Below are 132840 nucleotides of genomic sequence, written 5' to 3'. Positions count from 1 at the left end.
ATAGGGATGAACGGCCTCTATTTGAATTCACGACCTGCCGATCGCAAAACACACAAACACACACACCGCGACCACTGTGCCACAAAGCCCCGTCGCACACAATAGCGACGGGAATTAATCAGCGCTTCCAATTAAAAACCGGAACAGTTGCAGGTGATGTGATCCAAAGCTTGCTGCGTTGACGCTCAATCCAATCGATGTATACACGCGCGCGCGCGCGCATTGTTTCGTCGTTTGCGAGGTGTAAATTGGAAATTTGTTTGAGAATCGTAATTAAGGTTTGTATTATGCACGCGCGTGTGTGGATGTATTGCGCAGGATGCACAGAGCTCTGGGGAGCGGTGGCGGAGCGGTTAGCGCGCTGCGCTGCGAACCCCGGCTACCCGAGTTCAATTGCCCCGCTCACGGCCAACACCGGTGACGATTATCTGAACCGGTCCGGGGTCGGCCCTAAGTCGACTCGGCCTCGTATGTGTAGCTCGTGCGGTGTGTGAACATCGCCACTTGGGGAGACAAAGGCGGTCGGGCGTGGTGCGGGCCTTGTGTGCCAATATGGGTGCTCGCTAACGGCGCTGGCCCCAAAAGTGTGTTGGGGCTATACGGGGGATTTTTGTCTTTTGTATGCGCAGCTGCACAGAGCTGTAATTAGCATGGTGTAAATGCGCTGAATGTTCATTTTTAAAGGAGTTATGGCATACCACACGCCCTAAGAGGACTAGTTCATGCATCCCTTTTGGCGTGGGTCGTAAATTAAAAGTACAGAGTCACCAATTTAAAATTTCCCCATTTAGGTCACTGGCGAGAGTAAAATTCCATGGAATAGACTGGCTGCGTTGTCATCTTCCTGTTTGTGTCGACGCGACAATTGTTTATTTCTCCCTCGCAGGACAATAAAAGTACATACATAACAGCCTCGTTGCCACGCAGAATCACGCGGTGCTTCTGAAGAGAGCTCAAGCCGCCCCGATGACGTTCGTAAAGATTGTTAACCTCTTGTTAGATGTTAACATCTGTGACGTGTGTTTGCAGGCATCATAAATCTCACCCACGCTCACAAATCGTCACGTTTATATTTAATCTTCGAATTATAACATTGCTTTATGCAGCAACAACAACAACAACAAAATACGTAAGTGAAATTATTTCGGAGATAATAAGTGAGCGCTTTGCGAATATTTTGACGACCCAGTTTGCCGAAAAATATCGTACATGACCCAAGACCTTGGAATCATCAAACCCTGTGCAACAGTTTGGCTTTTATTTATTCTTACACGGCGTACTTCTTTATAGGGTTGTGACTACGTGGTCCAACATGACTTATGGAAGAGTATGCACGTATGACAACGAACAGCTCCTCTTGTTCATCCAACGAATAGATTGACCGTCTCACCACGCCGAGCGCGAGTCGTGGGGGTTAAATGACAACACCTCGCCATGCTGATCAGAGTGGGTTGGTAAAGGCGAGGAGCGTAGTACAATACAACAGTTGATTTTGCCCCACTGGCGTAGCCTCACAGCAGCCTCCCAGCGCCTGTTTTGTGCAAAGGTGATCGCCAATCCAAGCACTATCCAGGCTCAACGCCTGCTTAGCTTCTCAGTTCTGATTGATCCGGCGGCACGTGCAAGGTGAATCTAGCATGGGCATAGAGGAGTATACAATACACGTATTGAAATATATAATGATACTAACATATGCTTATTATTAACATTTTCAAATTCCAATTGTATGTTGCAATTCCTACCATACTCTTAACAGTTCTCTACAGGATGACAAAGAATGATTTCATGCCATTGTGCTTTCTCTTCCATTATGCTGTGCAGAATATATATAAAAAAAGTCTGACAAAGATGCCATGTTGCCTTTAGCTTAAGGCTCTAAATGCATTCAATGTTATTGAATGTCGACTATTGCTGGCCCAACATATCGGGTTTTCTTTTACCTATACCTGTGTATTAGTTCAAATGATACACGGGCTTGCGGGCTCTAAGGAATACAATATTTGACCATACTTCACATTTGAAGTTGGAGGATAGCTACAGTTTTTTTTCTTCCGGGTTATAGTTGGAGCTTACACAGAAGAGATGGCCAACATTCGGGTGTATATTAGATTTAGAATGCTTCATTGATCATGCTGTAATGTTAGGTTGTTTATGTGCACGTGTCTACTTCATAGAAGTGTAACGATATTTAAACCCATCTCTTAATATCGATTCTAAAGCTCACGAAGTGTGCATCGAATTGAGTATGTAGCGGACAATGTTTTTTTCAATGTCTAATGGATTCACTTGTTCCCTCCATCCACTAGAGGCCGCTACAGTGCATTATAATACATTGCTTGTATAAAAGTAAATAATTGGTTAGAGGTGACCATGTGGTTTCAAGGTCAGAGCACTGAGCTGGCACTGCTGAGTTTAACTCGAGGCAGAATCCGCTCGTGAGTACGCACAAGCGCTGCCATTTGATTGTCTCAACCGAGCCACCAATGATTGCTTACCAAAAAAAAATCAGATAAAAAAAGCGTGGATTCTGCACATAAGCTACCAGAATTAAAATATAAGTTGCTGATGGGTGGGAAAGTCTATATTGCGTGGGCCAGGCAGTTGAGCACTTGAAGTGATCTCAGAAGAAGCTCTGCGGTATCCACTTCCGCGGGCCCTTTTTTGACACGAAGCACCACACCGCCCTGCGAGAGATCTGAATGGATGGATGCTTCTTCTTCTCCTCATGGCGTGGCGCCGATAAACAAAATCGGGATGAAAGTGGGATAAGTGTCAAATAATAAAATAATAAAGGAAGATTATATAAGGCAGTCGCAACCCCAAATGATCACAGACTCACAAGGAAAAATACGACCCTTAAATGACTAATGCACAGAATGCCAATTACCCGCTTCCCAGTATTTTACGTATGCCCAACTCACAGCGACCTTAGTGGATAAGGAACTATCTCTAAACCTTACTGCCCCCCCCAAACAACCGAATGGCGCATGAACCACGAACAAATAAACACGCTTTCAGTGTAGCTACGCTCTGCGAACCGAACAAGCCTCTGTGCCACGACCAAAAACTTGGTGTTCTCTCAATTTGTGCCCCCATAGGAAGTGCCAAAAGAGACAAAATCTGGGCTAATATGCTACACCATCTCCAATCAGCCCACTCAGAGAAACCAAATAAAAAAATATCCATGGCTATTACTTAACTAACCAAAGAAGAGCCAAATTTGACCAAACAACCTCCCCCAATTGCCCACGATGCCACCCGACACCCCTCAAACATACAGGCATGCCTTTTGGGAATGTCTAGATATTAACACGTTTAAAAAAAAATCACTTTGCTACTTCAACCACATTCACAAAACAAGCATCTCACCAGAAACGTACTTGTTGGGATTGAAACCTCAAGGCCTTTCTATGGAGACAAATTCATTATTCCAAATGTTAAATGGCATGGCAAAACGCACCATTATAGCCAACTAGAAGGAGTATGCTCCCCCAACACTGTAGGATGGGCCAATAAATTGTAAACATGAAATGCTGCTCTAGAGCATCTAAGTGCCAAACTCAGGGGCAGAGAGGAAGCTTCCCACAATCACATGACACCGCTTCACTACCCCTCCTCCAGTGGGCATTGATTAATTTATTTGGGCATTTAGACACTCCCCTACCCCCCCCTTCCTTTTGTTCTTCTTCTCCTACAGGAGAATCAGAGGTTAGGAAGACACCATGGTTGGAGAGTTTATTGAAACATGCGGTTTAGACAGGTCTCTATAGCAACGCAATCCGTAGTGTGTGCTGGTGTCAAACCCCCTTCACATAACCGCTGCGTTGTGTATGTTGCACACTCGAAAAGAAGGACGTCGGCAGGTGCTCCAAATGGAGGGCAAACACATTTATTGCGGTAATCTGTAAAATGCAACAGCACGTTGTGTCACACACAGACGTTTCCAACCGAGTCGCCATTAGCCACGTGACTGGTGTACAGGCCAGGTTATTCTCAATAACCCCGCCAGTCACCTACAGGCCCAACTGAGTATCGCATGCTGGTGTTACACACGTGCATTGGTGTGCTGCACAACACATAAGGACCTTCACAAAACCACACTTTACTCCATTGCTGCACGAGGCAATGCGCCACATGTACCTGAATCTTATTGTTGATAAAATACTTTGGGAGAAAAATATATATATAAATATAAACAAACGTAAACGTTGACATGCCATGTGGTGCTATGAAAACTCGTGACAATTCTTCATGGTGAAAAATAGTAGTTTGCGGTAGTTTTGCATTAAAACAGCAAACGTTGACAGCAATCCCCCGCACCTTTGATCAGCCCGATTGGCTACGTACGGTGCAAAAGAAATTCAACAGACATACCATTCACTTACACTGACTAAACATTAAAATAAATACAATACGTTTAAATATATAATTATCATCAGCAGTTTGTGCAATTGTATGTAATACCTATTACCAAACTGATCATCATGAAGGTAAACCAGTTAATAACATTACTACAGTTTTACATGCTATCTACATATGTCCTACAAAATGTTACTTTTAATTTACTAACAAAACAATCTTTATTTCAACGCACATTTGCGACAACAACAAACTGCATATGTATTCTTGGTTCTTTCGGTAAAGTCACGTAGAAGGGAAACAATAAAATAATAAAAATATAAAACAATACAATTCTCACGACGTTACCGAAAGAACCAAGAATATGAATCCCTGCAGTCACGAAAGCTTTAAATCAAAATTTAAACTGCATATGTTTAATGGCAATGCAAATCGTGAACATATTTTCACATTGCGTTATTCAGTAAATCGCTTCGGCTGCAAATCTACCCATTCATTGAGATCATAGCTTAGAAAAAATAACCGATACTTGCTGTAGAACTACCATCATTGTGATATTGACAAACTGCAATTTTTAGCCCCCCAAAAAAAGCAATTGTAAGCTGTCAGAAGGCAATATATAATACAACTCGCCTTTTGCCCGTCCAAGGACGGGTGTATTGCAGTAAATCTGAAACTTGCAAGCGAAAAGCAGACCGCGATGTGATATATTCATTGCATCAATGCATGTGCAGTTTGTAAGGGCGCGGTGACGCAGACCTATTTCCTTTAATAATCCCTTGTTCATCACGACGTCCTTTTTACTTTGATGTCCCAACAGCGTTACGGAGATCGCGTGACGTGAGGACGTCACCTGCTTCTAGATTTGAATCTTTCGTGACTGCAAGGATTCATACTTTTAGTTTTTTTCGGTAAAAGTTACGCAGGTAAAAAATAAAAAATGAAAACTAAACATGGCAGGACAGATTCTTCGGCCGTGGCCGACCACTGTTACAATGCTGCTGGCTCTCATGACATTGTGTTCTCCGATACCAAGACATAACTTCAACCGAGATGATGGATTCAAATTGAGCAATCATTGGAAAGATGTAATTAACCAAGTCAAACTTTAGCTACCGGGCAGTTTACTGCTAGACAGCCAGTTTTGATTAATTTTCATAAACATACCCATATTCCCAGTCTGTTACCCCCAGTTTTACACACTACCATCGCCATGGTAGTGTGCAAAAACTGGTAGTGTGTACCACAAGTTGCTTTTTAGCTTGCACATTTCACTTTGAACTCCATACGTTGTTAGCCTGCGCATTTTCTAACTTTCCCACCCGGCAGCATAACAAAAGGCGGCTTAATCCTCGCTTGCTTATTGACGTCCGCCATCTACATCACAAAGCCTCAGTCTCGGCACCACCAGTTGCCTCCCAGCGCACCCTCGGTTTTTGCAACTTCTCCTCCCAGCCCACAACCCGCTCCCACACTCACCATGGCCCCCCCTCCCTCCCTCCATGCCCCGCGACTACTATATAATCCCTCGTCACAGCCATCTCTGAGACACACTTAAGCGGCGTTTGTGCTTTCGCTCCGTTGTCCCCACCTGAAGAAGGACGCTTGTGTTGCGCCCGAAACGTCGTGATTTAATTTAGTTTTCATTTATTTTATTTATTTTTTTACCTACGTGACTTTACCGAAGAAAACAAAGAGTACGTCACCTGCTCATGATTATTAATGGGGGGGGGGGGGGGGGCTGTTCGATGTGGAGTGACGTAACTTGCACATGGTTTTTAGTGAGGGGGGGGGGGAGTACTCCATATTGAGTGATATCACCCACTCATGATTATTAATGAGGAGGGGTGGGGGGGGGTGTCCATTTGGAAGACGTCACCTGCTCATGAATATTAATGAGGGGGGCTTGTCGATGTGGAGTGACGTCACGAGCGTTAAGGACAGACATTCCTGGGTGATTAAATATGATATACAATGAGTTCATGACAATGGTGATGATTATGACGACGACGATGATAATGGCGACCATGAGAATCACCAGTCAGGTTTGTCTGGGTCATCGATAAAGTACCCGGCACACTACATTCAAGGGCGCCTCTTGTTGTGACTGTGGCTAACAGTCAGGTGCCTACTCCAGCCCATCAGTCATCTGTAAAATAATCATATATAATGAGGACTCCGTTCTGTCTCTACATATACACACACAGTTTTTTTTCCGTCCCATTAACTGATTGGCTTTGGAGAAAAATATTTCCCAAGTTGCAATTGTTTAAGCAAACAACCCATGGGCCGGTTTCAATATTTCTGGGTCTCATCAGCAGTCAACAAATATTATTGGATTACCAACAGATATTATTGGCTAGAGCACTCCGTCCGTCTAAACCAGTGATTCTTAACCTCAACTGCAGCCTTTCCACCCCTTTGGTTGTCAGTCGTAAAAAAAAGTATAATGTTAATGAATACATAGGTTATTTAGTCATCTGATTGAATTGTTTCCCATCCCATACATAGGTTTGATGAAACAAAGTAGTTGCACTCACGTGTCCGTGCTAGATTTGTGTTTTTGATTATTTACCTTCTAAACAAAATATGGCCATGTGTCGCACCCTCAGAAAGGGCCTCTCGCAACCCCAGGGGCTGCGTCCACCCCAGGTGAAGAAGAACCACTTCTCTAAACCGTGGGACCCTGATCAACGCAAAAAAAAGCAGTTTGAGTTATTTTTTTAATAAATGATTCAGTGTTAAAGTAGTCACCTGGTGACGATCCTGTCTTATTTTGTATTCAAAGAGTGCCTTTGTTCAAGGCACTTAATATAATTTTAAAACGGTATAATCTACATTCATTTAGATGGGAGGGGTACGTCGTTTGTTAGTAAACGGTAGGGGAGGGACGGGAAGAAGTGGAGGGGCGAGGGGAGGGAAGAGCAAGAGAATGGGCAACGGAGAAGAAATGAGGCTTCAAGGGAGGCACAGAAGAAGGCTAAGGAGGGGCGGCACTGCTTAGCGTACAGAGGAAGTTGATTTCAGTGGAGGCGGTGCAATGAGAGAGGACGACCCGAAACGAGATTGGGCACAGGGAGAACGAGGGACAGAGAGAGAGAGACACACACACACACGTATAATGACACAGATGTCGACAACGACATCAGCAGGTGTGGTCGCGCACGCACACGCACGCCACGGCGATGTTGTGCGTGTCGGGCACCAGCACGGTCTCGCCCCGAGGGCCGAGTCTCCTGCGCAGCACCGCCACGGCCTGGGTGACGGGAACGCTGCGGAGTCGCCGGACGTGCCCCGCTCGTGCCCCGCGCGCCGCCGCCGCCGCCGTCGCGCAGCCGTCGACGCGGCACACGGCCTCGTGCAGGGTCGCGGGGTACCGCTCGGGGTCGTGGTCCACTCTGCAAGACGCCAACAGGGGTCGAAGAGGGTTCACGTGACTGAGAGCTGCGGGTATCTTGCTCACGTCTGCTACTGCTGCTGCTGTAGTAGCTGCTGCTGCTGCTGTAGCTGCTACTGCTTTGGCTGCTACTGCTGTGGCTGCTGCTGCTGTGGCTGCTGCTGCTGGTGGTGGTGGTGGTGAAAGTGCCCTACTCTTCCGTGCAGGCCATGTGTCCTGGAGGAGGTGGGAGTGCCCACCTCTTCTTGAGTTTCATAATCATGGACGCTTTGGACCAGGGATTGGTTAGGTAAAACACCTTAAGTGAAATCTTCCCCCAAAGAGTATAATTTACATCTAGGGGGAAAACATTTCACGTGAAGGTGTCTTATGCAACTGGCCACAGGTATGCACGGTCCATCCCTGACTGATCCCATAAACATCCCTTTTCATGTGCACCCTCACGTGATTCCCATCCACACCACTCCTGCCTTCGAATGAGCCCGGCTCTGGGGTGAGTTTTATAATCTTATGGGAGACACCAAGTGACTCCGATTACTGTACTGTTAGAGTGAAACTACATTTTGAACTTTTGACTTAAAACTTTCGTGACTGCAGGAATTCATATTCTATGGTTCTTTCGGTAAAGTCAAGTAGATAGAAAAAATAATAACAATCAAATAAAAAAATACGAATAAAGTCAATCATAATATCACGACGTTTCGATCGCAACACAAGTGTTATTATTTTTTCTATCTACGTGCTTTTACCGAAAGAACCACAGAATACATTTTGAAAGTTCGTTCGCTTCTTAATCCGCTTGGCCTGGTGAGGTTCGCGGTGGCATCATGTTGAATTATTTTTAAAGTAATTTTCATTACATATGTATGTGCACAATAACCGCAAAGTACGCGATGGTTAAGTTTTCTGCATTCATATTTACCCCTTTTTCTCCAATGTTCCGAAAAAAAATTCCAATGTCACAGTTAATAACTTCTGTAGATGTGTGTCACCTTTACTGACTCCCCACTTAATATGTACTCTGGTACTTGATGATGGTGTGTTTGAAAGTAGTTTTATGAAGATAATGAATTTCAGATCATCTTGTATTCTCACACATAGCTATTTACAGTGCTGCCTTAAAAAAACCCATAACTCTCAAAGAAAGTGAAGAAATATATATGTATGTTGAACTCATTATGCACCGCACGTAGCCAACCGTGCTAATAGGAGGTGTGGTGGAAGGACAACAAACTAAACACAAAAAGCAGTTGTAAATTAAACGAGTTTTCAATCGAAATTTGAAAGTGCATAGCTTCAGTGGCTTCCTAATATCGGGAGGGAGAACGTTCCAGACGGCCGCAAAAGCGCATCTAACTAATAGTCGTAATAAAAGCTCACTCGCCGTTTCCGTTTTATTCCATTCACAATATACGTCGGCAGTAGCAGTGGAACGACCGCTTTGGTTTCGCTTCAAGAATAATGCCGTCATCACCATTATTGTTCCATTGAATTTGCATGCACAGTAAAACAAGTCCTTTGCGACTCGAGAGGCAAAGTGCACATACCAATCCGCGCTTTTATCAGCCGCGCAAAGGTGGGACGTTGCACTTTACAGCCCTTAACCTTACGTTTGTATTAATTTGCATGATACCTGCAGCGGCGACTCGGTATGGCTCGTGACGAAGGAGCAATGAGGTGGGAAACAATTCAATCAGATGGCTGAATAAGTGTGTCTCGTAACAGCAGAGCTCCTTTCATCCATCACGATATTGAAGGAACCCAAGTTGCGAACAAGCAGGGTTTTCATCTAATTTTCTCTGATATATATAAAAAAATATCCTCTTCTCTGGGCCCATTATGGTATCATGAATAACGGGATCAATGAATGACACCGCTCCTCTCATCCGTGATTAAACAAAAGCACTGATAACAGGTTGAATATCGATTGGGTAACCACAGCAGACGAGAGGAGTTGAGTGAATGCACTAATCCGACAAACCGCGATATCGCAAGTAACAGGGGACGGATAAGAGGAGTATTCTCATTGTGGACAACGGGTGAATTCCAAAAGGATTTTCTGTCATCAGCATGCGGTGGCGCGCGTAACGTACCGTCAAACGAATCCATACGACCCACCAACTGCATTGCCTCCGTTTACGTGACAACCCTAATTAGTTGGCTGTGTCGGGTGGTGGCGGGTTTTAACGACGCATTTATATATGTACGCGATCTAACCCAAAAAAACCCTCTATTATGGATGCATTGCCTCCGCTGAACATTACTTGGCACAGCTGCATGGGATTTAACAAACATCCACTTTGGCTTGCATCGATGCTTGCACTGAGCTGCTTCCTTTGGCTGGTTGGACACGTCTCATTGTCTGCTCTCCACCCGCGTGCTCACGGGTTGTGACCGCGTGCTCACGGGTTGTGACCGCGTGTTGCTCAGCACGATGCCCAACGCTTCGCTCGACGCGCTCGGAGCCTCGTTCGGAAGTGCGCGCCAGACAACGCGTGGCACAACGCGTGGCACAACGCGCGAACGCAGCGGAGAGCCGCGCAGAACAAACCCGCGCGAGGCGAGGCACAAGCGGCGCAATCGACATCGTCTGCCAAAGCCACCGCCGATTGCAGCGAGCCACAGGGGCGCTGCGCGGCGCGGCTTGCGCGTGCCCTGGGGGATTGTCGCCTGAGCGCTCACCTGTGATCCCACGGGGAGATGCTCCGGTCGCTCAGGGCTTCCGAGTCGTTGCACTCTTCCGAGTCCCTGGCGAGCCTCCTCACGGAGCGCTGGATCCTCGATAGCAGGCCGCTGGCGGCTCGGTGCTCGCCTCTGGCCGCGGGGAGGACCGGTGCCATCGGAACGCCCGAGCTGGCCACCGCCGCCACCGCCACCAGCAGCGCTGCCAGTACCGTGCAAGCCAGTGCCAAGTGCTGCGCAACACGCCCAAGGGTAGACACCGCCGCTATCTCAAGTGCACTGCACAATTGACCGCGCGCTCCATAAAAAGTGGCATTGGCAGCTTGACAGCCACAACGTGCTGCATGGCGCGCGTGTGCTAGGCAGTGGAATTTAGCTCGCCTAGAATTGCACAGCTGGTTACTTATTTGAGAATTTTGAAGCACAGGTGTGTGTATGTGTGACAACGATCAACATAACATATTTGAATCTATTAACTCTGAAAAAGATGTAATGTAACCATCCGATAAAAGTAGGAATGCAAATGCGGTCCACCAGATATATACTTTTTCTGCCATTTGCCAGGTGGATGAACGCACGTGGCGATGCCATTGAAAACCGCCAATTTAAATTTGTCCGTGGAGCGAACGGCGTTATTTAAATAGCAATGTACAAACGCCACTAATTTCACCGCATCCAAACTCACACATCCAACCGCACCGTGCTACGAAACAATTACCTCGTCGAAACGTTACCGATATAGTCACGTAAGCGATCAAAACCGCCAGGATTAAAGCAAGCAAAACATTTAAACATAATTAGGATCAAATCACAAGAACACACCTGCATTTTTTAAAGAAGGCCCGTGGTAGAGATGACTTCAGGTTTTCGTCAATGCACCTTGGCTCTCCTAAAATCTGTCATTTGAAGATTGAGGCTGCTGCTTTATATACAAATGTCCTAAATATGGCTGGAAATTCCACACACCGTTCTTTTTTTTACATAATCACCTGCACGGTTTGAAGAAGACGTCACACCCCAGTCACCTTCCTGTTCTATACCGACTGATGTTATCTTTTTATTGTTCAAAACACTTTACGTTGGGCGCCCCATCGCAAGGAAGAGTTTTTTTTTTTTATCGCAGGCTGCTGAATATCGGCCAACATTGCTTCAGCAACTCCAACGATGCCTCTACGTCGGAGCGGTGAGAAACAGAATTCATTGTAGGAACAATGTGGGAACAATGAATGTGGGAACAATGAATGTGAGAACAATGAATGTGAGAACAATGAGGAGTGTCACATACAAGAAAAACCGTTTGTTGCTCATCAAGGAAAACATCAACTTCAGCTTCACGAGTACTTACGTGAATATGAATTCAAATTTAAATCACGCTTTCCCATAATAAACTGTCGTGGTATACATATACAGCTCGACATTATTATTATGATGATCATCTTCTCTCAATTTCACCATGGCAACAATGCTGTTGAATTTGTTTTTTTTTCCGTATACACATCGTAAGCATTTGAACCCCTTCAATACGTTAACAAACCTGATTTGAGTTTAACACGTAGGCTTTCGCGACCATGAAACCTCTTGTTCTTCACGTGCATTTAGTTCTTCTCGGTTGGCAAACTTGACCCACGCACGGATTGATGCTACGGGGATCAACGTTGCATCAGACATTTCCAATGAATCACTGATTGTCCTGTCCCAGACAAATCCAACAACCATATTCTTTGGTTCTTTCGGAAAAAGTCACGTAGATAGAATTTTTTTTTTTAATATAAAAAACTGAAATTAAAATTTATCTCCGCCTGATGACGACCGCTTGTGTTGCGATCGAAGCTTCGTGAGTTTTTTTATTTATATATATTTTTATTTTTCTATCCACATGACTTTACCGAAAGCACCAAAGAATATGAATTCCTGCAGTCACGAAAGTTTTAAGTCAAAATTCAAATCCAACAACCAATTGGCCTTCAATGTCAAACGCGATGCTTGCATTATCTCGGACTGTGTTGGGGTATGGCCGTGAGAAATTTGTGTCGATGGACATTGCCACCACTCGTACGTATTCATAATATTTTCTAAACAGTATAAACGTATTATGTCTAGAAGGCATAACTGGCATATAGGCGCAATTATGTTTCGAGGTAAATGTATTTTTTTATAGTTTTCTGGATATTTGTTCATTAGAACATAAAAAAATTGTACCCTTCACACATTTTATAGGCAGACTATTAAGTATAGCATTTCAATAAATATTTTTTTCTTGCCAAATATGGACAACTAGGCTCTCAAAAAGAAGAGGAGCGCCTAACTTTACAACGGTGCTTAGATTGATTTGCTGTTGCTGGGAGCAAAGGAGGCGAAATTTTATTCTAAGCAAACAGTGATCAGGATAATACAAAAGTAGATTGCAAAAGAACAACGTTTTAACCGCTTACTTGTGATTAGATAAGACTGGAAATTTTAAAAATATATATAACCAACAAACAAGCAAAATTAAACGTAGCAAAAAAATTCCGCTATGCAAAGACCAATCATTTAATGTGCCCAATGTTATCTCGTGCGTCATTGAGACAAATTTGTGGCATCTTACAAGCGTCATCTCTCACCATAAAATAAAATTAAAACGGTGTAATGTCACGTCACAAGTTGGTTCACAGCACAAGTTACCATTAAAATAAAACACATGTTTAACACAACTTTAATTACGCGTTTTGTTTTATTATAACATAGCCATATACCAGAACATAAACATATATCTCTTTTTTATATAGACTACACAAACAAGTTCATGTTAATACTTTCTTGTTTTAAAATTACAGTTAACTACACAACATGGGTATATAACAGTGAAGAGTATGCGGTGGTAGGAATTTCACGAGGATCAAATCACCCGGTTATATGTGCCTGCTGTCTTTAGACCTTAGAAGCAAAGCAAACTCGAGCCTGGATAGTGCTTGGATGGGCAACCGAACGTGCATAACATGTGTTATAGGCTGCGGGGAACAGATGGTATTGTGTCTCAACTCATTGCTCCCAACTCTATGCTCCCTAGTTTCACCAACTCATACTGACCGGCATGATGAAGTACAGACAAACAGCCCCCATATGACTGACATGGCATGGAACATGCCTTCATCCAGCAGTGGAGTGACAATGGACTCTACGTGTACCTGCACTGTGGCATTTCGTGGACAAAACTGAACTTGCATTTCACCCTATGACTGTTACAAAAGTGCTGTTGGAGATATACAGGAGAGCAGGAGTTTGGACAAACGTGGGGTGGACGAAAGCAGACCTTTGTTTCACTCTCACTCGGCCAGTCAACTAAAGTCAGTGCTTCTCTCCACTTTGTCTCTCTTTGTGATGAGCTGGCTACGCGAATCAAAGACGCGCAACAACGCTTCGTCAACCCGTGCTGCAAAGCAACGCATGCCATTGCGGGTAACCTGCCATCCTTGTACATTAAAAAAAGTATTACTGGATACCAATTTTTTTTAGTAATCACAGCTCGGGCAGGACTTGTGACCAGAAGGGATGAAGGCCTTTAGCCGAGACGAATGATGGAGTTGTTGTTATTAGTATTGTTTATTGTGATTCCGCTTTTTTACCCAGCAAAGCCTCACCGAGTCTCAGGAGGGTCCTGTAATGTTTTTTTGCAGTACCGGGCGATGTTGCTATGTATACAGTAATCCCAACTGAGTAATGTGCAGGCAATTTTTCAGCACTTTGATTTTTGTTTTACCAATACCGGTTACATTGCAAGGGTTTTTATGTTTGTTTAGCTATGGGAGGAAACCGCAGAGCCCAGAGGAAATGGATGCAGAACACGGGGAGAACACAGAAACGAGACGGGGACGGATGGTGATGTCCTGCGTAGACTTTGATCCAAGAGTGGTTTATAGACGGCGGCTGATTGGAGGCAACACAAACTTCTATCACAGATATCTGTGTCACAGATATTCTGCTGTGACTATTCCACCTGAAGACAGAAGCTTGTGTTGCCTCCGAAACGTCGTGATTTAATTTAGTTGTTTTCTTTTATTTTATTTTACCTACGTGACTTTACCGAAAAAAAACAAAGAGTATAAGTTTCGATTAAGCGAATAATTAACCACACATTCTGCAGATGTATATTAAATTATCTTCAATGTCGTATCACAAGTAATATTCTTTATGCACCTGAAACCTATCCAATCATTGAGCACGTTTTTTGCGACTATTATATTGTAGTTAATTGGGTTAAATTTAACCTTTCAGACGATTGTAATGGGAGGCAAAAGGTGGGGGGGGGGGGGGGTGGAGATGTGATAATGAAATAGTAAGATATTTAAACATTTATCACAACCGAATGAAGAGTACCAAGCAACATCACTAGACATGTATTTGTGTTGCAATAAGGTTTCCCTCGCTTTATGCGATAGTAGTAGTAGTAGATGTGTTCAAAGAAAAGGGCACTCAAAGCAAATCATCACGAAGAGACAGCTGCCTGCCGAGTAGCGAACTTAAAAACAGGACAAAGATCCCCTGTATAGTCTTAATAGACTGTAGGGGCACGTGCTGTTAACGGGCACCGATGATGGCCGGCACGGCACACGAGGGGGTGGGTGGCCACAACCACGCCCGACCGCCTTTGTCTCCCTAGTAGCAATGTTTACACACCGAACCAGGCACTCATTTTAGGCTGAGTCGACCTAGGGGAGGCCCGGGACGGAGTTAAGATAATCGTCACTGGTGATGGCCGTGAGCGGGAATCGAACCCGGGTCACCAGGTTATACACACAGTCACACACAACGTTGTCCCACGTCTGATCGCATAGCCGCATGCATAGCGAAATCAAACCGCATAACGTAGCGACTTTTGGGTAAAAAAAAATATGTTACGCGCATATACAGCGCGAAATCCCACAAACCGAACCCGCGTTGCGCGAGGGAAACATGCACATGCTGGGCTAGCGACCTCTGCAGGAGCACACGAGTGAAACATGTAGGTAACCCATCGCGAACACAGAGGCGCCATTCAAACAGACCATCTACTACTAACGACAACACTTGAGAATCTGGTTTGATCACAGGAGGTCTGTCCAGATTCAAAGACAGGATGTCGGCAGTGCCAGCCTTAGTGCTCTGTTCAGTAAAGTCACTCAACCCCCCTCTGGTATGGTGCAACAGTGCTTCCGATTGCATGCAAGAAATCAAACCCCGTCAATAAATTCGGGACTTAGACAAACACAACACAGTGACGAAAGAACTTTCCAGAACGCGTGCTTTCCCATTGTGTATCTTTGTAGCGATGATCATTGTATGCACGTTTAACGTATCGCCATGAAAGAAAGGAACTGCCCAATAAACAGAGACAAATAAACAATAAAACTTTACTGGGGTTAGGGACGGTGCTGTAATATGTGCCGATATGTTAATGACGCATTTGGCTTCTATAAATGAAATCATTCTGATTAAACAAATGGGAAATAGTTCACATTACAACATTTTTTTCCCCAAATGACCGTCATATTTGCTGCAACATGGAGACTTTCATCCAGCAGAGGATTGACACAGCTTTGTAAGTCGTTTTAGTTATTAATTTTAAAGCTTCGATGAAGCGTGGCTGAAGAAGCGCCGTGAGGTTTGTTGTGACGTTTTAAATGCCGAGTTTTATACAATTCAACAGCATGGAGACCTCGTTTTGAACTGTGCACAGATTGAAATCTGAACATTTCATACTACTCTTCACGGATTACGGCGAAGAGGTGAATACAATACAATCTCGCTCAGAATAATCAGCCAAAGAACACTTTCTCTCGTGGCCATGTGGTTGTCCTGTAAAAGTATGACATGATGATAATGATTATGACGTGAAAATATATTTTGAATGGAAAAGAGGTACCAAATATCTTGTGGCAAGTATTTCAAGGGGAGAGTATGAATGTTGAACTTCTTTCGCACCGTACGTAGCCAATGCAGTAAGCCAGTAAAGGATATCTTATTATTTTAAATATATAGGATGCCGATTATGTGATATATAATGGACCTACATGGATAATTATTTTGAGGAATTAAAAGAATGGCAATCACGAGGCATGAACGGCACAAGGAGGTTGTCAGCCTTCCGCACGAAGATGACGGACATATGATAACAGCAGCGATAACAAAATTTCACTTGTCTTTTGTGAGCACCTTCTTTGCAACCATGCCCCCCCCCCCCCCCCCCAATGAATCGCACATAACGCGGTGTTGAGTGCTTAAATTGTACAGCCAAGCAGTGTTTTGACCAGGGGAAATAACTATCCACAGGTGCCGAACCTTCGAATGTAAACTGGCCATTAAACACCCTGTTACGTTGTTTGCAGGAATTTGACATTGACGTTGTCCGAAGTTAAATTACAACTGAAAAGTTTTAGACTTGCAGAGCAATGGTTAATAATCTCGTTTCTTTCTTGCCAGAGCTTAATGTCAGTGATCTAACACCTGGAACGAATCATTTTTGAGTGCTTTTGTGGAGGATCATGGATAATCAATTATTAATGAACAAACAGAAAGTCCATCTTTCGATGTAAAATATTTAACTTTTTTGTCATAAATAGGCAAACTTCGGACTGGATGGAAAATACTTAATCTTATTCTGAAATATAAACTAAAAGAGATACTCTATATACTCAGTAGTCCATTTTGCCTTGCAATTTAGAAGGGGGAGATGCACTTGCTGACAATATTAGAAAACTATGGGTTGTTCGGGGGCGCCCGTAGCGCCCCCGAACAATCATTTACGGCCATCGGCCAGGAATGTCACGAAAAAAATTGCACGACACATTCATGCAAGCACCCGATGCTCCGTTTTGAAGTTTTAAAATGAAACATATTTTGAATTGTATTATGTTTAGAATTATATAATTTTATTTCTTCATTAAAAGCTTATATCATTTTACATCTGGAATACTGAATTGAAAACGACATTTCGTGTGAATTTCCTCTCGTCGTTAAGTAGATGGCCTTGCTGGGGGTTTGGTTCGATGCGGACTTTCACCCGACCCTCTATAGCCCCGCCGAGCGTTGGTTGGCTGCTTGGTCCCGGTCACGTGACGCACTTCAACCAATCCGTGCCGCGTTAGTCACAGAATGACAGAATGACAGAATCACAGACCTGGGTGTTTATATATTAGGATATTTTATATTATTAAATTAACATTTTTCAAATTATTTATTTTTAAACAACTTCTTCAGTCAGCAGCAGATGGTCGTAGCGATGTATATCAAAGAGTGAAATGCAATAACAGTCATTTGAAAGATAATAGGAATATTTTAGAGTTAGATGGAATCATAAGGCATTCCTCCAACAGTGGATATACAAAGGCATGCACATTAATCTATTTAAATACTGCTAAGATTTAAATCTCAGACATTTAACGAGTAATATAAAGGTGACTTTTGTTCAAAAACTTGTTAGTCAGCAGACAAGCCATGCCTGAGACATCACCCACTAGGAGGGTGAAGTTTATTTACATAGACGAGTGGAATAAATTCAGGGATGTTGACGTTCATTCATTTACACCTGCCCCGGATCAACCGGGAGTCTGCACATGTTGTCTGTGCTTAACAAATGTCCAAGTCACCTTGAGGAATCTACAACGAAGCCAGCTAAAAGCAAACACACAGCACTAGGCAAGGAGACAGAAGGGCGTGTTTATTGTCGTTCGTAATCATTAATGCCATGCAGGCCGTGGCATTACTTTTCTAACACAATATTGTGCGAGCACAACGTAACAATATGAATTCGCATGCCAAACAATTGTACACTAGATAGTAACAATGCAGCCTGGTTACACTGCCAATCAGACATAAAACACAAACATCACAAAGCAAACGTTACCAATTTTGTTTCCAACAGCTAACCCAGTCAGTCAGGCTTCATCCATTAAATTCACCACAGGTAATAGTTGTGACTGCATTTTTTTCATTGATCACTTTGTTCCTGAAGTATATCCTGGGTTGGAGCTATCAAGCGAAGAATACTTTGCTCCAAAAATGTCTTCATGGTATCGATTATTGTCCTGAAAAACAAAACGAGAATAACCTCTGGTAAGTGACCATTCGGTTGCGCATGCACCAATGAGGCCCTCTGTTGGCCACTGGCGCTATGTTAAAAAGATATGTGAACTGCAGTAGGCTTAAAGCAGCGGTGGGGAACCTTTTTTTCTGCCAAGAGCCATTTGGATATTTATAACTTCATTCGCGGGCCATACACAATTATCAACTTAAAAATGAGCCTGTTATATTTGGTCAAACATTTAATTAACTCACCCCCAATATGATGGCTGAAACTGCTTCTCTTTGGTGAGACGTGTGATGATGTTAGCTGGTATTGATGATGTTGCTACTTGCAACTACTTTTCCAGGTTTGCTCCTAGGTTTATTGAATTTCGAGTCCCGCCTGGGGTTGCCTTGGCAGGGCCGCATCAAATGATTTTGCGGGCCTTATACGGCCCGCGGGCCGGACGTTCCCCACCCCTGGCTTAAAGCAACGCTTCTCAACTCTAGCTCTCACCAAGCCCACTGTTCAGCTTTGCGAGATTACCAACCACCAATATGAATAGAAAAGTCCGGTAAATCACAAATAGGTGGACCGTCGTGGTTCTCAAGGATTGAAGTTGAGAAACAAATCACACGAGCTTGTGTTGGAGTTCATGCCATGGCATTTTATACTAAAAAAACACATGTTTTGTCACAGAGAAACTAGACGCATATTTAACCCCCTCAATAAACTGAGACTAAGAATTTTGTTGGGCAGCTACGTTCTCGAATGCGAAGTAATATGCGGTGACATTGCCTGGAGTTCCTTATGTAGTCGTAGTAATAGAAGGTAGTAAAGGTGCAGTCCTGCAATTCCTTGAGCACACAACTGATGGCGGTAGGGCCTCTTCTAGAGGGAGCCCTTGAGAGGGTGTTTTGGCCTACTCTTACACTCTGACCACATATCTTAGAAGAGGTGGGAGTACCCACACTTTACCCCACCAAGGTGGGAGCACACACTTCACCCCAGCACATGCCTACCTGCTGATTGACCACCTGGTGGCTCGAGGAATCTGCCCATTGTTTCAACTGCCGCGCCTGGCGAATGAATCGAATTGGCGACCTCTGCATTGCAAATCCGGTTCACTAACCATTGCACCACACGCAGCATCCTATTATTAAAAACACCAGAGCCTGTTGGCTTAGTTAAGAGAGACTTGGGTCCCAAAAGCGACAGTGCACATGTGATAAATGGTCTGAAACAACAAAATATAGGGTTCGAATAATGATCAATACATAAAAAAACATGAATCATAAGTGCATTATTGATACATGAATTGCATATTACACATCAATATGTATCGCATATTAACATTTAAACATGCACTGTTGATGCATAACTTGAATTAAATACGTTGGAGTGGTCATGTGAAATGTTATGATTTAAACATGTATTACTATGAAACATATTACAATGCATCTAACACTATTACTGCTTTGGATACAACTCATAAATAATTAATAATCATGACTGTCACAACCATATGACCACTATTACAATGAACTAATTTCACGGCTATTGTACAAGCCAATGATACTTATAGTACTGCATACAATACAAGGTATTAACTGGTCACTTCTACGCATGTAACGATGCATCGATCCACCAAATGTAAATCATGACGATAATGGGTTGAATCACCCGTGGCAAAATAAATAATTTACAAAATAAGCAAGCTACATGTTCATGTTCACATCTAGGCAAAAAAAAATGAACATAACGTCCAACAATACAAAAATAAAACAATTAGGCACAATACAAATGAGATGGTAAAAGTTAAACAAAAAATAATCGATTATTGCGTCGGATCACAATTCCAAAATCAAGACAATTTATTGAACTTCTGAGAGAGTAAATTTTGTTACATGCCTAACCCCCATCATAATCACCATAATCGTCGGAAATCCAATGAAGTGGGAGATTCCTTTGTGAGTCTACGTCTGCATCTATGTAGTAGCGCAACGGTTTACGTGCTATGCTATGAACCTGGCCACCCCAGTTCCCGGTCCTGGGCCTCCCCTAGGTCGACTTAGCCTCAAATGAGTACCTGGTGCGGTGTGCAAAAGATCGCCACTGTGGAGACAAAGGCCGCCGGGCGTGGTGCTACCCCCCCCCCCCCCCGCCCCCCCCCCCACCTTGCCGTGTGCCGCGCCAGCCTTCAAAGGTGCTCGCAAAACAGCACTCGCCCTAACAGTCTGTTAAAGGCTACACGGGGGATCTTTGCCTTTTGTGACCATCACCTTCATGGCGCTGAGCAGCTGGGCGGCTTGCTGTGGGCTCAGGCCCCGGGTGCGCCCCAGCACCTCCTGCAGCGCCGTCTGCACGCCCTGCGCCATGGTGACGTCACCGCACACGTACACGTGGCCGCCGACGTCGCTCAGCACCAGGGACAGCTCCTCGCCGAGCTCCTCCAGCACCACGTCCTGCACGTAGCGCTGCCGGGTGCGAATGACCGCGCAATCGCGCGCCTTGAGCCTTAGCACGAGGGCTGAACTATTTCGGTGTGCCTATGTGTGTGTCTCTCTCTCTGTTTGTCTCTCGTGTGAGTCTCTCTCTCTCTGCCTGTGTGTCTGTCTGTGTGTCGCCGTGTCTATGGTTTGTCTCTCTCTCAAATGTAGCAATCTTTGGAAGAACGTTAATCAACCAGGATGGGGTGTTGACTGTTGTGCTGGCCGACTCTCTGTGTTGTGTTGCATTGTATTTCTAAGTTTGCTATAGGTTTGTTTTCTCATTCATTTGTACCTGATGATGGTTGCCTGTATTGCAATCGAAACGTCGTATTCTATTATGATTTAATTGAATTTATTTCTACGTGACTTTACCGAAATAACCAAAGAGTAATTCCTGCAATCACGAAAGCTTCGAATCTAGGCTATTTGGGGAAAATATCTAATTGCGATTTTTATGACAGCGATTGCGATTTGATTTGCGATAAAAATGTTTTAAATCAAGCTTCAGTTCAATATTCACTGTGTAATAGATATAAAACATGTGATGGAGCATTACCACATGATACTATCAAAATATGAACTGCTCGAGATATTCTAATGCAAGGATGAGAACTTAAAAGACATGAATTTTGCTGCCAACATGTATTTATTAAAATGTTTTAATTGAAATAGAACAATCAAACAAAGAAAAATTGTTAAGTTAAATAGAGAAAGTTATAATAATAGAAAATAAAACAATGCCAATAAGAAAGTAATAGGATTTTTCAAATCGCAAAACATCGCAGCCTTTGCGATTTGCTAATCACATTGTTTCAAATTGCGATTTCGATTTGAAATCGAATAATCGTTCAGCCCTACTTAGAACACTCCGGGTCTTCCGGCTTCATGCGTGGAGCATTTTCCCCACAGAGCCGGTTTAATACCCACTGAGCTATCGGCGTTGGCTCGTCAACGGATGCAGGGCGGTGTTTGAGAATGAGTGGTCCGTAGAAGTAGATGTCCCAGAACTACTTCCGATATTTTTTTCCTCCCATCCTAATTGTACTATTGGCATCATGCCTTCAGATGAAGAATTAATCCGGGATTTTTAGGGGAATAATTAAACCCCCTTTCTTAGAGAACGGTCCTCAGAAGCAGATGTTATCGAATTACTTCCGAGATCCCTGCAAGTGACCACGTATGTACACTATGGGGCAGCACTTTTCCATCTGCACTGTTATAGATAAAGTATCTTCACGCGATAGTAAAAGCAATATTTATCATTCTCATCATTAATTGTATTTAGAGAGGTATAGCGCCGTTATTTTTAAAGACATTGTACTCACCGCAGAGAACTGTAGCGACACGACCACACTCTGTGATAGCTGGCGCCAAACTGTGCCACAGGCCCCCACCCACGCGGCCTTGTGGGAGCCTCGGTATCGATGAAGTTATTTTATTTTAGTTTTTGTTCTGGTTACGTTTCTATGGCGTACACGTGCATTATCGGAACGGAAAAGTGCAGAATCAAATTTAAAGCGATTGTGGTGCTGGCAGCACTGACCGCTGAGCCGCTCGACCATCAGAACACTTCTAGATTTGAAGCTTTCGTGACTGCAAGGATTCATACTCTTTGGTTTTATTCGGTAAAGTCACGTAGATAAAATGACGATCGGGATTATAAACAGGTTAAAGGGGGGGGGGGGGGGGGGAGTCAGTTAGGGGCGTGGGTGGGTGCTTAACCCAGCCCTCCCTGTATATAATCCCGGTCATCTCTGAACTGTGCTCCTGACACAGATATTCTGCTGTGACTATTCCACCTGAAGACGGAAGCTTGCGTTGCCTCCGAAACGTCGTGATTTAATTGTTTTCTTTTCTTTTGTTTTATTTTATCTACGTGACTTTACCGAATAAAACCAAAGAGCATCAGAACACTCTTAACCCTTGGCCTTTATTTGCTCCGTTTTTTTTCAAAACTTTATTCTAATCTTGCTGTCGGCATCACACCATGGCACAAAGTATAAATTCGAAATGCTCGCAAAACAGTGCACTTGATTAAGCATATTTCACGGAACTACATTTAAGCTCCCTTCGTGTGACATATTTTATCCACTCAAGGGGGGGGGGGTGAACTTTTTCATATGCCCAGCTGCAGAGATATGCCCCTGGAATGGCGGTCAATGCGATATTTCGCATTTTCAGAAGTGGAAGTTAGCCAAATTAAACGAAAAATTTTAAATCGCGAGAAGCTTTCATAATCACTCATTGGTACATCACAACTCAGTGCACATGAGAACCCGGTTTAAACACGGGTGACTGAAACACATATTCAAAGCCAGAACCTCAGTTGTGCCAGCTCAGCACTTTGACCCCTGAATCAGCCGTTAGCTTTAAGGCTTTCAGCTTTAGTTGGAATCACAGGACATGCTCCGAGCAACATGATGTAAAGTCATGTGCAGGGCCTCTGTTTCCTCTACGTTTTGAAAAACACAGGATGACACCAGTATGATGTAAAGCTGTAATTTCTCAGGATCCTTTTTTTAAAACAGTATGAGGTAAGGACTGGTGCATGTATTAATTTATAAACTCCTGGAAAGCTACTGTGATTATGGGTGAACACTCATTACTGTAGACTAAGAGACAATTAGGCATTAATCACATTAGACTTGTTTCAAACATGGGCGAAGAAAGGTTTAGCGAAGTCGTTTTTTCAAAACTAAAATTGTATTGCATTCAATAACCATCGGTGAAAACATATTTCTTTATCACTGCTTTTCGTGTTCAATTGTCCCTAGTTTTATTGTCCTTACCCCGCACCTCTGATTAGCACGGTTAGCTACGTACGGTTAGCTACGTACGGTGCGAAAGAAGTTCAACGTATGGACAAATACCATTGGTTTGAAGATGTTTGTTTATTTGCGTCCTACTTTCGTAGACGTCTTTTCGCGGGCACACACTTTCATTCCGTTTTGTGGTTAAACTGCCTCATTCTTAACGCTACATCTCAAATGCCAAAAGTGGTTTTGGTGAATGTGCATCTTGCCTTGGGACAGCCTGGCTGCCTAGAGTAGGCCACATGAGCAGACTTGAGGACGCCCTTCTGCAGGGCATCTTTAATCTCCTCTTTGTAGATGTGGTCGTGAGATTCACTCCGACAGCCAAACACGAGCACCATTGCGGGTGAAGGAACCCCTGTAGGCGCCACGGATGGAAGGAAATGTAAACATTCGTGCGCGTGTGTGCACGCACGCACATGTGCAAACAGCAGTGGAGCGTTAGCGTAGTGGTTAGCGCGCTCTGCTATGAAGCCGGCAACCCGAGTTCTATTCCCACTCACAACCAAAAGCAGTAGCAAATATTGGAACCGGTCCAGTGCCATCCCGAGGTTGACTCAGACTTAAATTAGTAACTAGTGCGGCGTGTGAACATCATAATTAAAGGGAATAAAATGCTGTTAGCGAGCACCTATGAATGCCGGAAGGGCACACGAGGGGGTTGGGTGGCCAGCGCCACACGTGGCTGCCTTTGTCTCCCCCTGTGGCGATGTTTATACATCGCATCAGGTACTCATTTGAGGCTGAGTCGACCTAGAGGATGCCCAGGATCGTGATCGGTGTTGGTCGTGAACGGGAAATGAACTCGGGTTGTCGGCTTCGTAGCGCAGGGGCGCTAACCCCACATACGCATGTGAATGAATGCATTTGTATGTGGGTTCGCTGTTCATGTTCAAGCCATTGGAGTTTATAGAAAAGTGACACGTGAGGATTTGTGAGATCTTAACCGGTTGTTTGCATGTCGAACAATCTCTGTTGCCAAAAGCCCCGGAAAGGTGCGATGCCTGTGCCTGGGCCAATCAGAATGCATGGGAGGGAGGGGTCAGAGGGCAAGTGAAACCCAGGTGCTCTGTACAGAGGAAAAAAAAACACACACGAGAAAAACATAAATCCACAATTAAGTCATCAACACTTAAACTTGACCCCTAAAACTTTTCATTGTCATCAACAATTTGTGACGTTAGCAAATGATAGGGATTTAAAATAATATATTGTGATGCCTTCAAATCACCTGGGATTGTGACCACCGTGCGAAAAAACTAGTTTTCACAAGCTGGCGGGCTACACTGTGTGCAACAGTGCAGCAATACGTATCATATACTATGCTCCCATGTCTATGCTCTCCGCCTTCGTCAACCCGCATGGACCGGCGTGGCAAGGTATGCTCAAATATCCACCACGACCCTTACGGGTGGATGTGACAAAAATGGCCGTACGGTTACGCTTACAAGAGACGCTTTAAAAACACTTTCCCATTCCAATTACGTACGTGTATGTAAACGGCATCAGTTTGTCTTCCGATTCCGTTCCGATGACGTACGTGTATGTATAGGCATCAGTTTGTCTTCCGATTCCGTTCCGATGACGTACGTGTATGTATACGGCATCAGTTTGTCTTCCGATTCCATTCTGATGACGTACGTGTATGTATACGGCATCAGTTTGTCTTCCGATTCCGCTTCGATCACATACGTGCACAGCGTCAAAACGAAACCGGAAGAAAAACTAAAATAAAATAACGTTATCAGTACCGAGGCTCCCACAAGGCAATGCGGGAGGGCGTGTGGCAGAGTTTGGCGATGGCTATCAGGGTGTGGTCGTGTCGCTACAGTTCTCTGCGGTGAGTACAATGCCTGTAGAAACAACGGCGCTACGCCTCTCCAAATACAAATAACTCTGAACCGCTTGCACGTTCCGAGATTCAGAGGTGAACGGGAAAGGGTTGACTGAGCGTTCCTTCACGCACAATGGAAACGTTAACCCCAATGGCCAACACTCATTGTCAAACCGATCTGACCCCGATGAGGAAAGCACGGCCGGCGCGTGAGAGTCACTCACACTCGCACGAAGCAGGGCACCTCTTCTCCGAGCCCGACGGCCTCCAGCCAGGTCGAGCAAATTCCGTTGCGCACCGGTCCACCCCCGCCTGGGAGCCACATGAACATTTATCACATTTCTAACAGCGCCTCAAGAACAAATACTGCTTCACAGTGGTCGAAGCGCAATGCCGGCAGAGCGGCAAAGGATCCGACGCTGTAGTGCGATTTTATCCTCAGAGCCACAGCGCTGCAAAGTCGATTGCGACCAGTTATGCGCCGAGGATTCAGACAGTTTTGTTCAGTTGCTCGGTCAGCAGGTTGTGAAACAGAGTGTGGGTACTTCCCACCTCTTCAGAGCCGTCGGGCCAACGTGGAAGAGTAGGCCAAGATATGTTCGAGAGGGGATTCTGAGAGATACGTCTGGTCGAGGCCCTTCCACCAGCAGTGGGTCAAGAAAGCAATTGCAGGGCTGCACCTTTTAACTTTTTTTTGTCGTGGTCAATTTCTTGGGCTCTATTACATAAACATGGTGGCCCTTCTTACAAGACATACCCACCACGAATCAGCAGCTTACGATGCCGATTACATCCGTGCTGAGTGTGATATTGCCACGTAAAAATAAACATTGATCATCTAGCCACTCCCCTCCCCACCCCTCCAGTTACCCCCAGCGCCGCACCACACGCGCGGAACTGAGATAATTGCTTTCTTCTACAACTCTTTCCGTGATGTCCCAGTGGCCGAGCAGTCGACCGTCAATCGTCAAAGTGATCGATGACTTAAACAACAACCAGACAGCCCAGCTCTGCTTTACTCACAACATTGAAACGGTGGCGACTACAAATGAAGCTGCCCCAGAGCAATGGTTGCCACCTGCTCTCTAATTTTTTTTTTTTTTTACACACAACACTCATTACTTGTCAAATTTTAAATTACATTTGGCCGCGCAAGCTTAAAACAACCGCCTCTGCAGCCGTAACCTGCGTCGCGTAAAATCACGCACAATTAAAATGTCCAAGCGGAAATGAAGCGTGCCGGAAAATTTGTCAAATTTGGAGCGGCCAAGCGCGGAGGGCTGCGAGCTCATGGTTCTGCAACCACATCTGTGACATCCTCCACATCCACGCATGACGACAACATTGCGGCGTCGAGCCAGCGTTGGCGGAGCGAATGTGCTCCACGAGGGGATTGCGTACGATTGCTGCGCACTCCCTCCGTGCCATCTTATCTGCCATGCTCTTTGGTTCTTTCGGTAAAGTCACGGACGTAGAAAAATTAAATAAAACAAAAAAATAACAACATATCACGACGTTTCGATCGCAACACAAGCGGTCGTCCTCAGGCAGAAAAAAATATAATCCAGCAGTGAAACAGGCCGAACCGGGGAGAGAGCTGGTAACAGCGAGAGAGCTGGTAACAGCTCTCTCGCTGACTTTACCGCAAGAACCAAAGAGTATGGATTCCTGCAGTCACGAAAGCTTCAAATCAAGATTACCTGCCATGCTAAACTAAACTATTTGATTTTACGAGGAAAGGACCACTGAGCTACACAGCTCTTTTTCAGAAGCGACCTGGCCACGAGTGATAGTTCAATGAAGTGGCTTATCACGTGGACTATTTATAGCATCTAAATACTCTAAAGCGCATATTTATAAACGTGGAGTGTAAATCCGGAGGACCCGGAGAAAAATCCACGCGACCATGGGGAGAGAGACATGCAAACTCAAAGTATACAGGCGTCAGGGTCAGAATCGAAGCCACAACCTCCTGCATGCCAGGCAAGGTATTTATCACCGCGCTGCAGTAGCGAGATCATGTATATAGCACCTTTATCCAAGGCGCTTTACAATAATTATAAAATTGTACATTAGGTGTGTGCCATAGGAGTGCTGTAAGTGTATTATTAGGATGCTTTGGATGATCAGTGAAGGGGCAGTTAATGTTTCACAGGGGGTATCATAGGGCTAGCGAGGGGTTGCAGCAGGGGTATTGTTGGGGGTACCGTTTCATTATCAGCCGTAATCTATTCACTGCAGTGGAAGATTGGACAGGTTTGAGAAATTGCCTGTATTCGTAGCACGTAATAGTGTGGTTACATGACAATAATGTAATAATAATTATAATGTAGATGAAGGTAAATGGTGCAGCACTGCAATTGCTCGCTCATCCCACTGCTCGTGGAAGGGCCTCCACTAAGAGGTGGCTCGAGATTCTTCCCACTCCTCTTCCAGGCTGCCCAGGTGTTTTGGAAAAGGTGGGAATATCCACACTTCGCCCCACCGCACGTGTGACTTACCGATTGACTCACGGTGCTGCCTCCGTTTATATCACTGGGTGGACAGAGGCGGTGGGAATTTAATTCACTTGCCTCTTCTGTTTCAACTGCCGCGCCGGACGGGCGACTTCTGGATCGCAAGTCCAGCGTGCTAACAATTTCCCCAGGGCAGCAACATCACAATAACATAATATTAACAATAACATCAATAATATAGTGCCCCCCCCTCCATCGTGGTCCTCATTATGAACAAACGATTGTCGAGTGACATCGGGATACGCCGCACCGCTCATTCCCCCACCTCGCGTGCGGTATTTCACCACGGCGACGGTGAGGTGAATCTGCCTCGGGTACAAGTGAGGAGACGAACTGATGGAATAGTAGCGCGGCTGCAGCAAAGGAAGCTGGGTAATCAGGAGGCATGCTGGGACACGGACGGATGGGAACTGGTCCAGGGCCTCCGGGATTGTGCAATTTCCCTCGCGTCGCCACGTCTCGTATTCCGGTCCTCCCTTTGCATTCACACAGCACAACAATGTGATCAGTGCACGTGGTACTTACGCCTACATTAAAAACAACGCTGCTTTAAATAAAACATGTTAAATACGTGTATATTTTTTCACTAAAAATTATCTGTGCGTCTACATGCTGGCAGGCAGATGTGCAACTGCTTTGGTTTTACGATACGCGAAACAACTTATTAATTCAACTCGGAGGATCTGCAAATAAAATCAAGAGTCAACGTCACAACGTCATCTCCTGTGCAAGGGTTTTTATCGTCAACCGTTGCGCAAAGCGGGATTTCGTTTGCACGGCATCGTTTTTTTCGTCGCTTGCACAACACAACCTTGGACGTTTGGAATCCAGCCTTGCGTCAAACGCGCGCACGACAGCGGACGCTAAGCAACGAGGAGCCTCACCTTGCCAAGCAGCAACAGGGAGTCCCGGTCGGTCACATCGGCCGCCAGCGAGGCCAGCTGCTGCAGGAAGCGAGCGCTGGGTGGAGAGCTGATGTCCAGGAAGCGCGAGAGAGCGTCCGAGATGGTGCAGGGAGGCAGCCTCGAGACCTCGACCCACTTTGTGACCGCTCCTTGGTAAAAAAAAAAGTATAATTATAATATTTAAAAAAATATTATTCATGAAATGAACACATTTTAAAACAAAACATTTGCTCACTCGTCAAGAGTTTTATGAGCGCGTTTCGAATAAAGGACGTGAGCTGCGGATATTTATTTGCAGACAAACGACGCTCTAAAAATGAGTGGGGAGATTTATTTGACTCTGCATGCTCTGAGCAAGCGTGGAGGTAGTCGTGGTGAATTATTAACCAAAGCAGCTTCCTGTGTTGGGTAAGGCGTGCAATTATTGGTGAAAATGTATCATGAGGATAGTGCTACATTGGTTTATTATTTACATTTGTTTTTAGCAGTGTTGCAAGTGTTGTAGTCACACTCATTCAATAAAGTTAGTTTCTGGTGCATGTTTATCAGTGTGGGGTCCCGCCATGAAGGTTCATTTGTCAAGCAGTATTTTTGTTTTGCTGGCCGCTGAAAGATTTCAGAATTAGCCAATGGCAGGGTACTAGAGCTTGCATTCAGGAGGGTAGCAAATTTGGCACGGGCACCTCCCAGTAAACACGCCGACGTTGGTCCAAACATCGCCATGTGGCTGGGAACCGACGTTCGCCAATCACTGGCCCAAAGTTCCACGGCCACCGGGCTGCTGCGGGAAACATTCACTGTTCCCTCTCACCTTACATCTCCGCATGCTCATGGCGTCTTTCACACGCGTGCATCTGTAAACAAACGTGGGCCGAGGCATCTTGGTATCACGCGAGCAGCTCCTCACATCGCAGCCACTCCAGAACTTGACATTTGCTGCCCCTCCCGAGTTCCAACAATCTGCCGCTGCCCTGGGCAAATGCCCACGTTGCTTACGCCAACAGCCGGTGCTGCCAGCGCTTGCCCTAACCCTCACCCCCCCCCTCTTAGCAGGCAGATCTCTGGCTGCTAAGAGGGTGAACAGTGCACCCGCCGTTCGCGACCACCGCCCCCAGCTCCTGCGCTCGCAACACCCTCCGAGCGAGCGGTGGCGTGGAAACGTCGCGGCTTACCCGTCGGCGTCGTCGTCTCTTCCAGAACCTCGACGCTCACCACCTGCTCGGCTTGAGGGGTGCCCTCGATCCGTCTCATCAGCTGACGCACCAGGGTGGCTGCATTGGCCGGGAAGATGCCCACGTGATCGCCCGGCCGGTAGCGCAGCTCACGCTGCTCGAGCGTGTCCAGTCGGACCAGCACGGTGCGGCGTCTGCGGGGGGGGGGGGGGGGGGTGGGGGGGGGGGAGGGGGGAGGGGTGTGGGGGAATTAGCCATCGCGGGTACAACAGTGTCTACGCAAAATAACGTGGTGGGTGGACATACCGTGCCCCCTCAACATTGAGGGATTATTATTTTTATGGGGGCGACTGAAACAGGTGGACTTTTTCTACAAATTTGGCTGTCGCCTGATGAAGCTAGTTGTAAAACGTCGTACTGAGATTGTAAATGTTGTGGCTTGGCTCTCCAACACACCGGTGTTGCTGTACTAGTGACGAATTGGCCACGTTCTGTTTACGTGACAACCCTTACTAGTTGGCTGTGTCGGATGGTGGCGGGGTTTTAACGACACAACATTTAAATATTTACGCGATCCAACCCAGAAAACCTCTATTACGGATGATATTGGTCGCGAAAGCCTACGTGTTAAACAAAAAAAATGCTGTTTAAATGTTTTTGTTGGTTGGGAAAATTGCACTCCTGAAGACCAAAACGAATCCCGTAATTTGAGGGACACGGTGGTGCTAATGAATGCTGGCTATTGCTGTCATCTGTGTCCGTCTCCACGCTGCACAGAAACGTCACGTGCCGCGCAGCCACAGTTGCCTGTTGCAAGCTGTGAACGGGCTTTATTTTATCTTTGTGGAAACAACGGGGTTTTGTTTTAAGATAACGACTGCAACAATTCGCCCCACCCATGGATTAGTTTTGTATTTCAAGGACACGGTGCAAGCGCGATGCCAAAACCCACGTGCGCGGGAAAAGTGGAGTGAACATGTGTTGCGATCGCTCCGTACAGAACGACGCGTGAATCTTCACCTGGCGAAAATATCCCGCGGAGGGCGATTATTGCACGGGGGAAAGCTGCGGTTTTGCGGATCCTGAGCATGCAGATGATGGGCGTGTATCGTGAGTGCGGATCCGTGAGTGTGGCTGCGATGAGCGGAGTTGCTGCTCAAGTTACCCCGAGTCTGGACTCTGGAGGTTCTGGCAAGACAGCAGTTTGGCTCCGACAACTTTCTTCCTGTGCGTGTAGGTGTAGCCTGAAAAGCCAGCACGTGCCACATGCGGTTATGTCACACTGATATTTTTGAGTTTAGTTTTGTTGTCCTTCCCCGCAGGCTCCGATTAGCGGGGTTCTCTATGTACGTACACGTTGCGCGAGTGCACCGTCCGATTGACGCAGGGGGGCCTTGGGGGACTGCAGCCGAGGGCCACGACTTTTGCGGAGCCCTCGAAGATTAATCAGAATCACAAGTCTATATTGAGGCTGGAGGAATCCGACGAGCTATGAAGCTCTTTTTCAGCAGGGGCGGGTAGGAAAGTGACTACATTACAAAAAACCGATAGGAGTGCAAAGCATTTGGAATGGTAAGCAAGTCACTAAAACTGAATGAAATAAATAAAATTAAATGACGTATATAAGAACGAAATATATCGGTAGCAACGACACAGCCCTGCAATTGGTTGCTCACACCACTGCTGGCAGAAGGGCCTTCCGCTAGGGGGAGCTCTACAGAGTCCCTCGAAGTGTGTACGAAGAGGTGGGAAGAATGCGCACCTTACCCCACAGATTGTGACCTGCCGATCGACCAAGTGTGGTGGTGCACCCATTGATACTGCTGGGTGGACAGAGAGGCGGAGGGGTTTAAGAAATTTCCCCAATTGTTTCCAATACTGCGCTGGTGGGGGATCGAATCGAACCGGCGATATCTGCATTGCAAGTTCAGTGTGGCAAGGTGCTATCCATTGTAGCATTCTATGAATATATACACATTTATAATGGTAAATATACACAATACTGCACGGTTGTATGTACGTATGTTGAACTTCTTTCGTAACGTACGTAGCCAACCGCATTTACCGGAGGTGCGGGGGAAGGATAACAATCTAAATACAAAAGAAAGAAGTTCATCATACCCACATTCTTTGGTGTAATTGGGTAACTCAAGCTATAGCAGCACTATCTGTGTGTCTACCAATGATGTGCCTACATTGATTTAAACGAAAACTAGAACTGAAATAGGCAAGTACATAGTCCACAAATAATTAGTATTTGGCAATGGGCGTAGGTGATAAAACGAAGGAATCGAATATAGACAAAAAGCAACCCCCAGAACGATGAAGCTGCCATAAAAGTTAATCGAGGGTGCTGCACGTGTAGAGGTCTACGACCTACTTGCTTTACTGCTCTCCACACACCACCTCTGTGCAATGTTCAATCGCGCCTCCATCACTTCAAGTACGTGTTTCTGTTAAGCCTGCATCGTAGACGATCTTTGGAAGCAGTGGTTTTAGCTCATCCCCCGGGGACTGCGCTATAGACCAGGCCACCCGAGTTGGTTTCCTGGCGAGTGACGTCTGAATCGGGCCGGGAAACTCCCCACACACTGACCGACGAGAAGTGTGACCCAACAACCTCCCGTGAACGGCACGCTGTGGAGAGGCCTTCGTCCAGCAGTGGCTTGACAGAAGGCGTACAAATAAATGATTGTTCATTTAACGTTATAGTCTGTTGTAATATAGTGACTGGCAAGCAGGTGACTCTCTTCAACGAGTTGAGCCACTGAACAATTAAACGTTTGCTCTTGATAGGCTCTGTTTGAAACTAGGGTCACAGTAATATGAGCCGTGGTAAAATTATAAAAAAAACCCATTTGCCTAGGCCTTTGCTATAAAATGATAGTTCTGAATGGGCAAGTTTACCTTCTGTATCCTCTGGGCTGCAAGGCCATGGGTAAGCCACCCGTGACCCACACATCCCAAGGGTCCATGCAGTTTCTCGCCATATTTACCAACTCCACTGGACATTTGTGACACTACTGGACATCTGCGAAAAATCACTTTATAACTCATCGGATTCCTCCAGCAAAAACAACGATTCTGATTCTGATTTCTGAACCGACGGTTCTACCAAAAATCTGTTATAGTGGGAATTCGTTTCGAGAGCGGGAACCTTGTTTGAGGGAGAGGCTGGACGAGACGGGCACGAGACGATATCGCTCCGGCTTGAAGTCGCTCTCAGCGTACAGCAGCGTGGCACTCGCTTGGTCCAGGTTCACGTCCTCCCGCACGCAGAAGACGTCGCATGCAGCCTGCGCACAGCCGAATCGCAACACGACATCGGACGAGCGGCCCAGCGACTGCCCCTCATGCTGGCCAGTGGACTTTCGCTGTCAGAGTTGTTATATTTTCCAGATTATTTACTCCTTTTTCCTGCACCTCCGATGAGCACGGCTGACTATGTACGGTGAGAAAGAAGTTCAACATACATACATAAACTGAAAGCCGGTGCAGGTAACATGGGGCATCCCGTCGGTGAGATGTTAACTCCTTCGTTCAGTACGCAGGGGCCCCTGGGTTCGATCTGGACCCTGAAGCCTGCTGTATATTTGGAGCTTGCATGTTCTCTCTCCCCGTGGTCACGTGGATTTTTTTCTCCAGGTTCTCCGTTTCCCCCCCCCCCCCCCCCCACATATAGAAACATGCGCTTAAGAGTTTTGGCTGCGATAAAATAGTTATTTAGCTCAATGGACTGCACCTGGTAAAATAAAAAATCTTGTTAATTCAATCTTGATTTGAAGCTTTCGTAACTGCAGGAATCCATACTCTTTGGTTCTTTTGGTAAAGTCACTCTCATACTCACATGCCCTTTGGATTGCACCCGTTGGGTTGCACTCCCTCGTCGAGGAGGCCGCTTTCCTACCTTACAGTTACATGATAATTTCTCACATTAACATCACTAGCCCCGGCCACTTCTTTATGATCCTTGGGCTACACCCATTTAAAACCTTTTAAAACAGTCTGCCTCAGCAGCAGACCATCGCTTTCCCACCTGATGACGGGACGCTTGTGTTGCGCCCGAAACGTCGTGATTTATTTTATTTTATACCTACGTGACTTACTAATGGAAGTTTATAGTTTAGTTTACTTGAAGGCACATGGCGAAGTTGCAGATCCAAAGAAGAACAGAGAACGTATCGCCACCGAGCACATTCAGCGGGCATGCGACGGCAGCATTGGGCAGCGGCAGCAATGGGCAACTGGCAGTGGAGGGGTGAGGTGCAAGTGACTAACCTCAAAGGCCCCGCGCGCCCACGAGCGGAAGGCTTCCTCCTGTCCACACAGCTCATCCCCCTCTCCTCGAGCCATGATGCGCTCGCCACCCAGAGTGCCCAGCAGCCCGTCCAGGGCCCGGGCAAACGCACACAGCCTGGGGTAGGCGCTGGAGCCCAGACCGAACACTGAGAACCTGCACGCAAGCAAGCAGTGAGGCGTGGATTATATGGGGCTTCAAGGAACACGGCAATCGGCTGGAATTCTCGTCTGGTAACAGGGAATCCCATAAGAAAAGCCAGGGTCTACAGTTATTTGTTGTGTCTCTTTCTCTCTCATGTGTAGAGGTAAAGGAGCAGCAGCCTACAGTCGCTAGCTTACGCCACTGCTGATGGAAGGGCCTCTCCAAAGGGTATTTTAGACATCTCGGAAGGAGTGCGAGTACCGACACTTTGTATACAGAATTGTGAAATCCACAAGAGAATCGTCCAATTATCAACTCCGATTAGCACGGTTTGTCTACGTACGGTGTGAAAGAAGTTGAACATATATACGTACATAAAATTATGCAGTTGCCAGCACCACCAGTGTTTATTTCTAGTGTCTCAGGCTACCATGGGTGTGCCTGTTGGTCACTGCCTGGACCTTATTGGTAAACCCTCTTTCCTACATCCTAAAGGTTCTTAGCGCTCTTAACATATACTTAACATACGGAAAGAATGTGCCCCTACGAATTGACACAACCATTCACTCGCTGTACATTATTCCCTCGTGAATAGCAAATTTCGTGGATAATGATATTGGCCTACAAAAACCTATCCTTTAAATGAATGACCTGAAATAAATAAGCTAAATTGACTTAAAACTGCAGGAATTCATATTTTTGGGTCTTTCGTTAAAGTCACGTTATTTTTTCTTTTTTTCTTTGAACCTATCTACGTGGCTTTACCGAAAGACCGAAGAATATAAATACGCTATTAAATACATGTACATTATCTCATCACGTTGTCTCTCATCACTCTATCTCATCACCTTCTCTCTCATCACTCTATCTCATCACCTTCGCTCTCATCACCTTCGCTCTCATCACCTTCGCTCTCATCACCTTCGCTCTCATCACCTTCGCTCTCATCACCCTATCTCATCACCCTATCTCATCACTCTATCTCATCACTCCATCTCATCACTCCATCTCATCACTCCATCTCATCACTCCATCTCATCACTCTATCTCATCACCCTATCTCATCACTCTATCTCATCACTCTATCTCATCACTCTATCTCATCACTCCATCTCATCACTCCATCTCATCACTCCATCTCATCACTCCATCTCATCACTCTATCTCATCACTCCATCTCATCACTCCATCTCATCACTATATCTCATCACTCCATCTCATCACTCCATCTCATCACTCCATCTCATCACTCCATCTCATCACTCCATCTCATCACTCTATCTCATCACTCTATCTCATCACTATATCTCATCACTATATCTCATCACTCTATCTCATCACTCTATCTCATCACTCTATCTCATCACTCTATCTCATCACTCCATCTCATCACTCTATCTCATCACTCTATCTCATCACTCCATCTCATCACTCCATCTCATCACTCCATCTCATCACTCCATCTCATCACTCTATCTCATCACTCCATCTCATCACTCTATCTCATCACTCCATCTCATCACTCTATCTCATCACTCTATCTCATCACTCCATCTCATCACTCTATCTCATCACTCCATCTCATCACTCCATCTCATCACTCCATCTCATCACTCTATCTCATCACTCTATCTCATCACTCTATCTCATCACTCTATCGCATCAATTCCTTTATTTCTCTCTCTCTCTCTCGAAGCAGTCGTGCAGACGCTATTCACGGACAGCCAAAATCGCGGTTAGCAAGTCCGTGAGCAACGAGGCAATGCCACAGCCGCACTTGTTTTGATTCATTAATTGCACTGCAGGCACGCCCATGAAGACGAACCGCTCCCCCCCCTCCCCCCCCGGGGGCCAGGGTGCCGACCGCAGCCCACCTGACATTTGCCAGCGGTTCCACGCTCTCCAACGTGTTGCTGCGAAGGAGTGCGCCTTCCGTGAAGGCCAGGCGTGGGCGCTCCAGTTGCGGGGGAACGCGACTCACCTTGAATCGCCTGCAGAAAGAGAACCCCGAGCTTTGATGCGACGCTTTTGAAAAAAAAAAAATCCTGAAAGGCCGACACGGCGTGGGTGAGGGTTGGGGTTGCGGGGCGGAGAGATACCGCTGTACACAAAATTCTGGTCATTTTGATTGAAAAGGTCAGGGAGTGGTGCACGATATTTTTTATGAGACGTGTAATTTAAAATTCTCGGATGTGGGAGGGATGCACTCATGCAGGTATACGTGCGAGGTTACCGAAGAGGTATATGTGATTCATTCTTCACGACCGTACAGATTTTTTTTATTTTACGCTCAATTTTTTTCCCCTTTGTTTCATCAATGTCGAGAGATTCAACTGCATCTCACCATTTATTTGAATTGACGCACAGTCAAGGTTAATGAATACCATGGAAAGCCTCACAAAGATACACTGTTTTAATTCACATGTCATTTATTTACCAAAGAAGGTTTTTTTCTGAGTTTCACAATTTGAATTCACACACAATCATCATAATGGTAATTCATTTTCCGAATAAAGCCTCACCGAGTCTCAAGTCATACATTTTCTCGAAGGGCATAATTAGATGTTTGCTAATTCAATTGAATATTTTTTTAATAATAATAGGGTTTTCCCCTTTTTTTCTGGCAACAAAATTGAAACCTTTTTTACACGGATTCATGTCTGCATTAACCACAATACCTGCAGTCAAAATGCAAAAAAAAAGGTTTCAGTTTTGTTGCCAGAAAAAAGGGGAAAAACCCTATTATTACATTTTGGTACTGGCAAAGGAGGTCTAATGATGAGTATTTTTCTCTCATTACTTTCTGTTGCAAAGGAACTCGGATTTGTGTAAGAGTCACATGTGTACACGCGGTAGTACCCAAACAGCCCACTTGATGTGGAGCATGTAAAAAAACCAACATCTCAACGTGAATTAGACCTTCGATTCCACTCTTGATGCAGTCACACATTACAATGAGTAGAGTAGATCCGGGGGGAATATTTTTACAAACGAAAACTCGCATTTATCTATGACAGTGCGTTAAAACATATCTAAACAGAGGAACGAAGGGTCAATGCCAATTTTTTGGCGAATTATACATATCCTTTAAGGCTGTGTTATGAGTGAACGTATTGAGATAGTTGTTTGTGCTGTGCGCACCATTGCCAATGCAGCATCACCGTGTAATCCGATTAATATTGAGCAAGTGCTGTTGAGGAAGAAGAAGATGAGGAACTCACTGTTCCTCAGCGTGGCTCGTCAAAGGATGCTGCATCTCCAATAGCGACAGCCAAAACTTCTGCAGTCCGACCAACGGTATGTGGATAGAAACAGCAAGATGTTAATAAAAGGCTTCCTTCGTGAGGCACAATCTAGGCAGCATACGCTATTTATGCCATTGTTGATTGTACTTGCTTTATGTATGTTGAACTTCTTTCGCACCGTATGTAGCCAGCCGTGCTCATTCGGGTTATTTTTTTTGTCTTGAAACAGACACCTTTCATCCCAATAGGCTCGCACGTGCAGCGCTTTGCCAATCGACTGCAGGATAAAGGCCTCTTCCATACCGTGCGGGTTTGTGGGGGTTACTTGACCATACTTCACCAGGCTGGTCAGTGGAAGTTGTGAAGTCGAGTAACATAGATGTGGTGAGTAGGGGGGGAGGGTGGTATACAGCACAGAACAATGGATTTTGCTGTCGTGCTCTCTGCTGCCCACCACTGTAGCTCGGAAGCCTATAACACTTGGTGGCCACCAATCCAAGCACGGTTGAGACTCATTTCCTGCTTGGCTTTCAAGATCTGACAGAACGCATTGCATTCTGCATTGCGTTCTGGGTGATTTGGTTCAATAGCTCTGACTTGGCAATAAATACAGCCAATGTGTCCATCGATCGACCTACGGACTGCTTGGCCCTGAGTGTGACACCGGGCCGGTGGCGATTTCATTCTTCTTTAGCGCTCCAATAACGGCCGTGCACAAAAGACGTTCCGAGGGACGCCGGCGGCAAAACGCGAAACTTCTGAAAAGCCTTCCGTCAAACCTGGCCGTTCTCGGGCGGGTCCCCGTTTCCGAACGTGCTGGTCACCAGCAGCACCAGGGCCTCGTGCTCCAGGTGTACGACGTCGTAGTCCTGCATGCACATCACCTGGCACCAATGCGGCCGCACAACGCGGTCCGTGAGCCGAGCGGGTTGCTCGCTGCCGTCTGGGGTGGAAAATGCTACCAGTGCCCACCGTGGGAAATTATCTTACCAAGGGCAGTGTTCACCATGGGCAGTGTTCATCACCCAAGGGCAGGCTTGGATAATTTACATGAATAATGGTGCTTTATTGAAGCAACTAGCCCAGTAATGGGAATGTGGAATTTTTACATGTGGCTCAGAGATAAATAAATAAAAATTCTACATTTGTCTACTTTTTTAGTTGTAACAATCGCTGTTCAAATATTCAAATTTAAAACATTATTATACTTGGTTTACATCAGAAGCCAACAAATAAAAAATATGAATTTTGTGACATTGACATGGGTGACAACACATTCTTATGCAATACAAGCCAACTAAATGAGATTACTAAACAAATATTCATGGGACTTTATGAAAAACAGATTATACTAATTCCCCACGTACGTGTTTTTTCTAACCTTTGCATCAAAGGCGTGCTTGAAAATTTCACACAGAGAGTTAGCGAAGGCCTGGGACTTCCCCGTCTCGGTGGCGTAGAGGATGATGGCTCTGACGCGGCGGGCCATGGCCTTGCCCATGAGCTGAGCAGAAAACTTCACCGCCCTACAGCACCACACGACACGTGCCTCCACATTTCACTTCACAACATATACCGCCACGTGTCACAGTTACTGACGAATTGGGGTGTTGCACGAAACGTCGGGATGACGTTCCTTGAGTTGCGTCACAGTATCGTGAGAGTGGTGGCTTAGGGAAGCCTTCATCCAGCAGTAGATTGATCGTGGCTGATGAAGACCTACATTTTTCCTCTCCACCTTGCGCCTCTCTCGAAGCATTGCAATCCATATTTTAAATCTTTCCCTTCCATCCAGCCTTTTTCACAGCATTCCCAGTTTAACTGTCTGCTCCTTCCATCGCCCCTCTGAATTTTTATTTGTTACCTTCTTATCTTATTATAATTTAATACAGCGCCTTAATGAAGGTGCTGAACAAAGAATTAGCTATTAGTGCAGCAGAAGTGTGAAGGATGGTAGTACATGAGTATGATGGTGCCTGAAATAAACGGGGATGGTGGTGTTAGTGATAAGGGAGTGGGAAAAGGTGGGGTTTGAGTAAGCGAGGGAAAATAAGTATTTGACCCCTCTGCAAAACATGACTTAGTACTTGGTGGCAAAACCCTTGTTGGCAATCACAGAGGTCAGACGTTTCTTGTAGTTGGCTACTAGGTTGGCACACATCTCAGAAGGGATTTTGTCCCACTCCTCTTTGCAGATCTTCTCCAAGTCATTAAGGTTTCGAGGCTGACGTTTGGCAACTCGAACCTTCAGCTCCCTCCACAGATTTTCTATGGGATTAAGGTCTGGAGACTGGCTAGGCCACTCCAGGACCTTAATGTGCTTCTTCTTGAGCCACTCCTTTGTTGCCTTGGCCGTGTGTTTTGGGTCATTGTCATGCTGGAATACTCATCCACGACCCATTTTCAATGCCCTGGCTGAGGGAAGGAGGTTCTCACCCAAGATTTGACGGTACAATGGCCCCGTCCATCGTTCCTTTGATGCGGTGAATTTGTCCTGTCCCCTTAGCAGAAAAAACACCCCAAAAGCATAATGTTTCCACCTCCATGTTTGACGGTGGGGATGGTGTTCTTGGGGTCATAGGGAGCATTCCTCCTCCTCCAAACACGGCGAGTTGAATTGATGCCAAAGAGCTCCATTTTGGTCTCATCTGACCACAACACTTTCACCCAGTTGTCCTCTGAATCATTCAGATGTTCATTGGCAAACTTCAGACGGGCATGTATATGTGCTTTCTTGAGCAGGGGGACCTTGCGGGCGCTGCAGGATTTCAGTCCTTCACAGCGTAGTGTGTTACCAATTGTTTTCTTGGTGACTATGGTCCCAGCTGCCTTGAGATCATTGACAAGATCCTTCCGTGTAGTTCTGGGCTGATTCCTCACCGTTCTCATGATCATTGCAACTCCACGAGGTGAGGTCATGCATGGAGCCCCAAGTCGCGGGAGATTGACAGTTCTTTTGTGTTTCTTCCATTTGTGAATAATCGCACCAACTGTTGTCACCTTCTCACCAAGCTGCTTGGCAATGGTCTTGTAGCCCATTCCAGCCTTGTGTAGGTCGACAATCTTGTCCCTGACATCCTTGGAGAGCTCTTTGGTCTTGGCCATGGTGGAGAGTTTGGAATCTGATTGATTGCTTCTGTGGACAGGTGTCTTTTATACAGGTAACAAGCTGAGATTAGGAGCACTCCCTTTAAGAGTGTGCTCCTAATCTCAGCTCGTTACCTGTATAAAAGACACCTGGGAGCCAGAAATCTTTCTGATTGAGAGGGGGTCAAATACTTATTTCCCTCATTAAAATGCAAATCAATTTATAACATTTTTGACATGCGTTTTTCTGGATTTTGTTGTTGTTATTCTGTCTCTCACTGTTCAAATAAACCTACCATTAAAATTATAGACTGATCATTTCTTTGTCAGTGGGCAAACGTACAAAATCAGCAGGGGATCAAATACTTTTTTTCCTCACTGTACTTGGGGCAAAAATATGCAAACAAACATGCTGTGATAATATCATAACATCATCAATTTGGATACTGACGAAAAGGTCCCATATATATAAGCTGTTTCCTCTTCGCAGCCTCCTTGTCCCACCCTGCGTCGCGTGTACAGCTGATTTCTAGCAGGGGTTTGGCTGCATCCTCTTTACGGATGTCTCTGATTATTTGTGAGATTCATTGATACGTTTTTTACACTGATTGTACCGCAGAGCATTACCTAAATTAAAACACGACAGAAATTATGACGATCTCATCCGCCTAATTGCCTGGATGTTACTGATATTGTGAATTATACAGCAGCTGCTGCTAATGGTGTCAATGACTGTGAAGATCGTGAAGGTGATGATGCCATTCAGGGTCATCATGACAAATATTATCAGACATAGCTGTAGGCGATAGAGGCAGTTAATCTTGGGTGAGAATGGCACAGTATCTAAAGCACTTAACTGATATCATTTATAAACACGTTTCGTAAAACTCACTGTATGCACGTAACAACATTTATCAAAGCGGTTCTATTCATATATTATGCCGGTTTGTTATGATAAAATTCGCTATTTATAGATAGGGATGCAGAGTACTCACTTGGCTAGCTTTTTAAATCCGATTTGCTTTCGCCTTGTCCCGGTTTCATTCCCATTATTCCAGTTACAGCTCTTCCACGCCTCTGGCTGCGATTGACAAAGAACACATTTTACACAAATACTCACAGCCAGCCAGCCCGCCCCGTGTAATAATGGAAACCCTTTGCTTCAGGGAACAAGACACACATGTTTTACAAACATGACTATTTTAAAAAAAAAACTGTTACTTGAAAGTTATGAATCCTGTAAAACTGCTGAGGTTTTCAACAAATTCACAGTATCGTTGTTTGCATAATAGCTCACACATTTCACAATTATTTTATCTGATTAAAATGAATTAAATGGCAAGGATCAAACTCGGGTTATTGGGTTCGTTGCTCAGTGTGCAAGGCATTGCACTGCTACAACCTCGTCAATCTTTTAAATGGTAATGACCGTATGCTTCGAATTATAATATTAACGTTTTGTCTGTAATTTAATTGCACAAATTAGGGGTGCACCCTATAATGCGGAACACGTGTGAGTACGTGTGTGTACATGTGGAGGGATGCAGGAAAGGCCGATGAGTCAGATACCTTCTATGACCTCCTGTCACAGGTGCGCGCTAAAGTGTCCCCTTGGGATAGAGTCATCTTGTTGGGTGACTTCAATGCCTGAGTTGGTCATGCTGCTGGCACCTGGTCTGGAGTGATTGGAGGGCATGGGCCAGATCAGCTCAATACCAACGGTAGGAGGCTACTCGATTTTTGTGCAGCCCATGGGCTTGTAATTACCAACACACTGTTCCGGCATTGGCGCATCCACACAACATCATGGATGCATGCCGGGTCCAAGCAAGAACATCTGCTGGACTACATAGTGATGGAAAAGCGGATGCGGTCCCATGTCCTTGACACCAGGACCTACCGTGGAGCTGATCTGCCCACTAACCATCGACTTGTCATCTGTAAGATGCGCCTGCCATTCTTTCACTCCGATGGTGGGTGTACACCCAGAACCTAATTCAAACCCATAGTTGCATGGTCTCAGCTAGCTGATGACAGTTGCAAGCGAGAATTTCATCATCGCTTGCGGCTGGGGTTGGCATCGTCCCCCACTCCTCCTGATGTCGAGGGGAAATGGGCGAGGTTTAGGACTGCGGCTCATGCAGCTGCAATGGCTGCTTTGGGTACACGGTACAGACCACCCCAGAGACCCTGGATGACAGAGGAGGTGTTCAGGCTGGCTGAGAAAAAAGCGACAGGTCCACTCTCATCGTTTACAGCATCCCACGTCAGAGAATGAGGAGGCTTACCTCATTCTATGATCTGGAATGCTGTAGACAAGGATGGGTGGTGGTCATGGGTTGCTGAGGAAATGGAGTCTGCCTCAATGGCCCGCGATCACAAATCGCTCTTTAACTCCATCAAACAAGTAACCTCACCTATTACCATCATTAGAGGAAAGAACGGTGATCCAATCTCCGACCCCCAGGAACAGGTTTGCAGATTTGCTGAGGATTTCTGTGAGGTCCTGGGGGAGGTGAAATCCCTCAGCCTGGAAAACATTGTGGGACAAATTGGGGATGACCCTGCTGAGGCTGAGGTGCCTCAAATATTGGAAGAAGTCACCCCCTGTGAGTGGCTGGCTGAGGTGCCATCTGTTGAGGAAGTACTGAAGGCGATCCAGAGTCTGAGACCAGGAAAGGCACTGGGCAGAGATGATCTCCAAAGCGAAATGCTGAGGGAGGATGGCGTTTGTGCACAGACTTTCCTACATGACATCATAACAACAGTCTGGACCACTGGACGGGTTCCGCAGGATTGGAAGGATGCCCTGGTGGTCCCCCTCTTTACGAAGGGGGACCGCACAGACTGTAACAACTGCAGGGGCATCTCACTCCTCAGTGTTCCAGGAAAGGTCCTGGCAAGGATTAATCAACATTGCCTTGCCAGGCACACTGAGGAGAGGTTTGCAGAGCCCCAATGTGGTTTCAAGAAAGGGCGGTCCAGCACAGATGCCATATTTCTGTCCATCTGCTACAGCAGAGGTGTAGGGAATTCCAACAAGACCTACATCTCTGCTTTATTGACTTGGTCAAGGCCTATTATACCATCAGTAGGCCTGGGCTCTGAGTTGCTCTTCGTACTTTTGGAGTCACTGACCCTCTCTCACGATTATTAAGGACCTTCATGATGGTGAGCGGGCCCGGGTAAAACTACGTGGCTGTGAGTCGGAGCCATTCCCTGTTCACCTTGGGGTACGACAGGGATGTCCTCTGGCTCCCACATTATTTAACATCTATTTCGACCAGGTAGTTCGTGAAACCTTCAATAGCTAAACTGGAGGAATTTCCATCTGGTACAGATACAATGGCAGGCAGATCGATGCCCGGTTGCAGTCAAGGGATGGCTCCCTTTTGCTCAACCACGTTTTGTATGCCGATGATCTGGTAATTGCTGCTCACTCAGGAGGAGTTGGAGGCGCTACTTTTGTATCTGGAGCTCGCCATTAAGAGGTGGGGCCTTACCATCAGCCCCACCAAAACTAAGCACCTGCCTGGGTATGTTGTACCATCGGACACTCCACCCCAACAACTCCCAATTGGTGATAGGGCAGTTGTGGAGAGATTGGAGAGTTTCCCATACCTGGGCAGTGTGCTCATGACCAGCTCCGGTTTGACAGCAGAGGTCTCACTCCGAATCAGTCGAGTGGCATTATCTTTTCCTCGGTTATGTAACGCTGTGTGGAAGCTACCTGGTATGTCGCTCCACACAAAGCTTCAGGTCTTCTCGGCTACAGTCATTTCCTCCTTTCTCTACGCATATGAAACGTGGACCTCCCTAATGGAACATTTTCATTTAGGCTGACCTGCCTACGATCCATCATGGGTTTAACCAGGCTGGATTTTGTGAGGAGCTCACAAATCCTTGAAAAATCTGGACAAAGTCCCATCGGTGAGCTTCTCTGTCAGGCAAGGCTGCGTTGGCTGGGTCATGTAGCCCGCATGCCCAGCCACCACATGCCTAAACAGCTTTTGTTCGGCCGGATCGAGGGGGCTAAACGGGCGCGGCAGTGGACTTGCTGATGACTGATACCAGCGGTGTCAAGATTGGCCTCTGTGGAGGAGGCTCGTGAAGGACGCTACTGGGCAGTTGGAAGCAGTCGCCCTCTCACAACAACAAGCGGAGCGCCGGGTGGCTAAAGTACAGCAAGTTGGCACAGTAGAGGGCACAGGTGGTGCATCAGCCACTCATCTCAGTCAGTCGACCTGTGGTACTTGGGTCTGCCCCGTGACCTGCCAGCAGGCGTTCGACACTTCACGTGGCCTCAACGTGCACATAGCCTGGCACAAGCGTCGTGGTGACGTCACCACCACTTAGTGGTGAATGGCGGTTGTTGTTGTAAATGTGAACAGATTTGTCCAAATTTATAGATACTGGAAAATATTTGGGGTGGGTCATACTCTACAGAGCATCTTATAATCCAGAGAATACGGTGAAATATTCCGAATCATTTTCTGCTGGAGCTTGTGAGCAATGCCGCGTATCTCATCCAGGGGGTGATAGTGTCTTTTGTTGTTGTTGGGTTCCACCGCGGCTAAGGTGAGATGTTACTTAACAGGGCGCCATGGTTGCAAGATGTTAACTACCCGCCTGGTATACAGGAGGTCGTGGGTTACATTCCAACCCTGACGCCTGTATATTTGGAATTTGCGTCTCTCTCCCCATGGTCATGTGGATTTTTTTGTCCGGGTCCTCTGGTTCTTCCCTTACATTTAGAATCAACATGGGTTTAGAGTATTTGACTACTATACATTTCCACGTGATAAGCCTCTTCGTTGAGCTACCATTTTTTTCAGGTCGCTTCTGAAAAAAAAGCCATATAGCTCAGTGAGCCTTGGTCAAACAAAAATAGTCAAACACAATAAATGGTATATATTAAGGTTGCGGAGTCTGGGCCCCATCGTCACACCTGGTGGAAGAAGGCCGGTGTGAGGATGTAGTTGAGCATCTCCTGGTGGAAGACGGGGGTGAGCGAGCCGGAAATAGGGGGCACGATCCACACCCAGTCGGCCGGACAGCCACCCCGAACGCGGCCCTCCGTCTCTAGGTGCTTCATGAACGAGTCAGTCACCGAGTGGTGGTCCACGATTGTGACGCGGTCCAACTGCGACATAGGGAACAGCCACCCCATAATAACAATACATCATAACGGATTATTGATCATCACAATAATAATCTTACAATGTCACAATTTACATAGAATCATTGCTGGAAATTCCAGATGGAAGTGGACAGAGGCACGGAAAACAACAGACGACTGGGAAGGCAGCCAGAAACGGAACCAAGACATTCCCAAGCTTTGTGGCCCTACAACGGGATATTTGGGGTCAACTCCGTTAAAGAGATGGAGTGATGACATTATCTCAAGTGCAAGAACGAGATGGATGATTCCATCACAATCATGATGATGACAATGGGATTATCATGGCTGATGATGGTGATGACAAATTAGAGGCTAATCTTTGCTTCACTTCGTTAAAACCTGGAAACTGTGCAGGACGGCGATATTGATTTCCACCAACGCTTGGTCCTTCCACAACGAGGAGACGTTTCTGATGTCCAGCCCCATCCTGACGGCCACCGCCTGGGATGCAGAAAAGCGACAGTCAAAACCCCTCGGGGGAGAGAAAAGTGGCCCAGCAGCCCAAAAGAATTCGGCTTCAGAAAAAAAACACCCGTAAAACGGTTCGTGCAAAATAGCCACAGGTGTTCCCGGTGTGAGAACAAATTATTTAGTAAAAGTAAATTAAGTGGTTGGTGTTTTTTTTTTTTTAAACGTGAGCCCAATAGACCACACGAACGGGGGGAAGAATATATGAAAAAAAGGTGGAAAAAAAGTGAAAAAAACAACATAATTAGTTCGAATTTTAACCCTGTGCTGACACTCAAATACATTGCCTATACCTCGACTCTCACCGTGCAAAGCGTTGGTGAAAGCAACTTCCGCGCAAATCCACTCTTTCACGTCACTCGAAGAGCTGTAATAATAAAATGCACTGTCGTGTCATGGACTGTGCTCCTTTTTCTTTGCGGGAGTAGTGGCGCAGTGGGTTATCGCACTGCGTTGTGAACACCGGCTTTCCAAGTTCTAATCCTGGTCATGGCTAACATCGGTGGCGATGCGATCCTGTCCCTCTCTCTCTCTCTCTTCACCAGCCCACACCGAGCAGCCGATGAAGCATTGTCAAACAACCCCGGTGACTGCCACGGTGTGGGGAGGTCATCATCCAGCAGTGAATAGACAATGGCGGCCATGCATTAATTATGATTAATTATTTACTGTGCTTTGCAAGGATCGCACGTGCTGGATGTGCCAAGCATTGATATATGCATGCACACAAAAATAATGGGAGATCTGTAATAACACTGTGTAACAAATGTATTTATTTTTTGTTCCTGGGTAGTAAGTGTTATTTCCTAATTGCTTATGCCTCAAAAGTACAGAAAATTATTCCCCACAAACTTTGCTTTTGTGACCAGGACAGTGATATTTAAAAATGTTCCTATTTTCAATGAGAAAACGTGGTGTGCATTTGTGTAATTCCTTCACACAAAGTCCTGGTCACAAAAGCAAAGTTTGTGGGGAATAGTAGCCATTTTCTATACTTTTTAGGCATAAACAATTAAAAAATAACACTTACTACCCAGGGACAAAAATCATGTTCCATAGTGTAATGTATGGGAAATTGTGTGCATTTGGTAGGGAGTCGAGGATTGAGATTCAACATTGGCTGTGCTTGCGGAGGCGTGCATGAACAGCTGTCGCTGTGACAGCAAACTGAAAAGTTGGAAACCGCGAGCCCATCGCTGCCTTTCCTGACATTGGAAAAATAGGGAAAAACAAACTTTAATTTAAAAAAATCCTCGCTGCCGTGAAATAACACGGATGCATTGGCTAGACGTAACCACGCACCCCGAATAGAATGCAGCGCCGTGAGCTATGACTGTAAAAAGAAAAAGGTTCAAAACTACGAAGGAAAAAAACGCGACCTTTCAAAAAATCACACGAGGTCTGTCTGGTCGTAGGGATATCTGTGGACGGCACATAGTAAACATACCCTCCTGGTTATGCTGCCTGCGTTAGGGTGTACGGTTGAGAAATACTTTACCGGGTAGTTACCGTAATGAAGGTAGAACCTGAAAACGTGGGGGGCTCCGTAAACCAATACAATGATTCGCTTTTGGGTTGGGCCACCTCGTACTTGAATATAATTGTCATTAATCCCTCCACCACCCGACAAGATTGTCACATTCGTGCCACTGCATCGATCAAAGTCCGACGCACAAAGCCCCTCGCCGTTGTCGTGAGACGTTGAGTCGTGAAAAGTCTCAAGCCACCGGCGAGAAGCTTTATTGGTCTGCGTTTGATCCATACGGCGGCACGTATGAAATAATATCTTTGCAAACATGACAATCTGGTCAGCAAAATTTGAATGAAACGGCGGTGTTATGCGGCCGAACCCTAAAAGCAAATACGAATCAAAACGCAGGGGTCAGTGCATCGCGAACTCCATTAAAGTATGAGGCCTATTATGTGGCTTAGATAAATTAGCCATAACCTTCCTCTGTGCTCTCGGTGGGGGGGGGGGTCCATTCAACCATTGTGTTGCATTCATTGAAAACCTCTTGAAATATTTTATACAAAGCTGCTGTGCGTGTGGACGCGCACAAAAAAAAAAACTCGATATCACGAAAGAACGTTTGCATGAATAAAAACACAAATCATGGTCAGTGGACATATTGTGAGGTCGAATAGCTAGCCTACAATATGAAGGTAATTGGTAATACTAATAATAACATAAGTGCTACCGTCAATACTCATGGTCATGATTGTGGGTTGTGCGTGCACATGCTTGCATCATTTGGTATCGAGGCCTTTGTATAATTGGACAAGGTCAATGATGCAGTATGTATTGCCTTCAAACACAGCCCTTGTTATGCACAAGCCGTGCAGCTGTGTTTTTATTATGAGATCAGATGCGCCGGCTGAATTTTGAGTATACGTGCAAAACTTGTATTCGTCACCTGAAAAACACACACACCACGGTGGCGAAATGTTAACTCCCTCGCCTAGTATACAGGAGGTCGTGGGTTCCATCCGGACACTGACGCCTGTATCTTTGGAGTTTGCATGTTCTCTCTCTCCCCGTGGTCGCGTTTTTTTTTCTTTTTCTCCAGGTCCTCCGGTTTTTCCCTCCACATTTAGAAACATGAATTTAGGTTATTTGGCTGCTAGACATTTCCACGTGATAAGCCATTTCGTGCAGCTATCGTCTGTGGCTGGGTCGCCTCTCTAAAAGAGCTACATAGCTCAGTGGGCCTTAACTTGTAAAGTAAAAAGTTGGTGAAAAAAATGATGTAACGATAACATAGGTAGATGTAAAGGTGCGGTCCCGCAAATGTCTCAGTCACGCTCGCGCTCGCGGAATGACCTCCACTAGGGGGAGCTTGAGGCAGCCCCTTCTTGAGGATATTTTTGGCCTACTCTTCCATGCTGGCCAGACGAGAGCCGCCAACGAAAATGAGCAAGTGCAGAATCACTGAATCGGAATTGACAGCTTGAAAGCATTTAGCGCGGAGCCCTTGAAAGTGCGGGGCCCGTAGCATTTGCTGCTTTTGCTATTAGGATAGTCTGGCACTGCTCCGAGCTATGATCAGGCCGACCCTCACCCCTCTCTCTACCCCAACCCCTATCTCTTCCCCTACCCAAACACCTCCCTAATCTCTAGCACCTGTCCTCCTGTCACCGCAACTGCACCACCACTTTTACCAACCCCCACTCAGCTATTTATCTCAACCACTTATCATCGCATGCAAATCCTGTCGCTGTTGGTTAAAGCGCTTGAGAACAAGGCGCTGCATACATCTACGTGAGATAAACAATGTCACTGTGCGCTCGCCTCTATGATTTAATTGAATTACACGGAGCACTTGGGAAAATAATGGGGAAAGGAAATCGTAGGACGCAGTGGCACGGACGCGAGGGAGGGACGGGAGACGCGAGGGTGGCAGAAACGAGTGGGGGGGCGGGGGCGGTAGAGAAGGGGGGGGCAGAGAGGGGAGGGGGCAGAGAGGGGGGGGCATGGCAGAGATGGGGGGGGGGGGCACCTCCAGCACGTCGTAGCGGCCGGAGTCGCAGAGGTCCCGCACGCCGATCTCGGTGCCCACGTACCACCCGCTGAACGGGCAGGCGGGGAACTCGAGGCCGCCCACCTCGAGCAGCATGGAGGAGACGGCGGGGAGGGCGTACCAGCGCAGGCCCAGCTCCGCGAACCACTCCAGCCTGCTCGCTCGCGCCACGCATCGCACCAACAACATCGCACCCCGACCACCAATCACACCGCACCGTCCACCACCGCCACCGCACCACATCCACATCCACACCGCCACCAACACCACCGCACCGTTCACCACCACACCACACCGCGCACCGCACCCCACCACACCACCGCCACACTCACATCACACCGCCACCAAAGCCTGCAACATCTACGGTTGCCACCTCCGAGGTATGATTATAATTCAACAACAAAAAACCCAGTGACATTATTGCGCCCAGGACAGAGGGCAGTTCATTTAACGTTGCGGCGAAGACTTGCAAATGTATCTGGAGAGCTGCTTCAAACAAGAGGAGGATCCTGAGAAAACCAGGACAGGTGGCGACCGGTGGTGCAATCACGACACTATCAGCAGCTCAGGGAGGGTCGGTGCGGCAATCGGTCAGGTGAGAGCCCCCAATATTTGATTTGTCCCGCAATGGTCGCACCTAGAGGCAATTGCACATCGCGGCTCCTCTCGCCTAATCACATCGTTACGCTCACGGTCTAGAACATTTCAGAATCATAATATTTATCAATGCCGGAGAGGAATCCCAGGAGTTTTTTGTTCTTTAAACACGTATCTCATGGGCCCCAACTCGTAGATTTGGCCACCAGGGGGGGCAATGTACCCCCTGCCTCTGCCCCCCCCCCCCCCACGCTCGTTACGCTACTGGTGGCAAAACCTTAGAATAATTAAGCCCTGCTGAGGACCGACGCGTGCACGGTTTTTCTTCCTTGGTTATCATACAACCACTGTCAAATGCAAATTAATAGGTTCAACGTGGAATACTATTTAAAACATTAATCTCAGATGAAATATTTGTATGACGATACAAACAAAAGTATTCTTGTTTTTTTCTTTCCATCGACAATTTTTTTCTCGCTCGCAGTTCCCCACTGTTTAATTGAGCGAATTTTCTCACCCTTGTGAACGGGGAAATCATCGTCTCAATGGGCTCTCTGCTCGAGGCTCTGAATAAAGCATCTGGCCGGTTGACGCATTGTGAGTTCAAGGCTCTCCGGCCTGCCGGGGCTTGGCGTGTGGCTACTGCTGTTGCTGCTGTCACTACTGCTGTTACTACTGCTGCTGCTGTTACTACTGTTACCTCTGCTACTGCTGCTGTTACTACTGCTGCTGTTACTACTGCTGCTGCTGTTACTACTGCAGCTACTGATGCTGTTACTACTGCTATTGCTGCTGATGTTACTACTGCTGCTGCTGTTACTACTGTTACTCCTGCTACTGCTGATGTTACTACTGCTGTTACTACTGCTGCTGCTGTTACTACTGCAGCTACTGATGCTGTTACTACTGCTATTGCTGCTGATGTTACTACTGCTGCTGCTGTTACTACTGTTACTCCTGCTACTGCTGATGTTACTACTGCTGCTGTTACTACTGCTGCTGCTGTTACTACTGCAGCTACTGAAGCTGTTACTTCTGCTATTGCTGCTGATGTTACTACTGCTGCTGCTGTTACTACTGTTACTCCTGCTACTGCTGATGTTACTACTGCTGCTGTTACTACTGCTGCTGTTACTACTGCAGCTACTGATGCTGTTACTACTGCTATTGCTGCTGATGTTACTACTGCTATTGCTGCTGATGTTACTACTGTTACTCCTGCTACTGCTGATGTTACTACTGCTGCTGTTACTACTGCTGCTGTTACTACTGCAGCTACTGATGCTGTTACTACTGCTATTGCTGCTGATGTTACTACTGCTGCTGCTGTTACTACTGTTACTCCTGCTACTGCTGATGTTACTACTGCTGCTGTTACTACTGCTGCTGTTACTACTGCAGCTACTGATGCTGTTACTACTGCTATTGCTGCTGATGTTACTACTGCTGCTGCTGTTACTACTGTTACTCCTGCTACTGCTGATGTTACTACTGCTGCTGTTACTACTGCTGCTACTGCTGCTGTTGCCGCTGCTGCTGCTATTGCTGCTACTACTGCTGCTACTCCTGCTACAACTGCTACTGCTGTTGCCGCTGCTGCTTATGCTTGCTACAGTTGCTGCTACTGTTGCCGCTGCTGCTCCTGCTACAACTGCTGTTGCCGCTGCTGCTACAACTGCTGCTGCAACCACTGCTGCTGTTGTTACTGCTGCTACTACTGCTGCTGCTACAACTGCTGTTGCCGCTGCCGCTGCTGCTACAACTGCAACTACCGCTATCGTTGTTACTGCTGCTGCTACTACTGCTGCTGCTACTGTTGCTACTGCTACAACTGCTGTTGCCGCTACTGCTACAACTGGTGCTGCTGTTGTTACTGCTGCTGCTGTTGTTACTGCTACTACTGCTGTTACTGCTGCTGCACGATGAGTCAGGGAGGGAGGCTCTGCACACCTGGGGTGGCGCAGAGGCACCTGCAGCACCAACTCCGGGGGGATCTCAAAGAGCTCGGGTTTTGAGCTGCCCGCCTGCAGCACCAGCGGCAGAACGTCAAACCGACCGCCTGGGCCCCTCCAGCCCAGCCGCGAGCAGATCTGCAGCAGCAGCAGCAGAAACAAGAACAAGAAGTTTGATTACAGGATGGGAGCTCCGTTGAATCATCACACCACCGACTCTGGCGAAACGAAGACCGTGAAGATTTCCACCGTGCGTCTCACACGCAGCGTTACACATTATGACATTCTGGCGGGCAAAAAAAAAAGGCATTGCCAAGCTGCGGCGCGTACAAAATGATTTTGGCACGTGTCGTGCTGGGCACTGCAAGATCCGACCGTGTCCGCCCGGCGCTTGCCGCGCTGCATCGGCTTCAGGTTGCCAGGCGAATACGTCACGACAAGGACGCACTCATCCCACACGAAGCGCTTGCCACAAATGAACCACAGTACTTTGCTGAACTCGTCAAGGGGCATGCATCATCACGCGGACTCGGGCCGCCCTGGCAAACAGCTTTTGGCTGCAAGCCGTCGAACAAAGACGGCGACTGCATCGCCCGCTTTCAGACGCGCTGCTGCGGCCGTCTGGAACGCTCTCTTCCTTCAGAGATATTAGGAAGCCACCTGGAGCTCTGCGCGTTTAATTTTGGATTGAAAACTCCTTTCTTTAGAACAGTTTTTTTTTGCGCGCGCGTTTAAATTGCTGCACTTTTCCCCGCGCATGCGATTATCACGGCTGGCTAACGTACGGTGCGAAATAAGTTCAACATCCGTACGTGCTTTAACACTGTGGAGAACGGAACAACGAGATTGGTGCGCGTGCATCAAGCGAGATGGAGTGTGACATCACGGGACTGTGACCGTGCGGTGGAGGGGCGGGCCTTCATCCGGCAGATGATAAACAGTGACTGATGATAATTTCAATCGTTAATAAAGCATTAGCATGATCTTCTTTGGTTCTTTCGGTAAAGTCACGTAGAATGAGAATAAAATAATAAATTGATAAAATAAAATAACACAATAATATTCTCACGACGTTTCAAGGGGTGCCTCTGCGGATGTGTATGCCTTAATTTAGCTATTTCAATGCTAAATTCTATGCTAATTCCTTTTAACAATGGGTGCCTCTGCGGATGTGTATGCTTTAACTTTTAACATAGCTATTTCTGTGACCAGTCACAAGCTAATCATTCAGCCATTTCAATGCTAAATTTTATGCTAATTCCTTCGTCAAGGCTCTTTGTTCCTCTCACACAGCTTAAAAGCCGTGATCTGAACGTGGCTCTCTCACTCCAGCGCTGTCCTACCAGACAGTCTCGATCCCTTCACCTGATGAAGGCCGCTTGTGTTGTGGCCGAAACGTCGTGAGAATATTATTGTGTTATTTTATTTTATCAATTTATTATTTTATTCTCATTCTACGTGACTTTACCGAAAGAACCAAAGAAGATGAATCATTGCAGTCACGAAAGCTTTAAATCGAAAAATTCATTAGCATGATCTTCTTTGGTTCTTTCGGTAAAGTCACGTAGAATGAGAACAAAACAATAAATTGATAAAATAAAATAACACAATAAAATTCTCACGACGTTTCGGCCACAACACAAGCGGCCTTCATCAGGTGAAGGGACGAGATTGTCTGGAGGACAGCGCTGGAGCGAACAAAGCCACGCTCAGATCGCGACCTTTAAGTTGTGTGAGAAGAAACAAAGCGCCTTGACAAAGGAATTAGCATAGAATTTAGCATTGAAATAGCTGAGTGATTAGCTTATGACTGGTCACAGAAATGGCTATGTTAAACTCAAAGCATACACATTCACAGAGGCGTTGGAGAACAAAACAGTCTAGCGCAATGTCAATGTCAACCCACCACGCGGCTGCCACCTGCAAGCGTGGACGCTTGTGCAGCAGCTGGAACGACTTGCAGCTGGCGTTTGCATCACTGACATCATCGGGGATGACCGACATGCACTGTTCACGCACCAATTGTGACAAGCAGAGCTGCGTGTGTAACGAACAAAAACTACTTCATGCGAATGTCGTGGGCCTGTTTACTTGGATAAGTGTGACCCAGTGATTCTATGTAATGGAACTGAATTGTAATACATCGAGCAGGTATATGTTAAGTAAAGGGCAGCCTATTCTCCGGATCAGGTGAATGTTCCTCACTTGCCCTCCTCACCTTAGGTCAAAGGTCATATATTTGTCCAAAGGTCAAAATCAATTTCGTAGGTCCCTGGTATATTCTGGTCAGAACGCTCTCTGCACAATGAGAGAAAACGAAAGTAAACTCTGTAACCGTCAAATGACAATTACGTTTATCATGTACAGGTAGTCCTCGATTTGCGATGGAGATGCGTTACGACGACACCATCGTAAGTCAAAAATATCGTAAGTCGGGGACTACCTGTATACGATAAAATGTTAAGGGTGCAGCCCTGCAATTCCTTGCTCTTCGCAATACTGCCAGAAGGGCTTCCGTTCGAGGGAGTTCTACAGAGCCCCTTGAGAGGGCCTTTAACATCCACACTGGCCAGACCTCTTGGAAGAGGGGGGGGGGGATTTCACCTACACTTTACCCTACCTCACACGACCTGCCAAATAGACAAACTGTGGTGCACCCAAGGGGCCGTCCATAAATGACGTCACGCGATTTTTGACCCCCCCCCTCCTCGTCACACGGCGTCACAAAAAGTCAGACCCCCCCCCCAAAAAAAATAAAACATGCTTCAAATCGCTTTAAACTATTGTCATTGTAGTGCGTATTCAATGTGGCGCTGCACTCTGATGTTGTAGAACGTGTTGTCTATATTTATATAAAGTTGCGCATTTTGATGTGACGTCACATTTCTCACCCCCTCCTCCCCCTTCGTCACACATCGTCAAAAATGTCTGACCCCCCCCCCTAGGTGCGTGACGTCATTTATGAACGGCCCCCAAGTATTCTGCAGAGACGGGGAGCCTCAATAAACGTGCCCATTCTTTCAGATATACGCATGCCACGTGCGTGCTTTCAATCGATCAAAACTGACGATCACCCAATTTGAGCAACAGCACGCCGCTGTCACAGTGCCGTCTGCACTGCCACGCACGTGAACGTGCAGATAACAAAACAAACAAAAAACAAAGCAGCGTTGCTCCACGCACCTCCGTGAATTCGACATTGGCCGGATCGCCGGTGATGCCGCCGCCCTCCCTTTGGTAGCCGGCGTAGCTGATCAGCTGGCTGTTCCATATGCGGAAGTCGTTTCCCGGACCCGTGCGTGCAGGGAAGATGGTGATTGCCGACCTGTGGCATGGAAGGTCCAGGAACAGATCTCATTCAGACTCTGCAGCACGCACGGAACACCGCCAGCGCGTGAACGTGAACGGGACTCGTAGCTGGGGGGGCGGGGGGGGATGGGGGAGTTGGCACGGTTCCCTGGTTCAAAGAATGCAATGATCCCACCACCCCATCCACCCCACCACACCATCACCACCCAGTAACCTGGGCCCCCTCCAGCTCGTAAGCCCCGGTGCAGTTGCACGCCCCGGCGCACTCGACAGCCGTTGGACTGATCGGAACAACAACAGCAACAGCGTACGTCATCAACAGTCTGCAATGCAATGCGATATGTGAAAGTAATTTGTGTTTGGTTAGGGTGACGTAAGGATATTTAATAATAAAAGAAAGGAGTCAAATCTCATTACTAAACCTTTGATGCCACTATAATGCTCCTCGCTCCTAGGTGTTTTTTTTTTTAAATCCTCATGAAAGTGACTTCAGTTTCGAACGGGACTTCAGGTTACACTTGGTCGAGACTGTGTTTCCCAGATTAAGAGTCAAGGCAATGTACGCACGAGGCTCGAACGCAAGGAGCGTTTAAGAGTATTTAAATAGCGAGGATGAACGATGGCATGAACGGTCACGTTTCCAATCACCATTTCTGCTCCGGCTGTCCGAGCGCACTCGCATTTCATATGCGCACACTAAGATGAACACATTGGCGGCCACCGTCCTTAAAAAAAAAAAACAAATCCCATTTTTTGACTTGAGTCTCAAGAATGTTTCCACCTCTGATGCTCGCTCTTCCCGACCATTTCTGCTCCGGCTGTCCGAGCGCACTCGCATTTCATATGCGCACACTAAGATGAACACATTGGCGGCCACCGTCCTTAAAAAAAAAAACAAATCCCATTTTTTGACTTGAGTCTCAAGAATGTTTCCACCTCTGATGCTCGCTCTTCCCGACCCCCACACCGCTCTACGCATCGTCTCCCAGAGAGAAGAGAGACTTTCTCCCCACTCCCCGTGTACTTCATCACATAATTGAAGAGAGGCTCGGATGATCTGTGATTAATAGTGCCACTGCTCTTGCATTCCAGACCGGTGCCTGTCCGTGTCCGCTCGTCACACGCACGCTCGGTATGTTCCATACTGTGGCGGGGAGCGGTGGTGTAGCGGTTAGCGCTACGCTGCGCTATGAACCCGGCGACACGGGTTCGATTCCCGCTCACGGCCAACACCAGTGACGATTTTCTGAACCGGTCCCGGGCCTCCCCTAGGTCGACTCAGCCTCAAATGAGTACCTGGTGCGGTGTGTAAACATTGCCACCAGGGAGACAAAGGCGGTCGGGCGTGGTGCTGGCCACCCACCCCCTCGTGTACCGTTACCGGCCTTCATAGGTGCTCGCTAACAGCACTTGCCCCTACAGTCTGTTAAGGCTATACGGGGGATCTTTGTTGTCCCGCTAAGACTTCAAAGAGCGCACCTTGCGGAATGAATTCCCGTCAAGACTTTTCCCTTAGATGCACGAGGAATAGCATGAACACCCAGATGCCGCGAACGTTTAAAGAATGTGCGTTCAATTTCAGTATAATAATACAGTCATCAAAAGCAGGAGACTATAAAATGATGCAAATTGTAATATATATTTATAAGAGACAATGCATGTCTTTGGTTTATACGAGCTCTTCACGACACAACACAATCAATAATGACGTCAAATCTTCTACAAAACTATTTCGGATTTTGGAGGCGATATGTGACTTGGCTTCCGAAAAAAGCATTTCAAAACAACCATGTCGTATAATCATGCACAGCAGATGGACAAAATAAAATAAAAACGTATGGGGGTGTGTAGGGTGGCAATGATGTAAATGAGGGTCAATATGAAAATTACATAGCGACTATGGGTCTGACAGACATTGTAGGCAAGCAAACAGCCAGCTTAACATCAGAGATGAACACGCAAAATTACGGCAGTGTCATTGAAATGGAAATTGGGACGTGAAATTTAAACCAAGGACCATCGGCTCACCTGAGGTTTCCACGATTGGTGGCGTACTTAATGTGGTTACAGATGTAGTTGAACATCTCATGCGCGGCATGGCAACACCGGGCGTCAAACACCTGTCAATTAAAAATGACAATGTGTGACAATGATTTGAGTGACCACCAAGTCTCATTATCATCGTCATCATTGTCATCTTCGTCGTCGTCATCATCATCATGTGTGCTCTTGATTTGAAGCTTTCGTGACTGCAGGAATCCATACTCTCTGATTCTTTTGGTAAAGTCACGTAGATAGAAAACATAATAAAGGAGCACGACGTTTCGGTCGCAACACAAGCGTCCGTCATCAGGTGAGAAAGAATGATCAGCAGATGATCAGCAGATCATTATTTCTCACCTGATGACGGACGCTTGTGTTGCGACCGAAACTTCGTGTTCTTTTATTATGTTTTCTATCCACGTGACTTTACCGAAAGAACCAGAGAGTATCATGTGTGTTGGCATCGCTGTGGCGAACTCTAGTCTCCACCAATCCATGTGTACAGAGGAAACGCTCCTCGATAAATCTCTCACTGTGTTGGTTGGCAGTGGGGTAAAGTTTGCATTTTTAGTCAATGGAATGTTATCTTTGTAATCCCTTGAACAACAACAACAACAACAGCAGCAAAACAAACAGAACAATCAAAAAAATACATCCAGACATTTCAAATTCAATGATACTTTCCCAAATTGTTTTACATTTCATTCATTTCAACAGAACTCGTTGCCCATTCTATCTACTTATTGTTATTCCACACGTGCACTAGGGAGGCAAAAGACCTGCAGCAATGGAGAGAGAAAAATAAATAAACTTGTGACGTCGCGAAAGGTCCAAAGACGAGAATATCCGTGAATCAAGAACACTTTGGCACATTCGGACGATGACTCACAAATGACGTTCGAAATGCAGAAACTGCCGGTGACCTCGAGTCACGATTATTTATTTATTTTTAAAACAATTTTCATCGGCGACGGCGCTGGAGACTGCAAAAGGATCAGGATGTAGGCTTCCTTCAGAAACAACCTTTAAACAACATTAATAATGTCGGTGATAGCAGCCTTGCGTCCCTTGGGATGGTGAGATCTCACCACTTATTTGGACTGAAAATGGAGATGACCCGAGAATGTGTCATCATGAACTCGTCTTCGTAAGAGGTTTGGGGACCAAAAAAAAAACACCGTACACAGGAAGCAAGAAAATGTGTGAGAACAAACGTCAGTCCGAAATCGCCAGCCGAGCTATGGCAGTCGGCTCAATTCAAGGCAAGCCGACGCTGCTGCTGCTGCTACTGATTATTATGATACATCGGCAGGTGGTGCACAAGAACAAACCAATAAACAACTCAACGCGTTAATCAGTAACACTGCCGTCAAATAAATTTGCAGTGTATGTAAAATAGGTGACGTTTCGGACAATTGCCCTTCTGCTGTGCGGAGTGGGTGGGGGATATATAAAAAGCGACGATATTGGTATTGATCCTTCTGCATGAAGAAGGTGCATTGCCCGAAACATTGGCCGTTATATATTATCTCCTTTCAGGGTAGTATTATGAACAAATACGTGGAGTTTCTGATTATACGGGGCGTCCATCAGTGTATTAAACGTTATTGCTTGAGCTAGGTTGATGATTAAAAAACACAGATTATGGTAGAATAAAAGTTTAACTCGGCGAGTTTAAATCACGCAAACTTCCACAATGGCATTGGTGACTCACAGGTGATGGAGATGTGAGCGTCACAAGTGTTTGGCAACATCTTGGCCTTGATTATGTCGAATGCTGCTGTTACGTGCCTTTACAGATCACTCGAGCTTGTCAGTTAAAACGTGTTTTGAGCACGTAAGGAATCCGTCGCCAACATTTAAACCACAGTGGCAATCTGCCGTCCGATCGCAATTACGTCAAATTGGATTCGACTTTTATGAACGTCGTGTATATCGCTCGAACTGGAAACTCGAACAGCGGCGTTGTACATAAATTAATGCTACACGACCATTAGCCAAAATAGCCTTGACACTCAAACACCACACCGCTCTCCTCTGTGATCTCCTATGACCCCTGGCGTGTTGCCAACTTTGTCATTTTGTCACAGATTTGTTTTTTTAGGGACTCTTCTGGGTTTCTCCAGCAAGAAAATATTGTCAAAGTGACAAGCAACATATATCGAGACTATCTGGGACAAGGTCATCATGGTGTACGGTTCGGAGCGACTTCAGCTGTGTTTTTTTGTTGTTTAAGGATCCTGCATAAGTTTACAAACGTTAAAACTTAGAACATTCTGTCGTGACATTTCCCCGACTTTAGAAGTTCTATCCCAGGGGTCAGCAATCAAAATAACAAGAAGAGACATTCATTAAAAGAGGTTTTTTTTTTGTTAGATCGCGTTAATATATAAATGTGTCGTTAAAACCCGCCACCACCGACACAGATCGTGGCCAATTCGTCACCAGTACAGCACACCGGTGTGTTGGAGAGCCGAGCCACAACATTTGCAATCTGAGTACGACGTTTCGCCAGTAATTGCAACTAGCTTCATCAGGCGACACATTTATATATTTACGCGATCTAACCCCAAAAAAAACCTCTATCATGGGTGATATTGGTCGTGAACGTCTACGTATTGAGAAGAGACATTTTTCGAATTGGATAACCCCCCCCCCCTCCCTTAATATTTCGAGAGCCGCAATGCACGCGGTGAATAAGAAACGGTGGTCTCCCTTCATAATAAGAAACGGTGGTCTCCCTTCATAATAAGAAACGGTGGTCTCCCTTCATAATAAGAAACGGTGGTCTCCCTTCATAATAAGAAACGGTGGTCTCCCTTCATAATAAAAAACGGTGATCTCCCTTCATAATAATAAACGGTGGTCTCCCTTCATAATAAGAAACGGTGGTCTCCCTTCATAAGTAACGTCACGAAGCGGTCCTTACAGAGCGGGCAGCATGTGGCTCTGGTGCCGCAGGTTGCCGGCCGGGAGACATCGATTGACTTCTTCAAGTTCGTTCCGGCAACTTTTCCGAATCGATTTGGAGTTTATTATTTACCCGTAATAAAGTTATTGTTTGGGGGGGGGGGAAGGGGGGGGGGGGTTTAGAATCGCGTAAATATATAAATGTGTCGTTAACCCGCCACCACTCGACGCCGCCGACTTAGTAAGATTTGTCACGTAAACAAAACGTGCCAATTAGTTACTAACACCGGTGTGCTGGAAGGTAAATCCCACAAAGTTAACCATTTGAGTCCCACGTTTCGCTGGTGATGACAACCAGCTGGGTCTCGCGAATGCCGACGTCCGGTTGGCAACGATGGTGGTGGCGAGGGGGGGGGGGGGCGAGGGGGGGGGCGATGGGGGGGGGCGAGGTAGCTTCAGAACCCCGCACCTGCAGCTTGGCCCACTGGATGCGTCCCACGCAGCGAGACGCGTTCCTCCACGCGGTCTTGGCCCCGAATATGAGCTCGGTGTCGTGGAGGCGGTAGGCGGCCGTGAGCTCCACCTCGCGCCGCACCTCCTCCAGCCGCTCCAGGTGAGCGGGCGAGCCCAGCCTGCCAGAGCCGCGGGGGGCGTCCGGCGTCAGCACCGCGGATGGGGGGGGGGGGGTGGTGGCGAGGTGGGGGGGGGGGTGAGGGGGGGTGGTGGCAAGGGCGAGGTGGTGGTGGCGAGGGGATGTTGGTGACGAGGGGGTGGTGGCGAGGGGGGATAGTCGAAGGGAGTTCCGTGTCGTTCTGTTAGGTGTTTTTGTTTTGCTTGGTTCACCCACCTCGGCGTCAGGGCCCATTGAACTTCAGAGCTCCTCCTCACAAGTCACCTCCAGAGTGACCGGGACGAGGGGTTAAAGGAGGATTCGGAATATTGTGTTTGCCAAAAGGCGCTTTATAAATCCAAAAATATAATTATTGACTGTAGATGGTAATTTGTCGATTTGTTTTTGTATTTGGTAAATTTTTGCTTTGCGAATATATCTTTTTTATCTCACCTGTTTTGTCGTTTTGTTAAACATATTTTTGATATTCGAAGAGATACGCGTAAAATGAAACCGCGTATTGTGGATAATTAAACTGATTAAAATCAAACATGCAATAGGTAGTTGTTGTTGTTGTTGCAGCAGTTGTGCTGTATCGCAGCTCTCCGATGTGTTTGCTGGTCGTACCGCGCGTGTCGTTCGCCTTGATGTCCAACGTTTCGCTCCCACGCTTACGACCGTTAGACGCCTCGTTTAGCGAGTCGTGCAATATTCATTCAGGGCCCCGACTGGTCTCGTTCTCTGCAATGCTGATGTTTCTGTCTTTATTTTGTTGTTGTTTGTTGTTGTTTGTTGTTGTTTGTTTGTTGTTGTTTTCATAATAAAGGTTTTTGGGTTAGATCGCGTTATTTTATAAATGTGTCGTAACCCTCCACCACCCGACACGGCCAATCAGCAAAAAAGTGTCACTACTTTAGCCCACCGGTGTGTTGAAGAGTGAATCCACAACATTTACAGTTTGATTAGTACGACGTTTCGCTGGTAAATACATCCAGCATCATCGGGCAATTCGCCAGAATGGCAATTCGCCAGAATTGCGAATTGCCCGATGATGCTGGATGTATGTTCCAGCGAAACGTCGTACTACTCAAACTGTAAATGTTGTGGATTCACTCTTCAACACACCGGTGGGCTAAAGTAGTGAACTATTTGTCTTTTGTCAACGTGACACTTTTTTTTGCTGATTGGCCGTGTCGGGTGGTGGAGGGTTACGACACATTTATAAAATAACGAGATCTCACCCAAAAACCTTTATTATGAATTATATTGGTCGCGAAAGCCTACTACGTGTTAAATTGTTGTTGTTTGTTGTTGTTTGTTTGTTGTTTGTTTGTTGTTGTTTGTTTGATGTGCTCACGCGGCACCACGGATCTCGGGTGTAAAACAGCCGGGCAACTGGCTAAACGGCATCATCATCCGTGGTAACAAATCAAAATAAACTTAAACGAGCTGGGAGCTTCCTTCAGAAATCTCCGTTCCGACTATTGTTGTTGTTGTTGTCGTTCTACTGCAGGGGTCCGTCAACAGACAACACCAACAACAACAATACCACCTCGCTCGGGCAAATGTGCGCTTGTTCCCCGCGACGTCGTTCGCGTTGAGGTGCGACAGACTTTGCGTGTTTTGTGTTTGTTGCCGAACGTGCTGCCGAAAGAAAGGAGGGTGGTAAAGCAAAGCAATGAGTGGGATGCGTCGGTGGTCGTGGGAATGCACCCCGAGTGGGGGTGTCTACTGTGGGGGTTTGCAGATGGAGGAAATAAATAAAATCGTGTGCACGTGCTGGGTAGGAATTGCTCGCGACATCACAGGACCGTGTGTGAGGGGGGGGGGGGGAGGAGATGGTGCTGCCTTCTTTGAGGAGGTCGACGATCGTAACGATGATGAAAAGTAAGCAGATCCAAATAAGGAGTTTGTAATCACTGATGTGTGTGTGTGTATTTGAGTCGATTTGCCCCGCAATGGAAATGTAGAATGAATGAAATATCTCATTCTCACACAGATATATACTACACTTATACACAGTGTGCTGTACAAAGACAAAGGTCCCCCATATAGCCTTAACAGTCTGTTGGGGCAAGTGCTGTTAGCAAGCACGAAGGGGGGGGGGGGTGGTTGGCCAGCACCACGCCCGGCCGCCTTTGTCTCCCCACGGGGCACGCATCTTTAATGGTCAAGCGGTATCGAGCGACGTGGGGGGGGGGGGGGGGGGGGGCACACCGCTTGATGGAGGAGTAGTACTGAGAGAGGAACTCCGTGGCGAGGCCGAGGAGCTCTGGTGCCGGCCGAGGTGCCTCTCGCGGGACGCGCACGATCTGCTCGGGATACATCACCGAGCTGTGGCAGGCCCACTCCCCACACGGCACGCGCCACCTCGCCTGGGAGAACAAAGCGTCCAGCAGCGGAGGAATAATGGGGACGCGACAAAAAAAGGGTCCATAATGAAGGGTTTTTTTGGGGGGGTTAGATCGCAGTAAATATATAAATGTTGTGTCGTTGAAACCCGCCACCACCCGACACAGCCAACTAGTAAGAGGTTGTCGCGTAAACAGAACGTGGCCAACTCGTCACTGGCACAGCACACCGGTGTGTTGGAGAGACAAGCCACAACATTTACAATCCGAGTACGACGTTTTGCCAGCTTCATCAGGCGATAGCCAGATTTGGCTGTGTCGGGTGGTGGCGGGTTTTAACGACACATTCATATATTTACGCGATCTAACCAAAAAAAAAACCTCTATTACGGATAACATTGGTCGCGAAAGCCTACGTGTTCTTCTTGCTAACGCCACTGCTGGCATAAGCGCCTGCACTAGAAGGACTTCTCGAGACGTTCTGCAGAGGGTATCTGTTTGTTTGTTTGTTTGCCTATTCTTTCACACTTGCCACAGGTCCTGGGAGAAGGCGGTATTACCCACACTTCTAGTCGAAACTGCGGCGCACCCATTAGCACTGCTGGGTCGACAAGTGGCGAGGGGGAATTGTATCATCTTGCGCCATCGTTTCAATTGGCACGTCGGTCGGGAGATCTTTGGACTGCACGTCGAGTGTGCCACAACCATCATTACAGCACGGCAGCATCCCAGGAGGCGGAGAGGGGAAATTTGTTTATTCACTCGTTATCCGTCGTGCGCTTGTTATCGTTTTTTGGCAGCCCTGGGGCAGCTCGTGAGAGGGCGGTATTAATCTGGCCACGACAGCGCTCGGAGCGTGGATCTCGAGAATCGGTTTGACGGAGAGCACGCTGCGGTCCCGACGGGACCCTACGTGGTTACAGCAGTGAGCGGCAGTTCGCCTGGTAATTCTCTCACTCTTGAGTTCCCGCATATTTGAATCGGTGAAACGTGATGGAGGGATCAGTGCAGAGCACACTCATCAGCTGGGCTTTGTGTGATGTGATTTCTTTGAAAGTTTTGTTTTGACATTTAAATAATACATCACGCTTTCATTTTGACAGATTAAACATTTCTCAATTCGATGACGATTTAAGCAGCTGGCTTTTACGTTTTGCAAAAATAGAAGGGTGACAACCGTTCAGGAATTGATGGTAAGCTGAAGTTTGTTCACACAAAGGTCATGTTTTTTTTACAAACCATACTTTTTAATCCAATAATTAAATGATCAGTTTATAAATACAATGCACATGGTTGTGTGTATATACACATGCTAGGTCGACCTCAACATGAGTACTTGATGTATCGCAGTGTCCTATATATCTGTGTAAGAATGAGATATTTAATTCATTCTAAATTCGCAATGCAGGGAGCGTTAGCGCACTGTGCCATGCACCTGTCCATCTGAATTCAATTCCCAACGGTGGTTAATGTCGGTGGTGGCAGGCGGTGTTAGCGACTGGTTCAGGGCTCCCTTTCACAACCCGCATTGACCAGCATAGTTGTGGTCAATCCCATGAAGGCCTACATCCAGCAGCGGGTTGACAAGGACTAAACAGTACTGCGACTCATTTACAGACATTTTTGTTCACGCCGTGACTAGTAATAATAAGGAATCATTGACAGCCTTTTGTCTCGCGATTTCCGGATAAAGGCCTCGCCACGCTGTACCAGTCGGGGGGGGGGGGTGTTATTTGACCATATTTCACCACTCTGTTCGGTGCTGGTTTGTGGAAAAGGGGGGCGCGGGACCGAGAACTGCGCCTGATCTCCACTCCCCACTGATTGTTAGCCATGGCCGGGAATCAAACTCGGGTTATTAAAGTTTACAGCGCAGTGCCGGTTCATAGCGCCACCATGCACCGCGCAAATTATTCCCACATTAATTTGCATTATTCTGTCAAAATTAATATAAAGTTGTACGTGAATACTTAAGTACTCAAGACAAGCCATACGAAAACCGCAGCAGACTTTTCTCAAATCACGTGTCCTTAAAAACAACCTATTGCTTTGTCTCCTGGGTTTTTAATGCTTTAATTTCACCATCAAATGACATTTAGCGCTCCTCTATATGCACCGGCAATTTTTTTTTTACACCGACAGCGTTAAAACAAACACAATCCACCCGCATTTAAATTTAAACCCTCACACAGCACAGCACTTACATACGCGTCTCAATTGTCGCTCGCATTAATAACTTATACGCTGCTCCGCTGCCATTACTTTTAAGCAATCACTGCGGTTTTTGAATTAACTCCCCAAGAATGACTGAAAATGCAAATATATATGTGGTGGATGTGACTTGCCCCAAGAGCAGAGAGATGCAGCGTGTCAGGAAGCACGGAGCCGGATTCCCGGTTGCGTAATTTGACGTGGCCGCACGGCGTTTTGGGAAGGGCCTTGGGTGGACCCAGCGTCAGCTTCTCCGGCTGTCACGAGAGAGGCCATCAACAGCGGGCATCGCGCAACGCAAAGGGGGGTTGGGGGGGGCGTAACATTTTCCACAGTCCACAAGTGTCCGTTGGAGGATACGATGAGTGAAGGGAATTTATATTTAAAAAACGAAAAATTGCGGTTAAAAACTGATAGCGCACGCCGCGCGTCATTTGTCGAGATGATGATTATTATTAAGAGCGGTAATATTTAAAAAACGAAAAATTGCGGTTAAAAACTGATAGCGCACGCCGCGCGTCATTTGTCGAGATGATGATTATTATTAAGAGCGGTAATGGTAATCAAAGATCGTATCGTTGAACGCGTGAAGGACATATCAATAGAAATTCATAAGAACACTTCAATATTCACTTAAGTATAAATAAATACAAATTTTACTTAAAGCTTTCGTGACTGCAGGAATTCACATTCACGTAGATAGGTTCAAAGAAAATAACAAAAAAGAATTGTCCAAACATTCCAATGCAGGAGCCTCCAGCTAAGGTTTGGTGAGACTCATCGAGTCTTTCCTGACCACAGAATTGACCTTGGAGCTAATTAATTACATGCAGTGCACGTCAAGACCAGTCTCGTTGAAGATACCGCAACACTCGTGGTAATTATTATCAAGCGTAGACACACACAACGAAAAATAACGTTCGCGACTATGACATTATAAATGAGCGCTTACCTGTCGTGTTGCCTGCGGCGCGTATAAATCTTCCACCTCGTCCCTCCTGCTGTCGCGACGTTCTCTCTTTATTTCGTTGTTCATTTCTGCAATTTCCATCTCTCGGCATATCTCCAAGTCAGACCTTTCGTCCGTGCCTCGGGGTGATGAACATGCGGCTCTATCGAGCGGCTCAACTCGCCCGATGTCCCCTCCGTCGTGACCCTTCCCTCGTTCCCACTCTGCCACCACCCGGGGCGGCTCGTTTCTCTCTTCCGACGTCGTCGCTCCAAGAATCGTGCCCAACTCCCCGCGTTCGGTTCCACCGTCTTCGAAGAGAGCGTTAAGTCTTTTGCCGTGACTCTCCTTTTCTGGTTCCATTGTTTTGCAATTTTTCCCCAAACTCCCGACCGCCTTCTCCACGCCGGAAAGGCGCTCGATGAACCCATGCCCTTCAATTTCCCCCTGCTCAATTCCTTCCCCGTCAACATCTGCCCGAGGTGTCGTCTCAACATTTTCCATCGCTCCGTGTTCCTTGCCGCTCCGCTAGCCTCTCGGCGAGCATGGGACCCCGGTTCGCCTGCCTTTGATGTTCTCTCAGCAAGGAGAGGGCAGACCCTGGCGCTGCGCTCTGCCGCGATAGAAGCGAGACGATGCCTTCACCTCCCTCCGTCTGCACGTTAACCCCTTCAGTTCCAGCACTGCGATTTGTGGAGATGATTCTTCATAGGGATGTGCTCCATAAGAGGGGTGTTTTTTTCGGGTAAGATCGTGTAAATATAAATGTGTCGTGAAACCCACCACCACCCGACAGGCAATTAGTAATGTTAGTTGCTAGTTAAACTAGTTAATCTAGTAACGACTTGGTATGTTTTGTTTACGGGATAAACCTTACCAGTTGGCTGTGTCGGGTGGTGGCGAGTTTAACGACACATTTGTATTTACGTGATCTAACCCTAAAAACCCATATATTATGGACATATAGATCCAGTTTCAAGCTTTCAGTTTCCGTAATGGTGATATATATGTGCAATTAACATAGTTTCCTTCGAATCCTCGTTGATGACAGTAACATATCACAATGTGTCGATGAACAATCAATTGGGGCGAATTCACTTAAATTACTTAAGCTGCGATCTTTATATGTTATGAACATTTAGCGAAAGTCCCGGATGTTTCTATAACACATACAAGGTTAATAAATACAAATTGTAAGGCAGTGTTTTCCAAATTCCATTTCTCCCGACACACCCCCCCCCCCCCCCGCCGCCACGCTCAATATTTCCGCGTTTGCGATTGTGCTCCCCCCCCAAATACAAATGAACGCATTGCACAGCGCACGCGCCCGAAGATTGTTAAACACGCCCAACGCTAAGCAATTAACGCCGCCCGCGTTGATAGAGCCGATTAAAATTAACATTGGAATCTCATTGTGCGTGTCTTTGTTTTTCGTGTCCACGTGTTCCGCGTGACGCAGACAGCGTCCGTTGCTTAGCGCGGCACGTGGGACGTTTAACAATCATGAGGTGCGTGTAGCGTTAATTTGTACTTGAATTTAGGGTAAATTGGTAAACGCGGAAAGACGGAGGTGGGGGATCCAGAGAGTTTGGGAAATCCTGTTGGAAGGAAGAAACTGCTTCATTCAGCGCAATCGGCTCCAAAACGCACCGCACTTTTTAGAATTACGGTACCTTCTTTCTTGGTCTGATCTACGGGCCTTTGAGAAACCATCACGAGAGAATGTGTTTAGACTTCATCAGGCGAGGCTAAAGCAGTTTTAGTAGAAGTTAAATAATTTCAATTGAAACTCCCATAAATTATCATTATTATCATCATTCTTTCTCGTAAAAAACTAAGAATCAATATGGTGACAAAAATGTGGTCTTAACTAATGGCTGAGCCCAGCGTCCAAAATCCAAGACCCTAACGTCTGGAAACACAACTGCAATTAAATAGATAAAACCATCGCAAGAACATTACAGGGCTTTAAAACAGACGCAATGACCTTTTGCCGTGCACTAATGTGATCAACTTGTTATAAACACGTCAAATTAGATAAAAATCACAATTAAATACGCAATGGCCTTCTAATAATAAAAAAGGAATGATGCTTTTAAAACACTGCCTGAGAGTTTTACGTATCTGCTAGAAATTAAGTGCTATGAAGCCAATGACCTGCATTTGATTCCCAATTCATGGCTAACATCAGTGGTAAGCGATAACTGAACCAGCCCTGGGTCACAACACCCCCCCATGACCTACAACACCACAGGGAGACCTTCATCCAGCAGTGGACTGACAAAGGGCTGTACAACATAATTATTACAGTAATTTAAATTAATAATGTGTTTTCATTTAGTGACTCACAAGTTGAGATACTGTGAATGGGTAAATATTTTTACTTTATAGGATCAGACACCAAAGCTCCGTTTGAAACAAAGGTCACACACTGCTATATCCCGAGGTGAAAATGTGAAACCCATTTGCCTAGGCATCTGCTATAAAATGGTAGTTTTGAGTGGGCAAGTTTTTCCTTTTGTACCCTATGGGCGGCAATGACATGGGTGAGCCACCCGTGACCCACACAGGCCGGAGTACCTATGCAGCATATTACCATATTAACCAACTCACAGTTTTATTGAATACAGACTTAATCACGAGGAGTGCAAAGAGAGATGGCGCAGGACAGGGCAACATGGAGAAGGTTGGCAAGGACAGCGGACCCCACATTAGTGGGACAAACGCGTGGAAGAAAAATAATAATAATAATGCATTCACGACACCATATTTCAGTGCATTTGGGTTGGTTGCCAAATGAAAATGGATTGCGTGTGACTCACAAGGACACAATTCGGGGTAGTGATTCGATTTAAGAATACGTATTTTTTTCTCTCGTGGTGAATGTCTCGGCCTCTTTTGGACCGTGCAATTTACAACAACCTATTACATACTTCAGATACAAATCGATAATTGATGATTTTTAGCATGCACGATATAAAGTAATAATCAAACGGATGGATTTCTTAATCACTACATTCCGGGCGAATGACATTCACAAAGGGTGTATTGACAAGTCATACGCATGACTTGAGTGGAACTATTTGGATGGATATAACCATATTTTTTCGTCTCATTTAAGGAGTGATCTGTAGTAAAGGCATGGACAATTGCCTACCTATGAAGTGTTCAGACATACCTTTAGAAATAGGCCATATTAGTTTGTTGGAGATTAAAATGGCACTTAATAATTAACATGCCTTTGATGGAGACCTAGCCACGCCGTGTTATTCATGGGGGTTGTTTGACCACATCGCACTCCGCTGGTCAGTTCAGTGTGGATCGGTGAAGGTGAGTAGGAGGTCCAGGTTAGGTTCTGACATCATTCGCCACTGATGTAAACCCGTGGCCAGGGATGTCACCCAAGTCGCTGGGTACATACGAAGTCTGGGAATCATGGCACCACCGCTCCACCCCCAGATATCCATGCAATTTCTCGATCAAATAAAAAAATGTTAAATGCAACTCCCTGCAGTGTAGATAGCATGGAAGTGTTTATTAGCAATGCTTACTTGCAACTCGGAACGAATTGGGATGGCTCTGCTTTAGTTCTGCCATACGTTTTTTTTTTTATTGAAATGAAAGTAAACATCTCCAATTACCAATCTGTTCTCAAGCTCTATAATTATATTTTTTTCACGGCTCTCACAAACACAAGTCGGAGGATAAGCGAAAGAAAACGCGGCTAATTTTAATGCGATTTTTTTTACTTTAGGTTGTTTTCAAAGCAGTCGCTAAAAAATTCCCTGCACATTAACCCGCACAGATACACTTGATATTCCTCGGTGTAGTGGTCATCTGTAATTATCGTGATTTGCACGAGCCCGTGGCGAGTACGCTGCAGGAGAGAAGGGATAATGTGTCCTCGTGGGCATTAATAAGCTCACGTTAAATTACACGGTGCAACAATCCATCATTGCGTACCATGGCTTTATGGAATGATATAAGGTAGCACGCACACTCAAAGCAGTTCCACTCGTGAAACATTGTTAGCAACGGTAATTTTAAAATAACGTCATTGCCCTGCTTTGAACATGCTACACAACACGGCCGGCGTGCAATGCCTTATATGATGTGCGTATGCGCCAGTATTGAGGCACTTGAGATTTTAACGTCAGCAAAACATATGGTCGAGTTTTCTCTTGGTAACACATCTCTAACGTATGTATACATAATAGTATACAACAGTGTGCTTTGCCAATCGATCGCTGGATGAAGGGCTCTCTGCGCCGTGTTCAGTGTGTAATCGGGTTCGTTTGACCATACTTCACTATGTTGGTCACTGTGGGTTAGTAAAAGTTTGACCATACTTCGCTATGTTGGTCACTGTGGGCTAGTAAAACGTTTGACCATACTTCACTATGTTGGTCACTGTGGGCTAGTAAAACGCTCAGGACCCAGCGCCAATTTAGATATCACTCACCAGGGACGTAAATGGTGACCAGGGATTCAGGTCATCAGGTCTCCTTATAAATACGGGCAAGCCTTCCTTCGCCCAACAACGGATAAACAATGCCAACTGATGATATACTTTACAGAGACAAAAGTCCAAACGCATTCAATGTATTGCGATTGCATCGCTGCTAAGTTTATGCTAGAGATGAACGGCAAACATCCCGTGTTATTGCTTGTATGGTAAATATGAAATAAAATTACTTTTTTTTTACCCACAGTGGGAATTTGTTTGGTCGAAACACGTATACGTAACCTAATATTTATAATTACGGCATATTACACGCTACACAGATCATTATATCACAATCATAGCTCCTAAATTGCTATCATTATTAAGTGCTTCGTTAATTGCTGCATCCCGAAGAACAGAGGAGTGTAAGCCTATTTGATTGTACAAACTACAGTGGATTATGCGCACATACAACCGCTGAAGAATGATAATTAAATTGAGCAAAAACTGGTTCGGAGTGAAAAATAACCTTGTCAGACAAAGTCAAGGCAAGAAGACCTTGCAGTGGCTCAGAACACGTCATGGTGTGCCCAGGCAGGAAGATCCACGTTCTTAGCGTTGCGCACGTACGTGGAAGAAAACGGGGAGTAGGGGATGGCAAACCGTGTCAGCCCAGACGGTTTACCCCGTATTCTTGTACAGGGAAATTGAGTTTTCAGGTCCATACGGCGTACAGCCGTTTCAATACGGGCAACAACAAAAAACACATGATTTGTCTATTTGTTAGCGTTTCTCCCTTGTGATGGGACTTTGTAGGATGAGCGTTGAGATTTTTAAGGGGCACGGGGTGACCGATAAGGTCTGAATTGGTCTGTAATAAAATAGGGCACTGATAAAGGGCTGACAGCTATGGAATGGCAAGAAGTCCAGGTGGATCGGAGCAGCGGTCCAAGATAGGGAAGAGAACGGGCTCGAGAGTGAGCGAGCCAGAAGTGCTCGCTCAAGCATGAGACGCTTGGTGGAAATTATCCATATCTCACCGTCGCTAATGAGCTAACGGACAGGGGACGGAATGTTAGAATGACGAGATTCGGCGTACTGCGTTTACATATGCTGTGGCAATTAAAGTTGCACTTTAGATATTGTCGTAAATGTGAACAGACATTTGATTTTAATTGTGGCATTCATCAAACAACAACAAAGTAAATGGATGAGCTCACAGTGAGCGTTCGTTAAATATAAATGGAAGCTCTGTCATCCCTACCACCCACCCCGCACCGCACAGAGTGAAGTAGGGTCAAATATTCTTCAGCCCACAAGGTTGGGGGGGGGGGGGCCCTAATCCAGCAGTTGATTTACAAAACAGGACTGTACGATATTAAATATCGAGGATATCTCCAGCAAAAGCTCAGTGGGGAAAACGATTCAGTCTCCCGCTAAGCTCAAGAGATCGTGCAAAACACAGATGTAGCGCAACACACGAATGTGACGACGAAACACTCACCCAAGTTAAAGTCGGGACGCGTCGTTCGGCTACTGCATCTCGTTCTTGTCACGCGACCCATTCGGTCGATGCATTGCAGCGGACGCCAGCTAGGGGGCTATATAGTGGCCAGCCGTCCAGTGACGCCACTCGATAAAGGGGGTGACACTGCAAGTCACACCCAGCTTTGATTTGTTATTCACGATGTTTACTAACCTTTTGTGCAGTGAAATTTGGTTGTGGCGAAGGATAAGTTATGCCCCAGAGTTGTGTTCATCACTACGCTTCATTGCATTTACGTTGTACCGGGTGGGTAATTGCAATATGTGCTCAAAGATAACATAAATGCGTTTGTTTGGAGGTAATGAGTGGAAAAGGCTTTTTTTTTTGCTGCTGGAAATTCTATTACAAAGTGAAACGAATGGTTTGTGAAAATGTAAAGGTACCGTCTAATTCAACGCATGGGAGTATTCAATAAATGTATGCTTTAAATTAAAAAAATCAGTATCGTCCAAGCCAGTTTTTTTTCCCTTGCGCAGAACTGACCCAGAGAGAGCGAGAGAGGACCTTCCTGGCTTCAGGGCATGTATCTCTCGCAAGCGCTCATCCAAAAACAATTTCATAATTGTGGATAATTTTGTAAATTTGCACATGGCACTGGCTTATAATGGCTTCTTCTGCACGAAGAAAATTACATCTACACAAAATGTGGTGTTGTGCTTGAAAAAAGATATAACATTGTTATATCACTATTGAGATGAAATTGAATTCAAAGCACAGGAACGCAACTTAAAAGTCACCACGAATGACTTATCAAACAATAAGTCTAAATCATATACATTATGGTGTGATGAGCGGGACAAATGTTACGTCCGTAAAAACAAATGCTTACAAACATTTGAAGGTTTGTGAATTGGTTGGAAGTTAAATTCCGATAATGAATGCTAAAAACTGCCTTGCCTCGAGCTTTCAAGAAGCAAAGGTTGGGTCAAGATTTCGGATGCAAACTTTATTTAATGTAAACAATGACAGGTCCAGTGAACACAAGGGCTTCAATAACAATAGCGGCACATGCTGGAAACATTTATCAAATGCATCACCAAACACACCTGAAAATAACAAATACGACAGCAGCGACACAAATGCAAGGACACGACGACCCTATAAATATCTCTTAACTTAATATAGTAAACCAAACAACGCACGTATAGAAAATATTATAAACTTTGTTTTATACAAAATGTACAGTTGATGTAAAAGATTCAGATGGTGAGATAGTCACACCTCCCCAACTCAAACTGTCAACTTTGTCCTAATGTGAATGCACAATTAAGACTCCTATAGAAGTTCACAGCTTAGTACATTAGTTGCCAATATCATGGCATCAAGCTAGAATTAAAAACGTGCAACGTGATAGTTTAAATACGGGACCCAGTTACACTCAGCTCCAGTAACAAAATAAATACAGAAAATGTTAAGAAAGGCGAGCTGTTAACGCATTTAAGATCCACAAATGAATACCAGAGTACGGTTAAAGTTAACAAAAAATATCGGCTAATAACGTCAATTTCAGTAATATATTGTTTATCTCAGTTAAAAAAAAAATTGTAAGCATCTGGAATGTTATATTACACTGTTAATTATTTATAGTTAAGTAAATATGAAGAAATGGATTCGATTCATTACATGATTTCAATGAAGTGCTTTTTAAACAGTGAACGATTTGAAATTAAATGGAAGCAATTTTGGGCCACTTATTCAATTGTGAAAAATGTATGTGACATCTCTGTGACCCGTTTAAACTGCATGCAGAAGCAAGTCACATTTGCTCCATACTGAAACTTTTCACGTCTTATATACAAACAAAATGGCAACCAACAAAACGCGTTGTTTTCAAAATGTACACGAGTTTACCCAATTTTAAATATACGCCATTGTACATCTTGTCTTTGCCATCAAATGGTACGTACAAATTGTTCACAACACAACTCTTCTTTGCAGTGACCCAGACACATTCAGTTTATGCTACGACACTAGTTACATTTTTCCTCCCGCTCGCACCCCACCTATTTAGATTTTCTTTAAAAAAAGACGGTTTAAAATTAACATTGCAGTTCTCGTTCTGCAATTTAAACAAAACCATGCTAATAGTTTGGTCCCACTCAAAGTTGGAATAACAAATTTAATTGTACATGAAATTAAACTCAAGCCTTGAGCCTATATCATTATGCTGAGACATACACCCAACCCTTTTTTTTACTTCATATAACATTTCAAATACATTTCCATATTGCTGATTTTTATCGCAGCCCTATAGGATCAAGCATCTCGTACAGAATCTTTTCTCAATGCAAAACGCCACATTTTTTTTCCTGCACAATGCCACTGCACCACTGCAAAGGAAATAACCTAGGGGACAGTTAACATGCACCACACACAAGATCTTAACACAGTTTCACAGTAACAATTGCTATGTTATAGTGCAACATTGCTCTGCTACATTAACTTTTATTTTTTCTTTAAACAGAGCATAAACCACTATAGTCATACCTATCCATTGTGACGGCTTTTAATCATGATGAACGCTTGCATGAAAGGAAGCCACTTGTAAAAAAATGTATAGCATTTGGCTGGCCACTGCGATTTGTCTGCAATCAATAATGAAAAATGGCACGTTTTTGAAAAATCTTAAATCAAACACATGATAGAATATTACACCTTTGTATATATATTTTTACTAAATGCAATGTAGTGGAAACTAGTCAAAGGCATCAATGTCTGTGTAGATATTTGGCACTAGCTACAAACATGATTCTCGAGTGATACAAATGCATTGTTAAAAATAAACTATGTGCTGCCTCAGTAGTTTTGGATGCAGAAGCGATGTTTTTTTTAAAGAGTGATCACCTTCCAACACCAGTCTTTTCAGCCAAACAGTGTGCGTGTAACGCGCAGTTCATGTGCCCGAGCTTCGTGTCAACACACACGGACGTTGAAACTCGCCGTGCAGAAATGGTTGGGGATTTTAATCAAGCCAGTCATTCCTAAGCCAGCAGCTGTACTTTTCTGCATATTAATCTCCCCGGAGGTTGCGTTAACGGAATGCTTTTGACGTGTTCTGTAGTCGAATGTACTCAATAGTCAACCTGACAGCTACACAAAGGCCACACGGCCAAACATGTATTTTTTTTGTGAAAATGAAATGCGTTGTGACAAAAATATATATTTTAAAACCTTTCCGCGGTATTTTGTGGCATTGCATGGCAACAATCTTGTGCTTGGAGCCACAAGTCTTCTTCCAAAAGCATAGTGGTTTCTCCAGTGAAACGGACAAGTTAATTCCGAGTTGTTCAGGAGTTCGACTTGCTTGTTGCTCATATACTGATTCAGATTTCCCTGTGCCTTGTTTCACATGACCCAGATCATGCTTTTCTGTCACACAGAAAGCCTCGTGTTGTACTTGAAGGTGCGGACGAATGGTCTCCGTAAACTCAACCAAATGGATTTCGCTGTTCACAAGTAAATCTGTATTTCCATCGATTTCATCAATTATTTGTTCCTGCAGTACTTTCAGAGTCTGTAACAGCCATGAATGCGTGTATAACATATTTTTAGTTGAGCAGTTCACTTGAAAACATTTGTTTCTTCTCGTGGAATCTTAATAATTGGGCAAGTAGAGCTTTTCCCCGGTGCAACAGCTTTTGGTTCATCTCTAAGCTCTAAGTATTCAACAAGCTCGGAGGTTACTCAAGTACCCCAACGCATAAATTACAGCGAGGACAAATGTGTGGGCGGAGGTGCAGGGATATCAGTAAAAACCGCTTGGTTTCACCATGAGAGAAACAGCACGGGAATTGAAAAAGAATATGCAAGATAATGACAAAGCATTGCCAGCTCGATGCAGAACGGAACACTTGCACATGCTTCAGTAACGTGCTTTGTTGTAGTAGTATCTTCAAACAAGGGTGTTTTTTTTTTTACACGTTACACGTAAGTTATTTGTATGCATGTCTCTACATTTCCCCCACACCTCCCACATTTATGAAGTTTTGCGATTGTGGTTCTTTTCGAGTAATCGCTATGACACCTGCTACTGAAGCAGCGAAATGCTATAATCTGCAATGGAAAAAAACAAAAATATTAGATCGGAGGGAGCAAAATTAAACTCCAGGATATAAATGTCATGAAGCTGCATTTCGTGAGATTCATTAACAACAAACATAACGTTATTCTGAAAGGTACGATTGTTGGCATTCCAGCAGTATTCAGAGGCTTATGTATGAGACTCAACTTGGGTTGTTCTAATTGAAGTGACATTGCACAGTATAAATATGGCTAAATGCTCTTTACATGGCTATTAAACAACTAATATGCAGTAAGGGCAACTGGAGCAGGTTGGGACGTAAGTGGTTCCCAAGGTTGTGGGAATTTATCTTTCCGGGGCGCGAGTCTCCAGAGATATCTTGAACATGAGAGAGATGCTGTCGCAAAGCGGTGCACTACCAGTGTCAGAAGAATATATCACAGACCTGCTTCTCAACCACTCTTCACGTGACCTCTTATGCACGTAAGAGTAGTGTTCATCACATAAGTCACAATTACATAAATATATATTTTTCTTCTCAGACGTAATAATTTAACCAATTTATGTGCAAAACCCGAAGTTAATATACCAGTTTTGTGTGCGTGCAGTTATCGGTGGCTGAGACCACCAACTGTGCTACACTTGCGAACCCAGTTTATTACCTTTCCTATACTTTGTACTACTCTCGTATATTTGTATTATTTGTTGTAGTAACGTTCTGACCCGCCCCCATTGGACATCTGTGAAAAAGAGATTTACAGCTCATTGGACGCCTGCAGTATAAATAAATATTCGGATCCTTATATGAATGGACATCTTCCTGCTTTGCAACCTAGCAGTGCCACCTCAGCACGCCGAATCAACGGGTCACTTCATCAATGCTCATGATTTAAAAGTGAATTACCGTACATTCCTTTGCATTATGCTGAGTATTTCAAGTGGCAGAGAGCTTATTTTTAGTAAAAAGAAATCGGATTCACCTGCCAAAAGAGCACGAACCAGAACAGTTGTCCCAAGTAATTTAGTTTCCAGCGTGATGAAGAAAAGTGCTTGAAACTGAGAGTGCCATGTATATGAATAGTCCGTGAATCAATCCACTGCTAGATGAGGGCATGCAGGCGGCAAAAGTTACTTGACCAAACCTCACCATGCTTGTCGGTGCAGATTGAAGATGGGGAGGGATATTGCTGCACAACCCTCAACTTTCCACAAAACCTACTGCACTTGTTTTATGCACAGTGGTCAACCATCCAATGGCTTGCCAGGCTCAAACCGTTCTTAGCTTCGTAGGTCTGACCGGATTTGGTACATTCTGGATGATTTGGTCAGAGGCAAGTGTGCTGCAAGCCAAAACATTTCTCGACAATATTTAAAGATGGTTTGCCGCTGTTCTTACGCTTGCCACGTGCAAAAGTTTCAGTCGGCCGTCAAACAAACAAGTGAAAAGGCAGGACAATTTGTGACGATCGAGTAATTGCATTTCAACAGCCTACGTCCACACACACACACAGTCAAGAACTCACTCTGCAGACTTCCAAAAGTGGCAGGGATGCGAGCGGCGGCGATTAAGTTTGGGAAGTTTTTCAATCATTTCCATCAGCTGCGTGAAGGTTGGTCTCTCCTCTGGGTCGTTGGACCAACATGCCAAGATAATGTCCTGAAAAACACACACACACACATACACGGGTTTATACACATTAACTCTGCTGAACCTACCTTCATAAACGAGTCTTTTAATAGGCAGACAATGAAATTACCTTTGCCTGACAAATGGTGTTTAATACACATTTCTTGCATTATAAGGATATGTAGAATAATATCACATACAACGATTGCACATTTAAAAAAGAGTTACATTAAATGTGATGATATATTACATATGCAAATATACAATTACCCTATACATTGGAGCCACGGATTACACATTTGCATGATAATGGGAATTGTTACTCTAGCAACCACCAAACATAACCGCCAGTAATGACTTGCAATACCCTGGGTTCAGCACCATATACTGGAGTCCGGATTTCGATTTCACAAAATTACCCATGCTGCTGGTTTTGCCAATTTAAATTACCTCTTGCAGAGATAAAACAAAATTTCATGTATTGTTAATGGGTGCTGAATAATATGTTGAGCAAAAAATACAACGGGAGTATAGGTCACGAGCGTACATTTTCGTTTTACATTATTTACTATTTAAGGGACTCTCTCACATCTGTTTTACTCAGGCAAGTAACCAATTGACACATGCATTTACATCCGAGTTAAGTTATTTCACGGTTCAAATTGAGCCTGAGGTTTCTAACAATGTGCCTGCATTAAATGATTACATTGGCCAATGTATTTCCAGGCGACTAGCACAACACTCAAATGCTATGGCCATATTATAAGGATTGATCACATTCACGAACGTTTCCTTTTGAAATGTGAATTGGTGATTTCATACCAACAGGTCAGGGACTGGGCACAGCCATACACCTCTGTGGCAAATCAGAGGAAATCTATGGGGTAAAATGCTTAAAGCTGCAGTTGAGTGGCAACTAGGACCTCGGTTCGATTCCCAACTGAGGTGTCTTTCTGTGTGGAGTTTGTATGTTTTCTCACTGTTCTGCATGGGTTTCCTCTGGGTTCTGCGGTTTCACCTCATAGCTAAAAATAAATATGCAATGTAACTCGTGTTGGACAAACGTCCCAATGCTAAGAATCACCGACAGACCACTCAATTGCAATTACACAAGCAACATCACCCCCTACTGCAACAAACTTGACAGGACCCACCCTGAAAAAAAGGTCTGGAGACTCGGTTTGGCTTTCTTGGATAAAGGAGCCATCATAAATAATAAAAACAGCAAAAAATCTCCAAGTGTAAAGTGTCACGTACCAAGATCTCCTTCACCATGCTGACAGGCGTAGGGTCTGGCTTCAACCCATTTCCCACCTGCCAGATGATAGCCTCTGCGGGCTGCCCATGAAACGGCCAATCGCGCGCCTGCAGCTCATACCAAATCGTTCTGCAACAGACGAGAGCATTTACATCAAGTGTTAAGATGTCATTGTTTGCACATTTAGTGGACCATGATTTGAATTTGCTGTATGTTATTAATCATGTGACAAGACATGACCAGGCTGCAGTGTCTCCCCACCAAAGTGGCCTCTAAATGCTTTACTCATCAACATGTTCCATAATAACACGTCAAATTATGAAGACTGACGCAGGCTATTTCTGGACTAAGATAGAAAATGGACTGAGATAATCTCTCTAGAATACTGTGGATGCAATCAACACAGCCTCAAAGCTCAGGAGAGCGCACCCAAAGGCGTAGACATCGGCAGGCTTGGAGAAGGGAAGCTTGTCTGCATCGATGGCTGGAGAGAGCACGCGGATGATCTCTGGTGACAGGTAACACAGCCAGCCGTGCGGGATCTTCAATTCGCTATCCCTCCTGTTTTCACAAAGCACAGCAGTGGCACCAACGTCGTCAACTAGGCATTCTTTCTTTCTGAATGGCATCATTAGTATCGTGATGCTTGCAGCCGATTGTGATGAAACTTTAAATGTTAAATAGTGTGAAGTGTTCTATGTTGTTGAGCAAATTAAACATATAAAAGCAATCGCCACGGAAATATATTATATTATCAGGGATGAGTGAATCTTAAGTGCTACTATTGTAGCTAACACGTGTGGTTAAACTTATTATGAAAGTGCATTAATTTATACACATTAATACATTATACACTGCCTTTGTAAAATGATTCATATGTTGGTGGCATATGAACAGGTTTAGTAATGAAGACCACAGGGATATGTCTGATGTATAATTTAGCAGATGCAAATCATGTTAAGTTATATCGTGACAACGTACCTGCCATCCTGCATGACCCCGGATATACTGAAGAGTCCAAAGTCTGTTATCACCACTTTTCCATTGTCATAGAAAATGTTCTTGGACTTAAGATCTTTATGGATAATCCCTTTGGCGTGCAAGTACCCAAGTCCCTGTAAAAAGGAAAAGACACTTGAAATGGAATCAATCTCAAATGGAATTCTAAATGTCTTTAGAGTTATCAGAAAAGAAGGTTCAAGATTTCAAGTTGTTATTCTTTGTCGGTATTTGCAATTCAGTCCATGAAATGTCTTGCTAATTTAGATTAAAAACTGTCATAAGGCGTGCAACGATTAAACTCATCGATTAAAATGAATTCCTACACTCACAAAAAATACATTACACTTTGTGTGAGAAGCACTTATTTATACAAAAATATACACTGTTACCTACACATCAATGAAAAACAACAAGAACATACGAAACACAAGAGACTTAAAACAACCCGATGATATAATTTATTCTAGAATGCAAAAGACGACAATTTTTTCAAATCGCGAGGCAGCTGAATCATTGCATGCCTAGTCAGCCATGATCTATCCACTGCTGCAATAATAATTTCCCACCCAGTTACCATCTCTCAGTAGCCACCTGGAAATGCCAGTGTGCAAAACAGTTGTCAGTCACCATGTAGCGTGCCATAGTGAAATCTTCTTGGAAAAAGTGGAAGAAAAAAAACAACAACAACAAATGCCCCTTACCTTGGCAATCTCTTGCGCAATTTGCCGAATCTTGTTTATGTCCAGGTTGGTTTTTGAATCTCGAACGTAAGAGTACAATGTCCTTCCTTTACACAAACTGGTGGTGGGGAGTGGGTGAATTAAAATCATTGCATTGCGTTTCTGTACCGAAGCACATTATTACGTTGCATACACACCATACACACCGTGTTAAATGTCATTGCCCTTATAGCAGTAGCTGATTAATCTATTCACAGCACTGTTGTGAAAATTTTCTGGTTTTAGTCTTTCCACTTATTGGTTAAATAATTAGACATTTCCAACAATGGTGGTTAATGAATGAGTATCAACAATAAGATACTATTTTTAGGCACGTGGCTCACAGCCACGACTTGAGAGTGATGATATATTTACCTTTGCGCAAAGAGATATACACGATCAACCAAGGCTATTCACCGCGACGTTAGGATAAATTTTTCCCCAAGGATTGCATTGGTATTACTGATATCCATTGCAATTTTCAGAAACCACCTTCCAAAATAATTGCAACTTGTGGAAACGCGTCGCACAGCGTTCGCTCGCTCTCCAAGAGAGATCGACTCGGGAGGAGCGAGGAACTGCATACAGGCTGTGAGCAGGGAAGGCAGCCACGCGGAGATTTGGCGCCAACGCCGCTGCGAAAAAGCCTCGGTCAGAGTTCATGTCCTTGCGTCACTCCACCTCTTCAAAGGCAATTTGTCACTCCCTTCATGTAATCTCATTGCAGCTCTTCCACCACTGTAGCATAATTGCCACGAATATATATTAAAAAAAGATTAACCGTAGCACATTTTGTTGTTTAGTTTTAAAATAAAATTGTGCTTATGGTACAATTGGGTAAAACAATTTTTTTTTATTAAATGTTCTGCATGTACTTTTAACACAACAAACTCTTAAACTAAGGTCAAACAATCATTTCAAACATTTTCACGATTCAATAAATTCGCTACATTTTGAAAAATAATGTCTTGTATTTTACATTTTCAGGACAAGAGTTGGGCACACCCAGTTTCTTTTTAACATTCACGTTCATTTTGTTGATTCAGAAGAGGACCTGTGTACAACCATCTTGCTAATTATGTGTTTGATTTAGCCTCCTATATGCCAGGGCATCTCACAGCACTTTACATCACGTGTCATCTCAAAGACTTGAAAGGGCACACCCCGTGGCAGCTGTCGCCAGGGCCATCCATAGTGGGGTCCAGGGCCCAGGGCAAATCACACTGTGTGGAACCCTCCGACGCCTTCAAACTAAACTGGAAGTTTTACGTCTGACACCGTGACGTGGAAGCACGGGCCCCCGAAAGCGTGGGGGCCGGGGCGGTCACCCCGATTCACAGTACCCTCGAGATGGCTCTGGCTGTGCCTGTGGGTACAAGGTGATTCAGCACCTAACTAACTTTTACATTTGGCACATGTAAACCCCATGTTATAGATGCCAACAGAACAGATAATACGAAAATAATACGTCTACGTGAAAGTGACCTCAATTGATTAACCCCCCCCCCCCCCACCGCCTCCCCACACACATTTTGTGTCCCGCACCTCGTGACAATAGCCAGGTGTGGGGGGTTCATGCAGGCTCCCATGAACAGCACCACGTTCTCGTGCCGGGTCTGCCGGTAGCCCATCACCTCCCGCTTGAAGAGCTTCACAAACGCCTCGTTGTCTCGCTCCATCTCGATGAGGCGGATGGCCACTTGGCCATGCCAGCGCCCACGGTATACCTGCGACAGAGCACAGCAACAGCTTGTTGGCATGTTTCGGTGTTTGCTTTGTGACCTTTTTTTAAAAATGTAGTCAAGTCCTGATTATCCGGGTTAATCGAAGGGAAGGGTAGCCCCGGATTAAGACAAAAACACGTATATTATGATGATGATGATGACTGCTTGTAGTGCGATCGAAATGTCGTAGTTTTTTGTGATTTTCTTTGAACCTATCTACGTGACTTTACCGAAAGACCCAAAGAATATGAATTCCTGCAGTCACGAAAGCTTTAAGTCAAGATTGAACGTATAATACAAAATATATGGAATATATACGTATACAAATTAAGATTATGAAAGTGTATGCGTTACTTACCTACATAAAATGTGGACGAAATGGTATAATGTCACTTGTTTTCATTGTTTTGTGAAGTAATCAGATTACTTTCCAACAGCCACTATTACGTTATCCATTGCAATTCACAAGTAACCATGTCACGTTATAGATATATTCAATGTTATCATAGATTGACCTGGATTCTATACACCTTGCTGCTATATGTAAGAGAATATTGTTGGTTAAGTTGAAAATCGCTTGCTGAATGAGGGCCTCCGAATTGGCAGGGTTAGCTATGTACGGTGGCGAAAGAAGTTCAAAATACATAGAAGAATTTACTTGGCCATACTTCACCGGTGGTCAATGCGGGTTGAGGAAGGCGGGGAGGCATAGATGTGGAAGCACAATGTAGTAGAGGACAGTATATGTGTCATATATATTCTGCACATTAATGCAGCCAAAAATGGAGTATTGTAAATCAATTATTACATAATGTAGTTGTAAAAATGAGTTGTAAAACAATTATGGGGCAAGATTGCATCCAAATATTCATGTAAACATGTATTGGTTAGTAATGTATTTAATGACATTCCTCACATTAGCATTCCAAAATGGAATTCGATTGTTTTTGTTTACGTTATTCAGGCATTGATGGAAATTAGTAAATGCATTTACTATGAGCACTTTGCAAATCAATTATTATTATCATCATCATCATCATCACCACTTTAATATGGGTTTCTGAAAAGTTCTTGTAAAATAATTTACAGTCATCATTTGCACAGTAATTGCATGCATAAAGAGCACAAAGTTATAAACGTAGAATGTGAAACATCTACCCCAAGGCTGACAGTGATAAAAGCAAATGTCTTATATTGCGGTTATTCATGCATTTATGTGTCCATATTCACATTTTGTATAAAATAATTTTGTCTTTTCCTGTGGGGAGCAATAGCGAAGTGGTTGGCGCACTTCGCAACTAACCCGGCGGAACATCGGTGAAAATATCTTCAGAATCTCGTTTTATACTGGAGGAATCCGAAGAGCTATGAAGCTCAGCTCAGCCTTCAAGGAAAACTGGTGCAGTTTGTAAACATCAGCACCGGTGAGACATTGGTGGAGAGGCATAATGTGAATCTTGGCACACGACGTGACAACCTCACTTGACATGGGGTGGGGTGCAGTGTAACTGAAGTCACTTCTCAAGTCCTGGGCATTATCCTTGCTGTTACGAGTCACAAGTGTCTAAAGCCCAGTTGTTTACAGCCATGGGAGAGGGTTGCGCCCAGAGACTTGTATGCTGGTGCTATGTAGATTGTTACTTTGCAGGACCATGATAGATGGTGAAGGCTTAGGGAGCAGGTTTCCATCCAGGGGCGCTGCGGTGGCGAGATGTTAACTACCTCGCCTAGTACGCAGGCGGTCGTGGGTTCGATTTCGACCCTGATACCTGTATATTTGGAGTTTGCATGTTCTCCCCGTGGTCACGTGGATTTTTTTCCGGGTCCTCCAGTTCTTCCCTCCGCATTTATAAACATGTGTTTAGAGTATTTGGCTGATGTAAAATTCCACGCGATGAGCCACTTCATGTGAGCTATCATTTGTGGCCAGGTCACTTCTGAAAAAGAGCTATCCAGCTCAGTGGGCCTTACCTGGTAAAAATGTAAAGTTTAGTTCAGATCATGACTGATGATGGTGCCATATACGACTTACTTTGCCAAAGCGTCCACGGCCGATGAGCTCATCGACGGCGAGCTGCTCGTAAGGAATGTCCCACTCCTGCAGGAAGATGGTGGTCTGGCTCTGCTTGCGGGGCAGGTTGCGGAGCGACAGGGCGTCCGGGAGGTCCTCCAGGTCATCCTCCTCATCCGACAGCGGCTCTGGATCAGGACTCGCCTCAATCTGCCAGTAGTGGCCACGTTCACGGAGACGCGTTGCAGAGAAAACGGCCGATTGCCATCGACGATAAATCACGTACAAATGTGAAAGATGTAATAAAAAAAAATAACGGAATTTAATGGGCATAAAGTTCAAGGTATTGTCGGTGAATGTTACACACGTTGTGTACAGTTTACTGGACAGCACCTTGAGTCAATCCACAGATGGATGAGGGTCTCCTAACACCATGTGAGTCAAGGGGTTATTTGACCGTACATCACCACACTGGTCAGTGCGGATGGATGAAGGCAGCATAGACGTTGTAGCATGGTATAGCACAACAATGGATTTTGTGGCACTGACCTCTGCTGGCAACGTGGCCCCACAGTAATCTACAGTGCCTACTTTATTCATGGTGGTCGCCCATCCAAACACTCTCCAGATTTAACCGTGTTTCACTTCTGGCTGATTTGGTCATAAAAAAATACGAATTTTAATGTACACAATGACATCGCCTACTGGATACTGCCTGAAAATGAAGTTGAAATTAATTATATTCTGCGAGGAAAGGTTTTTTTCCCAGATTGCTTGCTCTGATATATTATGATACATTATAATAAAAACGCTCTGTTTATGGGCAGTGGTAAATTACATTCGGCTCATGCTAAACACGAGAGTTAGAGAAAGTTGAAGGCTTATTATGGCAAGACAGACAAAATAACAAGACAAAATATTTTTTTTTACAAAAACGTTTACATTCTATAACTAACTTATGGATCAGTCTCCAACCTGCCTATGCCTGTGGAAGAGCCATTGAGTAGACTGTACTGCCACCTTGTGGAAATGTTTAAATGCATACGGTTCAATCACAACAAGTCAAGTCAAAGTGATTTCATGGTCAAGTAAGCCTTGAGGTGGTGTTCATCACCTGTTTACAGCCCTGAATCAGTGGTGGAAATTCCAAATTCCCTTGGCAGGAACTAGTCTATCCACAAGAGAATTACTACTGACATCACCACAAAGTGATACTAATCAACACCAGAGGGATGATGGGCTGAGTCAACCGCCAACCAGGATTTGAACTTTCAAACCTTCTATTTGTGAGCCACTCACGCCTACAAAACTGCTGGACATATTGGGATTTAAGGGCCAAACTGCACTCTTTTTTCCCCCAACATGTTCTTTTCACAGGCTATCTGGCAGCAAAACCCTATATAGAAACACTAAACATGCAAACAGATAAATTAAAAGTTATATTTATAGACACACAGGCCAAAACAACAGTGGGCAAAATTACAAAATGTCACAATGTTGTAATTGCAATGCAACAGATGTATAATTTGTATATTCTGTAAATGATTCAAAAAGCTGTGCAAGCGTGGCAGATAATTCAGCTTGTAACTGGGGGGCTTCCCTTTATTGTTAAAGCTCACACTACACACCGATAATAGCCCTGCCACTTTGTGATGCAGAGATGAGAAAGGATGATAAAGAATAAAGCGGCTCATACCTCAAGGATTGGCAGATTTCCAGGCAAAGGAGGTAGAATCTGATTTTCATTTGACCTACAAAACAAATGCAAAAATGCCATGTTCCCAACAAAAGTTTCAAAGCAAAAAGGCCCAAAAATGATGAACATTATGTCGTAGTATTTTGGATACATACTCATTATCGGAGTTGACTGGATGAAGGATCACTTGTGGAGTTTTCTTGTGAATCTCAGGAGACACATCTATCAACATTTAAACAAAAAAGATCAGCTTTGTTACGATTTATCAGTGTACGAGTGGACGGGAGGATGGTAACACTTGTGAAAAGAAAAATAAGAACGGCATGGACCTTTTAAGCTGTTATTCAGTGACGTTGATATAATTGCATATTTTTATGTTCTGTTCATAAATCCTGTGCATCATGACTTTTGTGATGTGAAAAATATCGCATATTTCAAATGATAATGTTAAGTTATCGCAAAGCTGTGATAAAACAGAATTTTTTTTATGAACGTCATATAACCTATTGTCACATAAAACATCTTCACCACCACGATGGAGATTCTTAACTCAGATCACATGGTGTGTGATGTAGTGCGTGTGTGTGCTCATAGGATGGGTCAAATTCTTACCTAAATTACATTTAAACTAAGAACATACAAGGTCAACAAAATAACACACTTTTTCTTTATGGGCGATACATTCCAATTATTATTAAAATTATGATTATGGCATCAATAGTTCTCACAAATGTTTCAGCCACTTCAGTCGTAAAAAAAAACACTTCTATTATACTTTTCTAGGCCTTGGACTTCTCTCATGAACTCTGAGTTGAAAAGAAAAAAACATTTCAGGTATTGCCTCGTTCCTTCTGTCCATAAAATCAGGCCTTGTATCATAGTTATGGAAATGTCTCCATTTCATCGATTAATCTTCCTCTTGACATCACTTAATTGACGCTGAAGGTGCTGTTACGTTCTGTTATGTATACTCAGCAATGCTGTGTAACCCCAGCCTTACTCTGCATGCCTAAGAATGTGAACCTAAATTTCTATTTATTGATATTCTGTAAAAGACCTTTGAAAGATTTGCAAATTAACTTACCTGGGAAAACAAATTGCTGCTTGTGTTGAAAGCAGTGCGCTGCTGATATGAGCAACAGCAGTAAATACAGACACAAACAAAGAGTTAGCATACACCTGTGGATCGAATCAGCAGGTGAACATGTGCTCAGTATTCAATGGATGTGTGCAAATTGGCGAGTGAGATTAGTGTGACACAGATAAGCGATACAGACACGGTGTAAGCAGGAGACATGAGTAGAGACAAGGAGAAAGAAAGACAAGGGAGACAGTTGGAATAAAGCAAGTGGCCTCACTTAGGATGTGAGATATGGGGTAAGAGAGAAGGGGCAAGCGAAACACAGGCTGGGGATAGAAGAGGACTGCAACAATGGCAATTAGGCGAAAACACGATGATAAAAAGCAACAATGATAGTAATGGTAAAGTGGTCAGAAAGGGAGGCATGGCAGTTGGCAGGGGTTAAGTAGAATACAGATCACAGTGATAGCCACGAGTGGAATTTATGGCAAGCGGTCATTTAAACACCATAATTTACACTGCTGGAGTAAAAAAAAAAAATGCAAACAACAAAATCTGCGAATGACTGACATTCAAGTAGTTGCGGTTTGCCTATACTTTGATAATTTACCGGAGAATGGAAAAAAACGAGAGTGCTTAGAGGGCACAATGCAGAGCGGATGGGCGCGTGTGCATGGAGCTACCGGCGAAGTTGAAGTGCGGTTTGGCGTGCCGCACGGCTTGTGGTGACGGGTGGAGGCAGGGAGAGGGCGGCGTGGCGCTAGGGGGGTTGGAGATGAGGTGTGGAGCCGGTGAGGAAGGCGTGGATGAGGTGGTGCTCGATGGGTTACTGCTGGAGTCCGGCTGGTAAGGCACCGAAATCTGGTCCTGCTTTAAAAACGAAAGTGGAAATGCAAAAATATTTACGTTCATCGATGGAGTTGCCAAATGCAGTGGGTAACCTTGCTGTGGCACCCGTTACTGTTAACATAAAATAACGGAAACAAGATGCACGACCATGCAAATGAACAAAGATTTGGCAGTCCGGGCCCGGGAGCCTCAAGTTTACCCTCCGACTCCTTGTGTAATACACGACACACCTATTCACCAAGTTGAAGAACACGTGGAAATACAGCTAAATGCAAAGATGCGTTATCAAAATTACAAATATATACGATGACTAATCTGCGACTGTATTACTTTAGGCTACTTTCTTGAACGTTGTAAGGCATTTATTCAGACTGTGAAATGATATTGCCTTCACACATTTCATACACGGAAAAAGCTAGTTTTTTTTCACTGATTTTTTGCTGCACCAAAGCTGTCCAGAAAACACATTCTAACCAAGTAATTTCAACTCTGCAGATAAGGCTAATATGACATCAGCAAAAGTTTACAATGTTGAAGTAAAGGTAAAAGGTGTAGCCTGGGCTGCAATGTCTTGCTCATGGCACTGCTGGTGGAAGGGCCTCTAATAGAGAGAGAGAGAGCTCCTGAAAGGCTCCTCTAGATGGTGTCTGGCCTACTCTTCCATGCTGGCAAGACGTCTAGGAAATGGTGGGAGTATTCACTACACGTAACGTGCTGTTCGACTGTCCTGAACCCATTCATACGCCGAGGTGGACCAAGGAGGAAATGATTTAAGAAACTTGCCCATCGTTTCAACTACCGCGCCAGGACATGGCACTGGCGACTCCCCTAGATTTATGTCGGAGATGTTAAAGAATAATGGTACCTTCTCTCTGGGCAGCGTCTTGCTCTGATGCAAGTCAACCATGCGATGGGGACGTCTGTTGTTCATGTCGCAGGGCACAGACTCCGTGCGCTTTAAACCCGCTGCACGCATCACGAGAAAAAAGGTCATATTTGTTTCATTATAAAATGAATATGGTTAATTAATGTGGTGTTTCTGCTGCTGTGGTAAATCACGGCAATGAATGTGCTTTGGGAAACTATATTTAAAAGATTTGCTATATTTATTGATTAAAACTGGTTTAAAAAAAGAAATCAAACCTTTTACATATTGGCTGACTACAAACCAATCGCAGAGCAACGCTAAAATAAAAACCCTGCACACTGCAAGCTAATGTAAAATAAGTCAAGAGACAGTTTATCATGGAAACATTGAACAAAAAAACTTGCCCTGGTTGCTAAGGATTATCTGGCGCTGATAACAAAGAACCATTAGTGCCCTGTGCTGACCTAATGCAGCCATTTTGTCGATGGTGCGATATTCAGTTGTGCAATAAGCCTAAAACAATGTTTTGTTTTATACAGCAGCATCATTCATGCAAATTGCATCTCACAATTGCTGAGAACCCACAGCCAAGCTGAAAGGAAACCATGTGGTGAACCAGTGCCAACAAATCCCCAAACTCTGCAGTTCTCTAGATATTAAGATGTTTTCAGCAAATTAATGAGTGTTGATACATGTAGACGAAAACCAGAGCACCTGGAGAAAAACCAGGCACACGAGGGGTCAAAACTAAAATTGTATCTCTGTGAGATGAAATGTGCATGAACACTCTATAAAACTAAACATTATTCTAATCATGATATGCTTATGGGACAAGTGAGCGATTGCATTGTCAACAAAATGGCTGTCAGGTCAGCATAGGGCACCAATACAGAAAGCAAAGATGATATTCGTCTGCACTTTGCTGCATCTCCTTCTTCTGACCACCAAGTTCGTAATAAAGGTTTTTGGGTTAGATCGCGTAAATGTGTCATTAATCCACCACCATCCGACGCAGCTGATTATTAAGGTTTGTCACTGAACAAAACGTGCCAATCAGCTATTACTTCAGCACATCGGTTCGAAGGCGAGTAAACCAATAACATTTACAATTGAGTAGGGGTATGGGCACCCTCGACGCCACATGGGAAGAGAGTTTCACATTTGTGCGTCGATCCACCAAGCCTCGCCTCGCCAGTGCTGGATTACAATCGCGTGCCGCACCACCGCCAAAGCTAAAGGGATTTACGTTTGTTCATCTTACGGTTTTTACAAAGTGCTTTTACGACTACTGTATTTGTTTTTCGACCTGTAGAGTTCCAGAAAGCCTCTCACTTACGGCGTATAAATAGCAGACGACACGGAGGCGCCTCCTTTGTGCACTTGTTATGGCATTTTAACCTGCATTAAAAAAAAACAAACAAACAGGATTTGATTAAAATTGTTTAGTAGGAACGTGGATTGTAAATAACTGTTTGACAAATCCCACATTTTTATTTTGACCAAACCAAAAATAGGGAAGGGAAACTGCGACAACCACAACATTAAATTTTGATTTAAAGCTTACGTGACTGCAGTAATTCATATTCTTAGTTCTTTCGGTAAAGTCACGTTGAAGGGAAACAACAAAATAATAAAATATATATAAAACAATAAAAATTCTCACGACGTTTCGACCATAACACAAACGGTCGTCTTCAGGTGTGTTGGTTTGCATTTATGCATTTATGCATACCAACACACCTGAAGACGACCGTTTGTGTTATGGTCGAAACGTCGTGAGAATTTTTATTGTTTTATATATATTTTATTATTTTGTTGTTTCCCTTCAACGCGACTTTACCGAAAGAACTAAGAATATGAACCACAACATTCTTGAATATATTCAGAAAAAGCCGACTTTGGATATAAGTGCCCCCCCCCTCCCCCCCTTGGGAACAAGGCTAAGTGTGCTTGCATCAGAAGTTGCCTTTTTCCTTCACCTATCAGTGGAATGTAAGAATGTGTTTCTTATACCATAACTGTGCTTATACATGGTATCCATATGTACAGTGAAAGTTTCTACTGTGCTATACAATATAATGCGAAGAATATATAAACGTATTACTGAGCCAAACAAAAATGTGGATGCGTTTTTAGATTTTTACTGATTTCATCTCCAAAATGTTCATGAAATCCAGTTTTACGTTTTAGAACTTGTCAAAACATCAAGAAGTGAATTCCATACAAAACATGATGTATTAAAATGTTTACCTGAAGAAACATTTACACAGTATAATTTTTACACGCGTGTTAAAGTTTGAGCGCTCTACCTCCCCCCCTTTATGTACCCGCGGCTTCGGAAACAACACAAACCTTCTCCACAAGTCGAAACATTACCTCACGTAAAATATGAAACCACATGTATGGATGTATGTAAAGTAAATGAACATGTTCTGCTGCGATTAAAATCGTTCCACTCACTTGCAGTTTTTACATTTAACGCCAAACAGCATTCCCTTCGCACACACCATGCAGGTCTGTGACATCCAGTATTTGGTCGAAAATCTACCAAGAAATGCAAACAAATGCAGCATTTACCAGTCGACCTAGATAGCAGAGCATTTCTACAGTATTACCAACACATGTTGAACCTGTTGTTGTTGAACTTCCTTCACAGCGAACGTAGCCAGCCGTACTAATCGGAAGTGCGGAAAGTTTTCAAATAATTGTAATGGAGAAGATACACAATAATTTTTGCTCCTTTAGCAATGAGCCAAAAATAAACATACAGGGAGGTAATAACCTGCATTAAATCTTACTGCTGGATTTTTTTAAAGTAATCTAGATCAAGGAGAAATTGGGTTTGGTTAAAAACATGTTAAAACAGCAGAAGTTATTTCACTATAAACTTGGTTTGAAGCTTTCGTGACTGCAGGGATTAATACGCTATTATGTTATTTTATTATTTCTTATTTATACGTGACTTTACCGAAAAAAACAAAGATTATTTCACTATCTACATAGAGAGACTGCAAACCTGTGTTTTATTGAGTTTCCAAAGTCCCTGCGTGCATTCTGGGGAGACCACCGAGGTACCGTCAGTGTGTCTGGGTAGAGAAACGGGGGTGGGGAACAGGATTCTTAAGCCAGGTTATGAATGGTTGTCAAGTCACAAATATTGCTTGCTCAGCAACCCAGTATTATGACGAGCAAAACACACATGAAATCAATCTACACTTAAGCATATACGATGAAAGAACAATGATAATACCTTCGCCATCATTCAATAGATTTGAAAACTAAATAAGCATTACCCAACACGAGTATGATAAAAATTTAAGTAAATTTTGATTTAAAGCTTTCGTGACTGCAGTAATTCATATTCTTGGTTCTTTCGGTAAGTCACGTTGACTGTAACACAAACAGTCATCATCAGGTGTGAAAACCAACGGCAAGAAACATTTGAAAGAAGTGGAGGTCCGCATATATTTATTTATTTATTTTTAAACGCTCGCACCACGGACAGCGATTAGACAAGTTGGTTTATAAGGACGAGTCCATCTATGTTCGGAAAAGAGGAGGGGGGAGACGAAAAATTAATGTATGCTGTCTGAAAGCCACCGTAAGCATGAACAATCAATTAAGACCAGAAATGGTTTATCAAATCCTTCCAATAATTGCTAAGCCAGAATCCATCTTCTTGGTTGAAATTGTCTCTGTGTTTGTATATGTGGATAGCCTCATGAACGAATCTCTTATGGTAGCCCGATGGCTTACAAAGAACCTCTGTAGGAATAGGTTTTACCCTTTTAACTGGCACAAAAACTTACACCTTTATTCAAGGCATCATGTTTGCAATGACCACAACACAAGCAGTCAAAAATGTAAACAAAAAAGACAACTCTGATAATAATATGCACTGTCCTTGAATTTGATTGGTCCACACCCGAGACAGCTTTTCTTAGAGCCTAGTCTCCATTGGTGTTGGACCAGAAGACGCCAAAAGGCGTACAACTCAAAAACAGCGCACTATCAGAGTATTGAGGGCTCGGGGTGAGCAAAGGAGGTCTCATAATGTTAATGCTCACCCCGAGCCCTCAATACTCTGATAGTGCGCTGTTTTTGAGTTGTACGCCTTTTGGCGTCTTCTGGTCCAACACCAATGGAGACTAGGCTCTAAGAAAAGCTGTCTCGGGTGTGGACCAATCAAATTCAAGGACAGTGCATATTATTATCAGAGTTGTCTTTTTTGTTTGCATTTTTGACTGCTTGTGTTGTGGTCATTGCAAACATGATGCCTTGAATAAAGGTGTCAGTTTTTGTGCCAGTTAAAAGGGTAAAACCTATTCCTATATCTTGTTTCTGGCAAAGGAGGTCTCATAATGTTAATGCTCACCCCGAGCCCTCAATACTCTGATAGTGCGCTGTTTTTGAGTTGTACGCCTTTTGGCGTCTTCTGGTCCAACACCAATGGAGACTAGGCTCTAAGAAAAGCTGTCTCGGGTGTGGACCAATCAAATTCAAGGACAGTGCATATTATTATCAGAGTTGTCTTTTTTGTTTGCATTTTGACTGCTTGTGTTGTGGTCATTGCAAACATGATGCCTTGAATAAAGGTGTCAGTTTTTGTGCCAGTTAAAAGGGTAAAACCTATTCCTATATCTTGTTTCTGGCAAAGGAGGTCTCATAAAGAACCTCTGTCTTGGAGAAGTGAATGTCATGTGAACCTACTGAATTATAACAGTGATCTGCCACGGCCGAGGTGTTGGTCCTACCGTGTTTAAGGTCTGCTTTGTGTTCACGAATGCGGTCCGAGACATGTCATTTGGTTTCTCCAATGTAACTACTACCACAGAGGCAACTTAGTTTGTAGACACCAGGGTACTGTATGTCCGGAATCACATCTTTTACTGACGGAACCAGATCACGGATTTTATGTAATGTGTTGAAACGTACTTGGATCTTGTTTATTCAAGATTTTGGAGATCTTTTTTGTGATCCCCGCAATGTAGGGTAAAGTGATGGTTTTGAAAGGCTCCTCAAGAGCATCCTTCTTCATGGTTTGAGTGATAGCTTTGCGGATTGTATAGTCGGAGTAACCATTAGCCTTAAGAGCTTGGTGTACGTGCTTGAGTTCACTGCCTATGTGTTCCTGGTCGGATATGCATTGGGCTCTATGGTGCAGAGTCTTGATGAGAGAATTCTTCTGTGATGGGTGGTGGTGGGAATCCGGTTTCAGATAAGCATCCGTATGGGTAGCTTTCCTGTAGACAGAGTGGCTCATTGAACCATCAGGTCTCTTTTGTATTTTAATATTAGTAGGCTCACATGACATTGACTTCTCCAAGACAGAAGTTCTTTGCAAGCCATTGGGCTACCATGAGAGATTCGTTCATGAGGCTATCCAACATATACAAACACAGAGACAATTTAAACCGAGAAGATGGAATCCGGCTTAGCAATCATTGGAAGGATTTGATAAACAATTTCGGGTCTTAATTGATTGTTCACGCTTACGGTGGCTTTCAGACAGCATACATAAATGTTTCGTCTCCCCCCTCCTCTTTTCCGAACATAGATGGACTCGTCCTTAAAACAAACTGCCAAATCGCTGTCCGTGGTGCTAACGTTTAAAAACAATAAATAAATAAACTGCCACTTCTTTCAGATGTTTCTTGCCGTTGGTTTTCACACCTGATGATGACTGTTTGTGTTACAGTCGAAACGTCGTAAGAATTTCGTTTTATATATATATTATTATTTTATTGTTTCCCTTCAACGTGACTTTACCGAAAGAACCAAGAATAAAAATGTAAGAAATATGAAGTGTAATGTGTATAAAAAGTATGACAACTACATGAACAAACATGTCATATTCATGTTAATTTAATGGCCATCACAAGTAAATATTTAAATTTTGATTTAAAGCTTTCGTGACTGCAGTAATTCATATTCTTAGTTTTTTCGGTAAAGTCACGTTGAAGGGAAACAACAAAATAATAAAATATATATATAAAACAATAAAAAAAAATTCTCACGACGTTTCGACCATAACTCAAACGGTCATCTTCAGGTGTGTTGGTTTGCATAATTTTTTTTTAAACGGCGCATTTATTTATTTTTATAAATGTATTTTTATAAATAAATAAATGCACCGTTTAGAAATAAATTTATTTTTATAAATAAATAAATGCGCCGTTTAAAAATAAATTTATGCAAACCAACACACCTGAAGATGACCGTTTGAGTTATGGTCGAAACGTCGTGAGAATTTTTTTATTGTTTTATATATATATTTTATTATTTTGTTGTTTCCCTTCAACGTGACTTTACCGAAAAAACTAAGAAATAAGTAAATATTCAGTCAAAACAAAGTGACGGCTGATACATGTCGCGATCATTCGTATTTCAATTCAGTCGGGAAATTATCGTCAACTATAGCCAGAGCATAGCCAATAGATGCGTCTACACAAGGCAATTGATATAAAACTAAACGAGTGCAACTCTAATAGCCTCGACTCTGAGCCAAGTAGAGACTGACTGTAGCTCGCAAATGAATCTGAATGTCAAAAAAGCACCAGACATGCAGTTGCCCAGTTAGAGCACAATAATAAAAAAACTCAATTTGGAGACAACATGAATTTAATAAAGTATTAAAGCTTTCGTGACTGCATAAAATTACTCATTGGTTTTTTCGATAAAGTCACATGTGTAGAAATACAATGAAATTATATTAAAACAAAAAACAATCGTGACGTTTCGATCACAACGCAAGCGATCTTCATCAGGTGTCAAGAACAAATCACGGAGGTAAATACAACTGATGAAGATCGCTGCGTTGTGATCGAAACGTTGTGATTGTTTTAATATAATTTTATTGTATTTCTACATACGTGACTTTACCGAAAAAAAACAATGAGTAATTTTATGCAGTCACGAAAGCTTTAATACTTTATTATCACACTTCTACGGGGAAGTTACCGTTGTAATTATGTGTAAGATGTGCCCTTTTTTGAGCTGCCGTTTTGTATTTACAAGAGGTGGTCATTTTTTGAGCTGCCGTTTTGTATTTACAAGAGGTGGTCCTTTTTTGAGCTGCCCCCTCTCTCTCTCTCTCTGCCTCCCTGTCTGTCTTTCCTCCCTCCTTACCTCTTGGTGGACTTGTATATGTATTTCTACTGACCGTGTACCTCGCATTTTTCATTCTATCTATGCTGGTATGTGCAATCCAAAGGTTGAACACGAAATTTAACACTCTTCTGAAATTCGTGGTCCACCAGGAAGTGTCTGTGTTGTTGGCCTGACTAGATGTGCTTCACATAATGTTTTTTCATGTTTGTTGAATTCTCGTCTCTCATCTTTTTGTTGTATTTACCTCCCGTGATTTGTTCTTGACACCCGATGAAGATCGCTTGCGTTGTGATCGAAACGTCGTGATTGTTTTTTGTTTTAATATAATTTTATTTGATTTCTACATACGTAACTTTACCGAATAAACCAATGAGTAACATGAATTTAAGTTGTTTCACATTCTGCACCAAAGTACACTTTAAAAAGTAAACAAAATTATCAAATGGCGTAAGTATATAATGATTTGGTGACTAACAAATCAATTTTTTCAGTATTCAGGGTCCGCAATTCCATTAAAGAAGCGTTTGGTATTTAAAAATAATTATTATGGTCTCGTTTGTATTGTTTCTCATTTTCCCTGTGCCTATTGTACAGCTTTGTTTGCTTCACGAGCCTAAAATGTAGCATCATTGCTTTGTGCAGATTTTACAAAGTGAATAATTAATTCTCGCAAGCATTACCTCAACGCACGTTACTAAGAGGTGAAGCGTCGTTACGTGTATAGAACAGTAATATTCGGGCTGGAGTGGCCTTACTCTGGGGAGGATCGTCCGAGATGGGTGGGGTTGTGGGCGTGTAAGGGGCGCAGCCACAAGCCTGGCGTGCCAGCCGCTCTGCAGGGTTTATTGGAACACGCGGATGCACGGGCAAGTTGTCGCAGCTCCCCGCTCCACCCTGAATTGCCGGGTTCAGGAAAGGGCGCGCCTTCTTGGAACCCCTGATAGTGTTTTTTGGGGGGGAAGGGAGGGAAGGAGATAAGTAGATGCGCATGTAAAGGAGGAAAGGAAGAATTTAACATTCGTTGTCACTTGAATATAAGCCAAGCAATGAGCAACACAGCTTGATTTTTTTTGTATTTTTTTCACAATGCATTTCACACCGCAGTAATCGTATAATCTTATCAGTAAATGCACACGCTAGCCTGTTACCACAAAAGTCACCTTAAATATATGTTACACTACAATTGGGTATGTGTGTGCTGGACACATGTTAAAACACCTTCTGACAATTTTCTTTTAAATATCACTGAAGTAGTCTATTTTAAATAACTCTACGTCAATTAAATTAACCCGTGCTGCCCTCTAGTGCTGATGTGGCTGTATAATCTAGCAACAGTTTTCGCAAAAGCAATACAAAATATAATACCAGCACACAATACTCGCGTGGCCTCAGAATACAATAACCACAAACTTGACGTAACACCTACCACAACAAGGTGTACCCAGCGGAAACGCTGAACTGATGAAAACCAGCACATGAACTAACACACTTTTGCAATGCTGCAATTATGTAATATTAATAATTTTACGGATCTTCAAAAACATGTTATTTAAAAGAATATGCAATTCACACATCTACGCTAAATCTGGAGTAGAGCAGAAAAAACATTCATAATATAGGTTTTTTTATAGTTAGATCGCGTAAATATGAATGTGTTGTTAATACCGTCAACACCCGACACAGCCAACTAGTAAGGTTTGTCACGTAAACAGAACATGCCAATTCGTTACTAGTACAGCACACCGGTGTGTCACATTTTTACTACAAAATGAATAGCTGCAAGGGTTTGAAAGCTGTATCATTTGATTTCACTGTATCTTTCAAAAAGAGATTGCAAGCGCATTGTTTTTGTACACTGGAGGAACAAAACTGAAATGTAAATTTGAAATTTAAAATATACCAGGCTGAATTTAACAAGATGTATTTAAATACCGTAACAAGTAACCAAACTGTGCTTATTAGCATGCTATTCGATGGGGGGGCGCGGACACTTTCAATTATAGCAGCGCACCATGTCCAGTGACGCATACCGTTGGCATGAGAAAGCTGGGCGCACACAAAGCAAATCCCCGCGCGAGAGATGATGGCGGCGGCGGAAGCAGCACCACCAGCAAGACGGCTTACCGCATGTTGGCCACGTCCTCTATCCGGTTCGCGAGCTGAGACTCGTGCGACTTGCTGCGATGCAAGGTCTGGAAGCCGGGGAGGAGGTGCACCAGCTTGCGTGACACCGGTGGCGGGGGTGTGCCAGGTGGCCGCATCTTCAAATCAAATCACCTTAAGTTAAATCACTCGGCAAGCGGTGCGGCACAAGCGTCACTAAAGAGCTTTGGGAGACTTTGTGCCTCGCCTGCCAACGCTTGCTAATAAAAGCACAGACGTGCAGACGTTACCAGTAGATCTTTGTTTTAAGCACATTTTCTCGTCAAAAGAGATGAGGGGGAGACTAGCGACGGAGGAGTAGCTTCAAAAATATATACACACATTTCTGGAAGAACAAGGTATTAACGTGTAGACTGAACATGAAAGTTGTGAGTAGAATGGTATTCCCAACAGCACTGCACAGAAATGTATCTTTGGCAATTAATAAAAAAAAACAGATAAAGCAAGGATAGAATCGTTCGAGTTGCAATGATAAAAGTGAAAATTCTCCATTCCCCAGATGGAAAGATGGCCCAATTAGTCAGTCATGTAAGAATTACAAAGAATTACAAATATAATCTAAAATACTGAAGGATGTGCACCATGGAAGGATGAGCGACTGAGGACATTGACAATACGGAGCAGTTGTCGCAGTATTTGATTTAATGTATATACTCTGTGATGGACAGAATATGTATATTAAATCAAATACTGTAGCCATTCCAGAAGATGGGTAGCATGAGTAGGGTGTTCACTTAAACGGGGGAGACTAAAGGGGATATGGTCTCGTGTTACAGGATCCTTAATGTAGCACAAAAACCTGGGCAGATTATGGACTTCCAGAAGAGAATATCACACCCAAAAGAGGATTTTGGGACTCCCCCGTGTTAATCATAGCATCCTGAAAGGCAAATGAGTCTACAGTTGTGACAACAATACCACAACGGGGAAGCAGGACCATGGGTAATTATAGCATCATCAAAGGCAGAGAAACTACTAGAAGTATCAGGGTAGTGCAGTGTTCTTCATTTGCAAGGCCCGCTGGCCACTGCTGGCCCCTGGTGGCCTTTGATTCGGCCCCCGACAAAACACAATGTGAAAATACCCCATCATGCCGTCAAAACCAATGGTGGACCTCACAATGATGTGTCTTATCGACCAAAGTGCCCGCCCCTACCCTCCAAAAATTCGTGAAGAACTCTGGGGTAGTGGGACCTGGGCAATCAAAGCATCACGAGCAGCCAATGGCATTCACAAACATCAGGAGAGGAATAGCTACTGCTCACTAATCTACCATACAACAAACCACCAGGGATTGGAGAAAATACATTAACATAAGGTTTGATATGTGGAAAAAGTAAAGGGAGATGTGTCTCGAGTATTCCAGGAAAATGTTCAATAGAGTTTTGCTGAATAGGATGAAAGAACGAGCGCATTTAAGTGTCAGACGCCAATCCCAATTAAGGAAATATATCCAATGTGGGTTTAGAGCAGACAGAGGCAAGCAATAGAGGAGAGCTGGTACATGGGGAGGATGTTTGTGCATTTATTTAGCAGACTTTAATCATGACTTGTTTGCTGAGAAACCCGATGAGAATCGCGAGATCATTATGTTATTGTACATAAGAAGAGCAGACTGTTTAAGAATGTGTATGACTCCAAGGGAATGTGTAGGTGGGGTCAGCGCAGAAATCAAAATTATTTTGGTGGACCGGTGTTCATCTAGTGTGGATTATGTCATCCACTTTGTTCAATGCTGTGCTCAAACATGTGCTCACTAACCCTGTGGATAGCACAGAGACAAGCAAACATTTCAAGAATTGTAATGGATCATTTGCAATTGAGAAAATTAGCGTGCACGGATGATTGCAGGCTTGTTCGAGAGGACCTTGGCTGTGGCATTGAAGGTTTTAAAACCAGGCTCTTGATTTTGGCAGTGCATAGCAATGGAATATTGTGCACACACCCTTATTGCAGGTGTCAGTAGGAAGCAAAGCGTTTTTATGTATTATGCAAAAAGAAAATTTTTTACAGCTATTATTAGTTGTATGGAACCACTTTTTTCTGACTGAAAATCACTCTCTTTTCTCACAATGCCGGTCTGTCATTACACCTCAATGCCACATCAAGTGTTCCCTTGGCATCCATTTATATTTTTTGACATCCATTTAAAGTGTTTTGTAGCCATACACAATCGCAACAAATGCAGCCTCGCACGGTCAGGCAGTTCATCAGGCATGCAAGGCTTCGTCCCACTCACTACTTGATCAACAGTTACGATTTGGGGTTGCGAATCAATTATTTTTTTGTTACATCGCAGTGAGTGTCGCACCATTAGTGACTGTAGGGTGTCAAGTGAATCATCTGCATACACAGTATGTGAGAAGAGATCATCTGCATACACAGTATGTGAGAAGAGATCAATCTTACACACGCACGATTTTATCAAGATCAGGATGTCATCAAGCCGCTGATGTTACCACACCTCATCAATGCTTTCTACCCTGTCAGATACTGCTGTAGAATCCAAGATACCTCAACGATCTGCCCTAATCCTACCATCTGTCATAAGTAAACAAATCAAGTGTACATGATGAATAAATGAATCGTTACAAACCTAATAACCAATCGACCCAAGATCAGACAAATCAAATTAACGTTAACTATCTCGGTCATCATTTAACACTTCTAACCCATCAACCAATTATGTGCACCCCTCTATTTTATCTTACACACAAGCACATCAGAACATCAACAGACTGCTGCGCACATCTCCCTCATAAATGGAAGATCAAAGACACAAGTCACAGGAGAGCAACTGTGGCCATGCAACCAGAATTATGGACCATATAGTAAACCACTACAATTCGAGCTCCTTCAATGGACGAATAACAAAACTACACTAACTTTCTCCGAAACCCCTTAACGGCTAGCAGAGCTCGACATTGGCCTCTAGCTCCTTAATATATTGCCATACACAAGAATGGAGAAGAATCTAACACAACAACAACCACCATTCACCACTACTTGGTGGTGATGTCACGACAGCATTTGTGCCAGGCTATGTGCACTTTAAGGCCATGTGAAGAGTCGAAAGCCCGCTGGCAAGAGGTCACAGGGCAGACCCAGGTGCCATGGGTTGACGGACTGAGATGACTGGCAGTCATACACACAAACACAACACACACACACATACACACAGTTCAGAGCAGCAGTCGCCTTTAACGTGCACGAAGAACAAATATATAAAAAAAAACTGACACTTACATTCCTCACCTTCGACCTCTTGTTCTTCACGCCCAGGGGCGGCGGAGGGGTCGCGGGCGTTGCCGGCGTGGACGACGAGGGCGGCGTGGCCATGGTGTCGCTGAGCGGTGGGGTTTCTGGCGGCGTGGGCGTGGGCAGGCGGCGGCCCCGCATCAAGCTGGGTGAGGACGGCAAGGAGGCAAGCGCGTCGACCTGCCCGCAGTCGTCATGGATGCCCGAGTCTGAGGCCGGCAGGGGCGGCAGCTCGCCACGCGACGAACGCTGAGATCCCTCCGGGGAGGAGCCCGAAGTTGTGGGAGATTCCTTCGTGGGCCAAGAGATTACCCACTCCTGCTTGGAGTCGCTGCCGCCTTGAAAGGAAATGTTTAAACAAAAATAAACCGGACCGCGTCAGACAAATACAGGTACAAGGTGACTACAAATTTCAGCTCCAGCATTTAACAGTCCTTGTGTTAACCACAGAGGCAACAACTTGGATAAGTTGGTCGTACAGCTTAAAAGTGCAAGACCCTTTGAGGTCATGAAGTGCCCAATAATTATTCTCAAACATTACGACTGAATCTGCCGGGCTAATTCAAATGCACGAAAATAAATCTCAAGGGCACTTTTAGTTTGTTGAGCATAAAAACAGCTACATATTCAGAACATAATGGCAGTGTTCCTCCCATTCTGCCAACATGTGAATACGACTCCAATTTTCACACTGTCCTGTGCCTTACCGGTTTTACTTGCCAATGATTTTTGTTTTGAAAAAAATCCACGTCTACATTTTTTCAAAAATGCTATACACACTGAAATTGTAAGAATTCACATTTCCAAAATTACAACTATGATTTTAGATTCAAGTTTTAACTATATGGTGTCTTTTACACTGTGCACCTGCATTAACACAATAAAGTGCATGCACCGTATGTTGTGGGTTTCATTAAAAGTTATAGTGGTTAATAGAGATTGCAAATCTTTATGTTGAAAATGAACATTGGCTTAGTTTATCTTGCAAAGCTTGCAGCTGTATAACAAACTGGCAACAGAGGAATGTCACAAACAGGCTGATTTTAGAACCAATAAAACTTGGCTGACGTTTATTACATAACAAATCCTTTAATGCTCCTTGCTTCACTTGACAGGACATTTAACTGGACTCCATCAAAACATTACAAGATAATTCAAAAGCTGCTACAATATAAATGAGTCATCATAAAACATATGCAAACTGCCACAGACAGAAGGTTCTAACATTCCACATTATTTTTATGGCGCTAAGCGCCATAAAAAGGCAAAGCAAAAGCCAGCATGTGACAAACACATACTGGGTGGCTCAAATTACCACACTGGTGGGCATTGCGTAGACAAGTGAGGGCAGCAATCAGCCTGGCACACTCTTCCATACTGCCTCCGCATGTCTTCACAGTCTCCCGCACTTCTTCTTCTGTCATGGGTAGGAGGCACTCCAGAGAAAGGTCTCCTTCAGACAATAGTTCCTGCAACGAAAGGTCCCCCCCAACAGTGTGTTTCAGATAGCATGCTCAATAATGGGTTTCCTTGCATAGAAATACAATTTTTTGGATGTAAACAAAAATGTTTGACTAATGTAGGTTCTATATGCGACTTCATTTCAGGACACTTTGCAGGAACCGTATATATTTTAAAGACTAATTACACATGTTCAAGAGTGGATTGCAATGTGTTTAAAGGAAACAAGAATGGTATACCTTTAAAAAAATACGTGCGCGTTATCAAGTTTTCCAAGTTGCACATGCATACTTTAGTTCGTGTTCCCTGTTCTGTGCTTTCTGGATGTGTTTATCAACGCTGTCGTTAAATGCGGAAGCCAAACGAAACAGGAAAAGTGTACGTGCACACAAACATGTTATACTGCAACAAATATTTCCTGGAAACAATACCTACCTGCTCTAACAACGGAAGCATCTGTAAACAGAGTAGGACTGCAGATATCAACTGTAGAAATAGCCGAATAATCTATTGACTATTGCGTCAATGGCACAATTCAAACATTAGCATGAAACGTTCCATATCATTGGCATGCTTAATTCCACATTTATATGCAAGAGGCTCAAACTTGTTGTGAGTGCAGAATATAATCGCTGGGATCACACCACCATCGTAATCATCATTTATCACCATCACCATCACCATGCAGCGGTCACCGCGTCATACTGGGGGCGCTGTGCTTCGATGAGTTTCCCACAATTTGGCAGCTGGATACCCTGTGTCCACCATTTTATAATGACTGGCAATTAATCGATAACAAAAAATATATATGAATAAAAAAGGAACCGATTCACCATTTTAGTCAGCAAACCACTTTAGCGCGAAAACCATGTTTATATTGCACTGTGCATCACTGTCAAAAGGTGCAAATACTGGCGGCACTCAACCAATGCATTATGCACTTGAAGAATAGTTCTACATAAAGCCGTTGCACTTGTGTAAAAGGGGGCTGCTTTAGGAACAACGCAGTGAGGACACATTGAGCAAGCAGACCGTGGTGGCAAGGTTTGATGCAACAAGATGCACCGTGCCCACATTCCCCAAAGTTCTGCTTTTCGTAGTCGCAGAAGTGTAAATATTTCCCAGCACAAACAAAAATAGCATTGGCAGATTTACCCTGAGAGCGTGTAATTGATTTCTGGAGTCCCACTTTCAACTAGCGGTGTGTTTGAAACCTCTGGGAATCCTGTATTGTGCAACAGCAACGAAAGTATGCTTCCACATCACTTAGCATTCTGCTCATTTCAAGTGGCTTCTTTACTTCTCAATTACACAGCTCCAGTGTCTTATACTTCACAATACATTGCAATGCTTTAAATGTGCATTCTACAATTATTACAGCAAAATCCCAGTCGCTAATGTTATATAATTTAAAGGTGGTGTATCCGCAGTTAACCAACTCTCAGACCAAGCAATTGAATGGGTAAATACAACCGATTTTCTAATAGTCTCTCTATACAAGCCACACGAAAGAAGAATGCAGGACAAATGATGCGTCGAGTTTATGTTGGGAGCAACTCAGGGCAATGCAGCAAAATCCATTTTTCACTGTACTTTGATGCTCCCAACGTCTATGCTCCACACCTTCACCGCACTGACCAGTGTGAAGAAATATGGGCAAATAACTTCCACGATCAACGCGGCACAAGGCCCTCATCCAGCAGTGGATTGTAATATGTATATTTTGGGGTGGCGGAGTGGTTAGCACACTGTGTGCTGTGATCCTGGCTGAGTTCAATTCCTGGACATGCCTAAAATCAGTGATGTCTGAACTGGTGTCTTAGACCCCCCCCCCTTCACCAACACATGATCAAACAACCCCCATGATTAATATAATATGGGAAGTCCTTCATCCAGCAGTGTATTGATAAAGACTGTTAAGTTATTAAAATTGATTTGATTTGTTATATATTATGGCATTGATTAGAACTAGCTTTGCTCTCGCCACTGAGTGCCTCGGTCTTGCAATAACCACTCTCCTGACACTCATCACTCACTTTACACTAAGCTAATGCTCACCAGACACTAAACATCTCACAGTCCGTAGACCCTCACCACTCAAACACTCAACGCATTCACCACTCACCTGACACTCACCAGACATTCACTACTCATCATGATTCACGGGGTGGTAACATGGTCTAGAAGTAGGCGTGTTCAAGGTTTGAATCCAATGGCTGCGGGTTTATTAACCATGAAAAAAATACTCACCATCTGCTTCACAGGAGAAGCTAGAGATCCCGTGACGTTCATTCACAAGAGTAGACCATTGTGTGATGGCGTCATGGAGCAAATATGCCAAATCACAAAAATCACCTACAAATTACTCAATTGGGATTATACATAGAACGATCCCCCTACTGGCAGACGTGCGCACAGCTGTCACTGGGGTGCCCTAGACTAGACCACATTGTAAATATCCCTCTTACTGGAAGACCACAGATTTTTGGAAATGATTGGTTCATGTTTTTAGCTGCCTTCCAATTTGGCTGTGGTTTCCTGTCCGAAGGGGCGAGATGGACCGAATGGCCTCCTCTCGTTTTAAACCTTTCCGATGTTCTGATGGGAAGGATGACAAATAATTTACATTTCCCACTTCACGTAAGCAGTTTCCCAAACAATGCATTATATAAACGGAGTTCGACTCTTTGTATTGTCTTGTTTGTGTGATCATTTGGCTGCCAAGAACGTACCATATTGTACATTTTTCATTCCCAAAAGCACGTAATGTGCTCATCACCGAAAACTACCTTCACAATGCCTGCCAGGTGCAGTTGAAAAATTTAATATGACCGCAAATGCGATTACAATTAAACCCGATTGTTCACTTGGTTTATTTCACAAGTGTTTGACACTGCATCACAACACAACAGTGCCTTCATTCACCTTCAGCTGGAAATTCCTTTTTGTTAAGAAGCTACCGCTTACCAAAATAAAACATGGTTAAAGAGACATGCCAAGTTTGAGTCTTGGAATAGCTTATGTTCACATGTGAGGCTTATTTATATTCGGAAAAACAATATAATTTAATAAATGTATTTGTACTGGAAAGCCTCATTGAGTCTCAAGATTTTTTTTAAAGGATCCTGCGAAGTTGTGCACTGACGGGTGATGTTCCTATGTGTTTTCCAATTCAATATGTCAGAATTGCTTTGACAAATTTGTACCGTGACAGTGGCACGTATGGCCAACTCTTTTTAAATATCACAAGGTTTTTGTAACGTTCACCGTGAAGCACACAAAGATAACAACACACAAAAGGCATGATCACAAACAGCAGGAAGTGATGTAAAATTAGGTTCACAGCATGTATTTTTTTTTTACATATATATAGTTCGTACACTCGCAGTATTAACCAGGGCACACCCTGGGGCTCGAACCGCGAACCTCTGCACCCAGCCAGCAACAGACGTGCTCGCACTCGGCCATGTCACAGCCCCAATCAATGGTAGGTACTCCCTTTACCTGCATGACGTGACCGTGCAGACCCACAATTCGCAGCCAGTGGTGGAGACTCGGGAACTCCTCCAGCCGAGGGTCTCTTTCTGCGCTGGAGATGCTCTGCTTGCAGCACAGCTGCCGACTGAAGTACTTCACCAGCTTTCCCTGAAAAAGTAACCAACACGCATATACGCAAATACGTCAAAGGACAATTGGAACAATATTGAATGAGTGCGGCAATTATACAAAAGCATTTCAAGTACATGCACCCACTTTTTTGGGAGGCATTATTGTCTGTGCTGTAACACTGTACAGGGGACAAACAGTTTTTAAATCTTTTTTTTTTTGGCCTCCCAAAAATAAAATCCGACAAAAACACCATAAATCACAGCGTCCGCTGAGTAAGGGACTTACTCGCTTTCCGTTTCCTGCTAGTTGTTTATTTTAGCCGATTGTTTTCCTGACCGTAAGGAAATGAGCTCAGAGAGATTCTCTGGGGCCTAGGAGCCACTGAATGCATTTTTTCCCAGTGCTGCATAGCACAGCGCTGTCAAATCATCACTGTTAGAAGCCCAAACGCAAATGGGAAAATCAAAAACTGTACAATGATACCAGCAAGTGTCCTTTCAAGGCAATGTCCTTGTATTAAAGTTGCACCACAATATATTGTCAGAAGATAGTGGTAACAATGTAAATGTAGGTGTAATTAAATTTGTCACATTGAAGAAAAAGGTAACATAAAGTGGACAGAATAAATAGCTACAAATACAAGAGTTCCAGTTAACAAAATAATGTTTGAGCATTTTAAAGTGCGAGAGGCAAAATATAAAGCAAAGATACTCACTAAAATATTTTAACTAATACGAAGGTACACATTCATGTTTTTACTCGATGTTAAAATACTAAATTAAGATTATGTTATTCAAGGACATTTATTTCATAAAACACTACAAAAACTCCAAGCCAAAACGTGAAAATATGTGTACTGATAAACATAACAAATTATGTACATGCTGAATTATGAACTAAATTATTTTTTTTATTTCAGCAGATAAGGCCCACTGAGCTTTCTTTATAGCTCTTATTCAGAAGCAACCTAGCCACAAATGATATGTCTGGAGTGGCTTATCATGCGGAAATTGAAAGTCCTCAAATAAATACTCTAAACGCATGTTGATACTAAATGTGGAGGGGAAAAAACAGAGGATTTGGTAAAAAAAAATCCACGCGACCATGGGGAGAACATGCAAACTTCAAATATGCATGACATTTAATTTACAACATATTCCGCTCCAAGATGTTCATAGGTGCTGGCAAAAAGGCCTCTCACTGGGTCAGGGGGTCGGCAGCCTGAGACTCTGGAGCCGCATGCGGCTCTTTATGGACTGCTTTGTGACGTAATGTGTGTGTGTGTATGTATTTGCATGCATTGCGGCTCCTGAAATATTGAGTTTTGGTAACAGCGGAAGTACCTGAACTTTAACCCACCATGGAAAAAAACTGCTAAACAACTAACTGCGCAGTACCCATTTATATTGCTGGAAGTTATTTGGTGGGCACTGTCTGGTGCACCATGAATCTGATACATCAGGTGAACATAAGAGGCTTTTTTAGATCGGTCTGGCTATATCGAGATCTACTTTGAGATGAGGTAAAAAAAAAGCCTCAGCTCATGTGCCCTCAACACATGACTTTATAACAGCGATGCTTAATGAGTGACAAGCTTGCGGTATAGTCACTCCTCCACTTTTGAAAAACTGCAGCACATCATAAGGATTATATAGGGGCTTGTTTAAGGCTTCAATTTCCATGAAGTCAAAATTAATTTGCATTTCAATGGAAAAAAGGATGGGTAAGACCCTTCCCACTTGTTTCCATGAAAACAAGAGATAAAGGTCACGTCTATTTTCATCAGCAACACGAGTCAGAGTTGTTTTCCAAGTCCCACTAGAAAGTCAGATCAGTTGCAGTGAATAAAGCATTACTGTTTCAATTACATTCCACCACTAATGTGGACATGTTGTAACTGAAATCTTCAATTTACAGATTTTGTAAAAATTCTACGAAAAACAATTAATTGTTCCTACAACAGCTAGGTAGTTTGGGTAATTACAGGGTTAGGGTTTGAACGTTTAGGGAAAATTTGTAACATATTGAGTCATAACAATATCTATACAAATGAGGACCAATTTGCGTAATTGGAACAAATATGCTATTTAATGAAGACTCTTGACATTAACATGTCTATCAAAAAGTGCAGTACTATATGAGGTTCATTTTGTGGTGCCACTGTGCCATGATGATAACTATACTGCCTGGTACACAGGTCGTGGCTTCTATCATGACCCTGAATATTGGAGTTCGCATGTTCTCCCCGTGGTCACGCGTATTTTCCTCAGGGTTCTTTCAGTTTTTCACTCCATATTTAGAAACAAGCTTTAAAGAGTAGTTGGACACCATACATTTCCACATTGTAAGCCACTCTCTTGAGCTATCGTTTGTGGCCACATCACTTCTGAAAAAAAGAGCGATATAGATCATTGAGCCTTACCTGGTAAAATAAAAATAGTTAGTTTAGAACTGATTTCATCGCTTCATATCCTAGGTAGATGTTGTGTTGCAGGCAGTCCATTACTTGTATGTATGTACAGTGAGGGAAAAAAGTATTTGATCCCCTGCTGATTTTGTACGTTTGCCCACTGACAAAGAAATGATCAGTCTATAATTTTAATGGTAGGTTTATTTGAACAGTGAGAGACAGAATAACAAGAAAAACATCCAGAAAAACGCATCTCAAAAATGTTATAAATTGATTTGCATTTTAATGAGGGAAATAAGTATTTGACCCCTCTGCAAAACGTGACTTAGTACTTGGTGGCAAAACCCTTGTTGGCAATCATAGAGGTCAGACGTTTCTTGTAGTTGGCCACCAGGTTTGCACACATCTCAGGAGGGATTTTGTCCCACTCCTCTTTGCAGATCTTCTCCAAGCAATTAATGTTTCGAGGCTGACGTTTGGCAACTCGAACCTTCATCTCCCTCCACAGATTTTCTATGGGATTAAGGTCTGGAGACTGGCTAGGCCACTCCAGGACCTTAATGTGCTTCTTCTTGAGCCACTCCTTTGTTGCCTTGGCCGTGTGTTTTGGGTCATTGTCATGCTGGAATACCCATCCACGACCCATATTCAATGCCCTGGCTGAGAGAAGGAGGTTCTCACCGAAGATTTGACGGTACATGGCCCTGTCCATCGTCCCTTTGATGCGGTGAAGTTGTCCTGTCCCCTTAGCAGAAAAACACCCCCAAAGCATAATGTTTCCACCTCCATGTTTGACGGTGGGGATGGTGTTCTTGGGGTCATAGGCAACATTCCTCCTCCTCCAAACACGGCGAGTTGCGTTGATGCCAAAGAGCTCCATTTTGGTCTCATCTGACCACAACACTTTCACCCAGTTATCGTCTGAATCATTCAGATGTTCATTGGCAAACTTCAGACGGGCATCTATATGTGCTTTTTGAGCAGGGGGACCTTGCGGGCGCTGCAGGATTTCAGTCCTTCACGGCGTAGTGTGTTACCAATTGTTTTCTTGGTGACTATGGTCCCAGCTGCCTTGAGATCATTGACAAGATCCTCCCATGTAGTTCTGGGCTGATTCCTCACCGTTCTCATGATCATTGCAACTCCACGAGGTGAGATATTGCATGGAGCCACAGGCCGAGGGAGATTGACAGTTCTTTTGTGTTTCTTCCATTTGCGAATAATCGCACCAACTGTCGTCACCTTCTCACCAAGCTGCTTGGCAATGGTCTTGTAGCCCATTCCAGCCTTGTGTAGGTCTGCAATCTTGTCCCTGACATCCTTGGAGAGCTCTTTGGTCTTGGCCATGGTGGAGAGTTTGGAATCTGATTGATTGCTTCTGTGGACAGGTGTCTTTTATACAGGTAACAAGCTGAGATTAGGAGAACTCCCTTTAAGAGTGTGCTCCTAATCTCAGCTCGTTACCTGTATAAAAGACACCTGGGAGCCAGAAATATTTCTGATTGAAAGGGGATCAAATACCTATTTCCCTAATTAAAATGCAAATCAATTTATAACATTTTTGACATGCGTTTTTCTGGATTTTGTTGTTGTTATTCTGTCTCTCACTGTTCAAATAAACCTACCATTAAAATTATAGACTGATCATTTCTATGTCAGTGAGCAAACGTACAAAATCAGCAGGGGATCAAATACTTTTTTCCCTCACTGTATATATGTATGTTGAACTTCTTTCTGATAAAGAGCCATATAGCTCAATGGACCTTACCTGGTAAAATACAAATTAGTTTAATTAGTAGTTTAGCCATTTAAGGGTATACATCAGGTTTGATATATTTTTCTTGTAAGAAACTGGAAGTGTTAGGTTTATAATCAGGAGATATATTATGATACATCAGGTGCCCATAAATATATCATTCATTATTAGAGAATTACGATTAAACAACAGTTTGGAGCTCCATAAATATAATTATACACACAAACACTTTGCACCACCCTGATTTTATTGTAGCGGTTTCATTTGTCTAAACCAGAGGTCGGCAACTAAAATACCAAGAAGAGCCATTTTGTTTCGAATTTGGTACAAAACTCAATATTTCAAAAGCAGCAATGCATGTGAATACATACACACACACATACATTACGTCACGAAGCAGTCTGTAAAGAGCCGCATGCGGATTCGGAGCCGCAGGTTGCCGACCCCTGGTCTAAACCTTTATACGTCTACTGGTGGTTGGCACCTTACTGAGACTAGAGAGTCCCAGATGTTCAACAACATCTCAGATGTTAATCGTTTCAAACGCTTCTGTGATGTGCTCTAGCTCTCCAGCAGATGACTCAAAACTCAGTTGAAAAATCCCAGATACTGTACATAATATGTTACCAGCAGTCCCACCACAGTGCAAACGGTCTAATGAGAATTCATTAATGATGGATGATACCGTTACGAACACGTTGTATAGTAGTGTCCCTCTGTGTATGCTCTCTTAATCTACTGTTTGTTCACAGGCCTGAAATCTTGATTTAAAGCTTTCGTGACTGCAGTAATTCATATTCTTAGTTTTTTCGGTAAAGTCACGTTGAAGAGAAACAACAGAATAACAAAATATATATAAAACAATAAAAAATTCTCACGACGTTTCGACCATAACTCAAACGGTCATCACCTGATGATGACGTTTCGACCATAACTCAAACGGTCATCACCTGATGATGACCGTTTGAGTTATGGTCGAAACGTCGTGAGAATTTTTTATTGTTTTATATATATTTTGTTATTCTGTTGTTTCTCTTCAACGTGACTTTACCGAAAAAACTAAGAATATGAATAGGCCTGAAATCCTTAGGTGACTTTTAATCATTGGACAATATGCTTCTGCATTTGGATGGAGACTACACTGACTGCTTTTGTAGCCATGGCACTCTCCACAGCCACTTTCCATCATGCATGCGTGTACAAATTCCTGTATACAAATTCACAGCAGTCCTACAAACAACCACACAGAGCTGTCCAATGCATTATTAATGACTCGCTGTTACAGTATTCGTAAAGAAATCTCAGGCCCAACATCTGCAGCAGAGTATGTTTGTCTCAATTAATTGATAAACCACTGACAGTGATGTCCATTCCATGTACTGTGATACCTTCCGACATCTATAAGCCACTTGGCGCCGTTCGGCCGTCATCACCTCTAATGGTCAGCTAGAGTGGGAGTCATCGTAAATGAAAGGTCTTTCCGACGTCAAATGATAGGAGCAAAACTTTCATTAACATCCATACTGTTGTTTGTCGCGCTTTGACTCATTACAGTAAATGTATTTATAATAAATGACGGCCCTTAATTTATCCACTGGTGAATACTAAACTATTTTATTTCATCAGGTGAGGCTCACTGAGCTATATAGCTCTTTTTCAGAAGCAACCTGGCCACAAAAGATTGGTCAACAAAGTGGCTTATCTGGAAATTTATAGCAGCCAAATACTGTAAACGCATGTTGAGTCTAAATGTGGAGGGAAAAACCGGAGGACCTGGAAAAAATCAACGCGACCACGGGGAGAACATGCAAACTCTAAATATACAGGCATCAAGGATTGGGATTGAACCCATGACCTCCTGCATTCTAGGCGAGGTAATTAATATATCGCCACGGCGGCGCCTCTGCGTTGAAGAGCCTCTCCACACATCTTGTCAGTAATAAGGTTTACTTGAGCATATTTTACCACGCTGAATAGTCCAGGTTTGGGCCGTCCAGGGCGAGTTTAGATATCACTTGCCACAGATGTAAGCCATGGTCAGGAATCCAACTCGGATTGCTGGGAGCATAGCACAATGCACTAACTCCATGGACATCCCTTGCCAGTATCAAAATATAGGAATATTTTTATTGCCAGAAAGGGGTAAAACATATTCTTATATATGTGTAGTAGGTTCAACTGAGTTGCAGACGTGCTCTGGGAGGTAACACATTTATTTAACACCAACACACGGGGTAACTGCCCCTTAACAGAATAACAACCTATGGTGGCAACCACCATGCTAACTACACTAATTACAACGTAACCAGCTACGGCGGACCGGTACCACATCCTGGGTCCAAGTCCACGTGTTGGAGACTCAGGGAACGTTGTTGAAGGATTCTTCAGGATGAACAACAACGCCGGCCCCTCTGGGGGACCCGGCTGATATTCTCTGCGGCGTGGCTGGCTGCACCCTTGGCCACGACCACCTTCCAGAAGCCTCTAGCAGGATCTGGACCCCGACCACGTGACCACCCCTAGCCCCCACTTGGGGCCCCTTTGTGGACTTAACCGATCACGTGTCCTCTCGGGTCAACCAGAGTACATGGCCTTCAGTAACCCCTTCCCGACGGCCGGCACTCTCACACCTGATACTCTAGGGCTGGCATTGCACGCCAAGCGTGGTGCCATCCAGCGCTATCATCCAGCGCTGTCAATCAGCGCTGACCGTGCCCCTCTGGGGCCGGTACTACACTCACACCACTGTGGTGTCCGCGATGTCGTTACATCGCACGCCGTACCTCTCTATGGCCGGTACTACACCCACATCATAGCGGTGTCCGTGATGTCGTTACATCGCACGCCGTACCTCTCTAGGGCCGGCACTGTACAGTGACATCCCGCGATGTCACTACACATGTAATAAATAAGTCCCGATGTATTTGGACGTGTCTTAATTTTTTTTTGTAGATTATTCTTCCAGTACCATTTGAATGTGCGTCTGGGCATATTTGGGTTTTTTTTCTGGCAATAATGAGCTGGGTGGTTTTTTATTTATTTATTAATTAAAGTTATTTTGTTTAACCAGGTGAGATCTCAAGAGACAAAGGATTGTCTCATTTGCAAGTGATATGGGTCACCAAAATGACAAAAGCGAAAACGAAACGTATTTGGGGGTTAATGTAAGACGCAACGTACGGGAAGAACCCCTAATTAGGTCGAATGGGCATTTGTTATTTTCTATGCAAGAAAAAGACATGAGCGAAGGGAATGCTCATTGTAAGGACAGCAGCAACTTGCTGCTTGATAGCAACGTTGTCGTGGCAACAATGACGCAATGTTTATTGAAAATATTCTGAAAGGTAGTGGAGGGATTAGAAAGAAACGACTTGTACATAATACTAACCTTTACTGTATGTTGATTTTAAGTCACACATACCGAACAAAACAATGAAGGGCTTTCATTTTAACATACTGAGTAGAAAAAATGAACTTCAACACGCAGAATATGTCTATACAGTATTAAGAATAATGCAAAGCAATTGAATGCTACTGAAGCTAGTTACGTTGTAATTAGTGTAGTTAGCCTGGTGGTCACCACCATAGATTGTTATTCTGTTAAGGGGCAGTTACCCCGTGTGTTGGTGTTAAATAAATATGTTACCTCCAAGAGCATTTCTGCAACTCAGTTGAACCTACTACACATATATATATTTATGAATGTTGTTCACCTGTATTTCACATTTTGTATTATTGGGACAGCTACCAAACCTAATGTACAATTCATAAATTTGTATGCTACCAGAGCTAACTAAAATGCACAGGGTGTTACGGCTTTGTCATAAGTGAACACTGAATTGCATGTATGTTGGAACCTGCATTTAAATTGTTTAAATCATATTGCAGGTGTGGCTATATTGTTATTGCGTGCCACATGCATAACGTGTTTTGAGATTTACGTAGGGAAATACAAAAAATAAACCAAGGTTGAAAGCAGACACCTGATATATAGTACCGTACTCAGGCCAACGCAAACGGACTAAAATAACAATACGGTATAATATTACCATTAATTAGAAATATTAGGTAAAAATATTCCAACTAAATTTATTTCCTTATGCTGCCAAATTCTTAATTTTTTTTCTAAATTGATCATATTACCTAACATTAACAATTACCAATGTGATATATTTCAAGCGTCATTATTTTTACCTTCAAGAGACATTAATATAATTGCGACCCAATACAGTACCATGTAATTGCCGTATTCGCCGTTATTGTTCCACACACGTGCAATGTGGTCAACATTTGGTCATGCAAGGTTTTCCATGAAGATGTGCCATTAAACTGTGCCATTATATCATCAATATCAGCCATGGCCAATCCACTGCTTTGCTTGTCGGCCTTTGCCAAGCCACCACCACCTGAAGCAGATGATTAGTTCTAGATACATGTGCATTTTTCAAATGTGATTAGTAACTTTCATCCTTACTCCAAGTATCAATGGTTCAATTTCAACGTGCAATTTTATTGAGGGACTGTGTGTTGTCTTTGTGTAGTCTGAGATTGTTTTTGCTGTTGTTTTTCTGCCTTGGATAAGCGTGGGAATTAGTGTACTTGTGCAATTTGAACTTACAAACTGAAATCTATTTTACGTATTTAATTTGTGATTTGCTTACCTTCCCTATACTTTGCAAACCCTTCGTGTTTTTGTATTGTTTGTCGTTGTTAAGTTTCTGACTCGTCCCCCACTGGACATCTGTGAAAAAGAGCTTCATAGCTCATGGGATTTATCTAGGACAAATAAAGATTCTATATCTGATCCTGACCTCACGCTCCTGCAATGTGACAATAAACCTGGCAACTGGACATGAACTGAGCACCACAGTGGTGAGATGTTAAATACCTCGGCTAGTATACAGGTCGTGGGTTCGATTCCAACCCTGGCTCTTGTATATTTGGAGTTTGCATGTTCTCCCCGTGGTCACGTGTATTTTTCTCCGGGTCCTTCGGTTTTCCTTCCACATTTAGAATCAACGTGCGATTACAGTATGTGGCTGATATACATTTCCGCGCAATGATAAGCCACTTCTTTGAGCTATCATTTGTGGCCAGGTCACTTCTGAAAAAGAGCTGTATAGCTCAGTGAGCCTTACCTGGTAAAATAAAGAGCTGATTTCATTGCTCCATTTCCTAGGTAGACGTTGTTTTTCAGGCGGTCCATGACTTGTATGTATATTGAACTTCTTTCACATCACACGTAGCATCGGCCATGCACACAAGATTGTTATTTGCTAAATTTATGTTAACTAGCGGTCTGTATTTAACTAGGTAAGAGGAAATTAAAAAAAACTTCCTTCAGAATGGGTTAATGGAATTTACCCAAACGGTTATATACATTAATATTTGATTTAAATTGTAATATTCTTGGTTCTTTCGGTAAAGTCATGTAGAAGAGAAACAATAAAATAAAAAATATATAAAACAATAAAATTATCACGACGTTTCGACTGCAACACAAGCAATCATCATCAGGTGTGAAAACCACAGCAAGAAAATTTGAAAAAAGTAGCGGTTTATTTTTAAACGTTAGCACCACGGAGAGCGATTTGACAGTTTGTTCAGATGGACGAGTCCATCTATGTTCGGAAAAGAGGAGGGGGGAGACGAAAAAGAATGGATGCGGTCTGAAAGCCACCTTAAGCGTGATCAATCAATTATTGTTTCCCTTCTACGTGACTTTACCGAAAGAACCAAGAATGAATCCCTGCAGTCACGAAAGCTTTAAATCAAAATTGTAATATTCACTTCTGAAATTTGAGCCACAGAATTGGCAACCGAGGGACACATGTTAATTTAATTCACCACATTAATACAAGTGAATGTAAAAATAACGAAATCAGCGAATACCCAAACAACCATTGTACTGGAACTTGAAGACAATGGGTTTCATGCACCAGACCTTGGACCAATTGCAATTGTGTAACGTGTAATGAATTGCAACCCATGGTAATTGTAATTTCGGTTAAAGCTGCTTGTAATTAGAATTACTGCACTAAACACTGTAACTGAGCACAGATCTATCATGTACTTCATATGAACACTATACAGTACAGTACTGAAATTTCATTGAAGGCGCCCTCTCGTGCTAAGTAGGGTAATTGAAGCCTGCTCTGTCAAGTTCATTGCACACGGCACATTGTTTTACTGCAAACGCTCTTGCGTAATAAACTCAAAAGCAATAACAAATTGCTGCTTTATCGGAGATTGCTACACTGACAGTTGCTTTCAATAGCTTCTATAATTTGCTCTCGACAAAGGGAAAAAGGATAATTCCACAGATAAATCCTTTCCAGCCAGTGGTATTACAAGCTTGGAAAGACCAGCGCGTACTGTGTACATTCCGTAAAGTGTGTATTTTTCCTACAAAGCAACATTTGCCGAAACATTATCACCATTGCAGAATTCATGTTTTTAACTGCCTTTATTTTAAACGAGTTACTAAAATTGACTCTCAACAAAACAACCCAACTGCAAGTCGTTCAAGTCAGCTGATTTCGGGTAAAGCTATAAGGAGCTCGTTTTTTTCAATGGCGAATTGAATTGGTATAACTTAACTCCTCTTGCAGTAATTTTTTTTAATGGAATGACGATGAACTAACCATACGAAAAAATGCTTGCTTACAAATAATCATCAATTACTGGGACGGGGAAAGAAAAAAAAAGGTCTTGGTCTCACTGAAAATACTAAAGTATAATAAACCCAATATAGATTTGAAGTTTTCGTGACTGCAAGGATCCCAGTTATTATCGTAGGCCAGTAATAACAATGTCTGAGGACCTTAAATGGAAACGTACTGCATTAAGGTAAATAAAAGCACAGCATTCAAATCCAAGCGATAAAAGCAACGTGAGAGCACAAATAGTAACACACACGTGCATAGAGGTAATATTCTGCACAGAACAGTGCTATACATTGCATATCTGGACAAGTCTGGAAGAAAACATTCGATACTGCATGGCAATATTAATGTGCTTCATAAACAGATTTGTTACATACTGCATTTTAATAAGTAAATGTCTTAAAAACTAATTTTACTCGTAATTCATTTCTTATAAAGCCTGGAATAAGAGGGACCTGTGACATCAGGAAATATAGGTAAGTATACTAATTGTGAACATTTGATTTATTTCTTTGTTTACAAACTATGGCACCGTGAGATAAAATAAAAGCCTAAACTGTAGAGGAAGATCTTCTTCACGTAAATGTAAGTAAAACGATTCAAAGGTCAATATACTGTATGGACTTGATGTTGTCCTCGAATGCTCTACAATCTCTGGTGATCTAATGATATAATATTGAAAAAAAATGTAAATTATGGATTTCAGGCAATACTCAAAGCAGGTATAATTTTGAACCGATAGAATTTCCTAATTTCAAGCCTGCTTGGTGTCCATTGTAGACCATTAATTGCCAGTATTTGTGCTACTTTGAAAATCGTGAATTTCTTCTCATGAGTATATTTTCCTCTTAAATATGAATATCAATTTTATTAATACATTCATGATGGCCAAAATGTTAAGCTATTCTTCTATGTGCATTATATTATTATAATTGCCCTTGCTAACATAATATATATCCTTGTTTCTTTCGGTAAAGTCACGTAGAACGGAAACAATAAAATAATAAAAATATAAAACAATAAAATTCTCACGACGTTTCGACTGCAACACAAGCAATCATCATCAGGTGTGAAAACCGCAGCAAGAAATTTTGAAAAAAGTAGCGATTATTTTACGTTAGCACCACGGAGAGCGATTTGTCAGTTATTCAGGTGGACGAGTCCATCTATGTTTGGAAAAGAGGAGGGGGGAGACGAAAATAATGGATGCTGTCTGAAAGCCACCGTAAGCATAAACAATCAATTAAGACCCGAAATGGTTTATCAAATCCTTCCAATGATTGCTAATCCAGAATCCATTTTCTCGGTTGAAATTGTCTGTGTTTGTATATGTGGATAGCCTCATGAACGAATCTTTCATGGTAGCCGTGGTGCTAACGTTAAAAAAAACCGTCACTTTTTTCACATTTTCTTGCTGTGGTTTTCACACCTGATGATGATTGCTTGTGTTGCAGTCGAAACGTCGTGATAATTTTATTGTTTTATATTTTTATTATTGTATTGTTTCCCTTCTACGTGACTTTACCGAAAGAACTAAGAATATGAATCCCTGCAGTCACGAAAGCTTTAAATCAAAATATATATATCATTGAAATTTTCCTTGGCTTTTGAGCTCCTGTATCTTAATATTTAAATAAAGCATAGTATACAATACTAAAAATGGTGCCGATGGGTCGTGTTAAACCGATATTGTACGCAACCATTTGCAATAAATTGTGCAATGTGCTTTGCCAGTGTACTCTTTTACTCTGTACAATACTAAACTGCATTTCCCTTTAGGGAAGGGCCTTGGTGCATTGTCTGGGAAAACAGGGATTCCTGAGATAAAATGATGCATTCAAATAGAAAAAATTGCACATACTGTCCTGAAGAAAACTTACTGATGAAAGGCCCATTTATTGCACAAGGGCATGCTTTGCATTGTAAATGTGTAACTAAAATTAATTAAATGCTACACATTCATAAAACTGCACAAACTCTTCGCTTGTATGTCCTTAGCTTAATGGATTTACATGATTTTAGCAGGAGGGGTCTGCATGGAATTTTTGACCAATTCCCCACTGAGTATTTTTTTGCATGTCAGAGAAATACAGAGTACCCAGAAAAGCAATGTTTACAATGGGAAAACACCTAAAAATCCAAATCGACATTCAACCCACTGTGATGCCATCCACTGGTTTACCTGCTGGCCTGCAGGTGAGTATCTGCCAAATTATGATTGTATGATTTACCAACCCTGGCTCCAAAGTAATAGGTAAGCATTAACATGCTTGGCAGGTGGACAACCATTGCGATTCATACGATGATGGAAGCCTGGTTGATAGCTCCATGAAGAGGAGAAAGTTTTGATGTATGGGCATGGAGTCGAATCGAGAAAATCAGTTGGGTAAAGAAAGCATAAGAGGGAAGGTCTCGACGAGGTTACGGAGGGGAAATGTCCCATGTGATTAATCCAGAAAAAGCGAAATGTGTGGATTGGACATTCTCAAAGGTGAAAGCTTGATGGACGAAGTTCTGGAAAGATTTCGATTTCTGGAAAGATGTTGAGGCCAATATCATAAGACCTCCTTTGCCAGTATTAAATTATAATAGGGTTTTTTCCCCTTTCTGGCAATAAAACAGGTGTTAAGATGTTAAAACACCAAACTGAAACCTTTGCCAGGAATCATGTCTGCATTAACCACATATACATGCGGTGAAAATGCACACTGTCAGAGCATGTTTTTTTTGTTTGCATTTTCACCACGTGTATATGTGGTTAATGCAGGCATGATTCCTTGCAAAGGTTTCAGTTTGGTGTTTTAACATCTTAACACCTGTTTTATTACCAGAAAGGGGAAAAACCCTATTATCATGTTGAGGCCAAGTAGATTAAAACTAAAATGCTGCTTGACGACTTCATTTTTACATAGTGTAAAATTAAGGCTGCTCAAGATCGTACAGAATAGAGATAGTTTGAGCTAAAGACCTGCCATTGGGCACTAAACTAAAGAAGAACACGTGTCCCTCTATCCATTAGTTACACCAAGATGGACTGACCCAGCATGCCTAAATAAAATTCTGCCAACATGTCTATTAAACCCAGCGTGTTTATTCGAATGTTTTAAAAAAATAATCATTTCTAAACTTCATTTGTAACGTGCACTTCTCTGTATCGAATACACTACTGTTCATCTTCATGTATGAGACTCGATTCCTTGTGTTGGCGTGATGTATGAAATTAAAAAAAAATCTGCGTTAAACGAACAATGGGGTCAACGGTGGGAATTTGAGCGTGAGAACAGTGGATGTGCCCGTATATCTACAGATCTACAAGGTCGACCGCCACATGACCAACACTGCCTGGTGGTGGAACTCACCATGGTTTCTGGCAGAAAACTGCTGCCAGGCCAGAGCCAGGTCGACACAAAGGCCTACACAACTGTTGGGGAGTCCTTATTAGCACATGTTAAGGTCTTCATGACAAAAAAAAGCTGGTGGCATGTCCATCCATCGCACAAATCCACCTACCTCCATTCCCCCAGTGGCTGATTTATATGACCACACACTGCAGAAGGTACTCATTTATGTTTTGATTTGACCTTGGGGAGGCCCATTGGAGGCTAGAAAAGGCAACTTGGCACCTGGTTATGAATGTTCAGTCGTTTGCCAACGTATACCTCCGTGTTTAAAGGGTTAGCATGTTACACAGTGGCGAGTTCAGGTAGTACATCTGCCAAGTCACCTTCGCCTTAACACCTGTATCTGCAACAAACCCCCACAGGGGTGGTGGTGGGGGTTGCTTTCACAATTCCAACGTGGCATCATTTGCAAGTAGGTGCACCTAGACTGTCAGAAAAAAACAACAACATAGTAGGCAAAACCACCGAACCAAATCGCGGCCGCTGTTCCAGCTTTCTTCACATGGCCAAATATCAAACGCATCCGAGGTTGCGGCCACCAGACGCCAGAGGAATCGGAACAAGTGTGCCAGGACGGGACACACCAGAGCTAGGAAGACACAAACAAGCACGACTTCGAAAAACAAGCGATCTGTGCCGGCCTAGATGCACCGGCGATCTCCACCAAGGGACCCCGAGACTTTTGAGAGACGGCTGTCACAAAACGCTCCCGGCGCCTCTCGATGCTCTCTCGCTGTGCCAACAACAACAAACAACAACAAACAACGGGCACGCAAGCAACATCGTCGGGACACACACGGCGAGACTTCAGCGAAAGAGCCAAAGCAAAGAGTAACACCGGGGAGACGAACGTCGACACACCGACCGGACTTGACTGACCTCCAGAGTCCGCATCTCCTTCTGCGTGAGGTCGTTGCTGGTGGCACACTTGGTCCTGAGGCCCTCGAGGCTCGCGAGGCTGATCTCAATCATGTTCTGCAGCAGCTCGCATTGCTCCAAGGCGGCTGCGGCGCTGCCTCCTCCTCCTCCTTCTTCTTCCATTGCGCCACGGGTCTAACCCTCCTCCTCCTCGCCGCTTCCTTCTCTTATCCTCGTCGTCTTCACCGGTGACGACGGGCAGCCGGTGTTAAGATACGAGGCAAGGGCAGGGAGATAGATAAATAAAGACCACCCCACCACCAAAGCATCCGGACCCGCTGCTCTTGTCTCCCTGCCTCTCACACTGTATCTGTATCGAGATGGGGGGGGGAAAGAAACCGGCTGGAAAAAAATGAGAGAATAAAACGAATTGCAATTTGCAAAATGAATTTTTTTTTTGGGGGGGGGAGAGTTATTTGCTCTAACCCTTATTGATGGTGATTCGTGTAACCTGGGGTTCCACGTTGGTTAGATATATATTTTTTGCTGTTATATATTTCTACCAGGCTAGCCGCAATAACAATAGACAACAATGAGAATTGCAAATGGATTATAAATAGCAGTCACCACGTCAGAGGTGGAAAATAAAAAATAAAGTATATGATTGAAACGAGAATTTGTATTGGTGGGGAATAGATAACAAAAATTGTAACAATATAAATTATTATTACTATATTTATGAGCTATATTGTATATACCATAAATTAGATCCAGGTAATTATATTTAATGTATACTATGACTGTTTACTGTAATGGGTATATCCATGATTGCATTTTAAATAGAGCTATTATGTATTAAGAATATAATTACCAATATATCACTATTTAAAATTTATACGACTGCCACTCTATTCGGAATGTTATTAGTACCTGTATTAATATTTAGTAATACTATATGTATTACGTACTAATTAATTTACTGTTTATTTTATCATTGATTTCGCTGTATTATAAAAAAAAAACTATACAATATTTTACTGCATTTTACATCGGCTGCCCTCCCGTTAAAAAATACACATCAGCTATCATTTAGTCAAATAAAATAAGTTAATTCGTCACAATTAGTGGTGCTAATCCCTCGTTAATTTAACACTTTAATTGTAATCAGCACATTATCATTATTAGCGCATTAATCCCTACAATAGCCCCTGCACTGTATTACGACCATCACAATATTTACCAATACCACTGCACTAACATCACAACCACCACCACCACCAACCACCGTTGCTATTGTTGCTGCTCCCTATGTATTATTCTTACTCCCCTAGCTGCCGCTCCTGTATTCTTGTTTCTATTGTTGTTATTATTATTGGTATTAGCGACCGTGCCCTCCGTCGCTCAGAAGACGCATGCTCGCTGCTCCAGTCGGGCACTCGGTCGCATGCAGCAAGGCCGGGCTGCAGCCACAGCCCCGGGCCGCTGACATGGCCGAGTGGCGGCAGCAGCAGCAGCAGCGGCACCCGCAGCAGCAGCAGCAGCAGCCGCACGCCCCGCCCACCTTGCCTAACCACGCCTCCCCGACTCCTCTAACCACGCCCACTCCGCCAGGCAACCACACGCACGTCCCCGCCCACTCAGCAGCCACAGCAACAGGAGCCGCACCGCCCCCCCCCTCTCTCCCCCCTCCCCAAACTCTTCCCCCCACCCCCCCGAAACTCTCTCCCCACCCAACTCCCCCCCCCCCAATATCTCCCACCCCCTAACTCCCCTCCAACCCCCAACTACCTTCCCCCCACCCCCCAACTTTCCCCCCCCCCACTCCTAACTCCCCCGTCCACACCTTAGCTCCGCCCACGTATCTAATAGGCGCGAAACGCCCCGCCCCCTATCAACCCCCCCCTCTTTAACTCCGCCCACGTGCCCAGCAGCAGCAGCCTGGCTAGCTCCACCCCCACCAAGCAGTCGCATCCCCCCCCACCCACCCTCAATGCCCCCACGCACTCAGCCCACTCCGGTCAAACCCGGTTTCATACTTCCTAGTCCGCATTGGTGTGTGTTTGGGGGCAGGGGGGGAGTATAATAGGGGGCGGGTGCGTTGGAAGCGGGTGGGGGGGAAGGCGTGGCGTCAGCAATCAGGCGCTTGGACCAATCGGGTCGCGCGCTGTTGGCTCGCGCGCTGAGCTGGTGGGGAGTGAGCGGGCCCGCACGTGACCGCGGGGGCGCTGTGACGCGCACGCCCCTCCCCCTCGACCTACACCGCCCCCTTCCCAACCCACCCCCTTCCCCTTATCAACCCACCCCCGGCCGCTTATCCGCTCTGCGAAATCTACCGCAGGCGAGATCTCGCGAGGTTTCCAAGCCGGCTTTGCGCATTGGTTTTGCTGTTGTGTTCTCGCGAGATTTGGGCAAGGTCTCGCCTTGTGGCCGTTTTGTGTGCGAAACGAAAATTAGAAAAAACTCAATACCCAGGGCACGACGCTCCGTCACTATATGGACATGCGTTGTTCCCTTTCTTACGTGTTCGTAAACGAACGCCACTCCAGATGTGTCGTCCACCCCATTGCAGGCCACGTTCCTTTTAACGGAATTGTGATAGCCTTTGTTCATCATCAGCCATGGTTAAGTCTACTGCGTAACAATGACTTTACTAATTTCACATGTTCTATTCCTTACCACCAGTTAACCGGTTCCATCTTTCTCCTGAAATCGCAAGCCATTTTGCTGTATTGTACAGTCATGAATTGGGCTGCGATGGCAGTGCACCAAAATGTTGTACTGCACTTCTGTGCTCCCCTAAGACATGCCCCACACCCACCCACCCACCACCACTTAACCAGCGTGGTGAAGTATGGTCACTGACCCCTACGACCCGTGCGGTGTGGAGAGGCCCTCATCCAGCAGTGGATTCACAAGCACCTGTCGTTACCGAATTGACGTGGGTGGCTTCGCCTGCGTTGTCAGACTTGGCTGCATTATGCAACAATGACATCTAACTTACATTACCGTAATACATCGAAGTAAATGCCTCAGGCCTACTTCAAAATCTGTAAATTTAAGGCAAACAAGGCAGAAATTCGCCGTACAGGTCTCATTGCTTGAATTGGCGAAACGTCCCCTTTTGAAACTATTAACTATCCTTGACAATATTGTATTAGCTCACTATTGTCTGATTGGGCTTCCAAAATTATGCGGATTGTACGGCGATTCAACACTTTGCACAGCGTACATCCAACGGTACGATTCTCTGGGATTCAGGGTTCATAAGGTTCGCTGCACAATGGCTGGAGAAAATGTGCTTTTGATCCCTCGTGTTTGTCATAATAAACATAATATCCACTTCTGTGTGAAGGAAGGCCTCTCCCATACGATGGCACAGTCCATCTCAATCCTGCACACGAGCTGATCCCACTGCTCTATCTCTGGTAGAGATCTTCTGGAGGGTGTTTATCCATTGGCTGCCGTTATGTAAACAGTTTGGTCCATCTCACATCATCTCTTCCAGCCTCCAATGTGCGTGTGTCATCTGATGTCATCTTTCAGTCTCTCAGTGTACCGAAGTCCCAGACATCTTCTCATGCTTCTTTGAATACGTTTCAGCCTTTGTTCCGTTGCCTTTGTTTGTGTCCATGTTTCTGAACTTGATTTGGAGCTTTCGTGACTGCAGGGATTACTTTTTGGTTCTTTCGGTAAAAGGGCCGTCCATAAATGACGTCACGCACCGAGGGGGGGGGTCAGACATTTGTGACGAGGGGGGGGGAGGTTTGAGAAATGTGACGTCACATCAAAATGCACAACTTTAAATAAATGTTAAGTAGAATTGTTATAACAACAATACTTTTTTTAAAATTAATTTTCATGATTAACTATTTGATTATTTAAATTTACTAAGGTCACCTTTTATTTATTCCATGAAGGAGCATTTTGCTTCTCCATGGGAGAATGGAGAAGCATAAATTTAGTATTTTTTTTTAATGATTGTTATTAAACATTTTGATTCTAATGATTCTACCAGGGCTTTTCATTCTGTGGAATGAATATGTGATTGTTATAATTGTACTCTCCATTTTGCTTCGTTCTACTACAAAGTTTCAAGTGTTTTTTATAGTTATAATTACTTTTTATATTTTATAATTATAAGAGAATTTCAATATAATATTCTGAACATCTGCAGTTTTAGTTAGACGTTGAAAATTTTCGAGTAAATTTTATGCTAAATTTTAGATTTCCAACGCCTCCTTTTTAATACGTGTTTTCTCCTACAACATCAGAGTGCAGCGCCACATTAAATACGCACTACAATGACAATAGTTTAAAGCGATTTGAAGCATGTTTTATTTTCACAATGGAAATATTGGCAGAGCTTTGTGACGTCATATTGGAGGGGGGTCTGACTTTTTGTGACGCCGTGTGACGAGGGGGGGAGGGGGGGGTCAAAAATCGGCCAAAATCGCGTGACGTCATTTATGGACGCCATGTTTCTGCTTTAAAATTTTCTTCAGACGAGTGTTCCAAAACCACTCCATCCTGATAGTTGCATTTTCATTATTTTAATCCCAATCTGATTTCAGTAATTACCCTAGGTATACAAATGGTCTGCTGTTTTGCAGCTGTGTCCGAATAACATTTTGGGTTATATGATTTGTTGTACATTTGTTTTGCTAATTTATCTTGAGCCCTTTCCTAAATTATTAAAGAATTTCCTATCGCTCAACACCATTGGTTGTTTTGTTTACTTTGCCATAAAAAAAATCCGAGATAGTTTATGATTTGCCAATTTATATTTATGCCTTTATTTCTACAATATTTTTTTTTAAGATATCTTCAAAGTCACTCTAAGAGGTTTGGTGACAGTATGTCCCCTTGTCTAAATGGGAGTAGTTGTACAGTCTCAATGTAGCACCTCTTCATGGTTTATAACGGTTATCTAGATTGTATATTTGTATTCATGTATGGGAACGTGGATGACTGCATGAGTTTCCACTGAAACACTTTTTTTGCAATCTCCAAAGCCAAACCTGAAATTAATTTGTCTTCTAGGATCTGATTCACAGTATGTGGTTAATGAATTTAAAAAAAAAAACCTTTCCTTTATCCAACTTGTTCACACAGTGGGTTGGCCTCCTAATGGTCCAAGATGCAGTTCCCTAAGATATTTGTGAACAATTTAAAATTGTATTGGAGGCTAATCAGTCTACCTTTTCAAATCAGTTTTCCTTTGTAAATGCAGGACTTTAGCATTCCAGGATTGAGGGTTTGTTTTTATTTCTGCATAAACATTTTTGTTTAAATAGTTGGTCTCTATTCTTTGATAATGTCACACTTATTCCATCTGGTCCAGGGGCTTTACCTTTTGCACACTATGAAGGGCAGTGTTTTTTGGTTTGGCGCATGAGATATAATGTTTGCTATATAAATTGTTTAATGTTACATTAATGTTTCATCTTGCTCCCAAGGCTCCCAAGGCTACCAGCTGCGATTTACCAATCATCAATGTTGTGTTTGTGCTGCTTTCTTGCTGCAATTGTTTATGGCATCTTGCATCACTTTCATGTTGTGTTTTATTATTTATCTTCTAATTTTTTAAACGGGTTTACAGTGTTGTGTGTTCTAGTTTTTTGTTTGACATTTAAACCTTTTTTTACATTTTCCTTACGCTTTTTTTTCCAGATAACTTGTTCTGATTGGTTGTTACATCCCCACACTTTCAATGTTTAGTCCATTACAATGCTATTTATTAAATATCTGTAGTGGCCACGTTAATTATCTTGGCTTTTCTACGAAATGTAACCTTTGCCTTAGAATCAGTCGAAGTTGTATTTGCTACCACTTCTGGTGTTGAATTTGATGAGGGCGGAGATAACTCGGACGTTTTGGGGTAGTGAGAATTAAGTCAATTTAATTTCTAATGCACTCTCTCCATTTTGACGTGTACATAACCGACACTTATTTTTCGTTTTTCTTTCAAAACGCAAACTTTACCCGTCATTCTCTCATCTCTGCTCCTTTTACCTACCTTTGCATCGAAGTCTAGAATTTTGATGGTGTCGTGTCCTTTGCCATAATTTAATGTTCTAATATATTTGGTGTAAGTCTGGTTTTCAGGGTTTGGGCAGCAGCTGCGTGTGGAGCGTTCCGGTTGTCCGTCGCACGTGCTGTGGCGCACTTAGAAACTTGGGACAAGAAAGAGAAGCGATGCTCATTACACAAACGCGCCGAGATTGTAAGTGGCTGTAAAAAGTTACATGCTTTAACATTTGGTCTGCTTTTTACATCATCATGGATCCAGGGTTGGAATATGCATTTGTATCCATTTGAGAGCTTGAATGTTATCTGGGCAATTATATTTGAAGTACTGCGCTCATTGATCCTAAAACACAAATGTTTAATTCCCAGAGAAACCAAGAGTCCCACTCCTCCCATTAAAAAATACTAAGAATCCCACTCCTCTGTAATTACTGTCAACTCTCCGTCCACATTGGAAAATAGTGCCACTTCTTCTTCTTCTTCTTTGGTATGGCATTGTTGGGGATTGCAACAGATTTACAAATTGATGTCGAGATTTGATATCCATTCGACTGCTTCAGGAGTAGCCGTGTGGATTCGTTTCAGATCGTCGTTGAATGATCTGATTGTGCAGTTGTTCACGATATGTTGCACAGTCTGAGATGTCACGCCACAGTCACAACTTGGACTCATTAATTTTCCATCTAAGGCATCGAGTTTACGCCCTTTGATTCGCAACAACCTCCTGGGGTCCTTCATAGCCAACGTCGTGGCTTGTGGATCCACAGCTGCTGTGGTTTATGTGTGGCAGCAATTGGCTTGCACATCATGACTAGGGTTTTAACCAGGATCAAAATGACACTCCGGTTTAATACCTTGAAGTGGAAATTAGCCTTAAGAAACACTTAGCCACCCAAAACAGGAGTTAAGCTCTGCCATATAACCTTGCTTCGTGACAACACTTTCCAACTACAGTACGGTAATCATTAACATTGTGATAAAATGTGTAAGATATGGAAATGGATATCGGATAGGGAAATCATGTACTTTACCCTTATCGGCTCACGAGCACTGCAATAGGCAGGGAATACCACTGATTGTAACATTCCCACCCTCTGCGTGTTGTCTCCAAATGCATAAGGGCAATGGTCAATTTCATTTCTAATATCTCAACTTTGGATCGTGTCCATTTTCTCTACTTGATTTGAAAAAAAGGTGTTCGTGACCTCCGCATTTCTGCTGGGTGCAAACTCCATTGGACACTCTTCTCTCTCGTTTCTCTCCCAACATTTACCCATAACCCTCTCATCCCTGCTTGTTTTAGCTACGTTTGCATGAAAGTCTCCCGCTACAATGGTATCGTGTGTTTTGTTAAAACAATTTTTTTTAAATGTCCGACCTGTAGTGACTCGAGCATGGATTTTCACAAGCTGAGATGATGTGAATTTCACAGGTTTCACACACCGCACATGTCAAATACTGGGTCGTAATGATTCATTTCCCACGCGATTCAATGAATTGTCGCAACACATGGTTTTGATTTGATTCAGGAATCAATTCCTTATTTTAACATTGTGGTAAATGTAGAAACCTCTAGTGGCTGGCTAAGTCACGTGCACATAAAAAACCCCCATTGATTCTTGGAGGTGCAATTCGGTGCAACTATTGTGAACGTAAACATCGATATTAACATGCGAATTCGTTACATCCAAAGTGCATATGCCCATGTGTTCTGCTGTAGTTGCATTAGCATATACTGTAGCATAAGCATAAATATTTAAAAAATAATATTCTCATTGATACCTCGGGGGTTATTACCATCCTTAATGCTACAGATTTGAGGCAGCTTAAGTGAAGAAAATATTCCACTGTATCACTCAGCCATGACTCACAAATTAGTAATGCACTACGATGCTTGTACATTGTAAAAAAAAGTTAAAACAGAGACTTTGTTAAAGGAAGGTTGTCTATCTTCGTTAACAAAAAAAGGTTTTGCTTTCCGACATTTACCATTTACATAATGCACATTTTATTTAAAGAATTTCCTGGAAAATACGCCTCTTTGGATTTCTTTGAATTGTTAACCACAAAGATGCTGTGATCAGATGGTTTCCAACGTCTACTGACAATTACTGTTATACACTATTATACAATTGTTATATATGTACATTCATGTAATGTTTTCTATATATTAGAGTAATAATTGTTTTAAATATAATAAGGTATTTCCTGCAGGTAAACTTTATGTATTTATGGAACTCATAGCCATATTTTAAAGAATGGACTTAAAATTGGTTTCACAGAGAGCTAACTTCCTACACATAGAACTGGACTTCTACGCTCTTAAAGATGTTGTTTAAACAATTTAAATATATCACTCTAAAAAGTTCCAATACTGTACAGCATCGTAGAGAAACATATTTTAAAAATGTGTATTTCTGATTATAATTTATACATATGCTATACTGCCATTTACAGACATTGTGTAATCAATTAACAGATCCATATATTCATACTTGCAAGGTATAATGGTTATATCAACATTTATACACATCTTCATATGCGGCTTCTCATATCTGATAAAGTAAAATCACGCAGAGGGAATACTAAGAGTAACAAAAAAATCCAGCCATAACTATAAATTCCAGCATACGTCATGCAAATGTTTGTTGTTGTTGAGGTTTCATCATGTTCGTCCCTTGTTTTTCGTGAAATCATCTCTCTATCATAATTCAAAACAACTTTTTAAATATTGTAATGTGTCTATTAATCTTGGCTGACCTGACGTCAATGGAAACCGTGCACACTATCACGGAAGACTTAGGTCGGAGGACTGAGCCAGAAATGCTGTTTTTACAATTTTGGATTGCTTTCAGACGTGTGTATGTGTGGGAATCCCACCTCATGGAAAGTCCACGTTATGCTGTTTAAACTCTCAGAAATCTAATATTCCTCTCAATCATAACATAACTCACATTGGGAATTTTACAGTTATTTTAGAAGACTTTTTTTCTGGCCCACATTTCTGGGTCCATGTTGTGCAGCATGATGGACCCCACGAGTCTGGAAACCGAGGGGACGATCTAAGACCAGATAAACTATTACAATTTTATGATTTTTTTTATTTAACGAGGTAAGGCCCACTGATCTATATAAGCTTTTTTTTCCAAAAGCGACCTGGCCACAAATAATAGCTCAACGGTGTGACTTATCACGTGGCAATTTATATTTCTAAATGTGGAGGGAACATTTAAACTCCAAATAGGCCTCAGGTAGAAAAAACCTCGCCACCATGGCAGGTAACCGTGGCAAATGGTTTTGTATACACTTTACAACAGCTGCAGGATCTGGCAGAGGGGTAGAAAGCGCTGGCAATGTGATTGTATCTACGGCTTTGTCCATGATGACATCTTGATGTTGTGCAAAGCCTCGCTAGAAATACAGGTATTACAGTATACAAAAAAATATATTGTAAAAAGTAATTTACTTTGTAGTCATATGTGTAACATGGGTTAATGGGGAATGTTAATTAAGTAACACGTTTAAGACATTTACAGATAAATTGTTTGATAGTACACCCTCTAGCTAAAAAAAGTGTTTAACAATATAACCTTAATCTGTATGGAAGAAGTGAACATATTTAATAATTTACTTGCAACTTTTGTAGAATGGAAAGATGTCTCCTATGAATAAATAATACCCTTCGTTTATTCAGGAAAGCCTTGAGACTCGTGGGATGTTTGGCCAATTCCATTACTTAGAGAGAAAACCAGAGTACCTGCAAACAATACATCCAACAGGAAAACGCCGAAAGGGCTGCACAGATTATTAAATTCATTGATGTACTGCCATCTCCTGGTCACCTCACAGCCCAAGCATGTTACAGTACCCCCAGGCAGTCGTACATACAAACATTAACCAGGCTCTACCGTATAATCCTCCTTAACAACAGTACTTCTGTGATCTGATGAGGTTTATTGCAGGTATTTACATCCTTGAAGAATACATGTAGAAAATAAAGTATGAACTTAAAAGTATATTAAATCGTGACTTAAAGCTTTCGTGACCGCAGGAATTCATATCCTTTGGTTCTTTCGGTAAAGCCACGTAGATAGAAAAAATAATAAAAGTATATTGTTTAACACATAGGCTTTTGCGACCAATAATAAAGGTTTTTGGGCTAGATTGCGTAAATCTAAATTGTTAACCCACCACCACCCAAAGCAGCAATTCA

At 43.7% G+C, this 132840-nt stretch overlaps 2 protein-coding genes across 5 annotated transcripts; both read right to left on the bottom strand.

Moving 5' to 3' along the window:
- Positions 1–18096: 18096 nt before the first annotated feature.
- LOC116939115 (nitric oxide synthase 1-like) lies at positions 18097–73901 on the bottom strand. Its single transcript, XM_032947077.2, has 27 exons — positions 73012–73901; positions 67067–67676; positions 66249–66371; positions 63770–63927; positions 61412–61574; positions 58018–58109; positions 55864–56005; positions 52679–52818; positions 50111–50285; positions 46485–46586; positions 45912–46106; positions 41959–42044; positions 39258–39402; positions 38656–38760; positions 37853–37911; positions 36506–36622; positions 34469–34643; positions 33348–33486; positions 31356–31434; positions 30191–30384; positions 28998–29167; positions 28379–28589; positions 25822–25909; positions 24711–24832; positions 23973–24121; positions 20741–20935; positions 18097–18480 (listed from the first exon to the last, which is right to left on the bottom strand). The coding sequence occupies exons 2-27, from the start codon at positions 67565–67567 to the stop codon at positions 18391–18393; spliced, it is 3915 nt and encodes a 1304-aa protein (XP_032802968.2). The 5' UTR covers positions 67568–67676; positions 73012–73901; the 3' UTR covers positions 18097–18390.
- Positions 73902–73984: 83 nt separating this feature from the next.
- KSR2 (kinase suppressor of ras 2) lies at positions 73985–124169 on the bottom strand. 4 transcript variants are annotated; one of them, XM_032947079.2, is made up of 22 exons: positions 122622–124169; positions 107406–107546; positions 103756–103909; positions 102429–102778; positions 99144–99280; positions 97775–97956; positions 92926–92995; positions 92370–92453; positions 91246–91307; positions 89907–90007; positions 88876–89062; positions 88196–88234; positions 87267–87333; positions 87112–87166; positions 85437–85625; positions 83226–83407; positions 81663–81759; positions 80941–81074; positions 80389–80520; positions 79959–80088; positions 78598–78731; positions 73985–77106 (listed from the first exon to the last, which is right to left on the bottom strand). In XM_032947079.2, exons 1-22 carry the CDS (start codon positions 122781–122783, stop codon positions 77100–77102), a joined length of 2796 nt encoding a protein of 931 aa, XP_032802970.2. In that variant the 5' UTR covers positions 122784–124169; the 3' UTR covers positions 73985–77099. The 4 variants fall into 4 exon arrangements, with proteins under 4 accessions (XP_032802970.2, XP_032802972.2, XP_032802969.2 ...); XM_032947081.2 differs by having other exon boundaries at positions 88196–88237; positions 88876–89059; XM_032947078.2 differs by having other exon boundaries at positions 88196–88237; positions 122622–124168.
- Between the last annotated feature and the right edge of the window lie 8671 nt (positions 124170–132840).

This window comes from Petromyzon marinus, chromosome 5 (genome assembly GCF_048934315.1).
Source record: "Petromyzon marinus isolate PM22_M1 ecotype Great Lakes invasive population chromosome 5, UKy_Petmar_22M1.pri1.0, whole genome shotgun sequence".
Taxonomy (NCBI): Eukaryota; Metazoa; Chordata; class Hyperoartia; order Petromyzontiformes; family Petromyzontidae; genus Petromyzon; species Petromyzon marinus.
The sequence above is the reverse complement of the archived record's forward strand: the minus strand, read 5'-3'. Positions and strand labels throughout refer to the sequence as shown.

What these genes read in the sequence shown, in the direction of transcription:
- LOC116939115 (XM_032947077.2), bottom strand. Translation starts at nt 67,567, where the DNA reads ATGGAAAATGTTGAGACGACACCTCGGGCAGATGTTGACGGGGAAGGA. An exon ending in TACTACTCCTCCATCAAGCG is followed by an intron (nt 61,575 to 63,769) that starts GTGTGCCCCCCC and finishes CGGCTCTGGCAG; the next exon opens with GCTGGGCTCGCCCGCTCACC. An exon ending in AGAGACGACGACGCCGACGG is followed by an intron (nt 29,168 to 30,190) that starts GTAAGCCGCGAC and finishes TTTTTTACCAAG; the next exon opens with GAGCGGTCACAAAGTGGGTC.
- KSR2 (XM_032947078.2), bottom strand. Translation starts at nt 122,783, where the DNA reads ATGGAAGAAGAAGGAGGAGGAGGAGGCAGCGCCGCAGCCGCCTTGGAG. An exon ending in TGCACGGTCACGTCATGCAG is followed by an intron (nt 103,910 to 107,405) that starts GTAAAGGGAGTA and finishes CTTTCGTTGCAG; the next exon opens with GAACTATTGTCTGAAGGAGA. An exon ending in TCGTCTGCTATTTATACGCC is followed by an intron (nt 90,008 to 91,245) that starts GTAAGTGAGAGG and finishes TGATGCGTGCAG; the next exon opens with CGGGTTTAAAGCGCACGGAG.